General features: G+C 42.3%; 6 protein-coding genes and 1 long non-coding RNA gene across 10 annotated transcripts in view; 4 read left to right on the forward strand and 3 right to left on the reverse strand.

Moving 5' to 3' along the window:
- The first annotated feature begins 14,351 nt into the window (after positions 1-14,351).
- arid1ab (AT-rich interactive domain 1Ab) lies at positions 14,352-72,480 on the forward strand. 3 transcript variants are annotated; one of them, XM_079368379.1, is made up of 20 exons: positions 14,355-15,692; positions 38,239-38,460; positions 42,626-43,378; positions 44,015-44,131; positions 56,124-56,364; positions 57,220-57,309; positions 58,988-59,158; positions 60,128-60,428; positions 61,435-61,580; positions 61,663-61,760; positions 62,175-62,384; positions 62,518-62,722; positions 64,701-64,833; positions 65,705-65,880; positions 65,968-66,097; positions 67,072-67,191; positions 67,356-67,452; positions 67,826-68,645; positions 68,902-69,032; positions 69,120-72,480. In XM_079368379.1, the coding sequence occupies exons 1-20, from the start codon at positions 14,799-14,801 to the stop codon at positions 71,043-71,045; spliced, it is 6,981 nt and encodes a 2,326-aa protein (XP_079224505.1). In that variant the 5' UTR covers positions 14,355-14,798; the 3' UTR covers positions 71,046-72,480. The 3 variants fall into 3 exon arrangements, with proteins under 3 accessions (XP_079224506.1, XP_079224504.1, XP_079224505.1); XM_079368380.1 differs by having other exon boundaries at positions 14,352-14,674; positions 65,705-66,097; XM_079368378.1 differs by having other exon boundaries at positions 14,353-15,692; positions 65,705-66,097.
- A 5,933-nt stretch (positions 72,481-78,413) lies between these two features.
- LOC306839538 lies at positions 78,414-78,908 on the reverse strand. The gene is made up of 2 exons (XR_013781213.1): positions 78,558-78,908; positions 78,414-78,468 (listed from the first exon to the last, which is right to left on the reverse strand). It is a non-coding gene; the product is annotated as an uncharacterized lncRNA (long non-coding RNA).
- Positions 78,909-91,180: 12,272 nt separating this feature from the next.
- tpbg1b (trophoblast glycoprotein 1b) lies at positions 91,181-93,455 on the reverse strand. Its single transcript, XM_079368639.1, has 2 exons — positions 92,774-93,455; positions 91,181-92,560 (listed from the first exon to the last, which is right to left on the reverse strand). Exons 1-2 carry the CDS (start codon positions 93,025-93,027, stop codon positions 91,711-91,713), a joined length of 1,104 nt encoding a protein of 367 aa, XP_079224765.1. The 5' UTR covers positions 93,028-93,455; the 3' UTR covers positions 91,181-91,710.
- A 2,971-nt stretch (positions 93,456-96,426) lies between these two features.
- Positions 96,427-103,277, reverse strand: tmem222b (transmembrane protein 222b). The gene is made up of 6 exons (XM_079368556.1): positions 103,084-103,277; positions 101,339-101,423; positions 100,601-100,632; positions 100,411-100,507; positions 100,200-100,330; positions 96,427-99,331 (listed from the first exon to the last, which is right to left on the reverse strand). Exons 1-6 carry the CDS (start codon positions 103,200-103,202, stop codon positions 99,244-99,246), a joined length of 552 nt encoding a protein of 183 aa, XP_079224682.1. The 5' UTR covers positions 103,203-103,277; the 3' UTR covers positions 96,427-99,243.
- Positions 103,278-112,941: 9,664 nt separating this feature from the next.
- On the forward strand, positions 112,942-118,384 carry paqr7a (progestin and adipoQ receptor family member VII, a). Its single transcript, XM_079368551.1, has 3 exons — positions 112,942-113,570; positions 115,468-117,084; positions 117,120-118,384. Exon 2 carries the CDS (start codon positions 115,499-115,501, stop codon positions 116,561-116,563), a length of 1,065 nt encoding a protein of 354 aa, XP_079224677.1. The 5' UTR covers positions 112,942-113,570; positions 115,468-115,498; the 3' UTR covers positions 116,564-117,084; positions 117,120-118,384.
- A 9,006-nt stretch (positions 118,385-127,390) lies between these two features.
- sh3bgrl3 (SH3 domain binding glutamate-rich protein like 3) lies at positions 127,391-133,286 on the forward strand. Its single transcript, XM_079368494.1, has 3 exons — positions 127,391-127,537; positions 129,171-129,338; positions 130,970-133,286. The coding sequence occupies exons 1-3, from the start codon at positions 127,493-127,495 to the stop codon at positions 131,033-131,035; spliced, it is 279 nt and encodes a 92-aa protein (XP_079224620.1). The 5' UTR covers positions 127,391-127,492; the 3' UTR covers positions 131,036-133,286.
- Positions 133,287-134,763: 1,477 nt separating this feature from the next.
- The window catches only part of trappc9 (trafficking protein particle complex subunit 9), a 211,951-nt gene continuing 202,535 nt past the window's right edge, over positions 134,764-144,179 (forward strand). Inside the window, exons 1-6 of one of the 2 annotated variants that reach the window (XM_079368513.1) lie at positions 134,764-134,851; positions 136,010-136,605; positions 139,421-139,566; positions 140,394-140,519; positions 142,259-142,285; positions 143,442-143,563. In XM_079368513.1, the coding sequence (XP_079224639.1) occupies positions 136,022-136,605; positions 139,421-139,566; positions 140,394-140,519; positions 142,259-142,285; positions 143,442-143,563 (1,005 nt within the window). In that variant the 5' untranslated portion in view covers positions 134,764-134,851; positions 136,010-136,021. The remainder of the gene's footprint in view (positions 134,852-136,009; positions 136,606-139,420; positions 139,567-140,393; positions 140,520-142,258; positions 142,286-143,441; positions 143,564-144,179) is intronic. The other variant, XM_079368514.1, reaches the window with a different exon arrangement.

Below are 144,179 nucleotides of genomic sequence, written 5' to 3' on the forward strand. Positions count from 1 at the left end.
CACGCAAGCAGATTTCGAAAGCAAAGGCCATCATTGAATCACATTGTGCTGGCAAGAAACTGGTCAGAAATGAATTGATGGTTCTGTTGCAAAGCTGAAAAGGAGCTGCTTCTTTTTCAAGATCGCAAGAACAACCTCCAGTAAGATTTTGAAAAATTAAAGGATAGAGCTACAAGCTCTATTATTTACATCAGCAAATCTAAAAATGGGGTCCTCGAACCATAGCCCGGGGTCTGTGGAATAATCATTGAAAAAGCTGTATCATTGAAAAAGCACATACAAACAGGGCCCTCTTGCACCTATAAAATCTTTCTATTTTGTCTCATACTCTCACCCACTTCAGTTTTTTGCTGATAGATCAACTCTGACATGTCTGTCAATTCATAGTGCACAACAATACAAAAAAAGAAAGAAAAGAAAATAGAAAGCACCTCAGATCCAACATTTTCGCAAAGTTTATAAAATGAATTACTTGGAAAAGTAAGTCTGATTTGCTATTGCAAAGTATAGCCTATATGCTTATCAACGTTATGAGGGGTTCCTTGGGAAAATGTGTGACCTGTATGGGGTCCATGGTCTAATAAAGTTTGAGAACCCCTGGTTTACATGAAATGACAAGTGAGAAATGATAGGATTAATTCGCTTTACAGATTCAGATTTAGGCCTATATTATGAAATACCTTCTTTCTTTTTTTTTCTAAATGTATATTGTCTTCTGTTCCACACGTTAAACAAAGAGCCGAGAATATTATACTGAAATTATTACTAAATGTATGGCCAAAAAAGCCCAATTGTTTTATTTTCCAGCATATATTAATATGAAGTAGCTACTCATTTGTTGTCTGTTAGCACTCAATGTGGTGGACAATGAGCAGGAAATTGTTTGTTTTGTAGGAAATTTTGTTGATTAAATTGGTATTTTTGTCCACTCTGATATGTGAGTCATTATTTTATTATGTGATTACTTTGTTCATTATAGCCAGCAAACTTGCCTCTATAATAGAAGAGGAACTCAGCGTGGTTGCTGTGGGACTTGATGTTTTATAGGGCTTTTCCACTCACTCTCTCTGTATGTGTCTCTCTCTGCCTCTCTCGCTCATTTAGTCAAGGCGGGAGTTTACAGGAACAGCAGGCAGGCAGGGCCTTGTCACATCGCGGAGCAACACAGGAATGTATTGTATGCGTTAGAAAGACAGGACAGCTGGGTCAAAATAGTGCACCAAGTTCCCAAAACATGGCCTGTGGAAGCTGAAACGCGTTATATTAAATAGCAACTGAAAAGGCAACCAAAATTATCTATTATAGTTTATTTACGTGGAGATATAGGTTATATAAGGAGTCGTTTTATGCTATAAAATAAGAGTCACATACACGCACACACTCGTGAGCCGCGGAGGGATCCTTAAGGTTGCCAGTGAGTGCTGCGGCGCTGAAAGCACACACAGTAAATTGAGGCTCTGGCATCGTGGAAAACCCGGACTGGAGTTTGATTTTAATCTGAAGCTAAAAATGCATTTTAAAAGTGGAAAAAGAAAAGAAGCACAGTGCCACAGAAGCCACAGTGATTTACAACTCCTATCATATGTTTTATCCCAAAGACTGGCTCTGAAATGCTTCATATTTCCTTCATAATCTGCTGTTTTTAAGCCTCCATGTGCTAATGAACTGCCTCTGTATTGGAGGGAGCGGTTGCTGTACTATGACCTCTATCTTGACTTGACAATCTCTGCCTCAACTGTGAGAGTGCCAGACACCAGCTACACAGGAGTGAAACTGGTTGCACTGGTGGTCAGTCAACAGGGACAATCATTGAGGAAAGTATTGGCCCGAAGGTCAGTTAGCGGTCCACAAAATGTCACATTTCTTCAAGTGTGGATCTTTTACACCACTGAAGCCTCTGCAACAGGGGAGACATGTTCAAATGTAAAAGAAAAGTGAGCATGATGTTAGCTCCCGCTCACTACAAGCTTGTTTCTTATGAAAAGATATGTCACTGAAAGATATAAAGACGTAAATAATGGAACTTCACAGCTACTGCCTCTAACAAAACCGTATAGGCCGACTATTTGTTAGAAAGCTTGAATTTATTGTGTTCTTTAATTTATCTTATAATCAAGTTCTTAAAAACTTAGATATGGTCCTTGGCTGTAGTAATCAGATCATCATTGTCATATTTTTTAAATAACTTGTTTGTGCCCTATTTTTTGCTGTTAGTGTTTCATTCAGTATTTGGATTTGCCTTTTGAATATTTTTAGTTCCACTTCCGTGATGCATCTGCAGCAAATTTATCTCATATAAATGTCTTATGGACAAATAGGAGTGTGAAGTGTTAGCTTGGCCTGTTACAAACTTGTTGATCTGAATGCCAGGCTGTTTAGGTACGCAGATGAAAAAAAGCAGAGCCAAAGGAGCATGTTGAAGGCCAGGTCTGTGTGACCACAGACATGTTTAGATCTAATGTATCTCGATGGCGGCCCTCATCTTGTACAGTACAATCTCTCCAGTCTGTCTGCCCTGGAATGCCGCCACACACAAGCAACTCCTCTGTGGAACAACAGGGAATTATTTGGAAAGGGTGGCAAAATCAACACACCGTCTGTCGATTATCCCCGTGCTATTTTGGGTCCTTTGGCTCGGCTGTGTGTTCAAAGCATCAAAGACCTGTCGGGAGACGTCGGCCTAAAGGGAGGCGATGCACAGTTTGATCAAACATTTGGGTGCTATGTTCAGTGTCATGGGCCACTTTTTCAAACACAGTACATAATAATAGAAACAATGAGGAGAAATCCTCCCCTATGGAGGAAGGGATCTATGCATGTGTGCCTGTTCCCATTTTTCACCAACAGGATTCTGCATTAAGGTGCGTTTGGTTGAAAAGAGACCAAGAACATCATTTGGCACATTTAAAAGAAAGACAGTCCTTAGATCCTTGTCGTCACAATTTCTTTTCCTGGGATTATTTGTGAGGCCTTCGCCAAGTAAATATATGTATTTTTGTTTATATTTTCCATATTGCCTTAATATAAGAGGCAACCAATGGCCCAACACTTATCAAGTGTCACGCAGACACAGCATGTGACATGACATTTGATAAAGGACCTGGAGGAAATGTTAGTGTCTTTTCTGCGCTGCTGTTTTGATTTCGACTCCATCACTCAGAGTGTTTGTTATGGGACTGTATGCCTCTGCCTGGCCTGATAATACCCTTTCTCTACTCAGTCCCTTTTCTCGACTGTCACGTCTGTTTGACACAAAGTGCTGCCACACGGATGGGGGTTCACCCATCCCTTGAAAGCCCAGCTGTCAGTGGTTACATAATAGCACAGCCTTGTTGGGCTCGCCGGACGGCTTTGTGCGCCTGTCACTGAATGTGATTGTGGGTAAGATTAAGCGGTGGGTGAGAAGCCACAGCTAAGGGGTTCCTACCTGGTCTCCAGCTGAGACGACAGAGCAAACAGAATCAGAGGTTTAGGAGAAAGCTTTAATGTGGCTCAGCAAGAATCGTATCCTTATTCACGACGTGCATTGTGTTGATGAACAGTGTTTCTTGCTTACATGCTTGATGTTTGTCTGCAAGTGAAAAGCTCATCTGCTTGGGTGGCAGATGAAGTGAGCACTGAGAAGTGATATATTTATACAAATGACTGTAACCAACTGCTATTTTTACATAGACCCAAAGCTGCAATACAATTCCTCTGCAAAGATTTCGCAAAAAAATCCAAAGGCTGCCGAATTTCTGTTGCCCACAGCAACAATCAATAAGTGCTTATGAAATATCATGTAATGTAATGAATTCACCTGAAAGAAGAAAAAAAAAGGCACATTTGAAATCTCTACCCAATAGCTTTAGGGCTAGGACAATGACATGCCCATGATTCCAGTAAACATGATTTAATAATGAATGTGTTATTGAGCTTGAAACCATAAAAATCAGCGATAGTGGGGTGGGGGTATAAGGAGGGGTTACCAATTTATTGTGGAGAGACCTGATTTCCCCAGGGATTGTGTTGTTAATTCAGTGTATTATAGCAGTGTTTATCCAAAGAGGGGACGTGAGCTGCTTCAATCGGGGTGCTGTCCTACAGAGTCGCTCCCACAGCGATGGTCAGGTCTGGTCAAACCACATCCAATGATTTCTTCTGGTGTGAATCCTTTGGGTGCTCCATCGACGCACTAACCTGAAAATACCCTGCCCTCTCCTCCGTCTCTCTCTCTCTCATCCTGTCAGTCCAGACCAGCTTTTTCCTCTCTCCGCTGCTTATAACAGAGCCGAGCCTTACATTAAATCTGTGTTTCTGCATAACCGGCCTTGTATGTTTTTTTTCCCCTCAGTCTGCTGGGCCCTCTTATGTCTCGCTCCTCTTCCCTTTGCAGTGGAAATAGCGCAAGCCAACCCTCCCAGTGCCTCACTATCAGCGCATTCTGCACAGCCTGAATTCTTCCAACACAACAGCAAACAAACAGTGTTGCAAAAAGGGGGGTGGGGGGGAGGAGGTGGGGGGTGGTTACTGTGTACAGCACAGCAGTGCCATTTAAAACTGTGGCTATGGAAACCCCTCTGTCTTCCCCCTTAACATGTGTTTACGTTGCTGGGTTTGAGTGACAGATAAAGGCACACTGGGGGAAGAGGCTCTTTTAAAATGCATTGTCTTCAGCTCCTCCCTCCTCCTTTTTTTATTTTCTCTTAAAATAGGGCCTCTCTGGCAGCTTAAAATGAGCCAGAATAAATTACTTTTTGCTATATTTTGCCCTTCTTCCCTTACTGTCTTGATTTGTTTAGTTGCAGGACAGAAATGGCTCTCCTCAGTGCCTGAAATTAGACATTGCTGTTGTCCCTGACCATGTTCCTAGAGCCTTTTTTATTGTAACAGCCTCAGTGAGGATTGCGTATGTGGCGCCTGCTGCTATCAAACAAGGGATATGAAAATCTCTTGGAGAGGCATGCAGCCAAGTCCTTCAGTACGAAGGTTTCGAATAAAGAGCGAAGAGATACTGTGTGTTAAAGTTTCCCCCACACGTATACTGAGAATTCACATAAGAAAAGCTTTTATTTTGTATTTCTCTTATATCTAATGCTCACACTGCTGGGACTGAAATCACCCAACGTTTTGCATCTTTGCTGTATGTTTTTTTTTTTTTTTTTAATGATCATCTTTTTTGCACTTCTCATCTCAGGCGGAGACTGAGAGCTTTTTAATGAATCATTTTCAGTTTGTAATGCTTCTCTAACCTAATGCTAAGTTGTGTTCGGGCCAGTTGTCTGGAGGAGACAAGCCATACTACAGAGACACATGCCAAACAAAACCCTTGGTTGGCACTATGATGTGGGCATCATGCCTTTGCCAGCCTTCACTCTGTATAGGGCCTGTGCCAACCTTTTATAAATGCCCTATTTGGCAAGAGTTGTGCCCAGCAGTGTCTCTTAAGGTTCTGGTTCAAATACCCTCTTCAAATGTGAACCTGATCCAAATCCTAAATGATCCAAATGATGCGTTCCAAATTGTAAGCTCTCATATCATATTCAGAGGAAACCGTGGATTATGTTTTATCAACTCGAACTGGCAACAGACGGAGGAAAACTGTAAAGTCATATGCACAGCCTTGTTTTTCTTTATAGTCACACATTATCGTGGATTTTGTTCGTTAATCTCAACATCCTCCGCCTTCTTCATGCATGGAGAAAAAGGTGGCAGCTGCAGCACAAGGTTTGTTTTCTCGGCATTCAGCTCGGAGGTGTGTCACCCAGAATTACAGCAAAAGAGCAATTACGGCTGAATGTCCTGCCTTTCATCAGCATTTCAATGCAGAGATTTGAGATCCGACCCCCAGCCGGTAACACCCCTATCTGCAACCTTGCCCTGCAGCCCCTCAGGCCGATAATCAGCTCCAAAGAATGGTTCCCTACCTCAAAAGCCTTGTAGTCCTCTATCTCCCAGCCTCCCCACTGAGTCAAGATAAAGTTTTGTTTTCACAGTTGACTGGTGGGTGGTGCTCGACCCCCTTCACCCCCTGCCTGTTGTCCGAGCATAGATGCAAAAGGTCACTCCTGAAGTGTGCCACCACACAAGGAGGCAATAGCCAAGGAACCGTCCTATAGGTGCCAATAAATGTAAGCCTTAAAACCCCTTCTGTCATGATGTTGTGTCTTTGCACACATTGTGTTTTAAAGGCCAAAGTTTGTTTGACAGTCTCTGTTTCAGTTCATCCTCTTTAAAACTCTCGAGCTATTTCAACATTTTCTTCACAACCTTTTTCACATCAAACTGCTATGTTAATATTTTTTTTATCATCTTTGTGTTTTTTTGTTCTCTCGTTGGCCTTTGTGAGCAAAGGCACTCATGCTTGAAACAGCACAAACATCAGCCTCCATGAGAGGGAAGAGTTCAGGCACAACGAAAAGCGTGTCTGTAAACAATAGGCTAAAAGAGTGGGACAAGAAAATGATTCAGCTGGTAACAACTGAAACACATCCAATTTCAATATATGAGAAGATTGGTCTCTTGAGCATCTCAGGGCCCAGGGAGTGAATTACATAGGCCGTTTTTCAATATAATGCCTTGTATCAACATACTGATATTGCACACAGAAAATGGTTTCTCCATGAAATGCTCCTTTGGTTTCTACATAGAATCTATTTTCCGTGCTGCATAAGTACAGCTGCCTGCAATTTTTTTTTTCCCCACACCTCCATTCATTCGCGTCCAATTCATCTTCTCAGCCTGCCACAGTTCATATTGATATATGGTCAGGGGCTGTTCTGTAACAGGTAACTTAATCACTCCGTCTTCAACGTGTCAATTTCGTCCATCTCTTTGCCAACTCTCTGTGCTGTTCATCACGTCTGCATTACAGTTAGCTATTTCACCTCAAAACAAACGCAGGTCCTCTGACTGCCACCATTGATTAAAACCCGTGGCTTCCCAATCCCTAATTCAAAATGCATATTTGGTTCAATTATAGTTTTAAATATTTATAAGCCAGTCTACCTTTCTCTCTTGAATGTGCTGCATGAGCAGAATCTAAAGGCCTACTCTTTTATCCACATATAAAGAAAAGCTGCTTCAGAACACTTCATATTATACTTTCTAAACTGATTTTTGAAAATAAATCAAATAGTGAAATCGCTGTCATTCAATTCATTTAAAACACAGAACAGTTATAGATATCGAATATGTATTGTTTGTAAACACGAGAAAAAGTGTGAAATGTTTTCCTTGTGAAATTAAGAAGACATGAAGTAAATAACTTGTATTAATATGGAGAAAACGTTATATATTTACAATAATCAAAGGGAAAAAAGCAAGTGTTGGGTAATAACACTGATTGTGTCTCAACATTGATGTTAAAGATTTTAGGATGAAGAACGCAGTCTCGACCAACGAATGGAACATTTTTGGAGTAGACATCGAAATAACATCTCATCATTTGGTGATGGCAGAAAAAAAGCAAGTGCAGGTGTAGAGAAACAGAGAAGTAGACCAGATCTTGATCTAAGGGAAGGAATGACCACAAGGGGCGTGGCCAGGGGTAGCATGGGACCCCCTCTAAATCTAAATGGCCATCCCAGTTGCCACCCCCCTAAATCCTTACCTATGATTGGCTCTTAGTCTTAATGATGTTTGTTTGCCATTCTTTTATATACATACTTTAAAATCGTGATTTTAGACATACATTTTTTTTCAGTCTTCGAAGACTTAAGCTTTGATGATGTGTTGCAATTAAAAAGTCGATTTATTATTATTAAATATTTTACGTGCCCCAGTTGGGTCAGCCCCATCCAAAAAGTCTGGACACGTCCCTGAATGAATTGTGCTGTTGGAGGTCAGAACAGGAACGCATAACCTCCATTTTCTATAGAATACTGTGATTGAGGACGCTCTTAAACGTATACCTGCGTTGTACATATACGTGTGTTGTATGTCCTTGTGGCTGGCCAGGCAGTACATCAGTCCTTAATACAACAAAGAACCATCTGACACATATGTCCTGTCCTGACCACAAAGAACAACACTCTATAAGTAAAGAGATCTGTATGTCTTGAGTAGTTCTCAGGTGTACAAAGTTGTCCGTTGTCACAATATGACATAAAGTGATGAACTGTTCACTGAACGTGTATAAACTGTTGCCTTTAATCAAACGTGTAAGAGTACAGATTGTGTCACAGATTAACACACATTGTCTTTACACTCTTCTTTCAAGATTATATTATTATATATTTTTTTATGATTATATTTTTGGGCCTTCGTGCCTTTATTGCATATAGGACCGTTGAAGAAAGACAGGACATGTTAGAAGGACAGAATGGGGGCGACATGCAGCAAAGTGCCGGGGTCAGATTCAAACCAACGTCTTTTGCAATGAGGACTATAGCTTCTATATGGGGCGAACAACCGCTTTCAAGAGGTTTTAACACATCCCTGTGCGCAAACATCAAAATGATCTATTTGCTGTCCCATGTCCAAATAATAATTAACCCTCTTTAGCTGAAATATAAAGCACCCGTATACTATAGGTACATCTTCAGACAGCTCTGGAGAAGATTTTCTCTTAAGATTTCTCTGGCACAAAAAAGGCTCTGGTTAGCTCATCACTAAAGATAGGAGGCAGGGCAGGGGGTCTCCTGAGGTTAGGTGTAGTGTAGCGGAGCAACATAATCCTCTACATAACGCTATAATGACAATACTTTTCTTACTATCAATGCTACATGTTGTCCAATGGAATAGCATCATCAACAAAAGAGCGGAGAACAACATACTGCCAAACAAAAAAACATTATGCAGCCGTTTAATTACGTGTTTGGAAATCATATTGGCCGTGTCTGTACACTCAAGGCACCGTGCAGCAGTAACAGTATACAAACTCCCTCCCCCTTTTGGCCCAATTCTCCGGAGAATATCATGCGGCGTTCTCACGTCAGCCCACTCGGACTTGTTGCGGAAAAAATACTAAGGGTCTGGTAAGAGAATCTCTGGGTGAAGTCTGAGTAAAAAGTGTGGCTGTTTGCGTTTACAGCCCCTCCTGAAAATAAGCCCTGTAGGTGACTGTAGGCAAGCAAGCCATCTTAAAGAGCTTTCCCTCACTCTTTAATTTAAAAAAAAACATTAAATAATTAACTCTCCTGTGTATAAAATACTCAAATATTAAACACCAAAATCAAGACGAGAAAAATTAAGAAGCTTTTGTAGCTGTTGTGACAACAGTGCTCTGATGCTTTCAACTAGCTTGTTAGTTTGTCAGTATATATCAACAGGTTTCTTTTTTTACAAACTTCTACAGGAATAACTTTAAAAAGTTTTGCATTTAAAGTTATCAAAACGTTTCTCAAAGTTAAACGATTGTCTTATGGAGGAGGCCTGGTTATGATTTTCCTTCTAAGACCACTGAACAGTGTTTTTCTCATCTTTGGTTTGGCTCTATCTTGCAGCTGAAATGCTGACAAGTCTCTCTGTGTGATTTATAGGGATGGGACTGTTTGTCAGTCGAGTAGAAGCTCACACACTGGGCTCTGTGACCCATAGTGGAGCGGTTCCCAGTATGTTCGCAGTGATGAGTTCCCTTACTACAGAGATGATTCCCTGCGCCGTTTCTTTTCATCCTCATTGAAAAGAGAGTGAACACTTCTCTGTCCTTGCAGGGTGGACACCGTAATTTTGAGAGCTCTTAACCTTGCTTGGCTTTGTCGAGATCGGGGGTCCTTCCTTTACTTCACTCGAACACACTGAGAGAAAATGTGGTGTTTAGAATTCAGCAGTGATGACTGTGTGAACTTCATGAATTCTGTGATTTAAAAGAACAAAATTATCAGCCCCCACACATAGTAAAGATAGATAAAAGTACCCGAGTATAACCTGAATATGTCCTATCAGCTTTCATTTGAAAGCCTGTCGTGGGACATGGAGGGTCTGTTTTTCAGAGGATTTCACGTCTTGGGAGAGAACAATACAAAGGAAAGAGGAGCAACTGATTGAATGTCTGCTAAGCAGCTCTGTTGAGCCATGGCTCCTACAAAGTTTGATTCCATTTGATCAAATCAGGTAAGAACAATGGCTGAAAGATTAATCTAAAATATGACCTCATAAGGCAGCAGAGAGTTCCACAAGTGCTCTTTAATATCTTTTCTATCAGGGCTGTATGTTTGGATTAAACATGCTGAGGCCCTGACAGTGAAGCCAATATGAAACTGATTGTCCACATTTATTAAGGAGCCCTGAAGGAAATCATGCAGGGCTTTTTTTTTTATTGCACATGCCTCACTCCTGCACTGTTTACCAAGTGGTGGGTGTGTGTTTGTCAGGTGTAAGGTTTAAGCGGCAGGTTCCACGCGCTCACAGCGTCTGGGAATGAGCCGGATGCCCATTGCACTTCGCAAAGTGGCACTTCCTTCCTCTACACACTCCAGACTATGCGTTGAACTGCTGCCTGGCAACCGTCTGGACAGGACCCAACTGTTGTGGTTTTGTGTGTGTGTTGTTTTAGTGAGAGTGTGTGTGTGGCCACAATAACGTCACCGTAGGATCACAGATGATGTTAGGTGCAGGTATGCATTAACAACAGACGCTTGATAGTCATAACTTTGGTATTATTGTCAGGTGTGAGCTGTGTTTGGCTGTTGCACAAGTGTGTGTGTGTGTGTGTGTGTCTTTATTCAACTCCACTCTTGTTAGGAAATTCCACGCCACATTATTGGGTTGTCTTGGTGATTCTATGGCTCCATTCCCAGACTGGATCCCAAGGGATTCAAATAAAAGAAAAACTCCTGAATGATCAGTCATCAGTTAACTCGCTCATCAAGAATGCCACTTTCTTGTTCAAAGCTGAGATTAATTGAAGAAAGCTAATACATTAAAAATGCATATTTAAGAATATCAAAGGCTTACATTAATTACCAGAAATAGAATATTTTGAAATAAAATATTTATGACTCCAGCCTGTCCACTGAAATTTGTGTTTTGCATTTATAACAAGAATTGATGACATGAATAATGGACTCCCTTTCACTGGTAGCATCTTCAAATGCAGCTTTTCACCACAGCTTTTACTCATTTTCCCCCTTTCTTCTCATCAGCCACTGTTATCAATTTTATTATGATTACAAGAGAAAAAAGAGTGGCTGGTTGAAGTCCAAGCTGCTGCCTTGGCGACGGCTGGGGAAGACGCAGCGTCGGGACTCGGCCTGAAGGTGATGCATCACAGTTTGCCATACAGGGAGGCGGCGACGGGGCACAAGTAAACACTCTTAAATCATCATCCTGGGACAGATGGGGGGGTGTCACATGAACTGGCCACCTCACCATCTCTCCTGTGCCTCTCCCTTTTACACACATTTTCAACAGTCACAGCAAAGAGACAAATGTGACGGAGACCAGGCAACATTTGGGCAACAACCTGAAAATAAGTTTACTGCTTTGGTTTGAATGACTCTCAGTTAGACATAAGAACCAACATGGCTGACAATAATATGAGACCGTATAAATAGGTGTGAATCTTATTCTTTCAGAGCCAGACTGGACTATGACAGAATTTCTCTACTAGGTATTAATGGCAATACCTTTTTGTTAAGTCATTCTTTGGTTATAATTATAGTACAGTGACATTTGAACAATTAATATATCGAATGTAAACTCCTGGAGGGGTACCTTCTTATATCCCTTTCAACATTGGTCGCTATTAATTCTGTGTCTAAGCTTGCTGTTGAGGTTGTCTGGGCAGGAACCACAGCATTTTAAAGAACACCATATCCTTGTAAAACAAGAGTCACATAAATAAATGCATGACACTCTTAGCCACACAGGAGGTCTTTAGCATCATGTTGTTCCTCTCCCACAGAGATTTAACATATCATATGATCTCAGTGCTTTAAAGTCACTTTGCAGCTCCACAGACGCCGTGCAGGCGGCTCAACAACAGACAAATATTTTTCAAGGTGAGTGCTGAAAACACAAAACATTTTGAAGCTACTTCTAAAATAAGACCGAGAGAAACAGTGCATAGAATGCAGATTATGATGCTGTTTCGAAAAATATGAAAGAGGGTAGAAAAGAGAGCCTGCACCCCTTAATAATAAACATGAAGTTTATGCTAAAAAGAAATAGAAGCTCCCTACCCCCTCCTCCTTTACAGCCTAGCCTCTGCGCTTTCTGCTTGCACACACACACACACACTCCTCCCTTAGCCTATATAAGTAGACAGCAGCTGAGCTGACCCCTCCACCCTGCATATACTCTCTTTTTATTAAACGTTCATCATAAAAATTAGTGCAACATAAAATACAAGTGGACATTTGTGTTGGTTTCCAGGTTAAACTTTAAGTAAAAGAGAATCTCTTTTGAAAGGATAGAGAGAGCAATGTGAGCAGAAAGCCCCGCATTGTAGAGAGAAAGGGCTGAGCAGAGCAGAGAGCTGGCGCTTCCCATCCCCCACATTCACATAGCAAAGTTCTGCTGCTTTTGCAAGCGGTGATGCTGCCTTCACGTACCCCAGCCGAGGCTCGTAAACGCACAATGTCGCAGCAACCAAGTCCTTTCTGCTCCGAAATAAAACAATGCACCGTTACACAGACGTTTATTTGTGTTCTTAGGTTGCTGTTTTTGTCTTACTATATCCCAGAGTTTACACGAACAGAATATCAAACTGTCTCCCCACAGGAACACATGTAAACAGTGCTTTATATGGATATAGACGATTTCATTGCACTACTTTCAAATATATGAACATCATGGTCGTTTATGAACGCTGAATATTTGACTGGTATATTTTTGCGAACCAGTATTATCTTGTGTCATTTTACCCATGGCCCTGCTTTACTAAGTTCTTCATCAATCCTATGTGTTAAAAGGCTACTGATGTGTATTTTGGCCTCGCCTACTGTATGACATGGTAATGTATTATTGTTTTCAGCGAAAAGGCACAATGTCCATGTAAATGTATTATTTATCCAGTGAAATGTTGCCTCTTTCCCTTTAAATGCTGCTGATGGTGTTTACAAGCAATGATTTGATGAATAAACAGCTGAGCATCTCATCCTTGAGTTGCATTGAAAATATTACAGCCTGCGTGTGTCGTCTTTGGATATGTTGAACTTTCTTTCCACGTTTAGTTTTCTCACTGTTCGTTTACGACCTAGAGCCTGATTCTGAAATTTCCGACGGCAACAAATGCAGCATGAAGGTTGCTGCTGCTAGGAGAGCGCGAGGCAGGCAGGCAGAGAGCACGAAGAAAGGGGGTGGGGAGAGAGAGAGGAGGTGAAGAGACATAGGGTGTCTCTTCCTATGAATTGTATAGAGAGACTTTATGTTTTCTCCAAATCTCCTCTCGTTCTCGTTTGTTTGTGTGAGATTAGACTTTTAACAGATAATGTGATGTGGCCTATTCTGTGTCACTTTTTTTTTACCATCCACTTCCTGCTCTGTGGCTCAGTCCATCCCCCATCCTTCTTCCTTTTCTGTCCTCTCTCTCACACGCACACGCACACACACACACACACACACACACACACACACACACACACACACACACTGCATGTACAGGTTGTGATTTCATGCTTTCCTCTTCTGTACTCTCCTCTCATTTGCAGTTTTCGACACATGGAAGCAGTATGGGAGCAGTCACTTCTACCCATTAGCCCCCTCTAACAGAAGAAGCCTATTTTGTTCCAGTGCTTAAGCGAGCTAATAAGATAAAGTGCACACATGAACGTTGCAGAGAGGAGCACACAGCCCAAGCATGAAGTAATCTTTGTAATCAGAATGGTTGAATAGTTTTAGATGACTTCAAGGCAGAACAGTATGGTAAAGGAAGGGACCTTTTAATTGTTCAATAATGAAAAACTGTAGACAATAATCTCTGGTGTCCAGAAGTGTTAGACAGAAATGCTGTACCTGAAACCATGAGGCCGTTCAAAACCGTCTTTTGTTGAAGCCCAAGATGTAAAATCATTGTATGCTTCTCAGGCTACAATTAGCTATCTAAAGAACAACCTTACTTTATGCCATTACCATTCAAATGTAGCCTATAAAATGTATTTGCATGGTAGAGACAGAATAAAGTAGCCAGTGAACTATGCATATTTCATAACAAATGACATATGTACTTGCTATCTTTTAAATCCAAATCTCACACAGTTTTTAGTCAGACAATTCATTGCCCTATTTCTTTATTTGTATAAACCTTTTCCTTCAATGCAGCAATAAATTGGTGTGAAAATGACCAGTAGTTTATTCTATAAAAACAAGGCTTTCCGTCTACGTCGACATTTGTATGTATGAGCTCAATTTAAAGCACATTAAAGCTGCAATAATGGCTCTTCCAGAGTAAAAAACTGTTGTTTTCAGGCAGTCAGCGCAGTCCGGATCCAGTCTTCGCTGTAAACTCCGCTCCGGGTTTTCATTTTCTCGCGACAGGTCGGTAAGATGGCTGTGTCTCGCGGAGCCTCGTGCTGGTTTGGTTGATTTCTCGCTCGCGCTCTCGTTCTGTAACAGAAGCCCCCCCCCCTCTAACACACACATACACACACACTCACTTGGGTCGGTGAAATACATTTCCCTGGCTCTGTATTTATATATTTTTGCTTTTAAAAACTTTCCCCTCTCTGTTTTAACTTCAAACGGAGTCGCGGTGGATTACCGGATACCGGTCCGGGCGGAGGGCAAAGGGGGGAATGAACCGGGACAACGGGTACGTTGTTATAAATGTAATTGTATTTATATTCAATGGTTTTCAGAGTTTGCTTGTGAGTGAGTCGCCGTGCTGAGAGAGAGAGGCAGAGAAAGAGTGGAGGAGAGAGAGAGAGAGGGATATCATGGCCGCTCAGGTTGCCAGCGTCGCCACTCTCAACACTAGCCCGCCATCCGAACTCAAAAAGCCGGATCGGGAACCTCAGGAGGAGTCGGTACCGGGAGAGAAACAGCATGAAAATAAGGATCCAGGAACTGACGGCGGATCTCCTGGACAGAAGGAGCTGCAGGACGGGACCGATGCTGGAAATGCTGGGGGAGGAGGGGATCCTGATATGAAGAACGGCAACGGGAATTTGCCCCGGGTAAATAATAATAATCAGAATGATACCGGCGGGCCCGAGGGGAATAACCATCCCGGGATGGGACACCACCACCAGGGCCCCTTTCCTCCTCCTCCTTACGGTTACAACCAGCACTACAGCCGGGCCCCTTTTCATCAACATGGCGGACAACAAAGCCCTGGCATGGCAGCTGCATCGGGGCCGGGCATGATGGACCCTTACCCCCCTAATTCACACGAACACGGCTACCCGAACCATTATAACAACTACAGCCCGTTCCAGAACAGGACTTCTTATCAGGGCCAAGGGTACGGGGCCATGAATTCCCCGCGTAACAACCAGCCTCCGGCGGCTGGGGGGCAGCCAGGCAAGCAACAGCCAGCAGGAGGAACCACAGCTATGGCTGCTTCTTACAATAATCAGAGGTATAACATGGGAAACCAACAACCTACGTCTACGCCTACTTTAAATCAGCTTTTGACATCCCCAAGCTCTGCCAGGAGCTACCCGAATTACCCCCAAGGAGACTATAACAATCAGGAAGGGGCCAATAAGGGACCAGGAGATATGGGTAGCAGTCAGTATGGTGGGGTCCATCCGGGTTGGCAACAAAGGAGCCACCATCCGCCTCCCATGAGCCCGGGAAACACTGGACAACCTCCAAGCAGAAATCAGGTAAACCCCCCTCATTGCACTGATACACTTTGACTGAGTTGAAGTCAGCTAGTGGCTCAGAAAAAGCCCTGTAAGAGTAGCATATTGCATTGGACCAGCCATTGTCTATGTAGCAAGAGCTCTAAAATGGCTGCCTCTCTCTTTCTCCCAATACCACCCCCCCTGCAAGAGTCCAAACACAGAGAAAGAAGCAGCAGATTCTGCTGGAAACTCCTCTCAGAGTTGTGGGCATTAGTGTGCGTCTGTGCTGGGTGCAGGGCAGGAGTTAGGACTAAGTAGAGCAAGAGTTTGTCAGGAGAAAGTGTGTGTGTGTGTGTGTGTGTGCGCGCGTGCAGAGAGGGTGATATTTCTTCGCTGTGCTTCTTCTACCTCATTGTAGATTTAAGTGCTGTAACCAGTCCTGTTTCTACGAGAGTCTGCAGCCTGTCTTTTTTGTTGTTGTTGTGCTCCTCACTACTGCTATCAAAGTTGTGTCAAAGGCTGTCAAGGCAATAAACAAGATGCAAATGACAGCGCGATTTGCATAATCATTAAGAAGAGAGAAAAAAACCGAGAGACCCCTCTGTGGGTTTAATAGCCGCTTGCACATTGAAGAGGAGATGTCTCACAGTCCAGTGAATGGCAACAATAACACCCGCTAAATGTTTACTCCGTTCAAAGTGTGATTGTGACCGCGATTGATTCATCCTGACGGAGGGTTTTTTCATTCATTGTGGCTCGGTTCGGCTCCGTTCGCCTCTTTCCTTTACCCTCCCTCCTTCCTCCTCGTTTCTTTCCTCCCATGTGCCGCCTTGTAAACACGGCCCCGCTGGTTGGAGTTGGCAAAGTGCAGATTGCCTTTGCTTTGGGATTTGAATTATGGAGGTAAAAATCCTGCTGTCAGAGCCAGGAGACAGTTGGTCTTAGGTTGACATGCGAGCCGAGATCTGATTGGCTCCCCATCCCTCCGCTCTCGGCCATTTATAATTGCATCTAATGGAAAAGGCTGCAGAAAAAAAACCCAGCCCCCTCTGTCCGCTTCTTTCCTCCAACGTGTCAGAAAACACAATCTAAGTCTTTATTCGTGTTTTTTTTTTTTTACCATTTTAAGCACACTTGTCTGCATCTCTGACTTTTTAGAAAGACCTCCATGTTTTTTTTGTGTGATTTTGATCATATCTTAATGTCCTATATCAATGAAAATATATTTAAAAAACAACATTATTTAGCATTATTCAGATGTTTAAGGCTTTCTTAACAGAAATTATTTAGAGAAAACATTATATTCCCCTCGCTGCAGTAATTTGCATGAAGACTGTACACATGTAGAGGCGACATTGTTTTTACATTTGAGATCAAACTGTGACTCCACATGCGCTGAGTCACATCCTTACTCATTTTTAGACGCTCACCTCTCACATGCACCTGAAGTTTGAAAAAAAAAAAAATGTTTGACTCTCAGAATATGCTCTGCACTGCTCGCTCAAGTCAGGCTGAATCTGGTATAGCAGATAGAGTAGGTGTGGTCATGTAGCTCCGTTGTACAACTGTGCTTTCCACTGTTTCCAGATCAGGACTTGAAGAGACTTGGCGTGTTGGAGTGTGTCGTGGCCACGTGTGCGAGTCCGACTGACTGCTGTTGTGTTTACAAGCAACCAAGGTGTCAGCCTCGTGTCACGGCTTTGTTTTTTTTCCTTCTCCACATCAGGTTTATAATGAGCTAATTTACTTCCTCGTGCAGAGAGAGTAACCATGTCAACTCTGCTTACCTACATCTCTCAGACACACACACACACACGCACACACACAGATAACAGCCACATGTTCAGTGTTTTCTCTCTGCAGGTAATGTTGGTCATAGGCAAAAAAATAAGAAGAACAACTCTTAGTCTACACATTATAAAAAAGGCATGTCATTCCTTTTTTTTATATATATAAATAAAAAGTCCACCGTACCATTTTTTGAAAGAGAACATTTTAAGGACTAACCTTACATCGCTTGACAGCTAAAACATTATTTAAAGGCATATTGTGATACAAGGGGATAAAAAGACATGATTGATTCTCTCTACGGTGGCTGCTTTTGTACATTTTAAAACTCTACATTTTTCTAAGGCGGTGTGCTTAGATTTTGCACCGATGTGGGTTTGTTGAGGTGCTCCGATGGCAAGGAGGAAAAACTTCCATGAGAAAAGGTGACTTTGTCAATCACTGTCTACTGATAAAGTGTTCTCTGCTTGACAAACTACTGGAGTTTTTTGCATTATTATTATTATTTTTACATCATTACATACATAGAAACACTTCTACTGATGCATTATAGGAGGTTAGTTTAAGCCCAATAAAATATGCCAACTCCACTTGGGAAAAAAATGTTTTGTATAAAAATTAAGATTCTTATCTTCTGAGATTTTAATACGTTCATAACTTCCAACATTTTTTCTGTTGCTAGTGCTAAGGCTAGCTCTTTAGCTCAGTAGAAAGCCAAATGGAGCAGTAAGAAACCCAGCCAGTCTTGAAGTATGGACTCATTCAAAATAGACTTTGAATCCAGAATCCTTTAAAAAAAAAAAGATTTTTAATCGAATCGAAGAATCGCCCAAACACCAAAAGATTCCCGGCCCTCCTTCCAGCAGAGACTTTGTGTGACTTTATTCATGGTAATCATTCCTTTCAAATAATCAAATAGATGCCACATCTTCGTCTATGTGGAGAACGATGTCAATGTTGAATGGTTGAATGATTTGTTTCCATCCAGCCTAAAGACGGCTCATTAAGGACAAACTGTTCGTCCTAAGAAAAAACTACCACCACTTGTTGCCTGACAGTTTAAGGTGCAAGCCTTCACACATTCTGATGGCCACTTTGGAGCATCACAGCGGGCTCAACTGCTTCACAGCTCCACTTGGCACATTCGAAGCTCTGGGTGAGGGAAAAGAGTTTGTTGGAAACATGTAGCACAAACGTTCAAATGCTCCTCATCTCGACGTCAGAGAGCATAAACATCATGTTGTTCTTTAGCATAAAATACCGAAAGCGATAAGAGACGTCTCATGTTTTTTAGTTTCTGTTTCACCCGTTTTTGTCTCAATCTGTCGCTTCTTGTGTGCTGACAAGTGTCGAACCCAGGGCAGCTTCGGCTTTTGGCAAACGGGGTGAATTGACAGCATCTCAGTCAGTGTGGACGGGGAGCTTTTCACAGCTTTAACTTGTTTTTTTGGCCATTAAGTCGGCCATATTTGTACAATCAAGTGTTACATCAAGTTGTAAAATGTATTTTTCTGTCAGTATTTAGGGAAACCATCCCGCGCTCCTTTTCAGCCATTTTTTTAGTGGTGCTCTAAATTTTGATTCTAACGTTAGCGCGCAGCACACTTTGTTATGACGTGGTTTTCACCTTGATTTGCAGATTTGAGCCGAGTTCAGGTTGTTTAATTTCTTCACTGCCAGCTCGTCTTTGAAGAACTTCTTCAGCTTTGAATCATTAAGCCTGGTTGCTTTAAGGACACAAAGAGGACTGAACGGTGTCTTTCTATTTTAGGGTGTCAAAGGAAAGGTTTGGATTGGTGTCTCGTCTCTGATTGTCTCACGGAGCGGCATGCAAAGACACCGGCTGCCTCTTTCCTTGACTTCATCGTTGTCGAGCCTGCTCCTGCTGACAGTGAGATTATGTTGGTGACAGTGTCGTTTACCCTTTAAAGCACACACTTAATAAGGGCAGAGGAGTGTTGTGATTGGCTGGTATTGTAAGAGGACTGTCTGGGAAAGTAATTTGAACATTTAGTTTTTTTAAGCACTCTTATAGCCAGGTATAGAAACTGTATTTTCATGCAGTGCTCTGTCAACGTCTCCCTGAATTGGGAGGAATTAGAAAAACACCTTTACACCTTTGCAGGCTTTTATTTTATTTATTTTTTTTGTTGGTGTGTGTGTGTGTTTTTTTTAAGTGGTGCAGGTGCAGGGAACACATTATCTTAATGGATATAATCCCAGACATGGTACCTGGAGGACAGGAGCTCTCAAGGACACAAAGATGACCTGAATGGTTCCCTTTTTTTTTTTGAAAGCTGAACGGAGCGAAGTCACAAATATTGATGATCATAAGTACTGCAGTTGATCTTTTCTTATTATTGTATTGATTCTTCGAAAGGATACTGATTTCAATTGAAAGCGAACATGACATTATTTTCAATCTCATACAGAAAGATGTTAAGGCCCCCGTGTGGCACTTTAAGTTTGGTTTGAAATTGGCGTGTCATTTGGACACGTCAGAGCGTTGACCTCTGCGGACTTCCTCCTGCACGCGTGGAAGTAGTGGTTTGTAGCAGCAGACGTAAAAAATAAAGGCACCCTGTCTATCACGCCGTCTGACACCTGCCCTGCATGTTGAAACAACAAAGAGTATTTTAAGTTTGACGTTCAACCGAATACTTCGGCTGCGCTCTGAAAATCAACAATGACAATATACATCGCTGCCGATGGTACAGAATCAACATGGCTGCAGAGCGGCCGTCAGCTCAGTTTTGACACACTGACCGATGGTGTGCTTCACAATGACATCATATCTCTGGGAGAAGAGTATTTGACTGTGTTTGTAGGATCTCTGAGGAGCTGAGTTGAGGTGTTTTCAGTGTTAGGATTCTGGTGTTCTGCTGTTTGGGGCGGCTGTGGCTCAGTGGGTAGAGTCATTGTCTCTCAACCGGAAGGTTGAGGGTTCGATCCCCAGCAACATGTCCAATGTGTCCTTTGGCAAGACACTTACCCCTGAATTGTTCGCCCTGCTCTGTCAGGGTGTATGCACTTCACTGCTCCTGTGGTCGAACGCTTGATGTGCTAATCGCCCCACGGGGATAAATAGAGTTTCAAAAAAAAAAAAATCTCAACGGTAAGAAGAAGAGTTCTGTGTAGGACACGGCCATTATCCCCAATCATTGCATACCGTGGTTATATATTGTATCACGGGGTCGTGGGAAATAGCCAGCCCGACCCCAATACCGGGTGACATACCATCACGCACGATTTCAGTTATCAAAAAAATCATTTCATACTCCTGAAGATGAAGTGGTAAACTCTGTTCTGCGGTGCTGTGGGTGTGACTATGTAACCACCAAACACTTTAGGACTCACCATTCAAAGCCTCTGGGATTCTTCTCTGAGTGAAGTTCAGCTCTACTCCTGCTAAAGAGCGCTCCACCACGAGAGCTGTTCACTGCCTCAACTCTCTGTTCGGCACAACTGAGCTTTTGATTTCACGATATGTTGCGTGATGTGATATTTTTGATGATTTTGTGTGTGTGTGTGTGGGGGGGGGGGGGGGTTCACCTGCATCAGATCAGCCACCTGCTGACGATGAACTAACGCGTTAATTGAGTGTTATATGGCTAATATTCTGGGTTTTCATAATGAAAACAAACACCCTGAGGTGGATTGTAGTGCAGTGGTTTTGGATGCTGTAGCGCCAGGTGTTTCCCTCCGCCTCACACGTGGGAACGAGCCATCGGGGATGCCCTCTCAGCTCTGCAAGGCTGACTTCCCAAATTGAGTTAGAACGAAATCATAATGGAGGACCCTTTTGTAAATATTTAGTTTGTTGGGGAAGTCCCACAGTTGACAAACATAATGAAAAACACCAAAGCAGGGCTGTTAAATTGGCTGAGCGCGAAGTCGACGCACAGCTCTGCGGCTGGTGTACGAGGGAAGCCCCTCTGCAGATTAGAGAGTACAGATAAACAGAATGACAGCAGCTTCACTCTGTCAAATACTCTCACATGACACAGACACACGTGTGTGTGTGTGTGTGTGTGTGTGTGTGTGTGTGTGTGTGTGTGTGTGTGTGTGTGTGTGTGTGTGTGTGTGTGTGTGTGTGTGTGTGTGTGTGTGTGTGTGTGTGTGTGTGTGTGTGTGTGTGTGTGTGTGTGTGTGTGTGTGTGTGTGTGTGTGTGTCCTGATTGGGGATTGAAAAAAAAATGGTCCACCAAGTCGACCTGTAACTGTTGATGACTCAGATTTTGTGTGATCAGGACGCTGATGCAGGAGGTGATCTCATTGGTGCAGATGTGATGCTCTGCCGTGTCATTTAAGACGCTAACGTCCCGGTGTGGGGATCAACACACGGCCCATGATGCCATATCACAATACTTGATATCACTGCGATTTTAAACAGTTTGTGATATGCTGAGATTTGCAATACAATATATTATTTAACTTTTTTAACTGCACATTGTGTCCATAAAATCCAACTAAATGAAGAACTGTTTTGACAGATAAGAAACAATTCTCAGTGTCTTCCCCTAACTTCAGTCCTTGTATTTCTACACAGTGCGAGTCACGCCCACAGACTGACCAACACTGGGGCGAAAGGCTGCACTCACCTCACAGTCTGAACTGCTGGGATTTCAGTTTCAACATTTCAAACTGAATTGTGCAACCCCTTAAGCAATTACAAATGAGAGCAAAAACATGTTGCTATTTCTATAATAGATTTATTGATACTTGTACAAACTCAAATCTACATTTAAAAGTGCGCTTGAAAGTTGTACGATCAGGGTGTCATAGAAGAGGTAGACGGGTTCCTTTTGTATTCATTTGACAAAACGATTAATCATTGATGGTTTAATCATCAAATTATAAGTAAAGAATAGAATACATCAATAAATAAATATTTTGTGTGTGTGTGTATGTGTGTGTTTTGTGGGGGTTGGCGGCGTGGAGAAGAGGAAGCCCGAGCATTCAAAAAAAGGGAAGTTCACTCTCAGCTCTTTAGTGTGCACTGCTGAGTAATGATTCTCCACAGGCCACATGGACAGCATGCTGCCTCCCGGCAACTGTGTATGTGTGTGTGTGTGTGTGAGTGTGAGGGGATGGTTTATGTGTATACGAGGGAGAAACGGTGTCAGTGATACCCAGGGGAGGGGGGGTGTTTTGTGAATGATCTTCGTCTGCCCCTGACAGCTGTGTGTATTTGTGTATAAAGTGCAGCAGTTACTTGGTGGTCGTTGGGAGTGTGTACATGTGTGTGAGTGTGTTTATTTTTGTGTGTGAGTGTGTCACTGCCTCAGGAGCCTCTCTGACCTGCTCTTACTCCTTGTGTCACCAGCCAGCCGTCGTCACGTAGTAACATCATGCCGCTCACAGCCACAGACAGGATTTCATGAGGATCCTGTTTTAGATCTTTAAGGTTGTATCAAACATTAGGATTTAACCAGATCAAGGATTGGAGTCATCAGACTTGGCAGCTCGGCTCTCAGCCCCGAAATAACAATCATGGAGCGTTGAGAAACGCACATTTATAACAGATTCAAACAACCCGGGAGTGTTCGTTCAGAAGAGGAGGAGATCTCTGCCATCGAGCTGAAAGATAAAGCTAAAGTTTTCGTAAAAATGACGAGTTGCAAATGTTTACTGATATCTGTGAAATGTGTTGCAAGTCAAGACCAGACTAACCAAGACATTTAGGGATCGAACACCAAGGCGGGGTGATACCGAGAAAAGACCAAGAGAAAAAATGTCATTAGAAATCGTGATTTAATGCGCAGCAGGTGTATCGCCCACTTCGACCCCGACACCAGGAAGAAGCTATTCAATCTTTTAGAGAGGGGAGTTTCCCTTCTGATCTTTAAGAAAAACAGTCAGTCAGTGGTGGTCTTTCGATGCAGAGACGAGACCAAAACCTTCAAAAAGCGGTCTCGAGACCAAGACCGATTTTAGAGGAGTACACCACCTTGTTCACAAGTGTATGCACTTTGTTGCACAGTGAAGAAGCACAGAGTAAAAAAAAAAAAAAAAAAACGAGTTCCTCTCTGGACAAATGTCAAAGTTGGGCTTATGCATGCTGCCGAGTAAAGGTAATTCATTTCTTTTGACATTTGCCTTCTAAAATGCTTCACATTAGCATAGTAATGTCGTCTTGCGAGCCCGCGTGAGACCACAGACTTCATTTACATGACGTATGGTGTGTGTGTTTTTATGGAATAAAGAGGTTAACCTTTAAATTGGTGCAGTTGTTGATGCTAGGAGGTAGAGAATGATGCTTCCCCTCTGCAGCACTCACCTTTGCTCTCTGCTTTAAAACAGAAAGAAAGCCAGTAGCTCTCATAAAGAGGAAATGGAGAACACGCGCGTACGAGGAACTGTGGGTTTTTCTCTTCATGTCTTTCGTAGAACTCAATCATGACGTCTGTTCTCGTAGATTGTGCCCTCTAGTCAGAGTTGTGCTTCTCTGTTTTGCTTAATGTTTTCTGCCTTTTGTGATAAAAGCAACACAGCGAAGTGAAGGGCGAGCAGGAGCGCTTTAAAAGCCGGCACAGACTCCAGCAGGATTCATAACAGAATAATGAATCCTGTGCAGGCCTCATGTCTCACATCCAAACAAATAAATGCATGTGAAAAAAAAATCAATGTGATTTACGAAAAAATATGGTGGCGAGTCTTGCAAGCTAAATTTCATAAAGGAAACTCAAAAATGCTCTCTAGTTCCTAAATCAAAGTTCTACAAGTTCGATTACCACTTGATTGTGTTCAAGTTCATCAAAAATGTTTAAACATGCAATATGTAGAATTTTATTAGAAAGTTTACACTTACATATTTTAATTAATAAACAATTAATCAATCAACTTCACATGTTTTATTTTTATTTACTTCAATAACCTTAAATATTTCCAACAGTTGTCAAAGCCAGAGACATCCGTCATGTTATAGTTGTATGTGTCGTGTTGTGGCAGACGCAAAGCGTTTATCGTTACCGTGGAAACACCGACTGTCACATTAAAAACCTCTCCATGAGGAAGCGGGAGCTGCTACTGAAAGCTGCCATCATGTGAATTATACTTGGATACATGCGCTCGCGTGTAAACGGTTTTTGATTTACGGTTAATTTGGAGTCTGCTTTCATTAAAGGTGTTGGATAGAATCACTCCCATGATTCCCTGCCAGCCACTCATCTTTTGATATTGTTTGATTGAGAGCCCCCTGCTGGCAGAATCTACAAACTGCAAGTTTACAAATTAAGCTTGTAAAATATATATACATATTTTTGACTTAGTCTCTAATGTGTCTGAACTCTCTGTTCTTGTTACTGTTGGTTGGACAAGATTTTTGAGTAAAACTTTTTTTTTTTATAAATCTTTAATTGAGGAAATTGTTGAATCAAATCATTGGATTCATTGATAAACAGGTTCAGAGGTGACCCGAGGTTAATGATGTCATTATAAAGGTTTAGTACAGACCTTTAGAAAGTATCTGAGGTAGATACTAATGTTGGTATTCTAGATATTCTGACAGGACGTATGAAGTTCTCAATCTTTTTTCATGTGAACAACTCCTAAAATAAGTTCACATGATTGTTCTCCAAAAGACTAACCCACGAGAGACGGACTTGGGTGTATCTGACTCTTTACAACGTAAAGTCGAAATGATCTTTGCAGCCGTTTGAAGAAGTACACGTCGTTGGCTGTTCTTTTTACCTGGCTCACATCATTTCTGTACATTTATTTCAAAGAACCAGGTCCGTGTTTACACACGTTTTAAACAGCAGTGTACCAGGCAGCAGCAGCAACCTGTTTGATACGCAGCCATTGTTTTGTTTTGATTTGATCGGCTCTTGGTTTAAAAAATAAAATAAAGAGTACCCCGTGGTCAGCAGGGACGAAGTTCCACAGACAAAAGCCACATGAAAAAGGTTGTCGAGCGTCATTGTTTCTGGCTTGTGTGGCAGGTGACACTGATTTATGCACCGCAGACGTATTTGAACTGTACTCGCTCGCCTGGCTGATGCAAAGTTTGGAGCCGTTTCCGCGACGCTTGGAAGTGAGTCTGTAGAGAAAGCAGTAACGGTTGTTGGCATGTTCCACTCCGTCCTCTCCTGATGATTTGCATGGCCGGCCTCCAGTTCACCTGTTTAGTCTGTGAGAGCGCACAAATTAACAATCCCAGCGGTCTCTCCAGTCCACTTCAATCCATCGCTCGTTTGTTTTTCAGTGAGGCCTGAAACATCTTGGAAAAAGTGCCAACACGATCCCTGCTGTAGTTTAAATTTAAAGCAGACAGCTCTGCTCCAAAACCCAAACTCAGTGGTCCAATGAAATTACAAGTCCATGATTCACATTATGACCAAGCATGTTTTCTCCGGGCTGTGTGTGAGAGTCTTATTGTGCAGAGCAGTGTGTCTGACGTAAGTGTCGGAGTTGTGACTCGAACCATGAGGCACGCAGTGACCCAGCCAGGTCCTTAAGTGGCTTCGCCTCATTCAGTAGCCAGGGTATTTTTGGCATAGTAGTGAGTGACACACTTATCGTAATGGGTCGTCCAGGGTGCCAATGGTCAGCCTGAATAAGCATCCTTCCCGGCAGCCCGACCCGAGCCTCAGCAATGTGATGTAACCATCACTGTCTTAGCTCCAGCGCTGACTGCTGAGGAGTCGCTGCCCGCTCACACACGGAGCGGTTTATCTCTGAGCAGGAGTGCACGGCACAGGTGAAGTCTTCATGTAACCCGAGCGACACGGCTGTCCTTGAGCTGTGCTCGCAGTGCGGCCTTAAATAAACCACCATGATAAAAGGGTGTCACCTGACCGTAACTGTAAACACCGTGAAGGAAAGGGTTAACAATGATCAGTTCACCACTTGCTATGTTTTTTATGTTTAATTACATTTCCAAAAAGCAAACGGGTTAAAGTCAGAGAAATGGATTGGTCCTAATGAAGAGCAAGTCGAACCGAGGACACGACTGAACTCCTTATGATAATATTTACATAGACCCGACATCACTCCAAACACTCGGCAACATTAAGCAAAGTTACATTACAAGGAAAAACTGCCTTTTAAGCATCATTTAGTCCAACAGTCTCTTCAGCAGAGACGCACTACTAGTTTCTTGTTCCTGTATCCGTTCATCATTTTACATATTCCTCTCAAAGTAGATTCACTATCTTGTCATTTTTAAAATGATCTGAATGTCACACACGTTTCTTTCACCATCACTGGGGACGATTCGACCTCCCAGTTTGTGTTGTGTCCACTTTGCAGTTTCCTATCACTCCACTGTCAAGTGATGAACATCTGGTTCGTGCTCGGCCATTTCCCACCACAATGTGTGCACCGTGCCCGCTGGCCATGCTTGCCTCGTCTCACTGCTGGGAATCAGCCTCTGTCACCTGGAAATATAAGTTTGGCCTGACAGGTTGACAGCCTGCAGTCAGGGTGAATGTTCACTCTCATGTACCTCCAACCTCCACATCACACTGACAGGCCAGGCAGCAGCATGCAGCCCTCCACTTTTTTTTTTTTTTTTTTGCAATAACCGGACAGCCTCAAAGAGCTGCTCTGATCTACCTGACGGGAGGTTTTATTTCCCAGAGGACACTGGGCCTGTCAGTGATCTCTGGGAACCAGTGAAGACCCAGCATCATCTCCCATGTGCTGAGACTATTTGTCAAAATTATGGAAATCTAAAAAAGTTGGCTCTCGAAGAAGGAAAGATTTTGTCTGAGATTTTAAGTTGTTCAACTTGAACATAAATATTTGGATTTGACAATGCAAGTATTTCTTTCCTTAACATGAGTTTTTATGTTACAACACATACATTCAGAAGCTGAAAAACAACAGGAAATAACGTTGTGCTCACAAGTTAATGATACAGTTTACAAGTATCCCACTCACGACAATAACAAGTGTTTGTTTTTTAGTGTTTCTGATAATAAACTTTAGTTGGATCTATTTCAGTGAAATCGATCGTTTGGTGGCTGAATTCATTTAAAGGGACGGGCAGCGATTTGACAACTCGCTGTGTAGATTTAAAAGGGAAAGATCTTCTGAAGACATTTTAGGGACTTCTTTGTCTTTATTGGATCAGACGGCTGAAGAGAGACAGGAAATGTTGGGAGGGAGGGAGGGCGTGCCCACTGTGACAAGAACGTATTCAAATTCAAAAAACTTTATTGGTCCCTGGGTTGCAGTTCAAAGGCGCACAAGACAACCGACAGGCGGTCGGCTGCCTTTAAAATCTTTTTTTTTTTTAAAGATTTGTTTTTGGCTTTTATGCCTTTATTATAGAGGGAGGACAGTGGATAGGGTCGGAAATCAGGGAGAGAGAGTGGGGAGAGACATGCGGGAAATGGGCCACAGGCCGGACGCGAACCCGGGCCGCCCGCGCGTGAGGACTGAGCCTCAATACATGGGGTCGCGCGCACTGCCGCTGCGCCACCGGCGACCCCGCCTTTAAAATCTTTAAGATGAATTCTGAACATTTGGGTTATTTATTATTTTTTATATAACTCATTCTGATGGAACGCTGTTTTCTACATGACACATGAACACGTACGTTTCTGAAATGTTGTGGAGCGTCTGTTGGACCCGCTGTGTCAGGATCCTCACCACACTCAGTGGAGTTACTTTGACCTTGGGGAAAATGCTCTTTAGCCAAAATCTGAACACCTAAAAGTCATTCTTGGAAGAACAAGCTTGATCGGCATTTATGGCTTGAATACACTTCCCCTTTTAGGAACTCATCACAAGAAGCTCTGCAGTTTATGAACTCTCAAAAGTCGACTTTTAAAACTCGCCGGTCTTTCTGTTGCCAAAAACAAAAGAGATAGTTTGAAGCATCGCCATGAGACTCTGATGTGGATTTTCATTTCCATCCTTTTAAACAGAAACGGTTTGTGGACGCCTCTCCTCCCTCTTTGAACCGGTGTTTCCCTGGAGGACTTTTAAATGTATTTAGTTTGAAGCACTTTGAGATCCTGTACGTTAACAGAGCATACAACCTCGAATGAGACGTGTGTAAAGGATCAACTACAAGCTCTATCACTTTATCTGCCATCAAACAAATGCCTCTTAAGCCTGTCATATCTACCTTTGCTTAATCACAAGTGTTTTCCACCTCCTTATCCTGCAGGTAAAAAGCCTTTTTCTAAGTTCTTAGTTGTCCTCGTTGTTCCTGTCGGTCTTATTGACCTCAAATAGCACTTTAAAAAAAGTCATCTGGAGAGATGTGAAAGCTGATTTTGTCATCAGGAGTGTTTGAGTTCCCTTCCTCCTCCTCCTCCTCCCCCTCCCTAAACATCTTTTGAATTCTTTGGAACAGCTGGGTGAACATCTGGGTGAGTAGGGTGCCGTTTTCCTCTGCTGGGTGAAGATGATAGCGCAGGCTGCCGACCCCTCCTGCGCTCCCCTCTACTCCAGCCCGGGTTCCCCTCGCTCTTATCCAGAGTCGTGCGTCGCTCAGCTCCAAGTCGGAGCAGCTCAGGTTGATTCAATGGGAAGGCAGACTTGTAGCTTAATTGATAGAACATGTTCTTTTTGGTTGTTTCCCCCCACAGCTTCTTAGCTTCTTGTTTACTCTAGCTCAGATCTGGCTGTACTTTAGCTTCCCTTTAAAGCTTATTTGATCAAGTAATCTGGATTGTTTTAAAGCTTCACGGCTGCACTCAGAGTACCTCACTTCTGTCATTTAAAGGGGAAGTCTTTTTTTTTTCTTCCCCCAAACCTGAGCCCTATTCATTATTTTTCATAATTTACCACCTGGGGAGTCTAAATGCCTCACAGAACACATAAAACATTGAACTGCCCCGTCGAGATTGCTTCAGCCTACAGCCTTAAAGGGGCTTTAAAGGTTGCAATGTAATCCCCGTTGGTAAATGTGCCCGATCAAAGTGCGTCCACTAAAAGTGTTGTTTCCTTGCTATCGACCGACTCTTTGTGATTGGTTTACAAGCTGTCAGGTTTCCTCTGCGACATCATACCAATGACAAACAAAATATAATAATAATTTCATTTAATCATTCAAATGAATCATTTATTGTGTGGTCCTTGCTCTAAAGCTGCCCCCATGAAATCAGAGGCTGCAGTCCTCAACTCTGACCCTTGACACTTTGTCACGCCTCTCACCCCAGTTTCCTACTTTACTCACGTTCCTCCAACATAAAGACACGAAACTCAAACCTAGTTTTAATCCACAATATAGTACCAAGACCGAGAAACAGTCTGTATCGGTCAAACCAGTGGAAGACGATCAGTCCTGTGTTCATATCTGTTGGGATCCTCTCTGTAATGTTACAGTCATTTAAAGTAGCAATCTTAGTCAGCAGTCCAAAGAAACACTTTTAACTTGATGTACTGTCAAGTTACAGGAGGCGACGATGGATTCATTTAGACCCCAAAAGATGTAAAAATGGAGCCTAAGTTTAAAAGTGTTGAATTAACCGCTTTAAGGCGTTAAGTGTCGGAGCAGTCCTGTAGAAACGTCTACAAAAAAAACATGTTTACACCTGAAGGAAAAGGAATAAAAATGCTTCTCAACCCGTTCATGCCTTTACACTGTAAGGATATGTGGTTTAAACACTGAAAACAGGATGTTGAGATGTTTGTATTTGACTCTGTTATTTCACCTGACGTTCTGCTTTAGTACCAACGACCTGTTTGGTTCTCTGAGGAACATCGACCTCACTTCAACCTCAGTCTGTTTCACAGTCTGAGGAGAGAAAGTGGACGAGGAACCCCGTTACTTCCCCTTTCAGCAGACTCCTCATGCCTTCCCTCCTGCCGTCGAAACTGTTCAGCGCTCGGGCAGCGAGACGCCGGGCCGACTGGGCAGCTTTCACTGAGACGTGAAAGTGCACAGATTTACTTCATTGTCACCTTTTAAAATTGAAAAACGGGTAGGTTATCCTCTACCTGTTTGACAAGTGATGTGGGTGACTCTACCGCCATATGAGAGCAGCCTTAACCGGTGTGTGTGTGTGTGTGAGCGCTAGCTGCGTTGCGTGTCAAAGGGCTTTAACGCAGAACAATGGTGTGTGTGCCGAGCCGAGGCCATGTGGCCGTGTGGCGGATTAAATTAGCAGCAGTTGTTTATCGTCTGTCCCCTCGGTCCATCTGCTCCGCTCGGCCCCGTAGACTCTAGCTCTGCTCTCAGGCACTGCTCCAGATCCCCCCCCCCCATTCCAATCCCACCATCCCCTACCCCTTACAAATCCCTATCCCTATCCCTACACACACGCACACACACACACACATACGCACACTCTTGAATAGTTGCAATATCCAGCATGCAGCAGCCAGTCATGACACAATATACTCAGTGCAACCTCTTCTGCCAAGTGTGCTCTGGCTTTCCTCTATGCAGATTAGCCATGTGCTAATTGTAGTTATTTATTTTTTTATGGAAGAGAGGGGGAGAAAAGGGAGGGGAAGAGTTTCCTTCTGAAATTGATTTGATGACTGAGGGGAAACAACATCTCTGTGTAGTGAGTGTGTTCTTCATTTCAGGCTCTCCACTTCACAAAGTTAGCCTTGAACCGATTTGTTCATTGTTTTGTTTGGAGCTGTAGGTGATTTACAACCTTTTGATTGGATATGTTTTTCTTGATCTTACCTGAGTTTTAAAAGAACATATAATAAGAAAACCAACAGATCTTTGAAATAGATGGATTCCTTTTGTGATTAAAATGATGACTACTGGCTTTAAAAACACAGTTATTGTTCTGAACGTTTCCTTTCACAAATGTTTCTTTCAGTTTGTTTGGCAGTGACGGATCCAGCGCACATAGAAAACAACCATGTACAATACACTGCACCGCAGCATTTAGAGCTAATGCTAATGTCCAATGGCCTTCAGTGTTAACCCTCTCCTTTTTGGATTAAAGTACGTCATTGAAGCTTTAGGAGAATCGTCAGCTGAGACAGCATTGTAAAATAAATGAGTAGGTAGTGGCAGAGCTTTTTCACTTCCCTTTTGATCTGTGTGTGTGTGTGTGTGTCGGGGACTTTCCCTACTTTTTACAGCCTTTCTAACTCATACAAAGGCGCTCCATTGCACCGTTACCCTTCGTTTAGCTTGGTGTATTTGAGAGTAAGAAACAAACATGTCTGTTTGCCTGTGTTGGTGGAATAACATCACAAACTACTGAACTTTAAGGACAGAAGATCTGTCATATTCCTGAACAAAATAGCAGAAATCAGAAGATTTTACATTCATTTTCATTTTATTCATGGCCTTCATGTTTTTTTTTCTTCCTTACCACAGCCATTGTGGCGATCAAGAGGACTTGTTGTTGTCATTAGTAGCTAGAAGCTACCATTTAAGCTAGTGCTAATACATGACCAGACAGTGCTGTTGAAGAAAAACAACCCCGGGGAGCGTCGGACTGAACATGAGTGCTTCTTTATCGCTCATGAATTCCAGTCTTGATGAGTCGAATAATGAAAGTGCTGTTCCTTTTTAAACGTGTCGCTTGAATTTTGGACTGAACGTTCTGGTTGTCGGCTTGTTTTGTTCAAGCAAACTGAATTGATCAGTCACCTTGGAAACGATCGTGATTTGACCATTCAGGACAGAGCTGTCCTCTAAAAGGTCAGTAAACCACGGAGGTTTAATTTTCTGTTCAGCAGACAACTCTCGTTTCTCCAACACTCGTTCACATTGCAGCGTTGGTGCTCAAATTATGATTTTTTTTTCTCTTTTATTTTTTTAGAGAAAGAAAGTTCTCTGGCAAATTGACTGCGGCTTGTTACTCAGATGATCATAGTTTCTGATCCGTATTTATTCCGTCATCGCTGTCATCTTGTCGGGCGGTGATCGTCGTCATTTGTGTTTTAATGAGGACTCAGACTTTCACTCTCTGTCTCCTCAGTACTTATTCAAAGCATGCAGTAAAATTCTGCTACTCCTGATTCACAATTACAAACCTGAGAAAGAAACTGAAAAGTAACACCAATTGTTATTCAAGGTGTCATTCGTTTCCTGTTAGAGATGAGAAAATCTGGGCCAACGCTGATACCAAAGTTTGAAATGACAATTTTGCCGATTCTGATGCAGGTGACGGTTTCAGGACTTGTTTTGGTGAAAGACTCCCACGATGAAGCCATTTCCGTTCATATTTGACGCTAAATACAAGTCAGAGTGTGTTGCACATGTGACTCTATCTGCACAATAACGAACCTTTAGACCCCAAGATGTCAGCGTTGAATTGATTTGGCTTAACAAATAAACATCGACTGCTAACTTGGGCTCATGCCACGTTATTGGCTGATCTCTGTCAACAGGGCCACGATCGACCAATACAGATGTTGAACAGATGCAGGGGTGCATCCATACTGCCTGTGTTGGACTGTGTATCAGAATTTAAACTTTGATATGACTCTAGTAAAGACAATAAGGATCCCTGTGTGGATACTATGACAGCAGATACTGAAGATTTCTCACTTTAATTTTTTTTTTTTTTAAATCAGCCAGAGTATCCAAAAACATTAGCTCACGTATTAGACATCTCTTCAAATGTGTCATGTGTATAATCCATCCTTTTTTTTCCTTTTGGAGAAATGTAATACTGTAAATATCACGAAGCATGACATTCCTCTTTGTTACGCCAAACATAATTTAATTTTTCACCATCACATTTGTTCTACATAGACAAATGCATTTTATTTTCCCTTTTTAAGATCATGTTTTTCAGCGTTTTATCAGTAATGGTTAAACTTTCGACTCGTTGGAAAATCAATCCAGACACTCGGGGTCTTCAGAGCAGAGCCTCAGTGTCGACCGTATACAGAAACTCTCCCTCTGTTACTAAGAGAGAGAGTCGCGACTTCCACACACTCGACCGAAGCTCTTTGGGATCATGTTGGATGTGTAACGGTGTGTCAGACGTGAACAACTTAAGCAATGCGAGGGAAAAGGCTGGTAAACAGATCAATGAAGGACACAGCGGAGGAGCAGACTGTTACAGTGTGCAGAGAGCAGATGTGTTAACATGATCACATCAGGTAGAGGAGGATAAAAATGAAGACATCTGGAGAAGCTTTCACATCCTGGATTCCCCAGATTTCGACTTGGCAGCAGACTACATACTTTTAAAGGCATTCTGACATGTTCTGAATGCTGTTGCATAATGTGGAGCGTGTTTTGGCAGGATTCACACTCGTTCATTATGCACATATTGGCATTTTATTGAATACTGGATTCATTCGGCGGTGATTTAGCGAGGATTTTAGTCAATTGAGTGATGAAGCATAAACAAACAGGATAAGCAGAGTACACACCTGAATGGATAACTCATATTTATAAGGAGTAATTACCAGTGACTGCTGTGGGACATCTCTTTAAAACCAATTGGATGTTGCAATGGCCAAATCTGCTGCTGATGGTTATTGTGATTTTTTGATTTGTTTGCTAATTTTTAAACGTTTTTTTTTTTTGTTTTATTTTTCTAAAACGCACAGTGATGACTTTTAAATTGTAGTGTTGAATCCTCAAAATAAGGCAATCTGTGAAACCTCCTGAGTTGTACTTTGGTTGTTTATCTGTTTGGAAAGTGTTTTTTAAGTTTGGCTTTTTTTTTACCTTTTTTTTTTCTTCAAATTTGAATGATTATAAATCCTTTGAAACGTGGTGATGAACATTTTTAAAATGCTTTGAACGTTAGTACAAAAATGTGACCTGATGGGAACTTGTTGGCGTTGTCAATCAATCGATCTTTGTTTGTATTTCTCCCAGCGTTAACTCCAAACAATTAACAAGAAGCAGTGTCAAAGACATTCCTTTATTTAATGTTTGCAAGATGCAGAACATGCAGATGAACAGTAGGGGCAGTGTAGAGCGATGGGGCTGGGTCAACACAGCAACATGGACGTTTTTCAGGATGACAACCGCGAGTATGAGCAACAACTTGTGAAAATCCCTTTTTGGAAGTTGACGTGGAAACCTGCAAAACTAAATAAAAAACAACTTACGGACTGTGACGTCTGGGCACAGAGGGGGAACGTGGAGATGTGGAGCTTGGTGATGATGCAGAAAGCGCCTTCTGTTGCCTTAGCTGATCAGTTGTTCCTTGTGATTATCGACGTTACTATAAGCTCTGATCTCAGAGTAAACATAAAAGCTATCTCCTTTAGTGCCGCCGTGTCTGCAGCTTACATCCCACACATCAGGTCGTTGCACACTGCTTCTCCCCCTTGAAGAGGAATCCTCCGCTAGCACGGGTAATGCATCGCAGAGCGTACGAACAATTATGTTCATGACGCTCACCAAACGTTCAACAGCGAGAATTTAGTCCAGTCATAGGTGGCTGTGAGTCGTAATGAGCAAGTTGTTGCTGACGGCAGCGACCTAATGGAAATGCTGAAAGTGTGAGTATCTCGCAGGTAAGATGTGTGACTCATGAAATGTTTCTGTTGTGGAGCTTAACAAAAGGTAGTATAAGCTTTATATTGAACATCGAAATCTCGAGAGGACGTCCAACACTCTGAGTCAGCTGCATCCCTTCTTTGTAGATGATTTCATCAAAGACCACCAGGAACTCCTTCAACGTATCCACAGCGGCTGTAAACCGAGACACGGCAAACAATGATCTGTGTTTTGTGTTTGGAAACATGAGCTCTGACTCTCCACGTGGTTTAGGGAGCTGAAGAAAAAAAACAAAACAAAACAAAAAAACAAAGGAGAATGTAGTCGAGCTGTTCTTTCTCTCCACGCTGAGCCTGGCCCCGAGCTGTCAGACTTCTTAATGGAAAAGCGGGTGTAGAAATATTCTCACCGCCAGCGATATATCGACCAAAAATGGTGAGGAAAGGAAGGTTGATTGTTTTATGGCCCCGGTCATCGCTGGGAGATTTTGTCTAAATGAGAAATAGATTTTAACTTTAGTGTTGCTGCTCTGTAGTCTGTTAGCATGCTAGTCATTTTTCATGTGGATAGGAGGACGTTAGCGGGGGGGGGGGGGGGGGGGATTCAGGCCTCGGTGGCACGCTTTACCGATGACACAGGAGGCTCCGTCTAACTACTTAAGCGGCTCATTAGAAAAGACATACAGCATGTTCCCGTCCGGTGAGGGAAGCAGCTGCGTTTTTGTTTTGTAGAAAGTGAAGAAATATTGTGTTGTTGGAGGAGTGCACCTGCCTGAAGTTAGCCTATTTTCAACCAATCACCTTTGGACTATCGGTGTTAGGAGGAGACTCCCGGCGTAGCTTGGTGTCAGGTGTGTGTTTGTTGTGAAAGGATGCATTATGGGAGCGTCATATCGTGTCCTTCCTTCCAGAATGAGGTTAAAAGTGCATTAGAGGTCACAGTGGATGGCCTACCTGGGGGCCCGTTACCTCTTTCACCCCCCATGGTGCGGTCGGTAATGACCCTGGGGAGCATAGTAACACCCCCTCCTCCTCTCCTCCACGCACATACATACAACACAACACACACTCCTGAACCTGGAGGAGCACAGGAGCGTGTGGCCTCGGGGAGGCTGGAGGGAAAACCAGGAGTGGAATGTGTTATCTTGCATAATGTTGGTTGACCGCCTCAACAGCCTGTTGATCTGCCCCCCCCCACCACCACCACCACCACCACCACCGCCTACAGGAGCACCAGCACACACATATATTTACACACACCAGCTCCTGCTGAGCCCCCCTCCTCTCACCCACCCGACCTCTTCTTTCTCATTGCAGCACTGTCATTCATAGAGTGCCAAAGCCTGCTGCTTTATTAAAGCCCAGGAAGAGCAAGGCCTGGCCCAGGTTCAAACAGCAGTGCAGCTGGGACCTGTTACATTTTCGGCAGACTGCCCTCTCCGTCTCACTTGCTATAAATAGCTCCGGTGGTTGTCTCCTTTAACCAAGGAAAAGAGGTTGTTTTTTTTTTTTGAGTGGGGGAGGAAAAACACACACACAGATTAATAACCGTGGGAAGCAATGAAAGCTTTGTGTCTGCTGCCCGAGGTCAGCAGGCCAGGAGGTGTTGCAACTTCAAAGCCCCCATTGTGGCATGTACTTTCAGACGCCTCTGTGGTGGGTTTGATGGGAACACAAAGAGGCTGCCAGTGGTGTGATGAGTGGATGGCATTGGGTCGTGCCAACCAGCCAGATACCCACACAGCACTGTTTTTTTTTTGGACCAGTTTGTAACAGTTCAAAGGCTCAACTTTTTTTAGTTTGTGTAGATAAATGGAGATGATCTTAAACACCTCAAAAAGTGACCAAATATAGATATTACTGGGGTTGTCATGGATACCAGATTTCAAAACTTTGAAACGATTAAGAAAAAAATCTAACCATATGGATGCCTGTCCAAGTCATCTAATATTCTCTAGTTTGACTCAGATGGTTCCTCTGCGATTAGCTCTTTAGCGTTAGCTTGTGAAAAGTTGAGCATGCAGGTAAGTACGTAAGCAAGCCAGCAAGGTTGGGTTCAGTGGTTAGAGACGATTTCTAGAGGCCTGTGACAACTACAGGCTAATGTTGGTAGAAAACGACACAATCTCGAATGTTATTCTAATGATTGATGTCATCAAAAGCACCAACGTTTTCACACAGGTCTTCAGTCATGTTTTCAAAGCTGTTGAGATCAGAGCTGGAGGAGCGCTGTTGGAGTTGCACAAATCCATGGGCGATGCGTTTTTGACATTTTGATTGTGTGAAGGAGCTGCTGGGTCAAAGACAAGAAATGATCGAGTCTTAGACGTCTAATACTTATGTTGTTGTTTTTGTGGTATTGAAGCAGCTTTTAATGTTTAGTTTAACTCGTATTGAATCAAAGTTTGCAATTCTGCTATGATGACGGCTCCACTACAGACATGAGTTTTTAATGTGAAGACATTAATTTATCAACTGCTGTCAGGGTGTAAAGAGAACCTGCAGAGTTGCTTTAACTGTGCGTTCTGTCACATCGGCGTTTATGTTATGCCGGGGATTCCAGGAAACTCTTACGTAAACAGCATCAGACACTTTATGACCTTGGCTCCAGCTGTTGACAGGCAGGGTTACCTCATTTCAAGCCCCCCTTCTCCTCTTCCTGTGTTCGCTGTCTGGCTGTCCGTCCACAAGCCGGGCCGTCTGGCAAAGTAACACTGCTTGCCCGGGCCATGTGAATCTCCTAGAGTCCCGGGCCAAGCCAAGGTCAGACCCCCCTCCAACACCACCCACCCGGCCTCCGTCCTGACGTGGCCTCGGCTGAGGGGTGGGCCCGGATCCAGCCCCCGCAGACACTTCCACTTCCTTAAGCTTATTTTCATAGAAACCCTCCCCGACGTCTCCGCCGTAACAGTATCCACCCACTGGCACGATGATCTCCTGGGCAGGGAAACGCTCCTGGCGGATGTAGTGGGCTCATTCATTCATTCATGGCCAATTTTTTCCTTTTCTAGTAGGAAAGTAAATCCACTACTGCTTTTTTTCCCTCCCCCTTCTGCTTTTTGTGCTATATTTACTTGATGATACTGTGACTGGTTTATGAGATGATGCTTGAGCGTCTGAAACAGTGGAGCCATTATTTGTGCTCATTGCTGAGTAATGCTTTTTCAAGAAAGCCACTGAAAAGGCTTCCAAAATAACTCTGCGCTATATTTGAACCAGGATCTTTTCCTGTCACATCACTGCAGACCGAACAATGTCCCATCAGTTGCATCATTATAGGGCTCGTTATGGTGTGTTTGGCTGTGTGACTGCAAAGTCTAATGAATGCAAACCTCAACCATGAGCTCTTAAACCAAGAGTGAATGACAGACAATTATCTCTGAAGTCAAACTTGGTACAGGTGTATCTGTTCACTATCTCACCTCATTAAAACTGTCTGTTCCCGCAGCCTCCAAGTCCGATGGACCAGGTGGGGAAAATGCGCGGCCAGCCATACGGAGGACCCAACCCGTACTCCCAGCAGCAGCAAGGGCCTCCGGCAGGGCCCGGACCCCAACAGGGAGGCTCTTACCCAGGGCAGGCATACGGACCTCCAACGCCTCAGAGGTATCCTATGGGGATGCAAGGCCGAACACCTGGCGCTATGGGCGGCATGCAGTACGGACAGCAGGTCAGTAGTTGTCAAGTTTTGCCGGGAAAGTTCTGTGCAGCCTCATTTGGAAGTTTGACTGAACTCTCAGAACTCAGGTGCAGGATTGTGGGTGTTGCTTCAGGAGCAGGGGATTGAACCCACAACCTTTCAGCTGCCTGTGATATCATTCTTTGGACTGTTTTAAAATGTTCAATATTTATGGATCCTGTACAATTATGTTAGTTTTGTGCATCATGCTCCAGATTGTTTTTTTTTTTTTCAAACATTTTGCTAAATAGCATCACCTGCCGCCTCCTGCAGGTATCTTAAACCCATATAAAAACGCGATGATGTCATCAAAAAGGTTCAACGTGACGGCTCCAAAGACGAAACACTTGGCTGTCAATAAGAAATGACTTCACTCATTAGCAATGTGTTTTCTTTTCTTCAGAGACTAAATTAGGATCATGCCGTGTTTGTGTTTTGGCCCTGGTTTTTCAAAGCGTCATCATTTCAACAGTCTCTTCACAAATGGAGCAAGTTCAAAGTGCACCACGTGACCGCTGTTATGTCTGCGTCCGCAGAGAAGTTGGCCGAGTCTCCAAAGATTGTGTCACGTTCAACAAATCAAAACCAGACTTATCTGAACAATCATCAACATGACCTTTGAAATGACCTAATGTGAAGTCTGCTCGGTGCGAACTCTAGATAACAAACGACTGTTGTGCTTCGGGAAGGTGGCGTATAAAAAAAGAGATGACGGGTTAGTCTGGCCTTCGTAGGAAACGTTAAACATTGACAGGGTGTCGCTTAAAATCATCCAAAACGGATGGAAACTCCTTCTTTAGTTGAGGATATTGAACCAGGCTCTTCTTCTTGGTCACAGTGCAGGGCATAGTTTGAAGTCTGGACCACAAGTTAATAAGTTTTTGCCTTCCTGTTAGTCGAGGCAGTCGAGCGTTTATTCAAGCTGTGCCTTAATGTTGCTGGAATGGATGAAGTTCAAGCATACAGGAGATAAACGGACTGCAAAGAGTGGACTCATTAAATGCTCCGACGTTTGGACGAGCTCAAAGATGGTGATGGTGGCATTTTGACAGGAAGTAGTTTTTACCTGACAGGTTACAGACGGAGGTGGAGGCTACCTCAAACTGTGATACGTGATGAAGATAATAATACTATCCTCATACAGAGGTGGGGCAATAGTCCCATCAGTCCATTATCTATACACCTTTACCATTTGGGGTGAAGCGGGGCGAGAGGCGGGCTACACCCTGGACTGTTGGCCAGCCAATCACAGGGCTGACATGTAGAGAGAGACAAGCAGCCACTCTCCCATCTACATATCATGAAACATCAAAATGTCTGATTAACTGAAAATGTGAGTAAGAGATTAATGTATCTGCAGTCTGGTGTCAATTTAACTTGACATGAAACAGTAAATCTCATCGGTCACTATTATTATTATACAGTCTTATTATAGTGTTATTGTATAGTCTTTTGAATCCTTGGTCTACTTCAGCTCATCTTTGCTGCGTTAATGTCATGAATGCACCGCACGGAGTCAGGAAGTGGTGAAGCTGTGAGTTAAATAGCTTTAAATGACTAACACCGATATTTAGCACAAGAAAAGCAAACCTTGTTTCACACGAGTAAGGAAGACGACATGTTGCCTTATTGATCATTTGCCCCATCATTGCAAAATCACAAAACATGTATTCATCTTTCACGACTGACAAACTGAATTTGAGGAGGAAAAATGTTTTCTTTTGCCACTTTCTGATGGCTTTTAAAAGTAAACAGGTTTCTGTTCCAACTTCCCAATAAGTATTAGAAAGCCCCTCGTTGAACCCTCTCAGCCAGGCGGCTTGTTCTAACAGAGAAATGCATGCAGGGAATCCCTCCGAGCCCGGGCCTTTTCTTCCAGCACGTCTGTCAGTGGTCTCCTGCTCATTGTGTGCTGTGATTATCTCATACCGGCCTGCAGGGTGTTTGACCGTGGACTCGATAAGTGCCCTGCAGAGAGAGAACCGCTTCCTTCCTTTTGTCAGAAAAACACACCACAATACAGCCACTTGACGTTGTTTTAAATGTCTTTACTATCTCTGATGTTCTTTGAATTCTGGAGTAGCTGAGAACCTCCCCGAACAACATGTAGCTTTTTCTTTCTTTTTCTTTTTTCCTCGTACCTCTTCTCCTTTGATTACTGTGTTCCCTCACAAGGTCAGGGTTTTTCTCCTTCTATGCTCCTTGAGGGTAATGAAACGCAAACGTTGTATTGAAAGTCTTTCTGCGCCAGGATCGGTTTAGAATATGAATAGATTCATACTGAAGTTCAAGGAGACGGAGTCAGAACTCAATTTTTATTTCGCACGGCTGTAATTTAAAGCGATGCGCCGCTGAATACCTGCACTTAGATGCTTTTCTCTCGTGCTTTGACTGATCAGTTTATAGACAGAGACACTTCTCTCTCCTACACACACACACACACACACACACACACACACGCACAACAGTTGTCTTTTCCCTTTTAATCTCTGAGTAAGAAGACGAGAGTCTGTGATCACACCGCTCAGAGTGAACAGAAACTAAATCAAAGAGGTGACTTATTTGGTTATTTTCTGTTTATTTTTACACTTTTCGAAGGGATCCTGTCAGCGCACACACCGTCTTCAGGTGTTGATTGATATTCCACAGAGGAGCTCAGGATAGTAAACCTGTAGTAAAATCGGAGTTCAGCTGAAAAGCCACGGGTGTTGAGTGGCAGACGACATAATCATGATCCCTTCTTCTTCTATAAAGACCAGTATAGATATTTATATCTGCTCGTTTCAGGAGAATCCCGGTAACGACGGACGCCTGAAGAAAGCGGTGGGTTAATTTTTCAAACTTAAGAATAGTGTTAATGTATTCGCTCCCACACATTTTTTTGTGGCTGTGATATTTTTACCAAGTAAAGATAATTAAAACCTGTTAAGACAGCTTTAGATAAAATAAACAGTGTTTCTCATATGCTCTTCTACAAATGGGACATGAGGCCAAGCTGCCTTTTACAGGCTGGAAAACAGTCAAAGTTTAAGATGTATTCTGTTGCTACTCCATAACGAACCAACCCATTTACTAACCCAGGGTGCATACAAACACACACACAAAATCTAAATGATTTACCCTTCTAACCTCACCGATAATATCTACAGATCAATAATATAATATCTATTATGGATATTTTAGCTTAATGTCTTAATGAATCAAAAAGACGACTGTTACAATGTTTTACCTTCTATGCCCCTTTCTTATGAAACAGATGTGCCACGTTTTTCTTCACAATTAAAAGTACAAACAAAAATCAAATATTCTTCTTCAGTATGAAAACTCCTTAAAGAGACCTAGTGCTTACGGAAAAACAACAAGCAGTGTTGATGCTGAGTCTGAGAAGATCTGTGAAACGTTAAAAGTTATTTTTGATCTTAACGCTTCTGTGCAATACGTAAATTAATAAAGAAATACGCTAACATTAACAAAACCTGTTTTGCCCCCCATTTGATGACTTTCTGACGTCAAGTCGAGAAGTCGGCACCTTATTCTTTTCCGAGTTGTTTTTTCCACTTGAGCAGGTGTTCATGTGCAACTCGGAAACTCGTTTTCCGATTTGTCCGACACCACATGAACGCAGCATTATCAATGGTTTATAACGTCTCTCCTCTGACAGGGCAAATGGCCAATCACAGTTCAGGAATTTTGGCGTAGGTGCCACCCAATCTTGACACGCCCCTGGACCTACCTCTCTGGCAGTTCTTCACAACTTACAAGCTGCTTTCTTCAATTCAGCTTGCTGCTCTCTTTAACTTCCTGACGTCTGATGAAAAAATTCAAACGGTTATAATATGCAGCTGATGGTAACACTAGATATAAAAAGTGACTGCAATGTGTCTCGTGTAGCGAGACAGCAATATGGTTTAACGTCCTGCTCGCAAAACTGCAGGATAAGTGATGTCCCGTTTATTTCTGCTGTTTGATTGGCTCTTAAATCTGTCCGTATCAACAAAAACATGAGGACATTAATCAATAATGTCAACAACTGGTTTTTATCACATTCTAGTTTGCAAAGCGTTTTACTGTCAGGCCAAGCACTTCCCTTTTAAAGGAGGAACTATTGTAGACGATGACTTTTATGAACAATTAGTCTTTCTGTCTTCATGTCTAGATGCCGGCATATGGACAACAGGGTCCAGGAAGCTACGGACAGCAGAGCCAGGGCTTTTATGGTCAGCATGGCGCTCCCCCTCACGCTGGCCAGCAGCAGCCTACGTACCCTGGTCAACCCCAGGGCAGCTCTGGAACTCCTTACCCCCAGCAGGGCCACCCTTCACAACCGGCAGGTCAACATGGGCAGTCAGGAGCTCCCTACCAACAATCCCAAGGTCCCCACGGCCCTGCTCCAGGTCAGCCTCCCTACAGCCAGCCCCCACAGTCCCAGCCAGGACAGCCGCCGTACGTCTCTCCCCAGCAGCAGCAGCAAGCTCCCCAGCAGCAGCAGGGACCAGGTCCTCAAAGTCAGCAGGGCCCGCAGGGCCAGCCTGGCTACCCACAACCCTCTGGACCAGGCCAGCCACCGCCACAGCAAACCCCACAACAACAACAACAACAACAACAACAGCAGCAGCAGCAGCAACAGCAGCAGCAGCAGCAAGGGCCGCAACAACCACAGCAGCAACAGCAACAACCAGGAGGTCCACCTCCTCAGGCCCAGCAACCTCCAGGCCATGGCCAGCAGGGTCAACCATCACCTTATTCCCAGACGCCCCCCCTGCAACAGCAGCAGCAACAACAACAACAACAACAACAGCAGCAGCAACAACAACAACAACAACAACAACAGCAACAACAACAGCAGCAGCAACAACAACAACAGCAACAACAACAGTCACCATATCAGAGGTTTCCTCCTCCTCCGCAGGTATTGTCTCCACACAGAACACTTCCACTGCACACTACGGCTCTACAGACATAGAAGTAGAAGTTGTAGATTGATCTGATAGTTTTATCACCTCGGTCGAGCTGTGACAGCACTAAAATAATCTACATATCTACCGTTTTACGAAGATAAAGAAATCAGTCGTACAGACATAGACTTGTGTTTGGAAGCAATACTAATAAAGATCAGGTGTCTAGGTATCCATAACTGTTTCAGTTCATGCCCCTTACAGTGTTAATGAAACTTTAAAGGGCTTCACAGAAAATAACCTCTAGTGATAAACGACTTTGTTGTTTTTAAACAATTAAAAACATCCATATATGCTTATTGTCTTATTCAATTATTACACAAACTTGCTTAAGCTGTTGAGCAGCTTAAGGAGGGTCTTAATAAACCTTTGAAGACTAACGTGTTGCTTCATCATAAGTTTGATTATCGGGGAATTGAAGAGACCTTAGAAGAAAATAAGATGAGTCCATCACTCGCAGACATGCCCTTCAGTCAGTATTCAAATCATGACTGCCCATGGCACTTTGTGCTATGTTTATCTGTGTCTTTGTACCTATTTACATGTTTGGTATCTATTAAAAAAAATCTCCTCCTTGTCTCCTTAATCAGGAACTCTCCCAGGACTCCTTCAGCTCGCAGTCCAGCGCTCCTCCTTCCAACCAGCCCATGGCTTCCAACAAGAGCAGTCAGGAAGACAGCATGCAGGGCCGGCCATCCAGTCTGCCGGTGAGCCTCCTATCTGTACTTTTTAACGTCAGTCTTGTGCATATTGTGATGGATACTAACAGACTTACAAACAGGAAATGAATGGAATCCGCAAAGTCTGAGGTGCTCTCCATTCTGAGAGGACACCTTCACACTAAGACTGATTAAGTGACTCACTCTAATGACCGATGTCCATTTTCAACTAGAGTGAACGATGACTGACGTGTCAGAACTCTTTAAGAGACTCGGATTCAGATTTCTTGGATTTGAAGTCGTTTTGAAGTTAGAGCGCTCTGTGAGTAAAAACACAAATCAGGCATCAATGTTTAATATGTATACCCAACTGTGCAAATAATTAGCTACCAAAAAGTGGAATCTTTGAAAGGGATTTGATGGACATATTAGCGTGAGCTGTAGTTACTGTGTGCGTTGCACACTACTCAAAAGTAGGATCAATATTCAGAACTTTGGACTGCTGGATTCTCAGCTTTGTTTACAGCTGACTGTTGAAATGACTGAATGACTGCGAGGTGAGACAAACCCAAGTTTGTAAAAACAGCCATGTTGATGACCAGGTATTAGGATATGAATGGCAGTATTGATTGACATTTGTCTTTTAATTAGAGCCAGTAGCGATGTCAATAGGAAGATAATCTGAAGGCTGCTCAGATATCTCAGAGAGTCTTCAACATTAATATAAATGTTGAAGACTACTGTGACCCCATGACCTGATGAGGGGCAATTCTTTACTTCATGATTACATCTGGGTCATCTTGCCCGGGGAAATGATCCATTACATCCAAAAACCCTTTTCATATGGGCACATATGGGAGAGTTGGTGTGCCGATGATGCACAGATGCATCCACAGATGATGCAGCGCTCTGATGTATTGGTCAGGCTCTACTCGTATCTGTAACAGACAAAACTGGAGTCTGAAATCTTGAGTTACGACTGCCAGCTTTTGATTTCCCCTTCAACGTACACAGAGTACACAACAACTGCTGGTTTCAACGCAGAGTTCAAGTCAGCTCAAGCGTTCAGGTTTCTAAAGATGTTTAAAAAAAAAAAACCTGAGAGGGCAAAAAAAACAGATTTCTTGCCAGGAAGAGGATTGTTGAAAGTGAATCAAATCAGGCTCCTGGTAGCCCTCTGGCTAAGATAAAGGTGAGAGAACCCCCCCCCCCCCCCCATCTTCCAGTTAAAGAGGTGTCTCTCTGTAACACGTTGCAGTTTCCATGCCGCTGTTTATAGGTCAGACTGCGGCGCTAACCTCATTCTGGGCCTCAGGGAAGGAGAGTGAGAAATGAGATCATTAATGAAAGAGAATGAAAGTGAGAGAGCGAAGTCGGCGGCGAGGGGAGGAGGAGGAGGGGGGGGGGGGGGGGGTGAGGGATTGAGGGGAGTGCAAGCAAATAACTTCAAATAGTGTGAGTGATTGGCTGGAGTGGGAGACGCTGAGAGGGAGGGGAGGGATGAGAGGTAGCGCTGTCTATGCCAGTAGGGGGATGCCCTCAGGATGTGTTTCCCTCCTCTTTTATTTATTTCTCTCATTTATTTATACATCTCTCTGTGGGCTCCACCATTGGCCGAGCAGGCCAGGCCAGGTCTATTTTTATTTATTTCCCTCCGACTTGTCGGGGATTCCCTATCGGTGCTTTGTGATTGGCTGTGCCAGCCTGTAATCCTGCTAAGGTAGAGATTAGAATAACTTTCTACTCCTCCTTCCTTTTCTCCCCTCGGCCTCCCTGTGGAGAGTCAATGAGAGTGTGCCTTTAAAGTGGCAGACTTCGCTCCAACAGGTGTTATGAGTACACGTGTGTTCTGGGTAGATATGCACCAAACTTGTGTGGCACAAACATTTTACATGTATATGTTAAGAGTAATCCATGGCAATGGGATTAAATATAAGTTTGTGTTCTCTGAAGTAGCAGCATGGTTCAGTGTCAGAGCATCATGCCTTCTCAGTCGTACCTACTTGTACAGTCTGAGTCTTAGCTGAGTCATCCAACGTTTGCATCAGAGGCTTGGCCACGTGCTTCTCTCAAATTCAGAGGAGACAAAAGAGCTCAAGCCTTTCAAGCTTCCCTAACTGAGACCTGTTGAGATGCTGCTGACCCCGCTCCAGGTTGTTTTTTTTTTTTGTTTTTTTGTTTACAGCCAATAGAAAGACGGTTTGTATGCAGATGTTGAAGCGCTCACTCACAGGCTGCAATCATTCACAACTCTCAGAAACACAGAGAAGTGTGACTGGGCTCTCTACACAAAATGTAAACATCATCATGGTACAGAATGAGGGCGTGCAGAGGCTAGATTTGCATACAGGTGTCACATTAATAACGGTGGAAATGTTTGAGTGATCTGACAGACTAACTGCTCACCTTGCTCATTGTAGAAACAGAAAGCGAGTGATACCCAAATATGAACTTGTGTTGTTTAAGAGCAGATGAAGTCGCTCCTGGAAGGTGTTCATACCTGTACCTGTTGTGCACCTCCACTAAGAAGCCAGGGAAGTGTTGGGCACTCTGATCGAAACTCGCCCGGTTTAATTTGACATGAAGATTTTTTTATTTCGTAAGAAGCTGCGTAGATTTTCACCGGTGCCTTTGTCTTAATCTGGCTCGGAACTCGTTTGAATCCCGATCCAGCCACGGCTGAGAGGTAAGCACTATTTAGCTACTTTAGTAGCTTTCACGCAGCGCCAGCCAGACATCACCTCATCCAGAGCGCAGATGGGTCTGTTCGAGCCAGGTGCTAAAAGCCCAGCGTCTGTTAGGCCGCTGTTGAGGTGGGAATAAAGGAGTACAGGAGGCTCTGCGCCGGCTGGAAGGTGCAGGTAGGAAAGCAACAGTCAGCTCGAGAATAGAGGAAGAGGAGGAGGGAAAACACAGGCAGCCATCGTGGAACTAGCTGAACAGGTTGAGCTGGTTCCTGGCTCCAGGACATACATGCACTGTTTAACTGTTGAGTATGAACAACACTGACTGTTTCCTGCAACGGATGCCTTCATAGAAATATCTGAACGCTGTCAGAATCTAAACCGACTTGCAGTGAACACGGCACAGTCGCCTTTGTGGGCTTCAAATGTTTCCTGTGACTTAATAACGTGATTGTAATTTCTCTCTAGGACAGGAAAGAGATAAGAAAAGGGAGTGAAAGAGACTTACTTGTAATTTCTAAATCGAATGTGTAAGGTTATTAACAGGCGCCCGTAGTATCTGATGAAAGGAGCTCTTTATGAGGAGTATACTTCAGGGCTGATGAGAGAATGTCTTTTGATGGGCGCAGTTACAAATTGAAAACAAAAATCTGATGACGTCAAAATATTATCAGGCTGATGGAAAATGTTGCCTGGAGACCTCAAATTATTGTATGAAAATTAGCTTTAGAGATTTGTTGAGTTGACTTTGAAAAATGTAAAAAGAAATGAAGAGGTAGTAAAAGTCAGCTTTAAAAGGGGAATGATCTTTTGAAATGGTGAAAATGAATCTAGAGTAAGTGAGTGGACAGGTGCTGCTTGGCAGAAATCATACAAGTTGGATTAAAGTCAACATGAGAGACACTTTCACAGTGTTGAAAATCCTTCATAAAACATATCTCGAGCTGCTGACAGACATTTTTCACTTACCTGCTTTTATCTGTTTATTGATCGCTGCGTTAAAAAACTGACCTGCAGTCAGTGTGTTACTTGCTGAGGGAGAAGGCACTCTTTCTTTAAATGTGGAATATTATTTTAGTTTGAATCTTACTGAATAAACCCCCGTATGACCAAACTAGTGTGCTACTTCAAGATAGGGGATCAAAACCCAGCGTTTGTTCGGGGGCAGCTCCGTTAGCGTTCAAGCTAGCATGTGAGAATGGATGCAATATTGTTTCTGCAAAAGTGCCTTTAAAGTTTTCACTGAAATGAAAAATCAAGTCCTAGCAGGAGGAACACACACACACACACACACACATATGTATGTACAGCAAGCCCACCTACTCCATTGTGTCTCCAGCAGACCTTTTACAGGCTTTGCTGTCACTGTCTGGCTTTGAAAGTGTCTGGAAGTGACACTTCCTCTCCATGTCAACTCATGAGAATAACCGCCGGACCACCGCTCGCTCGCTCTCCCTCCCTCCCTCCCTCCCTCCCGGCCACCTTCTCTTTCTCTTCCTTCAAATCTTCTTGTTCGCTCCCACGTCTTTTGTGCACCCCTTTCTCCGGCGTGGGACTAATCCCTCTCAGGACCGCCCTCCGGTTGTGATGCTCCTCTTTTCTGATGTGTTTGAATGTGCTCCAGACTCGAGAGGCAGGTCACATGTTGGTCACACACTCGTGCTTGAGTTTGTTTTTTTGCACTCCTCCTGTTACCCCTTGGCTTTTCCAAATAATAAGGGTTTCATCTGGAGGGCTTTTATGCTGAAGGGCTGACTTTATTTCTGCATATTTTCCCGCTAACAATACTGTGATGGAGTAGATTCGGGACCTTTTTTTTATCATACTTACAATTCTAAAGAGTAATTAGTGGGAGGTAAGTGGCCTCTAATGGGAGCAGTTAGTAATGATTTAAGTCATAAAGTCTTCTTCGTGTTTGTTTCTTTGGTCTGAGTTTTCCACCTTTAAATCTACCACAACATTGCTTCCTATTAGACCCCACCCTTTGTATGAATTCAATCTCATCCAGATCAGGGACCACCCACATTACCCCCCCCCCCCCCCTCCCCCTCTCCTTTTAATGACCTTTAATGTTATGTACCAAGCCTCCTGATCTGGAACTGAGGGATCCTACAGCCCTGCTGCCGATCAACTGTGTGTACCCCCCTCCTGCAATCCTCGCTCCCTGCTCAGCCCAGCCCCGCTCTGCTCTCCTCCTGCAGCTAAGCTTGTTTTTGCGACATAGCTCTGGAGCAATCAGCCTGACAAGGCCGGCCCACTTTTCTTTTTTTTTTCTTTTTTTCCCATCTACCCAACCCTACCCCCTCCTCGCCTTTTTAAATATTACTCGTTTTTTTTGCTGCATTTCTCTCCTTCTCTATGTTTTTTATATATATTTCAGTCTCCCGTTCCTCTTTCTATCTGAATTCTCTCTTGCTCATGTGTCCTCCCCCCCTCCTCCTCAACCTCCTCTCCTTCGCTTCCTCGCTCTCGCTCTCGCTCTCGCTCTCTCTCTCTCTCTCTCTCTCTCTCTCAGTAAATCAGCTTTCATAACGCTGTGCAGCACAGCCTTGTTTTGCGAGGCTCTGACGTTGACGGTATTCAGATTCCGGGGCCGGTTTCCTGTTGCTATTCTGGGGCCCTTGCTTCCTGTGTGGACATGTCTTATTCAGATTCCAGGGTGCCTCTCACTCGCTCTCACCCTCCCCTCCCTTCTCCCTCCTCTGAGCTCGTCTTGTTTCTCTCCCCCGCTCCCTCACGCTCACCCTCTTTCTTTCCCCTCTATGTGATTTTTAATTAATGTGCTTGAGAAAAATTCAATCTGCTGACAAAGTGTGTTGTTTTGCGTTTGCTTCAGTGAATTGTTTCTTAGCTCTGCTCAAACCCTGAGCCCTGTTTTTGCTCCTGTGTGCTCACACACACACACACACACACACACACACACAGAGCACTCTCCCTCTCCCTTTTTCGCTCACACACTCTCACACTCTCCCATGCCCCTCCCCTCTGCCTCCATTTCTGCTGGGCTGAGCTAGTTTTGCAGCACAAAGACTGTGGCTGACTGCAGCACTGTCTGTGCTCTCCCACTCTCGCTAGAACAAGCTGCTGAGCCTGGATGGATGAAAGCAGCCCCACAATGAAATTAAGTCTCACTCTATGAAATAAACTCTGTATTATTTCTCCCTCCTCTCCCCTGTTAATTCTCTGCTGCTTGCTTTGGTAGCGCCCTCTAGTCCTGCTTTATGTGTGACAGGAGGAGGGGAGGGGCGCTGCTGCTCCGGAGAACAGGCAGACTGGCTGTAGCGGTCTGGAGTCCCCCCCCCTCCCTCCCTCGACCTCACCCCGAGGCCCCCTCGCCCTCTTGTATCCCAGCACCCCTCACCTCGGGCTGGGCAGCTGCCTGTCTTACTCGGGCATCTGTGCGCTGCCCTGGGACTCCCTGCTACTATTGTGATCTCTACAAAAGGCCCCCCACGCACACACCATCTCCCCATTATTCACAGCAATCAGACCGACCGACCCCCCCCCCCCCCCCCCCAAACGCTCTCCACCGCCTCCCTTCAACTAGCTACACACAGACTGCAGCAGTGTTTGTGCCTCACACACCCCCTTTCTGTGTTCCCCCCACAGAGAAACTCAATTAGGCAAATGTGGAGCGTTTAAAAAAGAACTCCCTGCTCATTGATTAAGATTCATAGTTGGCCTTTATTTTCTTTAAGGAGTGCAGGCACACAGGAATGTTTAAGCAGAGCAGTATTGATCGGCGTCAAATGAAATGTATTTTTTATGCTCGGGCAGAATGAGACTGGTTTTCTGCCGGTTCACTCTTTCATCTCTGACTTCTTTTTTTAGCCGTGTTATTATCCCTCCCCACGTGGCTGCGGGTGATAAAGCAGCAGTGTAATGGTGATCTCTGGGGAGCTGGAGGTTGTAGACATTGTGTCTGTGGCACCGATACTCCAGACAAGATATCCAACCCCAGGAGGGTGCTCCCGAGCTCAGAGCAGCGTGTCACCCAGTGTGATGACACTCACTGTTGCCTACATCTTGGAGAAATAAAACGACACGTTTGACTTTCACCCACTGATTTTTTTTTCTTTTTACAAACACCTCAACAGTTGAACTCTGCCTCATCGTGTGGATTTGGTCGGAGTTGTTTGGTGCACCTATGGGTGGCTCTGACCGTGTATAGAGAGTTTTTCATCAGCCTGTGCTCTGTTTGAAACCCTGTAATGGCTGCTGCTGCTGCTGTGTGAAGCAGGGGCCTGCTTGCTTCTCCTCCTCTCTCCAGTTCTTCCCTCATAGTGGGATGGGAGTGCCCCCTTATGGTTGAGCTCAGCCCTGCAAACCTGGAGCTGGGGCTGTAGCTGCCTCTTTCTAGGCCTTCTATGGACTTCCAAGAAGCCCCTCGGAGCGTCGGGATGCAGGTGGGACGCTACAGGAGAGTGACGGAGAGTAGCAGGATCCCCCAGCTGTCTGTGTTCTCATCGAACACCTGAACATGCCGAGGTCTGGTGACGCTGCAGTGTGGAGTCAGCAGAGCCTGTTTTTTCAAGACTTGACAGGCAAGATTTGAGGTTTGACTGAGCACCTGAAGACTGTCTGTCATCTGTGCATGCAGATGGAAGCGCTTTGATTGTCGTCTGCAGATAACGTGCGACGGAGAAACGGCGTTCACAGGCTGAGCTGAGAGAAAGAGACGAGAGACCCCCTTTTAGAAAAAATGTGCAGAGAAAAAAAATGTCGCTTGATCTTGAGATTTAAAGGGAAGAGAGGACTTTTCCCATGACCCTGTTTCAGATATCAAAAGCCCGCTTTGCCCTGAATGAATGAGTTTGAAAAAGCGCAGCGCTGAAGTGTTCTCAGTGACGAGGCCGACGGCGTATAAACATAAACACGACGGGGGGAGGAAAGACGACCAGGAAGTTCAAGGTTTGCTTGTTTTGCGCTTGTCCACTCTTCTCGTCTCCTCAGCCATCCTCGGCGTAAAGGAGCCGTAGGCTGTAATTAAAGCAGGGGTGGAGCGGGAGAACTGGGGGAGAGGAGAGGGGAGGGGGGGGGGGAGGAACCCGGCTTTGGTGCGTCTGCGTTTCCTGTAACAATGACTGGCTGCTTCTTTTGTAGAAGCTGACTGCACCGTGACCCTGCCAGGCTCACAGGGAGGCCGCCTAGAGAGAGAGAGAGAGAGAGACACACACACAGACAGACAGAGGGATGGCAGCTTCTTGGGGGAGGGAGGGAGGGAGACTGTGTCAGCTTTAATGTGTCACCCACGTGGATCACAGTAACCATGGCAGCCCTTGAGATGCAACTATTTTTCTTCCTCCTCCCCCCACCCCTTTTTTTTTTTTTTTTTACTCCTGAGCTATCACCTCACCACAGAGCGATTTGTGAGCATGTGTCTGGAGTGAGTGAGCTTTTTTTTCCCTTCCCCCCCCCTCCTCCCTCCTCCCTCCTCCTGCTCCCTGTATATTGTGTTCAGCATCTGGAGGCCTGAGAATGAGGAAGCCTGCCAACTCGGCGGCGGTCGGTGAAACCCTGAGGTATGAGAATGACAGAAGACTGGGTCAGGGAGAGTGTGTGACTGAGGGATGAACTCTGCCCCCCTCCACACACACACTCACCCTGCCTCCCTTCTTACCACCACTACCAGCAGATCTAGTTACACTCCCAGTCGGGGTCACACACACCAGATACGTTTCATTATCTCGAGTCGCTTCCTCTTCCTCTTCTTCTTTCTGTTTCTCATAACCTACAAAAAAAAAGAGAGAGAGAAGAAGAAATCGGCTGGCTTGGCAGACTAATGGCTCTGGTCGGGGTTGATTGATTCAGTGAAGTAATCTGCAAATGGAATACATTAGAGGAGAGCGGGGCAGATGACTCAGAGACAGCACAGGCACACTCAGTGAGAGTGGAAATAAGGGAATAACAGGAATAGTAAAGACTTTCTTTTTTTTTTTTTGCACATGTAGAACAAATAAATGTATTTTTATAAAAAGGTTTAAACTGAACTATTTCCCCCTGTCGTTGTTCAAGCCTTTATTTGTTGCCTCTCTTCCAGCTGACAACATTACAAACACTGTTCTGCAGCTTTCTCTCAGCTCTGAAGTTCCATGTTAGGCAGTGCTGTGAAAAACACAAAATGGCTGCCATAGAGAGCAGCTTGGAGCTCCACAGAAAATAGCTGCAGCTCTCTGCTTCTCTCTGCACAACACAGCTCACATGCCTCCCCTCCTTTTTTTCCCCTGCACATACAAAAAGCACTGTTGTTGTTGTTGTTGTTGTTGTTGTTGTGCACTCGTGTCATCAGCTGCTTTAATTGTCCTGCTTTTTAATACTGCTCCCTCTTATACACCCTCCCTCCTCCTCTTCCTCCTCCTCCTCCTCCACACACGCTCGCTCACTCTTACTCCAACTGTCCCTCAACTCCTCCTCATGCCTGATCCACGGCCCCCTTCATCATTCACCCTCTAATGATGAGCGTGTTGAAATAGCAGAGCCACAGCAGCATCCGTATCACCAGCCCTCCCCCTCCCCCTCCTCCTCCTCCTCCTCCCTTCCTCTCCTCTCGCTGTCCGGCTTGTGCAGTCAGCAGAACAGGCTGGTGCTGTGCAGTATTGAGTCGGGAAAAATCAATGACTGCAGAGTGGGAGTAGGTTGGAGCTTGTGTGTGTGTGTGTGTGTGTGTGTACATGATGTTTCTGCTTACCCAGGCTCAGGGATCAGAGCTGTCAGTTGCCAGATACTCACTAAGAGTTCGGTCTCCATGCTGCATACGTGCCGCTTATTTTGGCATGTGGATACGTGCATATCTTTGTAGATTTTATTTTGTAGGGTTAAGTTGGTTTTTTGTTGTATTTGTGCAGTCAAAAAGATTGCAGGTGTTTGCTTGATAATAATAATTAAAAAAAGCCCAATATTGGGTGCTGCACACTTATATTCTTGTTGCCATGGCACCCAAACAGGTTGAGACATCTCATTTCTTTTTACTCTTGTCGTACTCGTCAAAGTTTAATATTCTGGTATCGGGTCCACTGGAGTAAATACCGGTGTGCATCATGTGTATGAAGTGTTGTTGCACTCCGCTCTTTAACACAATATGAACACGATTACACCTCTCTCAACGTTGACAGCACGCCACCGTTGGCTTTTTTTTTCCAACCTGAAAAGTTACCCAACAACCCTTTTGAGTTAGTGAAAGAGACGAGCGGTGTCAGCTGGGACTTGGCTGCTTGTGCTGCTCACGTCACAGATGTGCTGATGCACCGCCGGATTGGTCGAACGCTGCTGTCGGCCGATACGGGCCGCGTGGCACGCACCGCTCTTAGAAGCCGTTGTGCGTCTGTTGTGTTGCATTAATGCAAAGCTGCTGATTGAGAGAAGAGGCTGTGATTGGACAGAAGAAGCTGCCTGTTGGACTAATTGTTTAAATTAGTTTTAAACCGTAAAATGTGGCAACTTGGGGCTGAAGAAGAGTTTTGAAAAAAAACAAAAAAAACAATCAGAATAGATAATTGCCTGTATCATTGTCCCTGATTTTCATGAACGTTGTGTGTGTCTCAGTGTGAGGGTCAGAGGACTTCTGTTACATAAAACCTGCAGCTCTGTTTTAATCTAAACGGGGAGTTTAGATGGAGTTCCTTAAGTTCTAAGGCTGCTGTCTGTGTTTTCTCCTCTTGTCGTGTTGTGTGCATGTTATGTAGTCGTCGACAGCGACCCCCTGCTAACATGCGACTCCCTGAAGTAACTCGAGGAATTAACCCCTGACCTTTTTTGCCCTGTGGTCTGCGCTCTGATCTCTTCAGAGGTTTTGTGCGGCGGCTGCTGCTGCTGAGGTGGTCATCTTGGCGGCCCGCCCGCGGGGTCCTTTCAGATCGCGCGCTCTCGTCAGATGACCGGTCTTGTGATGTCTTGAGTGGATGTGGGGCGGTGCTGCTGGGTGGGAGGTGGGGGGGGGCTCGTGTCAGCTGACGATGCTGGCTTCTGGAAAGAGGATCTGCCATGGTTGTTTAAGCAAAGGAATGCCACGCTGTTTGATCTCTGCTCTCTGCTCCGGAGCGCTCTCTGTTGTTCACACCACGCTGCTCTGCCGTGTTCTGACCTGATTTTACGTCTCTGAACATTAATTGGGAATCGTCCAATGAAACTCTCACATAGAAGCCCCCCCCGCCGCTGTGTTTCGCACGGTTTAGTAGATTCCATATTTCCCGTGTGGGTCAGAGAGGGCCTGCGTTTGTGCAGCCAGGAAGAGGTGGAGGGAGTGCAGAGGGAGGATTGGTGGGTTGAGTTCTGAATCAGCGTTCTCCTCCTGTCACTCCCTCTGGGGTTCCTCCATCAGGTCATGTCCCAAAAATAGCAACGGGCGCTGTTTCAAGTGCAAAACCGCCGGCTTCGGGGCTGCAGCCAGCCTGCGAGTGTGAGATTTCTATGGGAATAGTTGGCCACCTTCCAATGAGTGTTTTTTTCCCCCCTCCCTCCCTCTCATTTTTTTTCCCTCCCTCGACGTGACTGGCAGATGAGCTTGCATTTCTGAGCGAGCACATGGGCTGCACGTGAGTGGCCAGTGTGTAAACATTCACCTTCTCACAAACATGATCATCGCCCGCCGCCTCTCTACCTTCCCCACCCGCCTGTCTGTCTTTGTGCCACAGCCAGCCAAGCTCAGTAACAACACCACATGGCATCAGAGCCGGTGCCCAGCACCAATTATTTCTACCGCTTCCCCAGATGACTTGCTTCAAATGGTTTGTTTTTTTCCCCCCTCCACTTTCTCTTTGCACGCTCAACAAACGGCGCACTCCTCGCCAAGATGGATCATTATCAGCGTTAAAGGCGCGATTTAAAAACAAGCGTAAAAATAGTTCACTGTACCTGAGTGTTTGTTTCTGACATGACAGGACTGGCAGGCCCGCCTGAGAGAGCAGCAGACACTTCGGTGAGGCGTCAGAAGTCTGCTCTCTGGATTTGACTTCACCTGACTTTGACATGACTCTGAAACAAAATGTTCTTTTTCTGTCCCGCGTTTTGTTTTTTTCAGCTTTTCTACCTGATTTCCTGAAAAATCAAAATACTCAACACTACATGCACACCCTAAAAAATCCACACCGTCTCCAACATGTACTCTCTGCATCACAGCGGAAGTTTCCACAGGTCTTAGGAGCATGAAAATGTTTCTCATTGTTCAAAGAAACTGGAACATCCCATTACTACAGGGCTTAGCTTTAAGGAGAACTGTGTTTGCTGCTATTTATCATGCCGTTTGCCAGAAATATCCCTTCCATTCTGTTTGAAGCCAGTCGTGTTTTTCCTTTAAAGATGAGACTCTTTTCTTGTTTCTGCGAAACCATCCCTAAGCCGTGTTTCCCCTCTTCCTCCAGGATCTGTCGGGCTCCATCGATGACCTCCCCACCGGTACAGAGGGCGCTCTGAGCCCAGGCGTCAGCACCTCGGGGGTGTCCAGCAGTCAGGGCGAGCAGAGCAATCCCGCCCAGTCGCCCTTCTCTCCGCACACGTCGCCCCACCTGCCGGGCATACGTGGGCCCTCGCCATCACCTGTGGGCTCCCCTGCCAGCGTCACGCCATCCCGCACCGGCCCACTGTCCCCCGCTGCTGTGCCAGGTAAACACAGAGCGCCAGAAATATGCATGTACATATCGCTATGTCTACAAATCCATATTTAACTAAGATACAAACACATTGGGCTTCCATGTTTCTTTTAAATTCATAAGGAAGCAGCTTTTATCAAATTTAAAATTTTCAAATTTTAAGGCCTGAAATGTTAGTATCATTAAGAGACGTGTGTTCATGCAAACTTAAAGGGAATACAGTACTTCATGCATCAGGTAACCATGAGGCCTATCATACTGATAAAAAACACAACTTACTCAATATGTTCAGTGTAAAGAGATGAAAAAATAATGTAAGTGTGTAAAACACAGGAAGGATTGAAGAATGTACCCGTGTGACACAGCTGAAAACTTGATTATTAGTTCCTCAACTTAAGGGTGCAAAGTGAAAAATGTACAGCTGGCTAAAAGTATCGACTGAGCAGACAAAAATCAGAATAAATGTTTCATATAGAGAGTCTGTGTGAAACATCCAGCAAACACAAAGGAGATTTAGAGTTTCCATTCAACACTCGCTCGCTCACAAATACAACACATCACATTTGTAATTCATGAAGTGGTTTTGCCAGATGGGAACATTTTTCTCCCAACGAGATGCTCGTAAAGCATGCGGACGCCCGAGAGACAGAAGCTGTGACGGCCATTGTGGAGAGCAGTTTGACGAGAAGCCGACGGGACGCCGTTTTAGTCTTTGTTTGTTTTGATTTGAATCTTTAAGGCATCAGTTTGATAGATTAATGTTCCCTTCATGGTTGATGAAGACCAACAGGCTTAAGATTGCGCATCCCTTCCAAGGTGATTTACAATCTTTTTCAACTTGCTGACGCCTGGTGTTTCTCTCCTGCAGGTAATCAGATGCCTCCCCGGCCGCCCAGCGTCCAGTCAGACAGCATCATGCACTCTACCATGAACCAGTCTGCGATGGGCCAGGAAAGGGGTGAGTCACCAGTCACGCTTTGAGTCACAGTCAGATTGTGTTGTCAGGGCGCATGAAACAGAGTGAATGACCCTGTTCCCAGCTCCATGTCCGACAGTGTGAAAAGTGTGCCACATCCTCAGAAGCTTTATGAAGAGCTTGTTTGCATTTGTATGCATTCCTCGCTCCTGTAAACAGCGCCCCAGGCTGTGTCTTAAATAAGAACGTGCTGGCAGTCAGGTCAGACGAGGGCAGCAGCCGACAGACACGCTGTGTTGCTGTGTGTTGTAAGAAGGTAAAGAGCACAGTGACGGGTTACAGAATCAGTTTAAGCAGGTGCGAGGTGTTGTCAGGGTTCCTTCACAGAAAAAGGAGTGAAACCTCATTGAAGTTTCTGTAAGTATTGAAAACAAGACGAGAGCGAGGAACAATAGAAGCGTGGCAGATTGACTTTATTTTTTTGTTTTATATACATCTATCTTTTTATTCGGCTGCGGCTCACTCGCCTTGGGCGAAACATTTAAGCCGGAATTGCTCCGGTTGCTCCGGCTGCTTCGTCTGCGTGGATGAATGTGTATTTATGGGATTGCTTGCTTCTGATGGTCACTTTAAACAGCAGCCTCTGCCATCAGAGTGTAAATGTGGAGGTGCGACCTGCGGGGTAAAACAAGCTACGAGCTCAAGTCCATTTATCAAGTCCATTCCAGCAACAAGGAATCACTGATTGAGGTTTTTTACCTCAGGGTTGCCCTGCAGCTATACACAAAAGACAACATATACTTACCTCTCTCTGTGTGTGTGTGTATACAAGAGAAGTTTCATATATTGAAGCATTAACAGGGTTAAAAGAGGGGCACTGGGCGAGCTAAATGTGCGTAGCGGCTGCAGCACTTCAGGTCCTGACACTATGTGGTGCATGTCAGTCCTCGACCCCTCTCTCCACCTTTCCCTGTCTGTCAAAATCTGTCTGACCAAATACTGGAAGAAATCACCAATCGTCATCTTTAAAAGAAAAATGCACTGCTGTAGAAAAGGAAATAGACTGTCTTTCTTTTATTTCTGTCTTTTTTGTTGCTTCTGCGGAGGAAGTGATAAAAACCTAACAGAGACTATGAAATGTTTTTCTTCAATATATTTGTGTTTATGTTGCTCCAGTTAGTACGTCTCGTCAGTAGATGAGTTTCATACAGAAGATGTCGGAGTATGGACACAGCAGCCGCTACGGGGCGTCAGGATAACTGACGTGTAAATGATAGGAGTCACATTTCAATGAAAGCAAAAACTTAATTACCAAACACTGCAAGCCAACCCGCTCACATTGAACTGCACAAACACATTCACAACAATTTCACTATGCAAACATTGTCAATGTATGTGTGCCTATTGAGACAGTGCTGCTCTTTCTCTGTGGATTAAAAATAGAACTACAGATCTGTAGTTTTTCCATACAGCTTTGTTCTTCCATCGTAGAAATAAAGGCAGGAAAGGATCAAGTTATAGAACATGCTGTCAATCTGAAGGGCAGCACAGGAAGGTGCACGCTTCCTCGGGGTTGTTCAAACACTCCCGCTGACATGTGCTGATGTCTCCTCATGTCAAATACAGTGTGACAGTCTGGCATGAGCAGCACCCTGTGTTTTTTGTTGTTGCACAAGTAAACAAACGTGTATCTAACATGTGCCCTTACAATCCTTTCCAGTGTACATGCGTAACCCTCAGATGCCTCCATACGGGTCCCCTGGACAACCTGGCTCCGCCTTATCTCCACGCCAGTCTTCAGGAGGCCAGATCCACAGTGGGATGGGAACATATCCACAGAACAACTCCATGGGAAACTACGGGCCACAGGGGGGCCAGTACGGACCACAAGGTGAGGTTTCAGGACAGACGAGAGGAAGGACCTCTGCGCTGTTTAAAGAGGAGAGCGTAGTTTCCATGGTGCACTGTCATAATCATGCAGTGTTTTTTTAATTTTTTTTATTTGAATTTCACATTCTGAAATTATTATGAATGAGTTTACAGTTGTCCTCCTGCAACCATCACAGTTTCGGAGATAACCCAGTTTTTTTTTTTTAAGGCTTTGAAGTTTCTCACTTCATATATTTATGAAATTATATCACTTCACTTTGAAGTCTCAGATGGTTTCTGTGGGCTTTGAAGAAGTTCTGCAATGAGTCATAGCAGTGAGCAGCGAGGGCCAGATAAAGCCCCGCTTCATCCGGCTGCCTGTCAGAGCTGTGGTAAATTTAGAGCTGGACCGCTGAAATCTCGTCAGGGAGAGAGATGAGTAGAAAGCTTTTTTTTTTTTTTTTTTTTACACATCTTTCTGTTTTAAACCAAAACAGTCAAAAGAAAGAAAAAAAAAAAAAGGCAGGATGTGTGACAGAATATTTTGGGTACCGTGCTTAATCAATGACGACCAATCAGTGATATCAGTACAAAGAAGGCAAACACATCATCCTCAATTTCATATTTGTAAAAAAATCTTTCCTTGCAGTGATCTTCAAATGAAATGTTAAGCGTAACAAAACAGCACTCATTCAATGTGACTGTGTTTAGAAACTGAGATGGACTCACTTGATGTCTCACGTTGCATGAAATAGTCACATCAACATTAACTAAATGCATCTGGATTACTTTCCCTCCCCTTGAATAAATCAGGATGATTTAAATTAAAGGCTACGAGGTCCAAAAAATCAGTGGAGAAGCAGCTGATTGCACCGGTCTGACTTGCAGCCTTTAATTTGATCAATATTTGTTCTTTTCTCTTTACAGTGGAAAGTGACACTTGAAAATGTGGTTTGGAATATTAATCTAGTTCCTTCTGTTTCCCTTCCAGGTTACCCCCGACAGCCCGGCTACACAGGGATGCCCAACGCCAACTATCCCAGTGGTCCCGGCATGGGCGGCACCATGAACCCCATGCCCGGTCAGGGCAGCGGGGCGCCATACGGGAGCATCCCACCTGGAAGGATAGGCCCGGGGCAAATGGGCGCCCGGCCCTATGGTCCTGGAATGGCCTCAAACATGGCCGGCATGCCCCCTCAGGTGGGCTCAGGGATGTGTCCCCCTCCAGGCATGAACAGGAAGGACGGCGGCCCCTCCATGCACCATGGACCAACAAACTCCATACACAACAGGTGGGTGATAAATGTCTTCTACATATCATCCCTAAAGCAGCGTCTGAAATAAAGGCTGCTGTTTTTGTTGCGTGGCACACCTTAAACCTGAACAAATACACACTGAGAGAATGTGTTTGATTTCATGACTTACTGTGACAGTCAGAAGAAGCGTGCAAAGTAACTTGACAAAATCTAAAAAGGGATACACTACATTACATTTTCTATGTTTTGCTTTTTGTCTTGATTGAGCACCGAAGTGGAACACAAAAAAACAAAAAAACAAGCTAGGCTAATGTTAGCAGCAGCTTAGCTAGCAGCCCATCAGGGCATGCTGACTCTGTGAAACAGTTGTTGAAACACTGATTTTTAAAGTGAAACTTTTCCAGCGCTAACTAACATTACACACTCTGAATTACAGAATTGAATCAGCACATAGACTGGAGGGCCTTGCTATACCTGATCCTTCATTTAAGTCTTTATCCACCTTTTCTAAACCTGATCAGTATCAAATCCGCCCTTCAGTGTCTTAATGAGTCAGAAGGGTCAGCATGTCATTTTGTAGAGTCCAGATCATTACGAGCTTCCTTTTCATCTCTTAGCCGTAGGAATATATGTCCTTGCTCTACACGCTGGTTGTGTGACCCTGAAAAATGTTTGGTTCTTCCCACGTGCTCGCCTGTGTGTTGTGTGTTTTGGTGCCTCGGTGTGCTGCTGAGTAGATGGCAGTAGACCAAACACTCATCTGTGAGAGAAAAGGAAAAAAAAAAAGTGGAGAGAAGGAGATGCTCTCTGACATCAGTGAATCACATCTCTCCCCAGCGAGGATGCCAGCTCAGCCTACAGAGAGGCGCTCGTGGGCCCGGCAATGCTGGAGTCATATGACATAAATTGATTTCCGACAGAATAAGCTGAACCAAGATGAGAGATAAGGGTTGAGATGAGCTACAGAATCAACAAAGAAATGAAAAAAAATATACTCCATTATAAAGACAAAGAGAGCAATATTTTGTCTCCTCTTCCATAGGCCACCCGGCTACCCCAACATGTCGCCGGGCATGATGGGAGCAGGCTCTCCATACGGCCCGGGCATGAACAGCATGCACGGTATGATGAACCAGGCAGGACCGGGGCCGTACCCAATGGGAGCAAATATGGCTAACAACACACCTGGTGAGTACAATCAGCACTGAAACCCTGATCATGTGAAAAGATTGATATGAAGTGATGCTTAACATCTTTGAATTTCCCCCAGGTATGGCTCCCAGTTCAGAGTTTGGCATGGAAAAGTTGAACCCAGCCCAGAAGATGAACAACAAAGTGGAAGGGACTCCCAAGCCAGAATCCAAAAAGGTAAAAGTCTGAACTCTTCGAGGGCTGCATGAAAAACTGGATATTATCATCCTTACATGATCATGCAGAATCAACTCATCAGAAAACACTGCAACCAACAGAGGAGAAGGACCCATAGAGGCCATGCTCCAAAATATGTGTCTGATCAGATTAAGCTCAAACTAGAAACCCTTAAATAATAGAGGATGGAGAGAAATTATTTGATTGACTGGGTTGAGTTAAATTGAGATTATTTCAGCGGAGACGGCACACACTATTATACATTTATAAATAGCATGTTGAGCTGCCACATAATATTTCATAGTGTCAAGCACAGTCACATTGTTCAGTTTAAAATCCACATGATGAGCACTGCTTGTTAGAGATTTCCTCCATCTCATGACTTTCCCCCGTTCATCTTCATCCGTCCTGTAGAAGTCAAGTTCGTCCACCATCACCAACGAGAAGATCACTCGTCTGTACGAGCTCGGCCCGGAGCCAGAGAGGAAGATGTGGGTGGACAGATTCCTGGCCTTCGCCGAGGAGAAGGCCATGGGCATGAATAACCTGCCCGCTGTGGGACGCAAACCTCTGGATCTCTTCAGACTCTACGTGTCTGTCAAAGAGATCGGCGGCCTCACACAGGTATTCAAGACTTGCACCTGATTGTGGCTGAAATATCACAGAGATATAAAACATAACAGAGCGGTTAATTCCTTACCAGGCTGTCGGTTGTGTGCAGCTTTGTGAGCTTCTACCTTCCTCTGTCGCCCACCAGGTGAACAAGAACAAGAAGTGGAGGGAGCTGGCCACCAACCTGAACGTGGGCACGTCGAGCAGCGCGGCCAGCTCGCTCAAGAAACAGTACATCCAGTGTTTGTACGCCTTCGAGTGCAAGATTGAGCGCGGAGAGGACCCGCCCCCAGACTTCTTCAACACGGACACCAAAAAGACCCAGCCCAAGATCCAGCCTCCGAGCCCAGGTGAGTCCTGGAAGCCTTCTCTACCTCCTCTTTCCTTGTCCTGAGTTAAATCTACTTTGTGATGGGTTTGAATCAAATCAAGATCTGAACAGAATATGCGTACTGCTTCTGTGCACAGCAGCCAGAGTCAACACTAAATAAAACATCCTTTAAGCTCCTTTAAATCACTCTCATATTGAATCAGTGCAAGTGTTTTTTTATTTTCTCCTGTAGCGTGTGGTTCCCCTTTTTGTATCTGCCTCACATCATCCGCCCGATAAATAACTGTATTTCATTGCTTTGTATTAATTGCCGAGTTAAAAGGCGATCTCAAAGTGTTATCTCCCGCACGAAGCTGCCATTCTCCATAAATCTGGAGTTGTTCTGACGTGTATCGGAGGAGCTGTAAATGACAGCGTTGTGGCTGTAAGTCATTGACGTGCACCGGATCATCCTCGGGACAGTTCCACGGACACATCTCTCTGGAGAACACTTTGGCATTTGCTCAGCACATGACAAAAGACACCCCCCCCCCCCCCCCCCCCCCCCGGTTGATTTGTCTGCGAACGACAGCATGCCAAATCTTTCAATGAACTCTGAATGTTGGGTAAAAGTCAGTGTGTGAACTGGCAGTCAGTCAGGGGGTTTGGGGGGGAGGGGGGCTTCTCAGGACGATGCGTCGCCTGGAAGCTGTTTATTTTGGAGGGACTGTGTGGATTCCGCTGCCAGGAGCAGCCGCACCAGGAGCGTGACCACGTGTTGCTCCAGTCTGGCGGAGACCCAGGCTGTCAGACATGGGGCATGAGTCAGCGTCGGGGTGTTGTTACAGGAGACATCAGGGTGCTTGTCAGCTGGCATAAGCCCTCTAGTTAGCACGAAGGAATAGCACAGTAAGGGCTGGGGGGAGGGGGAGGGGGGAGGGGGGAGGAGGGGGGAGGTTGTGGCAGCATGGGGCGGGAGGTGATTTGGCGATAGCGATGCTCCGTCAGTGGTGTGTCCTCGCTGCCTGGTGCCTGGCCCAGGGCTACAGAGGCAAGGCAACACTCCCTGGAGATTAGTGCTGAGCCAGAAATGATGAATGGGGGGGGGGGGAGGCTTGAGTGTGTGCGTAAAAGTCTGACTCTCTGTTTCTACCATGCTATTTTTTTTCCATCCTCACGAGATATCCCCCCTCCCCTTTCCTCCCTTCATCTTCAGTGGAGGGAAATCCCTGCCCAGAGGGAGCAGGAGGGGGGGAGGGAGTCAGTTAGTGTGTGTGTGTGTGTGTGTGTGTGTGTGTGTGTGTGTGTGTAAGAGGGAGCAAGAGAGGCGAGAGGCTGATGTGAGAAAATGTGAATAACTGTGACCTGCCAGTGACCCTGCTGTTGTGCGTGTATGTGTGTGTGCGTCAGTTTAATGAATGGGAACCTGTGAGTCATCAGACTGGCGTGCTAATAGTGAGAGTCCTGAGCTGAAGTTAAAGACGAGCGCTGCGTATCACACACACACACACACAACACAAACAACCAATCACTCATGCACACACACACACACACATCTTGTAGGCTCTTGTCTCTGCAGGTCAGACAGTAATCTGTCACAGTCAGAGTTTAGATCATTGTTTCCTGGTGACTTTAAGACGACCAGCAGTGGGTGAAATGAGGGGTTGGGGGTGGGGGGAGTTGGCTTGGAAGATTTATTTTTTATTTTTTTTGTAAACTGGCTGTGCACTCAAAAAGCAAGACAGCTTGACACAAACCATGTTCGTCTGTGCAGAGCTCAGGAATTTCTTAATGGGATTTAGGATTGCCGAAAGCAGCGTGTGTTCCTGAACGTCCCCCAGCAGTGCTCCACCTAGCCACGAGACTCTCCTGCCTCACTATCACACACCAACTGTTGTTCCCGGGGAGATGAGGGGCTCAGCGGATGTGCCTTGATTCAGCAAAGAATCTTTAAAAGTTTACAAACCTGATCACTCAAAACTCACTCAATGTGTGTCTCATCTTTTTTTGCTTTACAGCTGGTTCTGGATCCCTGCAAGGACCCCAGACTCCACAGTCCACCAGTAGTTCCATGGCAGAGGGGGGAGACCTGAAGCCCCCCACCCCAGCCTCCACCCCGCACACACAAATGCCTCCGATGCCTGGTGTCAGGTACGAGCTTGAAGCCTCAATATCATGTTTCTCTGATGTTCAGAATATCAACAGTCATCACGATGAAATGAAAGTGATCCCTCTGGCAAAACATGATCCAGGAGACCGGAAATGGAAACTAAACACAACAGCACTGTAGCTTTTGTTATGTAATCGTAAGTCATGTTAATGCTGCGCTCATGTGGCTTCAGGCAGGCTGTAGACAGGAAACCGGATATTATTTATTGGCTAAGAGCAGGTCGCGAATAAAGGTGAGGATGGTAGTGCATACCAATAAGGACTGTGGTAGATGACAGTCAGTCCGGAGCGTGTCTGAGTCCATCATCAAGGACATAAACGCTCTGTCACCACGTGCAGACCGAGAACAGTTCTCATTCACTGTGCATGTCTTTTAAAGGGAATCAGACGTTTCCTCGACGTCCTTGAATAATTACATGAAATAAAGACCTAACATATTGTATTGCATGAATTTAATTCCATTCCTTGCAAACAAAACAGCGCCATAGCATATGGTCGTGTGCGTTTTGTTTTGCAGCTCTGCCATTCTGTCGGACTGTGTTTTTGTTTTCTCGATGCCGTTCAGAAGGTGTTTTTCCATCTGCCGTCTGCCTGACTACAGCACAACATGTAAACACAAACAACCAGCTGGATAAGAAGTGTTAAAGACGAGTACATTCATAAACAAAGTATAAAGAATTCTGTTTTATTATGACTCGTCGTAAAAAGTGCAAATGAATTGTTAGTAGTGGGTCGACGCTAAAGAAATTTGAAAGTAGCTGTGAGTGACTCCTGACTGTTCCTGAGACATAAAGTGTGAAGACGATACGTAGGAGCCAGTCAATGTGACAAACGCCTCCCCTCCTTCCCGCAGGAGTAGCGTTAATCTGCAGGACCCGTTTGCGGACGGAGGTGACCCTGCATTTTCCAGAAGGAATGCCATGACTCCCAACTCACAGGGCTATCAGCCTGGCATGGGCGGCCCAGAGATAATGGGTCGAATGGGACCCTACGAGTCCAACAAAGACCCCTTTGGTGGCATGAGAAAAGGTGCGCGGCAGGAAAGAAACAAAATATCAGATGCTATGGCAGTTAACTTAGATTTACCACTGACTATTATCTGTGTGTCTTTTGAAGCTGGAGAGCAGTTCATGCAACCCGTCCCCAACAGTGGGATGGGAGAACAATATAACAGAGGCCCACCGGGTCCTATGGGCAACATGCAGATGGGCCAGAGGCAACAGTACCCTTATGGATATGACCGAAGGTAAAAACACTGCTTTCAATTGAGTTTGTCAGTCATAGTTCATAATGTCTCCATACAAATACATGTAGGGGTTACAAAGTCAGGTCCCATTCTTCCAAAATCAATCCACAATTATATCCATATCAAGTCTGTCTTTAAATGGAAAATATACTACACAAATATGTGCCACAGCTGTCCTTTACAGACTTTAAAGACCATATTTGTCTCATTTAAGCCATAATAAAAACAGGTAAAAAAAATGGACTGAATAAATGAGTTCAAGTCTCTGTTTCTGTAATGCTCCAGGAAACAAAGCATGTCTGGAGGTGCTGCGAGCTAAGCTGCAGCTAACGGTTCTAGCTCAGTTTTTAGGAAATGATTCCTCTTATGTTCGTTATTCATGAGGTTTCTACTGGGAGCAAAAATACCTAGCGATGTTATTTTCTCTCAAAACTGAACAGAAGCAGCCGTTCAAACGGGTAAAACTCTGAATAAACCAGTTTCATAATAAGTGGTGTTTCTGTGAAGCGCTATGTGCTGATGTTAAATGAGTCACAGCCCCAAAAGTTCCACCAGACACTTTTATTTCTCTTAAGTGCGAAACTCCAAATGAAACATGTTAACAGGTTCAGATAAAGAAAGGAGGAGAAGAAAAATGATCTTTTAGGTGTTGGTCACATGTCTTGCAGAGTTAAAAAGCGATCAGAAGCATTTTAAAGTCTGGAGTTTGAGCTCACAGATAAAGACTGACTGGTGTCTTGTTTGTCTCTGCTTTGTGATAGGCCAGTAGATCCATCTATACAATTCAGGAAGAATATCTACAAAATGTATCATCATTTTAAACCCTATATTTGCTCACAGTCCCCTGTGAAGATTGATTAATCAGAAGCTCTTTGATGATATTGGTTTCCGGCCTTCACTTGTATAAATGTGCTTCAACATATCACCTTAATCAAACCGGTCACAATATATATATATTTTTTTTCTGTGTACAGACCGGAGCCTGGCATGGGTCCTGATGGCGCTATGGGACCAGGGGCTCCACAGCCCAACATGATGCCTTCTGGAGCCGACACAGGGATGTACTCGCCAAGCCGCCCTCCACCACAGCAACGGTCGGTACCATTCAGTACTCAAACTGTAGTTGAGACAAGAGATAGGTGTGTGTGTGTGTGTGTTCTGTGTTTTAAGTCCACATAATTATCAGCTTTGAAGTTTCATAAACTGTTACAATTCCTGTTTAACAATGCATGATCTCAACGTTTGTTATTGTTTTCAGGCATGACTCCTATACTAATCAGTTCCCCGGCCAAGGAGCTCCCCCTGGTGGCCCATATCCAAATCAACAGCCAGGAATGTATCCACAGCAGCAGCCGGTGAGAACATTTTGTACAGCATTTGCTGTTCCCCTCACATGACTTCATTTTTCTCGCTCAAACATTTCCCTGATTAAAGATACAATTTAAGTATTTAATGATTAAAATAACCCACCTCAGATATGTTATTGTCTGGTTGAAGATGTCAATCTGTATTTGTTTAGCGCCAATTCGTAACAAATGTTATTTCAACACACTTTACAAAAGAGCAGTTAAAACCCCTTACTCTTTGTTTTCCATAAAGACCCAACATTAATCCATCATGTAGCAGCACTTAGCAAAGTTACAGTGGTGCATGCAATCATTGCTCTAAAAACTACAGCGTAGTGACACTTGATTATTGATTATAATGCTGGTTGTATTTTTCTGATAGAACTACAAGCGTCCTGTGGATGGAGGGTACGGTCCTCCAGCCAAGCGACATGAGGGAGAAATGTACAACGTCCCCTACAGCGGCCAACAGCAGCCAGGACCCCAGACCTCGGGGCCTCAGGGCCAACAAGACATGTATAACCAGTATAACGCGTACCCTGGAGGGGATCGTAGACCACCAGGCCCACAGAACCAGTTCCCCTTTCCTTTCGGCCGGGACCGAGGACCATCGTCTGCCGGCCCCAATTCCCAGTCTCCAATGCCTCCCCAGATGATGGCAAGCTCCATGCCTTCAGGTCCTGATGGCCCCCAGGGCCCAATGTGGCAGGGTCGCAATGAAATGGGGTACCCCAACTATCCCAACCGACAGGGACCTCCTGTACCAGGCCAGGGCCCCGGGTACCACGGCATGAACCGCTCCGAGGAGATGATGACATCAGACCAACGGATGAACCACGAGGGCCAGTGGCCCGGCCACGTCAACCAGCGGCAGCCGCCGTTTGGCCCCGGGGGAACAGGACCTCCGATGACGAGACCCCTGCCATCCACCTACCAGACTTCCCAGAACCACATTCCTCAGGTGTCCAGCCCAGCACCCATGCCCCGGCCCATGGAAAGTAGGACGTCACCAAGCAAGTCCCCGTACATGCACCCAGGCATTAAGGTGCAGAAAGCCGGACCGCCGGTACCTGCCTCCCACATCGGCCAGGCCCCCGTGCAGCAACCCATGATCAGGCGGGATGTGGCCTTCCCTCCTGGCTCCGTGGAGGCCTCCCAACCCCACCTGAAGCCTCGCAGACGTCTCACCATGAAAGACATAGGTAAAGAGATTGTGCAGTTCACAAATGATCTGATGATTGTCCACCTGCCTCCCACACTGACTTTGACTTTTACAACCACTAGTTGTACTAACGGAACTCAGTATCAATCATAAAGCAGATAAGATCCACTTAGTCGGTGTCAAGTAGATTTTCTCTTTAGAAGTTGGGTTTTTAAAAACCCTGGTGACACAGTTGATGAACCTCCGGCCTTTTTGTCTGCTCTTATTTAGTCTGTTTTCATCCTTTTTTTTTACAGGCACTCCTGAGGCTTGGAGAGTGATGATGTCATTAAAGTCAGGTTTACTAGCTGAAAGCACCTGGGCCTTGGACACTGTTAACATTTTACTATATGATGACAACAGCATCTCTACTTTTAACTTGTGCCAGGTAAGTTCCACCAAACAGCTTCTGTTTATTTTCATATTCAAAAAGTGTGAAAGTTTAAATGACTTTGTTTTTTGTTTTTTTTCTCAGTTGCCTGGATTCCTGGAGCTGGTGGTGGAGTACTTCAGACGCTGCCTCATCGAGATCTTTGGCATCTTAAAGGAGTACGAAGTAGGAGACCAAGGCCAGCGTACTCTCATAGACCCCAACGCTGCTGAGGACTCTGAGGATGAAATCCCCATGCCTGAGGGTGAGGATATGGATCTGGACGAAGATGACGAAGAAGATGAGGAGGTAGAGGACTCGAAGGCTAATCTGGACGCCCTCCCAATGGTCCAGGTGAAACAGGAAGACGAGAGCTCACAGAAACACAAGTCTTCAGAGGACGAGGAAGAGGAGAAGGAAAGGGAGACTACTCTAAAGGAACCCAATACCTCTACCTCAGGGTCGCCCCAGGACCTCCACTCTGAAAAGCCCAGACAGGCCAGCAAGTTCGATAAACTTCCCATCAAGGTGGTGCGGAAGAAGAATCCCTTCCTGGTGAACCATTCGTCCAAGCTTGGGCAGCGGCAGAGCTTCGACAGCGGCCTGATACACTGGAGCATTGGCGGTGGCGACACCACCGAACACATCCAGACCCACTTTGAGAGCCGGATGGAAGTCATCAAGCAGCGAAAACGCACGCAAGCAGCATCTGAGAGCCGCAAGAAGGTCCACGTGGCAGAGGCGGTCTCCGAGAACTCTGAGAAATCGAAGCCCAACGGGGAGGAAAAGCCTCGGCCGCAGCAGCAGCTGCCCCAGTCCTCTGAAGCTCAGAAGTCACCAGTGGAGAAGACCCCCCCTCCCTCTCTTCCCATTGGTGCTCCAGTCACTGCCACGATCGACGACGTGCTCTCTGCGCGACCAGGGTCGGTGACGGAGGAGGTCGTGCGCGGTGGTGCAGAGGAGCAGAAGGAGAACGGGAAGTACCTGTTCAGCATCAACCCAGATCTCCAGAGCCGACGCAACATCAAGATCCTGGAGGACGAGCCTCACAGCAAAGACGAAACGCCACTCAGCACTCTGTCGGACTGGCAGGACTCGCTCGCTCGGCGCTGCATCTGCGTTTCAAACATCGTACGCAGCCTTTCCTTTGTTCCTGGGAACGACCTCGAGTTATCGAAACACCCGGGTCTCCTGCTGCTGCTGGGCCGCCTGGTGCTGCTCCACCACAGGCATCCCGAGCGCAAGCAGGCGCCGGTCACCTACGAGAAAGAGGAAGAAGAAGATGAAGGCGTGAGCTGTGAGAGAGACGAGTGGTGGTGGGACTGCCTCGAGGTGTTACGGGAGAACTGCCTGGTGACTCTCGCCAACATCTCAGGCCAGCTGGACCTTTCCATCTACCCGGAGAGTATATGCCTTCCGCTGCTGGACGGCCTGCTCCACTGGGCCGTCTGCCCCTCAGCCGAGGCCCTGGACCCCTTCCCCACACTGGGGCCCCATGGCTCACTGTCCCCCCAGAGACTGGTCCTCGAGACCCTCAGCAAGCTCAGCATCCAGGACAACAACGTCGACCTCATTCTGGCTACGCCGCCGTTCAGCCGCTTGGAGAAGCTTTACGGCTCGTTGGTGCGCCTGGTTGGAGAACGCAAGGTGGCCGTTTGCAGGGAAATGGCTGTTGTCCTGTTGGCTAACTTTGCGCAGGGTGACAGTTTAGCGGCACGAGCTATTGCCGTACAGAAAGCCAGCGTGGGTAACCTACTGGGCTTCTTGGAGGACAGCCTAGCTGCCACACAGTACCAGCAGAGCCAGAGCTCCCTGCTACAAATGCAGGGCGGGCCTCAGTTTGAGCCCACCAGTGTGGACATGATGCGGCGGGCGGCCCGTGCCCTGCACGCCCTGGCAAAGGTGGAGGAAAACCACTCAGAGTTCACTTTGTACGAGTCGCGGCTACTGGACATCTCGGTGTCCCCACTTATGAACTCTATGGTGTCCCAAGTGATCTGTGATGTACTGTTTCTGATTGGCCAGTCATGACAGCCGTGGTGAGGTCTCAGCTCTGCCTCGTCCCGTTCCCGGTCACACCCCCACCCTCCTTTTTTTGTATGTGTGTGAGTCTGTTGCGTGTGAGTGAAAAGAGCAAAACTGACTGTCCTTCTTTTTTTTTTTTAATTTATGCAAAATCACCTCGGATTCCACTGTCTTTCTACCCCTGCTTCTCACTAAAAGAAGGAATATCATGAAGTAGATGTGGATTTAAAGCGTCTGAAATAGAGATACTGACAAAGAAGAGCAGATTGGGACCCAGGCATAGGACAGAGTGCGCTGCCCTGCGGAAATGACTTGTTTTTTAATGAAAAGAAAAATCTCCAGAAAAAAAAAAAAAAGAAACTGTAACCAAAGTTGCTGTCTCGTTTACAGTGAGTTTGGGGGATACGTGTGCTCGCTTTCTCCCTCGGGGGCTGGCAGGGGGAAGAGGACATGGACGTAACAATACTATGGTTCATGTTTGGAGGCTACATAGACTCACAGACTGTGGTGTGGTATAATTGCTGTAACTTTGGATGCTATATACTCAGCCCCACAGGAACCACATTATTGGCTGTGAACAGACATCTGTCATGGGAGGCCTGTGCAGTAGATTGTAGGACTTTTTTCTGTACTGTACACCTTAAAAACTGTAAACATACTGTAATAATACTGTTTCACACTGAGATACGCTGGCTTGGCAGCAAACTGTAGTTTTTAAAAACAGTTTTAGTTAATGTCAAGAGAGAAAACGGCTTTCCCCCCAAAGTATGGTGAACCTACAACACCCCGACCTCTTCTCTTTGTCCCTTGATTGTATGACTTGACCCTTATATTAAAAAGTCACCTCTTTAGGACTGGTCCTCAACTCTAGATGCAGTCCGAGCTGCAGTGTATATATGATGTTGTACATTACACTTCTCTCTTTCTCTCAACTTCTGTTGCTCTTCACCGTTTTTAATCTTTGATGATGACAAGTTTCCCCCGCATCAAGTACGCCACCCTCTCCGTTACTTAGACGCCTCACCCTGCTCGTAATGCGCTCCCAGAGAGTCTGGGGTGGGTGGGGGTGGGGGGGGGGGGGGAGGGGGGGCTTAGCTGCTTTCCAACGCCACCCCCCAACAAACACATCTTCAAGTTTCAGTTTGTCTCCAGTCTGGGTGTAGAGAGTATAACAAAAATCATGTCTGCGGTTCCATCTGAGCTTCTTCATAAATGACAAACTAGGTCTTGATGAAGAAACCATTTTAATTTTAATTTTTTTTTGTTTTTGTTTTTTTTTCCAGTGATGCGGATTCTGCATATTTGTATTTCAGATGATGTAGCTAAAACTTGATGTAAATTCCTCTTTTTTCCTTTTTTGGCTTAATGAATATCATTTATTCAGTATGAAATCTTTATACTATATGTTCCACGTGTTAAGAATAAATGTACATTAAATCTTCGTAAGACGTTTGCTGTGGATTTATTATTCCCCTCATATTTGGTTGAAGCAGCAGTAAATAAAGTGCTGAATTTTTCATTTGGCTCGCTGGGAGAAATCGATCGGCGTCTAAAGCAGCATGCAGTGTTTTCTGCTGATGGTTTTGATATTTATAAATGGATGCCGAGACACAACTCACAGCCAGCTCTGTGGAGAACGCTGCTTATCAAATGCACAGCCATGTTTTCCATCCATGCATTGATTGACATCTCACCCTGTTGTTGCATGGCTGTCCTTGTCCCTGGATCAGACACGCTGCTATTTACATACATATTTACATGAGTGGGGAACGCTGAACAAGAATGCTTGATACATACAAATAACATGGGACACTTCCACAAGGGGGGAAATATGTCATCCTCAGCATGTTCCCTGATGTTTTTTTAATGATATTTGGCAGAGGTCCCATTCATATTGAAAGGCAATCATCGGGCAGGATTTTCAGCTGAGGCTTCTGCCTGATAAACTATATAAATACCGACTGTATCAGAGCAGTCCTGCCTGTGTCACTTTCTAGGCACAAACAACCCCCTTAAAATAGAATATCTTCCTCTGTTTTTTTTTTGTTTTTTTATACCAGGACAAAATACCACCATAAAAATAAAACCAGCAGGAGCTAAAATTGGCACCAGCTAAACTTGTAAAGCCTTCTGCCCCGTTTGATGCAGTTTTACTTTCTCTTTTACCTTTTATTTTTCCAGGATGTCTCACTGAGATCAATATCTCATTTCTAGGCACATGAAAACAAAATAGTCCTCACTTCCTTTTCACATCATTGACTCTAAATTGTTTCACTCCAGAACAGCACATCCTGCAATCTTCTAATGAACCCCGATAATGTTAAGTTTGGAAATATCCATTGACGTAGCACTTCAAAGCTTCTGTGAAGACGTCCTGGTGTGGTACCCCTTTGGATGGAGCAGTACCTCTTGTGTTTCTGCTGATTTTGTCCTGCAACATTTTATTTTATATTATTAACAAAAAAGAAAGGTCTCATTCTTCAGTCATTTAAATGTGTCCTGAAAAATTGTTGAGGAATAACTTCAAAAATGCAATCTGTAAAAATCATCTTTTCTGACATCTACCTAGCAGCAAATTCAGACATTAATAATAATAGTAATGATAAGACTGTACAGTCGATCAGTTTCATTCTGATTCACAACCAGCAAAGAAAACTCCCCACGTAAATTTTACCATATCGGTTCAGATTGGTTCTTTTAAACTTCATTACATTATTTTGTACCAGGGTTTTTTGTTTTTTTTTCCATGGGCATTTTCTATTGGAGCAGGGAGTTCAGCAACCCAGCATGCACCCACGTGTTAGGCTATTGTATTTGTCATGAGACGTAAAAACAATTAGATTGCATTGCAACAACTGTTCCATCTAAAAAAAAAAAAAAAAGCCAGTAGGCTACTGGATTTACTTGCCACATCTATGCAGCTGCTCGGATCAATACAAAGTAGAGATTCTAACTGAAGGTTCTACTAAAACTAGCTCAGTTTCTCTTTCATCGACAAGTGCAATATTTTGTCCTTCGTGCACCTGAAGCTCTCTGAGGCCTGAAGACGTCTGTCATGGATATTGAGTACAGCCATAACAAACAGTCGGGGAAGACTGCAGTAAACACACCGACAAAGATGTTCCACGTTTGTAAAGAGAGTCTTGATCTATTATAATTGCATCAACAAAACACCGAACAAAGCGTTCAGATCCCCTCGTTCCCCCCAGGACCCTCATGCATGATCATCAACATACAGACGGGATTGATTACAGGGGATGACGTGGTCACGGAAACTCAATGCTTATATATTATTTTCAGCATTTAGCCAAGTCAAAATAAACGCATGGATTAAGGTCACTTCGATCAAAGAACAGTATATTTACAGCAGGAACTAGACATATGCATTATGTGGATTGCATTAATAGCTCTTATGTATGCTGCTAGTGCATGCAGCATGTTACAGTTGCTTCTGTTCATTTTCTTTCAGTCTTTTTTGGTGTTATTTTTTCACATCTCTTTACATAGCCTGTATCTTGTTTTGTGTATTGTATTATATAATTCGCAAACGTTATACCCTGATCAGCTATGACATAAAACCACCTACACAACATTATGTAGGCCACTCTCTCATCAGTTCAGGGTCAAGACAGACGAGCTCCACGAGATGTGTGCATATCTTACACATGTAAGTCATGTAAGTATTCAGAGAAGGCCTCTTTGGACTGCACTCATTTGTCCAGCACGTCCCACACATACTCGACTGGATTGAGATCTGGAGAATTTGGAGGCCAAATCAACACATTGAACCTGCAATGTGTTCCTCCAGACTGCCTTCTTCTATTTCTCTGTTGTCTAGTTCTGATGCTCATGTGCCCGTTTTAGACTGTGCGCATTGGACAGAGGTCATATTAGCACCCAGCTGGTCTGTGGCTGAGCGGCCCAACATGCAAGAAACTGCAAAGCTCTACATGCATGTCTGGGCCCCTTTTTTTATCCGAACCAACATTTACTTGTGAAGCTGCTTCAGCTCCAGTTGTTCTTCGGTTGGATCAAACCACAGGCGCACTTTTGCACCACAATCAATCAATCAATGAGCCTTTGCTGATCATGACGCTGTCGATTTGACTTCTTCAGACCACTTACTGACCGATGTAGAACTAGAGCATTCCTCAAGACCTGCAGTTCTGGAGGTGCTCTGACCCAATTGTCTTGCCATCGTCAAAGTTGCTTTCATCCTCACACCCGTCTATTTTTCCTGCTTTTAACATCAACATCAACGCCAAGGACAAGCTGTATTCTTGCTGCTTCCCATACCTCACATTGAAAGGTGACATTTATTCTCGTCACCTGTCAGTGGTCATAATCTTGTGGCTGATCGGCGTTATTGCTTCTATTTATTTTTTAATTTTCTTCATACATTCAGTAATAAAGAAACTGGAAACACCCAATTTTCTGATTCAGATCATTATAAATGTCTTTGAGAGGTTCAGGTGTTTTTATCCACTGAGCACCTGAGCATGTCTCACGTATTGCAGTGCTATTATGTATTTAAAAATGGCATAACATAAACCTGGTCTTTAACCTGTGGGAGAATATGAGACTCATCACTCTGACCAAAGGAGGTCTGTATTTTCTACAGTTTGCTGTCTTTCTACTGTGAAGATGTGGCGCCCTCATGTGGTAATACTAGTGGAGTACAATGTGTCCCTTCTTCAAGACATTACCAATTAACCTATAGCATGGGTCATACTGACAGGAGTATTGTTGTGATCCCATGTTGTTCACAGTAAACAACTATAAGAACAGGAAGTAAGCCAGAACAGGTCTGTGACTCTTTTAGAGTCCTTTTAGATTTAAAGTATTAACTTGTCTATTCATTTTGATTTCAGGTGTGTATGTTGCCTATAATTGTTCTAACTGTGCGAGTCGGCCTGCAACCCCCCCAAAAAAATCAAACAACAAAAGTTATTATGACTTTAATGGTTCACTCGCAGCTTTAACATCGAGGCAACATGTGCTCTGAATTGTGACAATCCAGACTATAACGGGGGCTGTGGTCTTTGTATGTAGCTGGGTCCTGGTCTTTGTATGTAGCTGGGTCCTGGTCTTTATATGTAGCTCGGTCCTGGTCTCTGTATGTCGCTGGGTCCTGGTCTTTGTATGTCGCTGGGTCCTGGTCTTTGTATGTAGCTGGGTCCTGGTCTTTATATGTAGCTCGGTCCTGGTCTCTGTATGTCGCTGGGTCCTGGTCTTTGTATGTAGCTGGGTCCTGGTCTTTGTATGTAGCTGGGTCCTGGTCTTTGTATGTAGCTGGGTCCTGGTCTTTGTATGTAGCTGGGTCCTAGTCTTTGTATATTGCTCGGTTCTGGTCTTTGTATGTAGCTGGGACCCGGTCTTTGTGTGTTGCTGGGTCCTGGTCTTTGTATGTAGCTGGGTCCTGGTCTTTGTATATAGCTGGGTCCTGGGTCCTGGTCTTTGTATATAGCTGGGTCCTGGTCTTTGTATATAGCTGGGTCCTGGTCTTTGTATGTAGCTGGGTCCTGGTCTTTGTGTGTAGCTGGGTCCTGGTCTGATAATGGACTTGCACCTCCTGGACCTGACTCCACATGCATCTCACTGCTTCCTTCTCCTGTTCTTTCTCTCTCCTCTCCTCCTGTCTCTGTCCCTTCAACCTCTTCATCTCTCTCTCCTGTCTCTGTCCCTTCAACCTCTTCATCTCTCTCTCCTGTCTCATCCTCTGCTGAACTTTTAAAATAAAAAGTTTAAGTATCATGATTACTATAATTTGGCCTAATCTTCTAATGCCACATTTAGTCACATTATTACTCATCCATCCAAACGTCCAAATAATATTAATGAATAATTCATACTGTGACTGAAGATGGCCTTCAAATATTCTGATTCAGCATGTCCTTTCATTTTTTAGACTAAGCTACATTGACAGTGGGTTACAGTTTAGCATCTCTATTGACTATCTGTAGCATCTGTAGGCTCGTTCATTATGTTTCTCAGTCTCTTAGCTAATTTTCACCTTTCTTCCTCTTTGCCTGATCCTCCTCTGCCTTTCTTGTTTCAACAAATGATAACTTGATTGGTGCAGCCTCTTAACACTACGTTACATTTTTGCTCAGATTCATGCAATTGCCGTTTTAAAAGTAGACCTGGCTACAGGGGTTGAATTTCTGATCTTTTTATACACGTTATAAGACATCTTTAAAAAACATTTCTTGGTACGAATTTATTCCTAGAGTTTTGCAACATGTCCTCACTAGGTTGCTGTGAGACATGCTTTGTATTCTGCTGCCATCTAGTGGTTAGAATAAGCAATTGTACTGTGGAGTGGATTTTGCAATAAAAACATGTAACAGCAAATTCAGCTTTATTGAATCAAACAATTGAGAATTCTCAAAATACACAACTTAAATTCTGTCAATGCAAACAAGCCCAAAAAAATAACTATGTGACTGTGCAAAACCATGCTCCCTACTCAACTTGTTTCACACTGCAGTTTTGGATTGGAAACTACAGGGTGAAAAAAAAGGCTGTAGCTTCAGCCTCCTGCTCTGATAAAATTGAATCCCTCCGTAGATATGACAGTGCCAGGTGTATTTCAAACAAAAGTTGAAGTGACAGAGGGAGAGCTATTCCAGCTTTAAGTGTAGTGTAAACAGGACCCTTTGACATGTATTCAGATAAGTGATTCTTAAGTAATCTGTGTTCATCTCACATTTCTTAATGAGTACTTGCACTTTGATTCAATAAAGTGTACATACCATGTTTGGACTCAAGCCATTGCAGAAACCAAACTGGGGTTTTTCCTTACATCACAGCTAGTCCAATTTCACCTTCATGTACTTTGATATTTCTAGACTAAAAGTTCAAACTGCACAGAAAAAAAAAATCTTTCAAGAGTTTCACGTAAATGTTGAGTGCAAGTTTAGAAATTCAACTGAATTACAGAAAAGGCCATGAGCAACTGCATATAGAACATGTTTTTGATTATGTTAAGATGAAATTAAGGTTTCTGTATTGTGAAAAACTTCACACTCAAGGTTGATGAAGTGACACCAGAATTGAGAGACATTACTGCCAACCAGTAATCAGAAATCTAACTTGAAGAGGTCAGAGACAAAGTTACAGGTGGTAGAGTCAGCCTGACGATGTGTGCCTGAAGAGTCAATGCAAATGACTTTTAGATCACTCAACACAAAGTTGCAGCCTTTGATTCTTTGGCACATGTAGTTATGCAAAAACCAAACAGCAATAGGCAGAGAGGCTAGTGTAATTATATAGTTAAGAATCTGGCTGAGAAATCCTTATACCCACTAGATGGCAGCAAAACATTACTATGAAGACATGTCAGCATTTATCAGAACCACACAAGAGACGAGGTTTAAATTATAAACTTTTATTTTCAAACATCTTCGACCACAGACTTCCGAAGTACCTAGAAGAAAAAAAAAAAAAAAAAAAGAGAAACTCATTAGAAAGACAATCAGTACCTACAACAGAGATTAACTAAAGTGGAGTACTCACCTGCTACAGTCTGTAAGGTCTCCTCACACTCTGCCACTTGCTGTCAGGGTGAACATTCTGGACCTGTGATGGAGCTGCATATGACTGCTGTGGTTTGTAAGGTACACCCTGTGCTGCCTGGTTTGGCTTCCAGTCACGCCGTTCCTGAGGCTTGTAAGACGCCGTGGCTGGCCTCCTCGCGCTCTGAGCGTGTGGCTTGTGCGACACAGTCTGCCCTGATGGAGCCGAGAGGGATTGCTGTGGTTTGTAAGACACTCTCTGAGCTGATGGGTCAGTGTAGGTTTGCTTCACAACACTCTGGACCTGAGGTTTGAGAGACTGCTGGGGCTTTCTGATGCTCTGGACCTGAGGTTTGAGAGACTGCTGGGGCTTTCTGATGCTCTGGACCTGAGGTTTGAGAGACTGCTGGGGCTTTCTGATGCTCTGGACCTGAGGTTTGAGAGACTGCTGGGGCTTTCTGATGCTCTGGACTTGAGGTTTAGAGTTCACAGCCTGTGCTGAAGGAGCAGCGTTGGGCAGCTGGGAAACACTGGCAGTCGCTTTCGTCGGGCCTTCAGGAGATTTCAGCCGTCTGATAGGAGAGCCGCCAAACTGTTCAGGGATCTGGTGGACTCTGGTTGGTGCATAGCGCTCACCATCACTCCTCTCGGAGGCAGGAGGGTTAGAAGGCTGGAAGCGCGGAGCAGCATTTTGACGACTGGACTGTGAAGTGGGCTTGTAGCTTCCTTGGGCAAGTCCTCCGGCCACAGAATGATGACGCCGAGAAGGGTTTGCAGCGCCAGTCTGTCTCGGAAAATAGTTATTCAGAGCAGATGAGCTTGAGGGAGAAGATGTTTTAGTCTTACGGAGGCGAGACACTCTCCTGGCAGGGGCAGTGGCTGAGGTCTGCATCACGAGGGGTTTTTCTTGCGCTGCAGGGTTCAACAGGCTGGAAGACCTCTGGGCAGCAGTGTTGCGTCCTTGCCCATTGGAGAGCATTCCTCCAGCAGCAGCAGTCTGTGAGACTGACTGGTAGGGGCTTTTGTTGGAAGGGCGTTTAGGAGATCCAGAACTGCTGGACTGATACTTGCTTGTGCCCCAGGTTCCCTGCTGGACTGGCAAGGCGGGCCTCTTGCCGGTCTTAGTAGGGGCACTTTGTTTCTTGCCGTGCTTACTCACAGAAGTCCCACTAGCAATAGAAGATGACAGGCCAAAGTTCTGAGCTTTAGGCTTCTTTACAGTCTGAGTTTGCCGGTTCGGTTTAGCACTGCCCTGCATAAGCCCGACTGAAGAGTAGCCGCTTTGAGATGGCTGTGAGGGTATTTTGGAGAAGCGGCTGCTGGAGGGTCCCTGGCTATAAACACTGTGAGCTGGGGCCTGGGCATTGATGCCATAGCTTTGGGATGAGCCTGGAGGAACAGAGGAATGTCTGAGTTGATTCTGAGGATTGCTGCCACCTAGTCTTCTTAGTCCACTTCCCTGTTGCGAATAGCCAACATATCCATTGCTGTTTTGTCTCTGGGAACGTTGACCTGCAAGAAAGAGCAAGATAAGCATCAAGGTTAGAAAGTCAGTTGTATTTAGCCACCTTCTAATTTCAGCCTGGATGTTCATTTTTGAGTTCAGGCCACTCAAAACAGACATGCAAACGTCATGTCATGCTGCCTTCCCAAGACAAGCAGTACATTTATTTTGTTTTACTTTCCTTATTAAGCTTAGGTTAACATTGGTTCTCACAGACATTTTCTTTAGAAATTAAGTTCACCAACTTGTGACTTGTTAGGTTTCATTAGCAAGATTAACCTTGATGAATATACAGCTTGTAAGTGCTAAATTCCAGTAAGACGTTTTGTTCAGCTCACCTGGTGTATCCCATAAACAGCGTACATGCTCTGCTTGAACTAAGAACACCAGCAAGATCCTGCAAAGAAAACACAAACACTCAGTTAAGATAAGCAGAAATGGGACTGCAAGTCGTAACACTGAGTGTAGATACAAAAACTTACCTCAAATGAACTCCACAAACCATTCTGTCTATCTAAGCAGGCGCAGCCAAAGAGTCCTGAAAAGTTTTACTCCGCATGTCTGTGTGCTGTGTGGACGCAGCATTAAATACAACCTGCGTCCATTCACTGCTTAATGAGCTGATTGTCTACAGGTGCTCACGAGTGTGAAGTCAGCGTGACACTGGCTACGTTTACATGCGCAAAATGTCGTCAATCTGATTGAAACCAATCCGATTGGGGATTCCGATTTCACCGTTTACATGGACGCTAAATAAAATGATCAGATTATGAATGTGTGTTCATGCGTTGGAATTGAATCAGAATAAAACGATTGTGACATGCGCAGACTGGTCCTACCTGTCTTATCTGTCTTTATAAGGTCAAAAGAAGAATCGAAATGTCAACCTGTGTGTAAACAATCATCACATATGATACGGGAACATTTCCAATAACTCCGCTTTGTTTGAAACCATGAAAATGGAAGATACATTTCCTTATAGTTTAAAAATAATGTAAACTTTGTCATATACGCAACTTTCAGATATTTGAACCATTTCCAAGTAGTATTTTCTGACTTTTTAACTTGCTGTTTCATGTTTTAAAGGCTTTGACTTTCTAAACGTGATCTTATTGGTTAGATTATTAAATTAAACGCTGTACTGGCATTAATAATCAACTGTAAACTAAATGACATGCTGCTACTTTAAAATCAGGCTGTAGCCTATTAGTTCTTATGAGTTCACTTTTATTCTTCTTGTTCTTCTAACACCGCATCATTTGTCTCATCTGACCCTAAATAACGTTTTTTAGGCAGACGTAGTAGTAGTAGTTAAATTGAATTACAGCGCGACAACATTGATATCTGTTAATATCAGAGATATAGCTACTGTAGCTCGCTGGGAAAGATGCCATCTATCGCTCCAAAAAAATGTTTTTATTTTTATTTTTATTTTTTTATTTTTTACCGCAATGTAATATTTGTATAAAATAAGGTCGTATGAAATTGTATCTTTGAAAGGCATGAACAAGATAAATTTATACATAAAACACAAATAGGATCCAAACGATACTGTTAAGAGAGAGTACTCCTCATGGATCAAGAGTGGAGACTAAACTTTCAAATGCCAATGCGATCATTGATGAAGTTGTGTGCTCTGATCACAGACTGTAAGCAGGCTCTTATGGAAACACGTCACTGTACTCGGGCAGACATGCGCAGTCAGGACCATTTGACCCCAGTCAGGCAGACACCATCAGATCGAGCGTGTACATGGATCCTGATCCTGATAAATCACTCCTCTCGATCGGACTGAAATCTCTTTCCGAATGAGCCTGATCGGATCAGTCTGTTCTGATTGACATGCTTACATGCAGCGTTTTTATTCGGATCAGGCCTATTATTTGTGCCCATGTAAACACAACTACTGAGTGAACAACTCTGCTGGTGATCTTCTTTCCTTTTTCCTTTTCTCAATTCTGCTGGTCTTAAATCCAGAAAGGACTTGGGAGTAAAAGCTTTACCGTGCTAATGGGAAAGAAGCTTTTTTCCCCCTACACATATAGCACCAATCTTGCCCTTGAAAAAGATCATGTTACTGTTGATGGTCTTGTTAGGATTATTAATGATGCCTCCTATACCCCCTGACGCTGAATATACCGGAAGGCACTCTGCAGTAACGATGTAGTCGACCCTAACTGTGACAAACAGCATTTCAAGATCAGACAGCCTCCACCTTATGTTTGCAAAACAAAAATTGCACAGTGCTATAGAAGTACGGACAACTCTGCAGAAAACATTTCTCTTTTATTTGAACTGTTTTAACCTCAGATGCAAGTGTAAAAAATGCACATAGTGTGAAAATATCAGCTTCCTGGGACCATGTGGGACGCTCCACATGAAAATGACCAATGCACTGACAGTGCAAGTGACACAGACACACACACTCACACAGACACACACACAGTGAGAACACACTCCGTGGTAGTTTGGCAGGTGTGAATCTCCATTCGTGACTGTGTTTGGGCCTGAGTGCTCATTAATGATACTCCCTGCTGCCGGAATAAGCAGGACGACAAATGAATGTGTCACCATGTCCTACTTCCCCAGTACAGTAAAAATGCCTTCATGGGCTACACTTCTTAAACCCAGATTTATGATAATCCACATTCTTATTTATCATCTTTTAAGCACTAAAGTGTTAGAGCCAAAGCAGCGGGCAGCACATTTCCTCCCCTCAGTCATGGGACAGAAGTGACACCTCGCATGCGATGACCAGATGAGTGTGGTGGCTTCGATCAAAGACACAATTTCCTGTCAAAGGAAATGGCGCAGAGGAATTTTCTTCAGGAACAGTTTCCTGCTTTCTAAATTCTTTCCATTACGCTTATCAACATTCATATGAGCAAGACGTGAAAAAGTAGGTCCAACTTTGGAATCAGCAGAAACATTCCTGATGACACAAGTTAATAAAAGGCAGGCAAGATTAAAAAAAACTAAAAAAATAAAAAAAAATTAAAAAAGCGTGAACAATACATGGAAGAATGGCATTAATAAGAAATAAAATGAGATGTTTTGATAAAAGTAGTTTTTCTTTGTTGTTCTGTCAACATGAAAATGTCACATAGGTTCATTATTTTTCCGCTAAGGAGAAAGAAATTGCATTCCTCAGAACATGACCTTGATCTGCGCACAAGCAGAAGAGTGGTGGAGCCCCCCCATCTGTATTTAGATTACACAGTTCCAGTGTGCTTATACGCCGAGATAGATTTATCTCTGTATATGTGTAGAACCATTAAAGAAGTGTGATGGATGAGAGGTCAAAAACAGCAGGGTTCATGGGGACAGTAATGCAGGACATGGAGTCCAGTGCCTGAATGAGACCCCAAAAAATGCTGCTACCTCAGTTCAGCATTTACATGATATAATCAGAGCTCACAGATTATGGCCCTATGGCTGTGCACTAATGTAGGGAAATGTCAGAGGTGAGGGGGCTGCAGCATAGAGGATAGAGGTAGAGGATACCAAAGAGGACAGAGGTCACGAGATGCCTTTAAAACACCTGTGAGACTTTTCTTGCAGTGCTACAAACCTTGGATTGAGTAAACTGAGTGAAACATTTATTGTCATTCTCATTGTAGCTCTATCTATTTTTCTTTTATTTGACCAGGAGTGTCTTTTCTGAACTATTTTTCTTGAGAAAAAAAATCACAGTAAGTGCTCTTTATCATTTAAAAGGAATGACAAGATTTTGTGCCAGAATATATGACGTAATGATGAGTTTTTAAAGTTACATACACAAAAAACTTTCTTTTGCTCAGATTAAAAATAGAAAATCGAACAAATTTTCTGATGCACGATGTATAAGCAGCACAAGTATTTTTTATAACTTCTTAACAAAGTCCTCTTCCAGATTGACGAGCATCTTCTACTCAAAGTCCTAAATGTTGCAAGATGATCTAAAGTCAGTGAGAGACAGTAAGCAGATGGTGTCTCCACTCCGGAAGAATCAGGCCTTTGGCCTCCAAACAGTTCTTCTGCTTCTGACCAATCGGGTGCCTCAGGGCCCTGTTGGGTGCCCTGGGCCACCTCCCGCTCCGGCATCTGGTCCAGCATTTTGAAATAATGAAGCTAATAATAATGAGCTCAAGTCTCTTCCCTCCAGGAAGGCGAGAGGTCAAACTACCTACGGAGAGTTGACACTAAACACATTCCACGAGCTGCTTCATCATCCGAGAGCCTCGCTCCTATAAATGTTGTTCTGAAGGATTATTTCAGGGCTCGTGGTCATCATTTCTCAGCAATTGCTTGAACCTGGTAACACAGCTGCTTCATTACAATTGAGATGTCTAAACCCATTTTCTGGAGATAAAACTGACAGTCTTTTGCTATTTTTAAACATGCAGGAAGATTGCACTGGTTTCACAGCCTTTGCTTGGTTTAATATATTATTATCGTCCTCCCGGCCCTGCTGTAAATTTTCCTGAGTATTATCCACTGTGTTCACATATCAGCTCAACCTGACATCAAGTACAAATTTTTCTATGGGCTGGCAGGAAAAATTCAGGGTAAGGTCAGGTTAAAATGTGTTTTAAAATGTGTTTAAAATAGACAGTCAAGGGGTCGCCGGTGGCGCAGCGGCAGTGCGCGCGACCCCATGTATTGAGGCTCAGTCCTCACGCGCGGGCGGCCGGGGTTCGCGTCCGGCCTGTGGCCCATTTCCCGCATGTCTCTCCCCTCTCTCTCTCCCTGATTTCCGACTCTATCCACTGTCCTCCCTCTATAATAAAGGCATAAAAAAGCCAAAAACAAAAATCTAAAAAAGAAATAAAAAAAAATAAAAAAATAGACAGTCAATGCTTTAAATCTGCACTCTTTATAGTGGTCAATAGGGAATGATTCAACAGCTTGCAAGAAAAAGACTGTAGAAAAATAGATGAAAACTGACTCTACTTCTATTCTATCTCTATTCTTCTATTTTTTAACCTTAGTTTTAATTAAAATTGGTTTCAGCTTAATACTCATTTGGCAAAATATGTCCTATTTACAATTAATGAGAAATCAGGATATGTCTAAAGTCCAGGTTGGTCACAATCACAGTGTCTTGAAAAGAAAACAACCTTGTTAAAAGCTATTATAGTTTATATTATAGCTATATATTAATATTCTGTTATGGTTTCCACCAACTCCTGAGAAAATTACAGAGTTCCTCCACAGCTTCACTACATTAAGTACCTAGTCATTGTTTCACTTTGCCATTCAAAGTGTTCGAAGTGAAATGTCCTCTGTGTAATGGTAAGCAAATTCAGTTCATGACTGTGACGCCATGATTGTGGGAGCTGTTTCTATTTCTTTCTAAATTGACACATCAGCTCGCCACATCATTAGCATCTGTTTTGTTGTTAACAACTCCCTGCTATTATAATCAGCAAGAATGATTAGCTAAAACTAGCTACAAGAAACTAAAAGTGCTCTTTATAACTTAAGGGAAGTACAAAGTGTTAGTTATCTATAGGTTCATCCCGAGCAATTGTTTCCATTGTTTATATAAAAGTATTGATTGCTGCAGGTTTAATATGTCTTGTATCTGGATCGAAAGTGGAAGAAAACCTCAGCATACAGTAAATTAATCCATTGTATGTGAACCTTTGTGGGTCTAATAAAGGAGGATTGTTTTCTGCTTCGCTTTCTGCTCAATTTGAACCCCACCTATTGAGCCTTAGGTATGATGAAGTAGTGCAGCAGTTGTGAGTATCTCGTCCTTTCTTTTCAAAAGGGTCAAGTTGATGTATAATCAACCAGGGACTCAAACCTTTGTCCTTTTCTCTGTGTGGACCAGAGGAAATACTCTTTCATTGATCAGACTGAATCTTTCATCTTCATGGTGTTGCTCTCTTCTCTTCTGTCTGCAACAATGTAAAGCAAAGAAGTGTTAGCCTCGACACATTTATACAGCTTTCACAAAACACAAAACTCCAGAAGATTTTCAGGGCAGTTTGAATGTGTGAACTTCAACTGCAAAATGTTTCACCCTGTTTTTAATCAGAAAATGTAACGCTCAAAGTTGAGGTGAGCTATTCCAGCGGGCAGTGGCATGTCCATACTTTTTTGGCTGACTTATGCGGGGGTTGCTATACTTAAGATAGAATTATATTCAATCAATGAAATCAAGGGCACTATCACACTAGTATATATAATTGTTTAAATACCAAAGCCCAACCGGGCGTGGAGCACAGAAACCTACATATAAACCTCTTCTGTTAATGTTAACAGACAAAGAATAAGGTGCTTTACCTGCTTTATGTAAAGTGTCTTGAGATAACACCTTTTATGAATTGACGCTATACAAATAAAGATTGATTGATTAATATGTCATCACGTTGTAATACTAGTGGAACTCAAAGTTCTTGTGGTATTTTATCCAGCTGACTCTGAGGTCTGTGTCTGTCCAAATATTGAATAACCACTCGCCACTCATTTTTGTTTTTAGAAATTGTTAAGTGAAATGGTTGCATGGATTAGGTCTTACACCATGTCAATGTTTTGTACCTGTTATTGTGCTCACGAGCAACAATACCATGCTTGAGCCCAACAGTTCCAACCAGCAGGGCCAAGGAAGTGTACAGTGACTGAGCACGTTACTGAGTACTCATGCCTCCCCACTGGATGCACCCCTGCTACAGGGACAGCCTCCTCCTCTAACATGCACGTGTAAATACAACTCAGAAAGATACAAGGGCAGCCTGCAACAAATTGTCTTGAAATGTTCAGCTGTGCATATATGAAAACTGCTTACATTTCCTTCAGCTTTAGGGACTCAGTCAAAGTTTAAGAGACAAAGGAATAATGGGACACAGGGAAATATGTTTCTCAAATTAAAAACTCCCCAACCTCATCCTCCTGTAAACAACCAAAGCAACAAAAAAACAAAACTTCTAACAAGCCACATGGATCTAGAGACCGATTTGTGGCCAGCTGGAGGACGGCAGAGGCAACAATGAGTCTTCGGGACACTCTGAAGCCCAGAGGAGCGGGAGCGGTGGGGGTGGTGTGCGGCCATAAAGCCTGGCAGCGCCGTGCCGTTGCTCCGTTTACAGTTGTAGTCAATTCTGAGATCAATGGAGACACGGTCATGAAGACTTCAGAGGGAAGCTGCATTGTTGCGGTGGAGTGTTTTACATGAGCCTTCTTTTATAAGAGAAAGGCCTTTGTTGAGGGCATTTGTTTCTCATTTTCTACGGGTCTGGGGATCCATTGCGGTAATGCACCATGAGATTTTTGTTTAAATTTCAAGAACATAATGAATCCCTTTATGACATGTGAAAACATACACTACGAGTTGTTCAAACTCTGTGGTGAATGTACCCAAGTGGGACTGATAGATTATGAAATTACAACATAATATTTCAATTTGTTTTCCCCGAGTCTAATTTATAGTCAGCAAAGTGATTTTGTTTTCAACTCATTCAGCATAGTCACATAACAGCCATTTTTCTTTGAAGTTACATCAAGAATGACAAGCTCTAATGCTATTGTCAAATGGCTGATATGGTTTAGTTGTCTTTCAGATTGCGATTTGGTTAGATAAATCTGACACATTTTTCACATTTCACATGACTGTACATATGTTAAGCTGCAAATCAATAAAACCCAAAGTTTTAATGTCAATTTACTCTTTAATACCTTCCTTGCATATTCCATTTAGAAAGTATACAGCTAGCAAAAGAAGCTAACTTCCACTTCCGCTTCCACTCAGAAAACGGCAGTGTTTTGTGATTGTTTATGGGGTGTTAACAGTGTTCTCTTTATCAAGTTATATAACTGTCTCACTTTGGTAGATTATCTTTAACCAAGAAGCCAACAATTTCCCTTCTGGGGCCGATGTTGCTCAGTTGGTAGAGTCATCTCGAATTATAATTCATGAAGTAGCCTGTAAGTGGGAAAGATTTGAGTGATTAACAACTTTTGCCTTCTTACTCATAAAGTAAAAAGAAAACTCATAAAGTAGATAGACCACCCAATTGATAGCAGGCACATAAGACACACACACACACACACACACACACATATATATATATATATATATATATATATATATATATATATTTATATGAAAAGGTCGCCGTAAAGCTTTATTTTTTCTATCTTTTTTTTGGTATGTCAATGTGTAAGAAATCAAAACTTTTTCTATTTCTGTCATGGTCAAATTATGAAAAGATGTTTGCCTCATGAATAAGACTTATTATGAAGAGGCGATGATTCATGAACAAATGTTGATTAAGCATTCTGTTTGACTGTAATTAGACAGACAATAATATAAAAAAGAAGGGAGTTTGTCAACGACTTACTCTGATTCTTCTGTGAGTGTGTGTGCATGGACCGCATGCTTTAAGTGTGTTTAAGTGCTAGTCAACCCCAGCCTTTATGAAGGTGATAAATGGGGGGCCGGTTGGCTTTAATGGCTAGTTGGACCAGCTGTACCAACTCCTCTTTCGCTTACATCCAAACAAGCAAGGAAGGGCACACAATTAGTCACATTGATCAAGTGAGCAGCAGAACAATGGGTGATAGCCCACTGGAACCACTTCTGTGCTACAGTTGCCACCTTCCCTCGCCAGACCTGTCCGACGTGATGGATAGGAGACATACAGGAAGCTGGGAAAAGGGATTCTAATGTCACACAAAATGTACATTGTGAAAGAGAAGGGAAATGATAAAGGAGACTGGACGCTGTTTCATTGTTCTGCACATGGTCTGGTTTTGAAAGTGGGTGGGCAAATGTGAAGCAGACTGAATCCGAGGACTGTGTTGTATTTGGTGATTGCAAATGTAAATGATGACATGTGTCCCTCGTTGAGCTGTGTTTGTCATACCAGGGCAGTGGAGGGGGGGGGGGGGGGGGGGGGCTAGATGCCACTTTGTCTCTGTCGTCATGCTGCTGACTGTTGTGGTCTTTCTTTAACATGTGCAGATGTGGTGTTCACTTTTAAGGCATATTCTCTATCACAGCCATTAAATCCTTGTAATGGCGCCAAGATGTTCCCGGAGACAGGAGGCGTATATATCATAAAAGTCCGGCTGTGCTCCAGAGGAACATTCTCAAAACCGAAAGAACTTTCAATACGTATTTTGCGATAGGAAAAACCACATGCTGCACATACAGCAACAAAAACCTGCTAAAGTTTTTAAAGAAGGAAACCTCAGCGGTGAAACAAATGATTTGACAAGACATTGCAAGCCAAGCTGAAATAAAGACGCGATCTTTAAATCAGATATGTGCGACACACAGAGTTCTGTAATCGTGAATATTCTTCTGTTTTTAACAAGCCTCTCTTGCACTGGGAGTAATGGAGATCTTCTGGATGACTTGTATGCTTTCCTCTTTTCATTGCATTCCTGCTGAGACAATCTTTGCACAGCCTTTAGCAAACAAGCCATACATTTTTCAAACAGCCAGACTCATAAAAAGACAGGAAAGGCACAGGTCATAATCTCAACTTTAATGAGTGAAATTGGAAGTAATGACATGGAAGGACTCATCGTTCTTTTTTCTGCTCTGCCTGTTGACACCAATAACCCGTGGCCGGCGTAATGCCCCCGGTTAGAACACGTTTTGATATAGCAAATGAAAATTTCTCCGGGGATTTTCCTCCACAGGCAATTATTAAGAATGATGACACTTTAACAATAGCCGGATCAAATCGCTCAACTTTGTCATCGTGAGTGAATCCTATTACGCCGCAGCATAATGGCTGTCTGTGACAACAGAAAGACAATGAGTATCACAAGGCATCTTTCTGCGCTGGAAAACAAAGCTTATTTCAGGCGTCTCGCCATCCGAGCCGCTCTTTGTGTCAGCCTACGACTCCCAATTGTTTTCTCCTCAGTGAGTAAATGCCCCGACTTAATGTGGTTCTGCTGTGCCTCAGAGAAATGATAGTCCAAACACTGTGAATACATATTTTCCAGCTTTTTTTTTTATAACAAGCAAAACACTGACTTTAAATGGCTACACAGACATGAAAAGCTTTAGTTTGTCTTTGCACATGCAGTAAAGTGTCTCCTCCATGCTATAAACATTTCTGGATTGCTATCAGAGAAGTTTGGGGAACATCTTGATAGGATTGAAGATGCTGCTTTGGCTTCGAACAATGAGAGGCTGTTTGAGTTCACTCCAGGCAAGCTTTCCCCACAGTTCCAAATACCTAGATAGCTGGCAATTTGGGCAATAAACAATCTGAGGAGGCAGCCTGCCACCCCCCTCTCTGTCGCTTTGTCTCTGCTTGTCTTACTTTGTAGCATCAAAAAGACCACAGGAAATGTATTTAGCATTTAAGAAAACCTGGGATGAAATTGGACATATCAGTAATATCATTTAATGTTTGGGATGCATGCAGATTCAGTTTGCTTCATTTTAGACATGCATGTTTAATGTTCAGCTCTGATTTAACAGGACTGTCGTTGTTTAAGCAAAATAACTCCATAAAAGTCAACCTCCGTTTAAAAGCAAAAAAAGGTTAAGTAGACATTCTTTCTTTCTCCCCATTAACTTGTCCGAGCAAACTACTGAATGAAACTATGTCGCTGGTGTTTCGGAATCATCTGTATCTTATCACTGGAGAGAGAGAGAGAGCGAGAGAGAGAGAGAGAGAGAGAGAGAGAGAGAGAAAACCCCTTAAACAGAAAAACATGGAGAGCCAGACTTTTCCTTTAAAGAGCCTCGAGAGCGACTGATGTCTTTAAGGAAGGGGAGGGTAAGGATTGCTTTCGGCGGCCTCAGCCGGGACTGGTTCTCATCATTTTGACAATAAAACTCAAGAAGTTGAAACAAAGACAAGCTTCATGAAAAAAAAGAAAAATGAGGGGGCTCAGAGAGTTCCGCTGGTCTGTACTGAATTGTCCCCCCTCTCAAAATCCAAGAGCCAATGGAGGAGGAGGAGGAGAGTGGTGACTTTAGGAGAGCTTTGGAAAAGCTTTGGGGGCTTTAATTCCTCTCTGGCACCCTGGGGGCTGAAGGACTGGGGGGGGGGGGGGGACCAAAGGGCTTGAAATGGTTTAAAGATGAATGAGCAATTGTGCTTTAAATTCCGAGAGGTTTTTTTGTGTGTTCTGGGTTTTATTGCCGCATTTTGTTGCTCCTCTTCTTTTTTTTTTTTTTTTTTACAAGCTTTTTATGAAGATCTGAAAAAGATCATGAATAATGTGTGCCATGGAGAAAGTTCAGATCGCACCAATAATAAGGAAATCATACCTAATTGACTTTAGGCACTTAATGCTTTTGAATGCAAGGACTAAATAGAAGAAATTTTAACCAATAACATTGTTTGGCTCAACTGAACAACTACATTTACACTGAATATGCATCTTATTTTTAATAATTTATGTTCTTGCTTGTTCTGTTTTATTTCCTTTGTTAATTGTTATGCACCAATACGCCAAGTGAAATTCCTTGTACGTGTAAATGTGCTTTGCCAATAAAACCTGATTCTGATTCTGAAAGAGCACTGAAGTTGTGTTATGTAGAAAGACAGTGCATGCTTTAATCGACAAGGCAGAAAGATTATTAACTCCAACGTATGTATTTACAGACAAACCTGTACAATTTTTACAATACGAACCTGAAAATGCAAAAAAACAGTCTATAGAAAACATGCCAGGCGTTACTGTCCCCTCACATGTCAGCGTTGGTGGAGACCTGTGATAGCCTGGGGCCAGAGTCGATCTCGAAACGATAGTGGTATCCCTCCCACACCTCCCTGCAGGCGTCACGCAGGTCATATATCCTCTTCTTGATGCCCTTGCGGTTGAGATATAGTACAAAGAGGAAGATGAGGCCCACAAAGCCGAGGACAATACCCAGGAAGACGTATGAGGTCTGCAGAGCAAGGTCAGCGCCCACATTCCTCTGGTGGCATCCCAAGGTCAGTGTTCCCACAGCAAGCATGGATATGTTCCTCATGCTGGCTGGGAAGGCGCACACAAGGTCCTCTGCGTCACTGATGCGTTCCTGTGATCTGTTGAGCCACAAAGCAAAAGGTTCGATTCCACACTTGCACATGAACGGGTTCTCCCCAAGCAGGAGAGTCGCAGTGGGAATGGAGTCCAGCTCTCGCAGCCCTTCTTCAGGCACCGTTTTCAGAGCATTGAGTGTCAGGTCGAGCTCCTGCAGAAGCTCCAAACCTGAAAAAGTGGAGTTGTGGATTGCAACCAGGGAGTTGTTGGAGAGCTGGAGGCGCTGCAGGCTGCTCAGGTGCGAGAAGATCCGCGACGGTAACAAGATGAGGCTGTTGTGCGACAGATCCAGTGACCTTAGGTTGCCCAAGGAGCTCCAGCGGAGGGAGGTGGCCAAGTCCATCACCGCTGAGTGGTTGTAGAGGGCTCGACTGAGGTTGAGCTCCCGCAGCGACTGGTTCTGCACGGTAAAGGCTTCAGGGTGGATGACTGCCAGCTGGTTGTTGCTTAAATCCAGAGAGCGGAGGCTGCGGAGTCCAGAAAAGGTGTGGGACTCCACCTCGGAAATCCTGCATCAAAGAACATTCATGAGATAAACATTCACACTTTCAAAATACATACAAGAACAAGGAAGGTTAAGAACTAATGTTGCCAACATTAATAGCATTAGCAGTAATACTTAAAACCCTAAACTTTCATTGTATCCAAAAGAAATAAAAAGCATTGGATGTAGACTTTAGCTCGTATGGAGAAAAGGGAAAGGAGTTCAGCAGGAGCCTTACCTGTTATTGCTCAGAGAGAGGTTGGTCACATTTTCTAGCCCTTTAAAAGACTCCGGACCGATTCTACTGATCTGATTCCCCGTTATGAACAGATTCCTGGTGTATCCGGGGATCCCGGTCGGTATACTCTTCAGCTCTCTGGAGACGCACTTTACGGTGTGAGCCGCCTCCGAACACTCACAGCGCGGGGGACACGACGCGTAAACACAACCGAGCAGCGCGCACAAAACAACATGCTTCGCCAAATCCAGCATGTTGGGAATAAAGTGTGTTCGCTCCGGGAGAAGAAACCCAAAGAAAATCTGAAAGGCGATCAGCTCCTCCAACACATCGTGATCGTCTGTCGTCCCGGCTGGGAATGCGCCTCAACTTTGCATCTCTGCATAAAGTGTGGCAGGAAGGCAGGGTCTGATTTCCATGAGAACAAAACCGGGGGTCGCGCTGATCAGAGGGGGTGTTTGATCCTTCAGCCGAGGCAAAGCGGGGCGTCGCTTCTTCTGCAACAATGAAGTTAAAAAAGGACCATCGACTGGTGCGATGATCTGCGGGGAGGGGCTTCTCTCTGTCCGGATCCACGAGATCTTCCTCTCAGCCTCGAGGAGACACTACTGGCACGAGTGATGGATGAGGAGGAGAAAGTGTTACAGCTCTCTTTCTCTTCATTACAAGGGGGCTGCTATTACTCGCGATGCACCCACTGTAATCTTATGACGTCGATCAATAGTGAAGTCCCTCACACCTGAGCCCAATTAGCCCGTTGGCTCAGAAACATTGATCTTTATTGGTGAATATCAGGCCACAGAGAAAGCAAATAACGATTTAAAGAAAAAATAGGGGAGACTGGGATTGATGTGATATTGTTTTACTATTAATTTATCACCATTTCTGAATCTTAAAGCCTTTCCTATACAGGAAAAGTCAAAATAATGATAAAAAAAAAATAACTTTTGGGTTGCAACTTTGGAAAATGTTTTAAATTAGCGTCTGCTGTATATTCACCAAGGCCCTTTATGTGTGTCTATACAGGCCTTGAACATGAACTGTCCTAAATGAATTGCCAAATTGCAAACAGAATTGCTACACTTCAACGACATTGAAATAACACTTTTCTCTCATCTTTATTTATTTTGGTCTCACAAGCTTAAAATAGTCCTTGAACCAAGTATGTCATAACAACATGATGAAATAGCAGATTTGATTTGCTTCATTCGCTGTGACAAACAAGCCCAGTCTCCCCTTTAAATGAGTTTTTAGGAGATAGAGATTGACTTGCAATGACTTTACCAAAACTATTTACTGCTGATTCAATGGTGTCCCCTGTCATTCTCACCTACCCAGGAGGTATGTTAAATGTGTGGGAGGGGTGTTTGGGGGCCAGACTGCAAAGTCTTTGATCTCGTTTCTCTTGAATACCAGATACTTTATAGGATAATGGCCTGAGTGGGACTTTGGCCACTTGATAGCAGAATATCAAAGCCATGACTGCTTCCTTCCCTTAATGTTGATTCTGACAGCTTAAATGATTATTACAGGAATCACTTCTGAGGGTATTCATAGAAATTTCAGGAGGAGGAGGAGAACACTGAGCCTTTCATTGCTGAGGGAGCCTTTAATTCCAGACACCATCCCTCCTGATGACAGCATTGAAGAAACACAGTGAGGGAAATCCATGAAATACAAACTTACTCAAATGTCTAGAATAATTAATCATTCATTAAGATATTAATTATAAATGATAAACATATTCAGAGTTCACGATCAGGAGTCTTTAAAGTCTGCTGTGGCCTTTATGAGCTGCAGCATAAAAGATGTTATGGGATTAGAGAAACAAAAGAGAGTTTTGGAAGTGCAAACTGGAATAAGCATACTATATGGATGGTGGCACTAATAATGGCATCCCAACTGTCCTTTGTCAACTGACCACAGGTCTCCACATTCCTGGACCTGGACCTTGGATACAGCCAGGCACCGCAGCAGGCAACATCTAAAGCCATTCAAATCACTCAACACTGCAGCACTGCACATACACTCTGATGAATAATCTGCACCACATAAAACACAAGTAGATCATATGTCAGTAATACTCATGTGCATGCATCTTATAAACTGATGTGAAGGGCAAATCAGTCATGCCATAGTTCAAAATGAATTGAACAAGCTTCTCCGAGAAAAAGATTTTCTCCTTCATTTAAAAAAAAAAGAATATATATATATATATATATATATATATATATATATATATATATATAACTAAACAACTTTCACTCTTCTGTTTCCCACAGACAAATTAATTGTTTGGGAGCGATGTGAAGTTGCACTACAATGGAGGCATACTACTTTCCCCCAGGTTTGTCTTTTCAAACAAATGATCCATTTAAACTGCATTTTTGTCCCAGGAGCTACTTTTCAAAGAACTTGGATCTATGTTTCTCAGCCAATTGTTGCCTCTGTTTTAATAGCAGTAAAGAAGTTTGATCAATACATTTGCTGTTTTGAAAAAATATATATCAGACAGCAGACTTTACACAAGTGTACCATAGACTTATATATAATATTCATGGACGAAGCCCGAGTGACAGAATCAGAATCAGAAATACTTTATTAATCCCAGGGAGAAATTTGGTAATGTCACCCATCTGCTTCAGTTGGGGGCTTTGAAGGTTCATCGGCAGCAGCCGTCATGATGGAAATACTGGCTAACTTTCAGTCAACCTGACGACAGGCTAGGAGCTGGAACTGAGGCGAGTTTAAGCCTTATGACAAACTTTTACATCACCTGTAAACTACGCAAATCTATGGATAACATGTATTATTTTCAAAATCAAAATGGAGCAGTATAAAAGCAATTCACCCCGGTACAGTGTGTGCCCAGGCTGATAGGAAGTAATCCGGCCTATTTTGTTTTCGCATGTTGCATGTATGTGACCTTTACAGTTCCTGAAGCGACCCCCAAGCAGGCACTCAACAAAATGTAGGATTTTCCACTTCCTGCATTGGATTCACTTTTTAACACCTACAGCATTTCTTTATATTATTATGAATAGTCTCAGTCGCACAACCCAGTGGTTTTAACTTTTTAACACTTACCTGAAACTCAGAAGAAATTAATATGTTCTCAATCTCGGCTATAACTTTAAATACCTGAACTACTGATTAATTCACTTCTTCCATAGAGGGTTGTATATATTAGAGCTAGGTAACATAAGCATTTTGGTCCTTTTAACCAATAAAGTAGTATATATATATTTTTTTTTTACATACTCTCTCTGGCTCTTTATACTTTTGTAAAATGTTCTGCTTTTTAGCGCTGGGTAAAAACATGTCTCAGAGTTTTAATTTATACAGGTTTTTTCTAGTAGTGCCTGGTTACTTACTGGGGAGAGTTTTTGCAGAGGAAACAAGACTTTGCCTTCCATCTGGATGCAGGGCTGCAAGTCCTTCATTATTATTTGATCATTTGATATATACACATTTTGAAACCTTTTCAAATTACATGAGACAATCTTCAAAGCTGACACAAAATAAAAATATTCCCAAACCATGCTTTTAATCTAACAGTTTCCTTTCCTCCACTGGTACGCAGCTCTACTCTCCACACTCTAAAGCTGCACACGGCACATATAGACTATAGCATCAATCAACTTGAGCAGGCCTGTTGGAGTCTAGTTTATTATTTATTCTCCCAGGGTTTAACAGAAATCACATACAATTTGAAAGATAACGATATGCAGTGATAAAGAAATTAATCATTAGGCAGTAGGCTGATCATTTTTAAAGAAGCCACATTATGAATCCACATTCTCGGTCCAACACCATTTTTTTTGCATGCATGCGTACTGCATACATGCTAGCATGCGATCACGTGCTCTCTCTCTCTGTGCATTCACACGCCGTGTGCATGACTATCACACAGACGCACACGATCACGCACAATTCTGCTTCACTGCAGAGCAGAAATAATACACAGTGCACAATGAACAAATATTATACAGTAAATAATTCAAAGTATAAATCTGTCGTTAGCATCGAGTTTGCAAAGTATATAAAGAGCACCTGGTGTATATTGTAATGTGTGTTCAAATATCTACAGGCAACATGGGTGAGATACACAAGAGGCCACAGAGTATCTGCTTTCAACAGAAGCCCGATGAGAAGAGCAAAGTGTAGAAGACTGGCACTGTTCGAAGCCTTCAAACAGAAAATAAAATGTTCTTTATTCATAAGCTGACACTTAAGACAACGACTTTGGATCATTGGCCAGTACACACCACAGCTCTGTGAAACATTGCTGACTTTCAGCAGAGGTGGAACCCAGCAGGAATGACGCTGCAGGAGTCAATGAGTGTGAGAAACCTGAGGATCCTGGCTACCTGCTGCTTCTTGCATCAACACGGACAAAGAGGGGCTCAACACTTTTTTCGGTTTGATTGCAAACAATAAGGGGATTTAAATCTACTCACCACAGCCATGGCAACGGATTCTGAGAGCCTACCGTAACATGGAGTTTAGTTTTCTTCTTAAATGCATGAATGACTGAAAGTAGAAGACACGAGGGATGTATGGGAGAGGTCTTTTTAGGCACTGGCTCCTTATTCTTTCCATAAACACAATATGTAGTTATCAGACCTTCTCTCAGGTAGAACAAAAAGATTAGACCAGGGTTCAGAACTCTGAAAAGCTCAAGCCACCAGCTGTCCACTTGTTCAAAAAAAGAACTTCGTTTTTATTAAGGGGCACAGTTTGAGGACGTCTCTTGAACGTCAACATTTGGCACAATATAGAAATCCAAAAGAGCTGTATCATTCTGAAGGGCCGCCCCTTCGAAGGTGAAACCTGCAAAACACTGAATAAAACAGTGAAACCTAAAAATGCTTCTGGCAGAGGAATTTCTGCAAAGGTCACCTCCTCTGTGTCATTAAAAGAGCGTGTTATTAAAAATCTACATTTCTCCAGTCCTGTGCAATGAACACATGTGGCAGCAAGTAGAGCTGACTAAAATCATCCATCCATCGTCTTTAAAGCTTTTCCCGTTCAGGGTCACGGGGGTGTTGAAGCCAATCCCAGCTGTCATTGGGCAAGAGGCGGGGTTACAGCCTGGATCGGGCCAATCAGTCACAGGGCTGACATATAGAGACACACAACCAGTCACACTGACACCTACGGGCAATTCAGAGACCCCAATTGACCTAAGCAGCATGTCTTTGGACTGTGGGAGGAAGGCGGAGTACCTGGAGAGTATCCAGGCATGCACTGGGACAACATGCAAACTCCACACAGGGAGGCTCCTGTCCAACGGGGATTCAAAACCAGGAACTTCTTTGCTGCGAGTCAACAGCGCTAACCAGTGCACCTCTGTGCAACCCTTAACCAAAATCAGCCACCCAGTTAATATTCAAGCTACAGACAAGGGGGCGAGGCGTGAACAAAAACAAAAACAAAAAAGTCTGTGGGAAATGTCAAATGTCTTTTCAATTCTTATAATAAAAATGAATCTTACATTCATGAGAGTCATGAAGACTGGATTCAACGAACAAATAAGAGTCGGGTACAGCCCTACTTTTCTGTTAGGTACCGACCAACAGTCACATTCATTGAGGTTGCTACAATCATTGCACTGATGATCTGTAGGTAAACATGAGAAGGCTTATTGTAAACCTATTGAAGTAGTACCATGAGTTGATGCATGTAAAAAGACATTGTTGAAAAAAATATCTCTTTTTCGAGGACGATGACGTTTTGATTTCTTACAGAGTTAGACTGAATACAAGTTACAATATGCAGAGAAATATAAACTGCTCTGGAATATTTAGGTTTAAGTCGCATTGCGGTCGAAGAGCTACATTATAGATCAAGCATGAAATGCATAAATTCCCTAGAAAGGCATCTAATTGTATTATCATGTTTGTGCTCCACAGTATAAAAATGGCATCCTGGAAGCACAGAAACATGGGAGGATTCTCCCAATCCATTACAAAGGTCATCAAAGTGTAAGCAAGGCATGAATGTGTTTCCCATCAGAGTATCCAACAAAGACCAGCGTGTACACTTTCCTCAACTATTACTACAGCTACACAACCTGTACACTTTGCAGGCGAGGATTGCTTAAACCTGCTTTCAGGCTTTCAAAAGCCACGCGCCATTAAGTGTTTGCTCGGTTCAGGTAGTCTTGAAGATGGTGGTGTGTTTGGTTACTTCTCCCAAAATTAAAGGCTAAATGTAAATGAACTTCCATCGGCAGGTCATCCCAGCTTCACCAGCACATATTCCAGTGACGGGCTGTCTGCGTTCCCACAAACCAAGCACGTGTTGGTGTACGCGTTGGACATTCCAGGAGGCGGGTCGGTACTCGTTATCTCCTCGATTACGCTTCCAAGTCACAATGTGATGCTCCCCCACCGTTGTCTAAAAAAAGGTCAACTCCTCGTCCAACCTGCAGGGGGCTCCACTGTCTCCTTAACCTGCCTCCCAGGTCACCGCAGATTGAGGGCCAGGGCTACCGTGAGGATGATGCCGTTCAGCATCAGGAAAGGCAGCCAGGTCTTCAGAAAGCCTGCACAGCTGGAGAGGAGACACAGAAAGGTGAAGTGGTGGCAAATGTGAGGAGGTGATGCCATACACTTACATGCTTATCTGAAGGTATTCATTTCTGACTCACGGTACAAAACTAATGGCTGTGACAATTATTATAAAGAAGAAAGGTTTGTTCTGTTTGAATTCTAACTAAATGAATGCACACGAATGAGATTTTTTCCTGCAAATATATGATGGCAAAACTAACTGGGAGCTTTTCCACCGTGTGCCAAAGTGGAAAAAGAAGGGAAATGACATACTAGGCCTCTTTAGTGTTGCTTTATTTATTCCTGTCTTCCCAAAGACCAGGTTGAACGTTTCCCCTTGTGCTACCTGTATTTTTAGATTTCTTGCAGCAACTTTGATATATCTCAAGAATCAGGGCGATCGCTCTTTAAAAGCAGCTGAGCCCATGGGATCCCAGTGAGAATCCTCTTTCAAAAGCTCCAGCCCTACTTCCTGTGGTGGCTTTTAAGAGAGCAGCAGTATATTGAAGGTAAGGCGTTATTCATGAGCTGGGTGGATTTGACTGTCTAAAGGTCTTAACACAGAGACACGGTCCTTGTGATGCTCTGTACTGCAGCCATAATGTCTTCCTGCTTGTTTCTGGGGCGTAGCACCTGTTCGGTTGGAATAAGATCAGGTGACTGACACAAACAGTCAAGGACATTTCCTGCTGCACTGTCTCAATATTAGGACACTGATACACTCAAACAGTGTAAAGCTTTAAGGTGACATATGATTCACACAACCCTGAACAAGTCTTCTGCTGGCTTTGCTTTGCTCCGGTTGAACAGACATGAAGTGTTTTGAAAGATCTCTGTGTAACCCCTGGCAACATGTTAGCCCAGCTCACCTGACATGTTTCCCATGGATCAGTGCAAGAAGGCAGAGGTTGACCATGTTCCAGGAGGTTTTGTTTTCATATCGCATCAGATTCAGAGCCATGGCCACATGTGAGTGACAGTTGTCGCAGCACAGGTTATGCTTTAAGTGAAAGAAATAAACATCAGTCATGATTTGCACTGAAATCGTTTAAAGAATATCCAGAAATCTGCTTTATTTACCATTCTGTGCTTATACTCCTCTGATGCATCATGTACTGCTGTGTCCCAGGCATTGGAGCCGCTTGCATAGACTTTACCAACATCCAGCATCCAGTACCTACAGAGAGAGAAAAACATTTTTCTCTAGTAATGTATTACTAAAAAAAACAAAGTGTAATCTCAACACCTTATCTTTTTTCTAATGACTCACTTTGTTGGTCTTCCAAAGGCCATGTTGTCTTCCTGCAGAAAAACAAATGTGCTTTATGTGTGTTCATTATTAAAGATAACAGATCAAATGTAAACTAAAGCAGACGCCGTCATTAGATCTAAACCAGCTTTGCTAAATATTGATGATCAAAGGTGTAAAATCAAAAATCAGCACTTTGATAAACTGAAAAACAAACTGCTGGTCGTGATGTGATGAACAGTCGAATCTCCACTGACACACTTTTGGCAACCGGGAGATGACGTTTGGATAGCGCTCACCAAGAGATTCAGGAAATGTTTCTTACATCCTGTTTGGTTGTATTTACCATCAACTAATTAGGTCCAAGTGAAAACACTGAAGCTGCACACTGCAGCAACATCACGTTGATTTTATGTTGTTGATTTTCACACATTGTGAAGAGGCTTCATAAAATCAATCAAAATAATACAGAAGAGGAGTCAGAGCCTCTTTAATAAATCATGCATCCGCAGCTTCTGTCAGTCTGCTTGATGCTGAGGTGGTCTGCTCCAGTTATGATAACTGTTGTTGGTTAAATCACAAAGTTCAGAGTAATCAGCAAAAACACCACAACTGTGTTTCCTATTCTTGGTCTTTCCAAGCTCTTTACTCATTGTCCAACCGTGGAGCAAATGCTCCGTACCTAATTTGACCTACAGTCTTCATTATTATCTTAATACGGGCTCGCACAAACAGTACATGCACACAGTCTTTACTCACTGAGACAAAGTACGGTCCAGCAAAGTCCCGGATGACACCAGTGGATGTGCAGATTCCCATGTGGCCGATAAATGGCAACACCCATCTGAACAAAAACAACGAATAACATGCAAAGTTATCATTACAGCATAGAACTAATTTTAGTCTATTGTATTTTTCTTTAACCCCTTTATTTAATTAATGTAAACTGGCATATAGCTGTTCTTTTTTCTTTTTGCTATTTGATGCTGTTTATATTCCCTGTTTTACTGTTTTTTAGAGCCATTGTAACGCCCAAATTTCCCCCATTGGGGGATCAATAAAGTTTATCCTTATCCACGTCTGGGAAAAAAAAAAGGCTTAATCCAAAATATTAGTGGACATGACCTCTTTTTGACGAGCTCCACTCAGAGCTGATAAAGTTACAGTGTGAGAGTACAGGCCCGCACTGCACAAGACAGATGTAAGTCTGTTTGTACACCAGCTCTACTGGTGTCTTATGGGAGTGATCAGACAAATCGTGTCAGTCCCACCAGCCCCCAAAAAGTGTTTCTCTTACAAAAACAACAAAAAAAAGAAGATAAAATCAACAGTACCAAAGAGAGTGGAAAAAAAGAAAAGTTTAACTTGAAAAAGTACAGACCCAGTGTCTCTGAGTTCACGTAACAAATATGGTAACAAAACAAAATTATTATTTTTTCTATTCTCTGGACTTCAAAACATGGAGCTGCAGCTTTTAATGGCTGTCGTGCAGTTGGCAGCTTCATACATTTTTTAAATCACTCATGCCCTCATGTTGTATCCTCGGCTTGGGTTAAGTTGCCAGGTACATTCCAGCATGCTATAGCACAACATGCTCGAATAGTCAATCAGCAACTTGCTATAGACATTGACAGTTGCTTTCAGTGGGCAGGCATCATACAAGGATCATCGTTGACAATGATCCTTGTATGATGCCTGCCCGCTGAAAGCTCATCTCTGAGCCGGAAAGTTAAGAGTTCGATCCCCAGCTAATGCAGATTCATATTAAAGACTCATATTAAAGGGTTAGATAATAACGATGGCTGTAAGCAGCTTCTGCCATCTGTGTGTGAATGGTGATATCTGACCTGTGGTGAGAAAAGGGTCGAGTGGTTAGTGCACCTGCCCAAGGTTCAAATCAAGGTTCAAAGATGACTGATTTGAAGTCATAAGCACCACGTTCACTCCTCTTGTCTTCAAACATTTAAACGGGACTCTATATGATTAGATAATCAGAGGAATCTCAGATGTTGGAATACAGTTACTATCATTATTAGCGGGAATACCCCCCAAAAAAAGCAGCAACAATTGCAAAAGAAAACGTAACAAACTCCCCCCCTAACTCAACATCTGTATAATTTGACAGAAAGTGATTAAACAGGGACACGCAGATACAAAAACTATTTATCTCAACAACACGCAGACTAAAATCTGTGAGAAACACCAAGAGAGTTAAAAGGACAATGCTTGATGTGTTACTTACATTTTGCATTACATTATATATCCACTGAAATCTAAGTCTATAATAACATGACAGTCCTGATGTTTTGAATAAATATATGTGACTCTCTGAGACTCTTCTCAACAACAATGCCACTTTGAAACAACAGGTTTGGAAAAATATCACATCAGCAACAGGATGTTATTGTGCGCGTGGAAGCTAACTGCGAGCTAAGCTACTGAAGCTGTCACTTCGTCCCGTGTCTTATCAGAGAGCACGCGCACAGCAGACGGTGATAACTTACGATAACACGGGGATAGGAGTCCAAACAACGCAGTACGGATACCGACTGGTCGCTGTGTTGATTTTCTCAGACGCTATGTGGTAATTCTTCATGGTGTCTTTATCAACAACATCCGCCATCACCAACAGCTGTGGAAAATGAACTTCATTTGTCCCAGTTATAGATCTGGGAAGTCAGCAGAGATTCAGACCGGAAATATATAGACGTCAGCTTCAAAATAAAGTTAACAAAAGGATAAACTTCATTGGATCCCCAATGGGGGGAATCCATCAACAGCAAAAACAGCTTTAAAGAAATGTACATTAATTAAACAAAAAGAGAAAAATGCAATAGAATCAAATAATACCAGGCATAAACACTGTGTACATTTTTTATGTACACTTACACAGCATGTTTTTGTCTCTACAGTAAACGTGCCAATAAAAAAATGTTTGCACCGCCATAAACACATCAAATTACATATTTAGTGTTTTCTTACTATATGGAGAAAGTCCTAGTTTAAAATAAAGGTCCATGTATTCATTCATTTGCAGTACAATATACATTGGTAAAGTAAATGTTCTATTTTGAAAGGCACTATCATAAGCTCTTTCTTGTATTTACTGTGGCTTGATGACATTTTGTGTCTTGGCAGCGGTAGTAGCTTCCGGGATCAATGTGAGCCAGCAAGGGAAATAGATCTGTCTAAAAGTTTAGTTTAATAAGTCTGTGATTTAGTTTAGTTGTCAAACATCACAGCCAAAATAAGCTTCAGCTTTAAACAACGTTACTGTCATTTATTTCACTTACTTTTCTCTAAAGTATCACGTCCTTCCAAATAAATTAATGTGTGCTTGGTTAAATGTGTGTTAGTGTATCGTTAGTGTATATCAGCCCCAGAGGTCTCTTATTATATTTTTAAAAAATTAAACATTCCCAGAACACCCCGGGTGACTAAGACTTAAAGATTTTATTTTCATACTATTATTTGAGTCTGTTAGAAATGTTTAGGTGTCATGTCTGTCTATGACAGGAACATAATCGAGGTGGTAAATGCCTGGATTTATTAGTATAAACTGAGGGAGTCTGGGCTGAAAATGCCCATTTTTTATTCTATACTTAAATTTATTTCAAGCAAAACACGTTTATTGGTCCAATTGTTTTATTTAATCAAAAAATGGATTTCTCTGTTCAACTTCATCATAGTTAATTATTCTTAATTATACCATTTTGACAGTAAAAAATAAGATCATTGATCAGCTTTTTCCCCAATAACTTATTTGAGATCAAAGTAGTCTAATTTATCAATACCTTAAATTTGGATATTTAAAAAAGCATTTCAGAAGCCAATAGTTCCCAGTTGGAGACAGGACCTTTCAAGTGTTTACATCTGAGGGCTGGATTAGAGAAAGACATATCAAATACAATATAAATCCAAGTGTGTGTGGATGTACGTGTGTTTGGGTGTGTGTGTTTCCTCTTTAAGCTGTAGCCTAAGAACAATTTAAATGAATAATCAGAGAAGAAAAAATCACAGTTACAATCCAAAAAAAAAAAAGTTAATCCTTTCAGACATGACAAAAAAAACATGTAACATGAGTTGCATTATATATGATCTATTAAAGTACATTTCTATTGCTATTCTATGTACATTTATGGACATGAGAAGCGTTTAAAAGCTTTTAACTATGTTTTAATTCTCATTGCTTTTTCCTCCAAACCATTTCTTTGTCAAAGGAGAGCGACATATTCTCCTCAAACACAAACAGAAATCTGTTGCTTACAATAAATGATGCACTACATTTTTCAGTGTAATCATTAAATTGTAGGAGTTCTTAAAAGGAATTTAAAAGTCAGGGATTTCAGACATAGAAATAAAAAACCTTATGATCAAAATGCTTGTCACCAGTAAGGCTATAAGTTAGAACAGTATGGACCATTTATTGTCTGCTTGTTGTCTTCAGGAAAGTGGGATACTTGTATGAGAAAGAAAAGTATTTTGGGTTTAGGGAATATTGATCATTTAGATTTAACTCGTTGTGAGGAAAGATACTATCTCATTGGATTGTCGATACGACAGATGAGCACAGAGAAAGGAGCTCCAGTCCTATGTCTTTTATTGCTTCAAGTAGCATTGTTTTTTACAGTGCAAACTATTGAGGTCATAAAGCATCCACATGCTGCAGCCAGCTTCATTTTTATCAAGAGTTTGCAGCAGGCAGGTGAGCTGGCTGACTTTATTTGCTGTGAAGCTCCGCCAATCCAGGAAACACAGAGCCAGAGGAGAGTCAGAGAAAGAGGGGGGATTTTCTGCAGTACACATAACAGCATGCAGACATTGGATGGAGCAGCTACTGTACTGGTCAGACCAACCAGTTAAATCCAAAAGATAGCAAAAGACACAAAATGGAATTTCAAATAGTTTATTTTACTGGAAAATGAAGCATTACAGTCCAAAAAACATCAAACAATCCCAGGCAGGGAACAGAAGGAATACAAAAATAACACAGGCAGGCACAGAGCAGAGTCTATGTCGCACAGAAGAACTCAAGTGAACTTCTGGAGTTCATCGCAGTGAAGCAGGGAAACTAGGGAGTGCATGAACAGGGTACAGTCGGGACAAAATTGAGGGCAGGTGAGCATTGAACACAGGTAAGGATAAATCAAAAGACCAGGTGACACAAGGGGATGTTAGCCTTCCAAAATATATGAAAAGCAATCTGAGAAGATTAACTAGATGTTGTAGCGAAGCACTGAAGCTAATTGTGCTCTTATGGAACATGACTATTGATTATTAAGCATTAACTGTGCTGTAAAGTGGTAGCAATGCCATCGACAGATAGGTTGGTAAAACACTCCTATATAGTGCATACGTACTGCAAGGATCTCAAATAAAACACACCTAAATTGGGACTAAATTGGGCTTGTCTCAAGTTGCAGAAAGAAGCTTTTCGTGCTCTTGCCAGCACAAGAAAAGAGCTCAGCAGAGATGGAGGGCTGCAGCTATCGAAGGACTTATCTGTGGTGATGGAGGAAATGGAAACAAAGATGAACCCAAGGGATCTGCTGGGGCCCTCTGTACTCCATACTGGGTCCCATTAGATGTGACAGGTGATATATTGTGCGAAGAGCAAAAACAAACTACTCAGCAAAAGCAGGAAGACGTTGATAAACGAAGGCACACTGGGCTCATCATCGGAGAGCTGAGGGAATTCTCCAGCAAAATGCCACCTCAATAGCTGGCGGAGCAATCCAACCCAATTAGGCCAGAAGATGTGCTGCTTTAGGGACTGCAACTCGGTGACACGTTCTACTCTTCTGTCAAAGGTTTCAAATGTAAAATGTCAAGTGCCTGCGAGTGTAACATACAGCTCCCTGGACTGAAATAACCCTGCCAAGAAGTCAAATGTGGGTCCAATTTAACACGATCTAGAAACCCATTTGTGAATTTAGCAGAGAAGTTGAGTAAAAGAGTAGAGGCAGTGAAAAGTTGTCATCTTTACTGCTAGAGTGAGACCTTCAATAAAGAAAGAGAAACTCTTAATTTTTGGGCAACACAACCTTTTACTGCACAAAACATTGCCTCCAAAAAGCTCCTCGGAGGCGAAGAGCCTGGTGAAACATTGAGAATTGGTGTGTCACTAATAAGCAACACACAATCAATCAAATCATTGATTCAGTGTGATTTGTGGATACTGCGCTACTGATTTTCTGTTCATCACCACAATCAGCTTGATATTTTACATCTCTAAGGAGAAAGGGAATGTCATTACAACAAAATGCAGATTTATGTGGCACAGGCCTCAAATTATGAAGTGGACAAATGGGGAAAATGTCCCCAGGGATTTGACCTCTCAAGCACCCCAGAGACCAGGGAGAGTTTTGTAGCAACTAGTTTGTGATCATTTAACTACATTTCTTAGAGAATTTCCACCAAGGAAGAGCAAACTAAAGTGAAGTGACGGAACAAAAACAACGAAAACACTGCATGATTACTTCATACCGAGGCCCAGCACTGTAATGTGATCTCTCTTAAACACAATATAATTTTGGGAAGTTTTGTGCCAAATAGTTCCATGTTTTTTTTAGGTTTTTTTTTAAAAAGGTAAATAATTGAAACAGTCTTAAACATACCAATCCTTGAACAGGATACAGTTTAGATAACAGAAACAGGGGTCTATTTCTGAGGCTCTGGCATTCAAAAGTAAAGGTGGACAGAGCTGTACATCTAAAAATAAAATAAAGAAAGAAATCAAATTAAATCTGTCTAGGCGTCTTTCATATCCGTTATATAAATGCGTTAACTATAAACTTCAGTCTCCTAAAAACAAGATGAGCACCACTTGAGCCATATTTTTACACTCACTTACTTTTGTTGTTTTTATTACAATCATTGTTGTTGTTAATTTGATGTACTGTAACTTCCAACAACAAATGATCAGATTTATATTTACATGATACAGACTTTATTAAACATGTAACAAAAGCACTCACATGATTGACAAATACATAAATAATGCAGAAAAATAAATCAATAATCTGTGTCATACTACTATAATATTGTGAGCCAACATGTGTTGGCCTGTAGCTCCCTCAGGTTTAGTTATTTTTAGGATTATTGATTATTTTTTATATGTTCCTGCAACAGTGCACACCTGAGAACGTACCGGCTTTGCATGTGGTACCCTGCCAAGTATTTATAAAAATAACTGCATATAGACATATTGACATATTTCTGAGATCACTGTTGGTTTCTTGGATGTGCTGCTGTTAAATAAAATTGCCGTCTTGCTTTTAATCTATTGCCAACTGTTGCAATCCCTAATCAACAATAAAACATCATAACGTCATAACGTTCACATGCAGTTAATGGAGTCAATGGATTGTATTAGTCTGACTAAAACGTAAAACTTAAAATGCATCTAAATGGCGGTCCTGCTGAAATCATATCAAGCCGAATTTCTCAACGTCAGATTGCACACCTGACTTTTGAATTGATAAGTATTAAATGTTTTGCAAGCTATAGAGGTATGCGTCATTGCGTTTGTGCCAAAAGTAAAGTGTAAAGTATGTACAAAATGTAAATTTCTCCGTTTGCGAGATGAATAAAAGATTATCTTATCTTAGATTTACAGAGCTGTTTCTATCATTTACGACCAGTTTGCCGCTTGTATCCTTGTTAGCAAGGTCAACTGGAAGAGTGTTAAATAGTAACAATCAATCAATCAATCCTCATTTGTATGGCTCCAATTCAAAACAAATGGATGGGGGAGATGGGATGAGACGCGGGGGTGGGGGTGTCTGACACGGGGCACACTGCCACCTCGCTGAGTCGGACACACTCCTGTCAATAAATTGATATTTGCCCCCTACATGTGTACAGGGACAAGGACAGAAGTCCAATTAAATGAGCTGATACAGTTAGCTTACACTAACAATTAGCCAGTTAACTGTAGATCAGCTAAACTGTGCATCTAAACATACTGAGCGTTTGTCACACGTGTGATGTTTGTCATTAGTTTGCACTTTCTCCTGAATGACTCGAGAGCGATTTTGGGGCAATTCCTTGGAGGATGTCTGAAAAACTGATGGATGTCCGCAGGTGGCATTTGCACATGAAATGAAACATTTATTTAATTTGACTCTTGTGTCAAAGACAAGTTACTACAGCCATGTAACAATAGGAACATAGCACTTCCCTGTGAAATTCCTGGACCATAACTGAAAGAGAGGAAAGAAGGGGAAAAGATTAGGCATGGATAGTTGAATTGTTGCATGATCAAAAACAATTGAGTTAAATTCGGCAAAAACAAAAAAAACTTCACAAAAAGTGAGTAAACCATCATATAAAGGTGACTAAATTTTTTAAGTAGTGTTTACCAGACTGTAACCAACATCACAGGAATGAAATATAAAGGATAAAAAAAAAATCCTCCCACAGGGTTTCTAAAAAACCCAGATTTATTCAATTATTTAACCTTTATTTAACTTGCTATTGAGGGCATGCCCTCTTTCTTTTTAATGTTGTGGAAACTGAAATACATGTTTGAAGTACGATCTGCTGATCACAACAGTTACAAAAGGAAACACTGCCCCCCTATGGATATGCAGCACAGTTACAGGAAATTGTGACACAAACCAGTAACCACCACATTGGAAAAAGAGGTTATAAAGAACAAAGTATCAATAACAATTTTATTTGTGAAGACTAAACAAAACAAGCTGCGGTAGCTAATCCAACCTAAAAACATGTATGCTGTATCTGTGGTCATTGGTCCTGTGCACACCAACACCACCTTTTCCACCTGCAGAACAGGCATAATTGTTCGAAGCATCGTTCTTGTTGTGAAACATTTCAGAGTATTTTGCTTTTATCGATTTGTCTTTCATCCCTTCTTCAGTCATAAGTGGATGGTGGTGTATAAAGTTCCGTTTTGACAAGTAGCTGTCACTTCTGCTCAGAGGAAGTGTGAGGTGTGAAGTTCCCTGTTAGCTGAAAGAAATCAAAAGTGTAAGATTGTACATTGTTGAAATTGCAGTGAAAAGCCACGAATCAGCTTACGATGGATGTGTTCAGTTTAGTTGAATATTTGTGGTTTTATATAGAACATATCATTAAACGTGCAGAAATATTCATGTTGACCATATATAAAAAAAATCATGAAGCAACAGAAGGGGAAAACGCAGGTTGAATACATTAGAGCTATAACCATGTGAATTTTTTCAGTGCAGGAACTGAAATTATTGAGCTAAAGAAAGTGGTTAGAAACAGGAAGTGTGTCAGAATGTGTTGCAGATATATAAAGGGAGGGAAGAGGGTGTGAAGGAGTGAACATCTTCAGCTCAGGATGAGTGTTTATCTGAGGCCATGTGTCTAATTTTAAAACTCTGAATGTAAGACTTCAGCAATCACTCAAGTCGAGAGACACACTTTAAGATCATTAAAAGTTCTGTTAAATAGATAAAAGTATACACATACTGAGTGTCACCTTAATGAAAAGACCAACTGCAAATACTTTAAGGATTTGTATAATGTCAAAGCACCGCAGATAAGTTCTTATATTATGGCACAATTTGCTCTTTATGAGAAGAAAAAAACTTCAGTCAGCAGAAGCTCCGTCTGCAGGGACTTGGGTCGGGAATGGAAGGGTCGCCGGCTCAAGTCCCAGTGAGGTCCAAGTCTGGAAATCGATCTGGTAGCTGGAGAGATGTAGGTTCACTTCCTGAGCACTCCTGAGGTCCCTTTAAGTGAGTTGCCGAACCCACAATAGCTCGGGTGCTCGTTTGAGTGCAGCCTCCTCACTCTGACATCTTTCCATTAGAGTGTGTCGTGTCCATAGGATCCTGGTTTTGTCTTTGTGCGTGTGTGTGTGTGTAGCATGTTTCAATAACAGAGTACAATTTCCTGTTGTGTGGATAGCTTCTTTTTTTGCCTTAGTAGTATGAACTGTCTAGCGTAGTTAGTATATACCATTAGAGTTGGGGGGGGTTTCAGATGTAAAGGGACATTAGATTTGACCTCTGAGGTCAAATCAAAGATCCACTCCCCTGCTGGATTTAATGTTAAAACACACTCCATTTGGACTTTATCTAGGAACCAAACAGCGTATAAAACATTTAAGGGGTGATTTTCCATGGATGCAATTCCTGCCCAATCACTGATGCTACTTTTGACATTGACAGCAGAAAGGGGAGGAGATTACAAAGTGAACAGAATCGTTGATTTGTATTGTTGAGTCTTCGTTGAGCTTCAAATAAAGTGATATAAATAAGTTCTGAATAATGAGATTTCAGTTTTGGTGTTGGCCTCCCAATGATATAAAACAATCAATGTTAGTTTGATAATATGCTTCACTAGTACGGTAACCATTTCATGTATGTTTCAATAAAAGTAAAATGTCTCTTCTTAGAACGATCATAAAGCTTTATAGATTTGTCATTTGGTTGAACGTAACTTATTCAAAAATTACATTTCTCAGTGTACAAATGAATTTCTCATTATGCTGTTATACATGTTCAGTTGGACCCTGTTTTTCCACTTATAATGGCAATATTCCTCTGAAGAAAAAATGCCTTTGAAGAAAAACTGGTCGAGCCAAATTTAGTTTCAGTCCTTGTAAGTGGCCCTCAGATTCTGGTGTCTCTTAGTTCCTTAGTCTGCAGAAGAAACCTGTTATTCTTGTTGTTTGTTTTCAGACTGAAACATCCCTCTCATCTGTGAGGCCCCCGCGTTACACCATTTCTTGTTTTCTATCAGTATAACAACCAAGGGCATACTCTTGTACACAAAACTACTTCTATAATGAATAAGAACGGACAGTCAAAACTGTCCTCACCTCTCAAATGATTTCACACAAATAAAAGATCGTGCTAGTTCCCTGTTACCCATGATCTTTAAGAGAACTGACTATTGGTGTTTGTAAAATGCAAAACCCCACATTAATTTCAACAAACATCCCCCAAGGAACTTTTGGGTTATGCTGCTTTTGGTCACCTCTGTTGACAAAATGTAAAGAACCTATTCAGACTGCCGTTTCAAGCTGCGATATTTAGACCCCTGTGACCTTTCGCCTTCAACCTGAACGTCACAGGGGCATAGTGATCTCCCCTCCTTACCGCCTCTTCCTGTATGTGTACTTATTATTTTCTGGCCAAAAAACTCTTGCTATATTTAAGATGTCAAACGTACATCTGACAGTAAATCTCTGTTTCTGCAGTACGCTGTTTGTCACACTTTGCGCCATTTGAAGTAATCACATAGAAAAAAAATTTATTTTGACGCAGATGCTGTTGAGGCATCAGTAGTAACCCCAGTCTATGTCAATACCACACAAACAAATGTAACAGACCATAGATGAAACAACAGTGTCATCTTCAAACACAACAGCTTCCTAAATGCTATCTGAAACTGTTTTAAAAAATCCCTGAGCGTTGTTAGCGCAGTGGTTGGTGCAAGGAGGCTGCGGTCCTCCAGGCGTTCTCTATATTGTTTGGCCTCCACTTTTTGTGAAGAAAAAAAAACCCCCAACATATTCACAACATCACATTTCTCACACCTTTGGTCAGAGGTGCTGTTTATCAACAGGCAAGGCAAGCAACTGCCCCAGAACAGTAAGGGGCCCCTAAGGGCTCAAAAACTCAAACTAAAGCTGTGGCCCAAAATGTAAAAATATCTGTACAACCCTCCTGGGTTCACAACGCCTTCATCATGAATGAAGTCTGGAAAGAAGCTCAAGTCTTGTATTAAGAGGATGTTTAAATTGGGTGGTCTGGTCATGGATTTATTTTTCAATCTGGATGACATGTATTTCATGTACGGACAAGGGTCTGTGTTTACAAAAGATCTCCTCAGCAGATTCACTGCTCAAGAATGTTCCAGAAGTTCACACCCACTCAGTCAGAGTACCTTTCTCTCTTTCCCTCTGACGTAAATACTCCACTTTAAGTGTTTTCAGGACTTTTTTTTTTACTCTTCATCTACTAAAAAATTGAGCGTCATAGGTAAGTGACTCGTTAACGACTCCTGAGATTTTATTGCGTTATTTAAGGTAGCCTACCGGTTATAGCCTACACCGAAAAGCACATGACTTTTTGAAAAAAAGTGTCTGTATTGGCTAGTCTACTTTTATACTGTATGTTAATATTATTCACGCATATTTTATGGTTTTAAACACACCTCACAGTCTAGGTTTTCTTTTGGAACATTTGTGCGAGACCTGGCAATGCACCTTCTTCCGACTAATTTTACCGGTGTCAAGACCGTTTATGAAACAGAAGTAGTTCCGGTGGTAGCTTTCAAAATAAAACAATTATTGAAGTTTAATATCCATGGTTAATAAACGTTAACTTGTAGTCCTATTAGGCAAAGCATAAAATTACATGTAAGTTATGAGAAGTTACTTATGAATGACCAATGTTGTTTGATGCCACCTTGGTAACCTTGCACCTTGCACGTAGACCCATTCGTCTAGACTTTCTATATTACATTTTATATCATTTTATTGAAAGTCATTATGACTTTCTGTGAACTTGCAGTCAAGCAGGAATAATATACAGAACGATAGATGCGCCTTTACCATTGGCTATAAGATGCAGTGATAGTAAAAAAGCCATAAATTCTGCAACATAAAATATACACGTTTGTTTTTGAGTTAAGCTCATGCCACATTTTTTGCAAATGGTGCAATCCTGTTCGTTATCAGAGCTGATCTCACCCAATATCGATGCATCATTAAAATTGTCTATAATTATTTTCATTTTCCAAACCCTTCTACAAATCTAACACATGAAACAACAACGCTAACCCATAAACACATGAAGGGCAGCACACTTCCGGATGTATTTGAGGGACGTGCAGTGACTTGACGCACTACTTTCTTCTCACTTGAGAACAACGATTCGATCTGTGGCATATTTCTCTGTGCGGGAGGAGGAGGAGGAGGAGGAGGAGGAAGAAGAAGAGGTCAGTTCAGCAGCGGACACTGAAGGAAACAAGCTGTCAATATAAGGTGAGACATCCGAATCAGAAGGTATTCGTTTATCAGTAGGCCTATATGAACTGTAAAAAAAAAAAAGTTAGTTTCAGGTTGCGACAAAACTTTTCTTAACTTCCCCGTCTTCAAGTGAACAAGGAGTGAGTAGTTTGACGAGGTTTGTGTCTAATTCGATAAGACTTGGGTCATTGCAGGACATTGGAAGAAATCCCTTTTTTTTCCTGAAGATATTCCAACCCTTACTATAAATTTCCCACCCGGGGCAGCTGGTTTACAGAAAAAACTGCTTGTTTTTATTTTCATCAAAACGATAAGAGGGACAAAACAGGGGAAAGTATCAGGTCTTTAAGTGGAGTTACAGCCACACCTGTTTGAGACGATTCCCTTCCTCCCATACCTGAAAGAAAAACAAAAGCAACAACAATATTTATAAACGTGAATGTAGGCAGAAAAACGGATAAACTCGACACGTTTTACATTTAGTTCTCCAATGAGACAGAGTGACATTATTATTGTATAAATATAATAGCTAGGTCTTACAATGCAAACAAAAATGAGTTCTGGTGTTACGTCTATTAAAAAAAATAAAATAAATAACTGTATATAAACTACATTCACCTGACAGGTCAGGGCAAACATCTTATCTTCAAGGAGATTTACTGTGGTAAGTAGTTTAGTTAAATGTGTGCTCAAGTAGCAAGCATATTAGACACATTAAATGTCTTTCAATTAAGTGTTTTCACTCATTTAGATATACAGTAGTCATCTTATTGCAAGACACTCAAGTTAAATTGGCATTTGAAGACTGTTTTAACTGTGTTTTATCTACGTGGTAACTTGACACATTGTTGGTTTTGTTGGAATTATGTCACAATTTCCTGTTTTTTGTTTAGATTATATTAAGTGCACGTTTCCACACAAACGTCAAAGAGTTGTCTGAATTCTGGTCCGCTTTGACTTTTCTTAACACAGCACTAATGACCTCTTGCCCTCCTGATTTAGCTTACGGCAAGGATTTTAGATGATGGACTTTTTTATTTTATTCCAGTGGGAACGTCTCCTTAAATCAACACTCTTTAAAACAACCAAAGCAGCACGAGCTATCCGAGCACTGCTCAGATTACAGCTCAGATATGGATCACTGAAGAGAACAATAGACCACCCCCAGTTTACGAACAGCATGATAGATACCTGTTTTTATATCGTCCATGATGTAACACCCCCATCAGTTCTTATACACATGCTCAGCTACGTCTTGTATGTTAATGTCAAACCAATAGTACTTAAGAGCAGTACAGTATCAGTCAGTTTGAATTTAAACTATCCTCAGATTTACACTTTATTTTTATTAATCTCTGGTCATAATAATATTAATAAAGGTTTAATAACAATGTTGTAGTGTCACATGTGGACAGAATGAATCTAAACTTATCATACGGGCAATTTAAGGTAAGTTAGAAGCTTTAAAAAAGAGCCTTGTGATTGGTTGGTGAGCAGCCTAACCTCTCTCCCATTGGCAGCTGGGATCAGCTCCAGAAGTGTTCACTGAGGGGGTACACGTCATGTTTGTATGTCTCTTTTTTTTTTTTTCTGAAGACAGTGTCATGGTGACCGCTGACCTGCTGATGAACTGATTCACCTTTTAATTCAACAGACACCCTGCTTGTGGCGCTTGTTCTCAGTCTTTGGACTGGCTCCTGCTTTAGGACATCAATTCATCTCTCCTGAACATTTTTCTCAACTATGTGTAGGATAAACACATTTTATTGCAGATGATGATTGAGTCAGTGTTATGGTACTGTGATCAAAACCGATAATGATACGTTTGAAAGAAATATTTCAAACCTGTTCAATTTACAGCAAAACAAACGTGAAGTGCTGTTAATTTGAACTCTTAAAATGTCCTCTGCAGGCACCAGCCAGTGTGCATCACACAGCTACTGATGGCGACGATTGTGATGGAGAGAATCGGGCGAGTGTTCATCAGCCTGCAGCAGATCAGGGAAGTTCCCCGGATTCTGACCGAGGCTGCGCCCTCCATGCCCGGCACCGTCAGAGACGTGGAGGTTCCCTGCTACTTCAGGGAGCGCTACGTCTGCACCGGCTACAGACCACTCAACCAGAACTGGCGGTACTACTTCCTGTCGTTATTCCAGCGGCACAATGAGACCATCAACATCTGGACTCACCTGCTGGCCTCTTTAATTGTTCTTGTTAAATTACTGCAGCTCTCTGAGACGGTGGACTTTGTTAGCGATCGTCATTCGTGGCCTTTGTTGATCCTCATCTTGTCCTCGTTGATCTACTCGGCATTCAGTGCTTTAGCTCATCTACTGGGCGGAAAGTCTGAGCTGTATCACCATGTCTTCTTCTTTCTGGACTATGTCGGAGTGGCGCAGTATCAGTACGGCAGTGCTGTTGTCCACTTTTATTATGCTGTGGATGTGAGCTTGCACGGCTACGTGAATGGGATCTTCATGCCTGCAGCTACTGTTTTCAGCTGTTTGTCCTGCCTGGGGTGCTGCTACGGCAAATACTGCAACCACAGCCGACCAAACTGGGTGCGTAAGGTATGCCAGGTGGTGCCCTCTGCACTGGCATATATCTGGGACAGCAGTCCTGTGGCGACAAGACTGATGTCCTGGTCAACAGAGAGCAACGACCCAGCTTTTATCTATCACTTTGGTCAGGTGGCCTTCTTTCTCAGCTGCGCCGTCTTTTTCAGCTTCCCGCTGCTGGAGTGCTGCTTACCCGGGCGGTGCGACTTTATCGGACAGAGTCATCAGATATTCCATGTTTTTCTCTCTTGCTGTACCCTGTGTCAGATCCAAGCCTCCTACTTAGACTTTATGGGCCGTAGAGAAGTGTACTCAGGTCTGCACAGCAGCAGTGAGGCCGCTCTCTGTGTTGGGTTGTATGTGCTCACGTTGGTAGTATGTGCCCTGATTGCTGCCTTTATGTTGAGAAAAGTAAAACAAGCACTTTGTTTCATAGATAAGTCAAAATAACATGGTAGATGTTGAATCATGTGCCTTCACTCACTCACTTACTGCTTTGACTTAAAGGCTTCTGATGATGTCGGAGGTTTTTACCAGCAGATAGTGAGAGAAATACACAATAATATCTGGAGTTTTTAACAACATATTCAAGCTAATCCACAATATCAGTTGTTATCCATCACTTGATAATAGAGCTTTTATGAACAAATCTGCTTCATATTACTTTGAAATCACTGCCTGCAGTCATTACTCACTTTAAAAAAAGTTATTCCATTTAAAGTTTTGTTTCCTTTAATACTGGAATAATGTAATATGGAAATGCATCTAAAATGTATGTATGTATTTTGAAAACAGTGGAAACTAGGTTTTAATATTCAGATTTGGGGGAATATTTCTACAGAATTTTGCTCAAAAATATTTTTTCTATTTATCGCGTTTATACTGACGTACGTCAAGGAGTATAAGGGCCACAATAAGAGATTTTCGATTTTTAGATGAAAGTCATACATTTAATAGAATGAACTAATAGAGTTCAGTCGTAAGAAAACACTTGTGAGTTTACGAGATTAAAATTGTACGTTTACAAGAATACAGTTGTTATTTTAGTCTTGTACTTTTGTTGTACTTTAGTGTGAGTTTTACAAATAAGGAAACACTTCCTTGTGTACTCAGTAAGACAGATGTACTCGCCGTGGAATGAGCTGCTTTATAACAACAGTTTGACACGGTCAGAAAATCTAATAAGTTGTGTTGGTGCGTCACATGCTGTATGCAGATATGAAAGTATCAGCAGCATCACATTGTCATGTGTATAAGAGGCCTGAAAACATACTGCAAGAAACAGAGACTTTTCCTTAGAAAGAACCACACTGACATGAAGGAAATGTCTTTGAGGGTTCCCCCTTTCATCGCCGTGGCTCAGGCGTATGACTACAACAGCCTTTCAGAATAATCTTTTCAGCCAAATTTAAACTTCATTTACATTCATATTGTAAATTTGTGACTTTATCCATGTAGGTTTTCGACTTTATCCTTGTAAATTTATGACTTTAATCTCCTAATTTTTTTTACGTGAATTTTGTGTATTCACGACTGTCATCTCTGAAATTTAGAGGAAAAAAACCCGTTAATGTTGCCCACATTTTGCCATCAATCGACATTGAAGCACATAATTAGAATGATATTGTGCAGAAAAGTTTTTTTTTTGTAAATGAATATTCAGGTCCTCCAATGTGCATGTCAGAAAATATCTACCATTTTACAGAATAACAGCAAGGTCCTGTATCAACATGCAGGACCTTTTATATTTTACCTTCAGTGCCCATTGTTTGACATTTAATGTTACATTTAGCATAACGTTTGTACTGAATGTCTGTATGTCTATACAAAATGTGTTTTTACCGTTTGTATTTTTATTGCACTGCCTAGACTGTATGAGAAAGCTAGATGTTTTTATGAGGGATAATATTATACATGTTAATTATTTTAGACACACAGAATGTATGCGGATGTCAGCATGTCAGCCATCACTGTATTGAGTCTTACTGAAGCGCTTGTTCGTGCCTTTTGCTTTATAAGGGAAAGGTGAGTGTGGAAGTTGATCAGGTTCACTAAAGGTACCATGATAATGTACGTTTTGAGGAGCTGATTATGCTACTGGAACAGATGTAAAAAGAAGAGGGATTGAGATGAATAGACGTCTCTTGGTGACAGAGACTGCCTTTAAGCTTCTCATATCTTCACCTCTTGTTTTGTTTTCTTGTGTTGCTGCTTTCTTTGAGCTACAAAAACTAACATTAAAACTTGTATTAAAATAACTGTTACAGTCCCTATTGGCCTGTTGTGTTTTGTAATGTTTTACTTGTGCATTGAATATTGACTATCCATCTTTAGAGTTGACTGGTTAGCTACATGTTATCAGCATTATCAGGAGCATGCTGACTTTACGTATTGTTGAAAGAACATTGTGCTTATCACCATATCTTTGGAATACCGTCATGATGAGGTCTTTAGTATTTTGTTTCTTCCAAAGTTGATTTATCCTACTGTTCCTTGTGTGTTTCCTAGTTTATTTTGTCATCTCTATCTTCTAGTGAGTATTGTTATCGTTACATTCCTGAGTTCTGTGTCTTCATTTATTTGGTAGTTTTAGTCCTCAGCCTGATTTACTGTCAGTTACTTTTTCTTCTCATTGCCAAATATTTCGTATCAGCCCATGGCCTACTGTGTTATATTCCTTTACCCACTGTAAAGGTTGAATGGTTTTTTACTTAAAAGGCAGAATGTGCGTTATGTAACACATAAACACAGCAGAAATCAAGTACATCCTGTTTAAATGTCTCTCTGAGTCATGACTGCCTACGATGAGTAAAGTGTGAGTCCTTCCAGCTGTGTTGTTGTGAAAGCTGTGTTTACATCATGTTTACATGGACGGGACAGCCTTCTGTGTGAAGCTGTTTCAGTCGAGGACTAGAAGAAAGAAGAATAACAAAGCCTACTCACTGCTTATCTGGATGTCACGCAAGTGTCTTTAGATCACACGTCATTCTTTGTCAATTTATGGGCAATGTGAACCAAAGTGTGCTAACATTAGTCTGCTAACACATCAATGCAGGACACAAGATATTGAAGCTCGAGCAAAGGACAATTCTGTCCGTCGCTTGTTAATAGCATACACAAATCCTTTTTTTTTATTGCAAAGTACAAAACAACAGGATGCATGGCAGTTTAAAAACGTCAGTCATTCTGCTATAGAGACAATATGTTTAACACAGCTGAAATCTGTTTTTAGTCAGGTTGAAAAGTAATTATACATCCTGACAATCTTTGCAGAACATACAGCATGCTTAATCTGAGGGCCGTTTATCTATGCACGTCTCACAGTGGTTAATTGGTCTCCATGGTTACCTGTTAAACAGTATTCCTCCTGGTAGGGACTCAGCCGTTATTTACATACGGTATGGATACACTTGTGATGCTGTGCATACGATTGAGTCATTTGTAAACTCAGACAAACAACAAGCACAAAGGGATTCTGATCCGTTTTGTACCAAGTCACACATACAACATGGACTTGGCAAAACTCGAAGAGTGGGTTAAAGAGGTCTTATCATTTGTAGAGGTTTGTTTTTTTTTAAGGACAAGATTTTGTTACATTTCAGAAGAGAGAAAAACACACATGACAGAAGGGACACATCATTATGAATCAAAACTCAAACAAGACAACTACACAAACAACAAACAGCACACTAAACATTTTCCACCTTTTCAAACAGTCCCCTGTGGTCTAAATGATCCATCTGTGCTGTGGTCAAAATATAACATGAATCAAGAACCAGAGGAGGTTTGTGAACCTGTGTAAACCAGCTGAGTTTTCATGGTACGCAAAATTTGGCTAGTGAGAATAAAAATGGCAAACCTGCGCAAAAGTTTTGCTATTGCTTGGGGGTAGAGTCCATGAGATACCAAGGTAGGGGAGGGATTTTTCTTTTTTTTACCAGAATCCCACTGTGACATCACAAGGAGAGCAAATTTAAAACAGAGCTCTTTTCTCTCAGATTTATGCAGACCACAAACAAAGGACTGGATGGGTTCATTTCTCATTTTGGGGGTCAGAATACCCAAATAAAAGTTCAAAAACACAGTAGAAGTGGATTGTCACAATATGTCTCCTTTAATAATGTCCCAGTACCACAGGTTAATGGTTGGAGGTCTGGGCTTAATTCACAAATAATGCATCTTCTTAAATATGTGTATAATGTTCTGAAAGGTGAAAGACGCTCACCTGGAAACAGATTTTCTGTTTGCTTATTAGCCTATGCCAGGCCTTGATGACAATGTGTTGCATTCTGCCATAAACTGAGCAGGGCCAACTCGTCAGAACACAGTGCATTTTTTTCTTGCCAGAGCCTCCTGCTTTGTTCTGCTGCAGCACCACCATCGCGTCATCAGACTGAGTGGCTGTGTTTTTCACTTAGGACCTAAGTTGCTCTGAATGTGGTTGTTGAATGTGTCTGCAGCAGTAAAAAAAAAAAAAAAAAATCAGGAGCCAAAACTGCAACAACAAACTAAGGCTTAACTCCTGGGATGCTGAGACTAACAAACAGGCTGTTATGCAACAGATGAATTCTTTTTTTGTTTTCCTTTGTGAGTTATGCACTCCCATTAGCAGTATATAGCTGCTCTGCATACTGTTTTGTCTACATAGCAACTGATCAATGATAGGGGTTACTTTTTCTCCTCAAGGCCAGGCAATGCAAGTTTTTTTTTAATCACACCTTCCAGCAAAAAAATAAACAAACAAACAAAAAACAACAACAACAATCAAAGTAGGAGCAAAAGTTGCTATGCGATGTGGTTACAGATTACAAATAAATTCAGACTCAGATTTAGTTATAAAGATGTAGCTACTGACCCCTTATTTAAAAAGGGTTAGCTGGTGTTAGCTGACTACTTTATTATGCTACCTGATACTTGTGTTCTCTCACAATGTTTTACTTTTATTGCCAATTTCTTTAGAACAAAAATGTATGATGCCATAGTTACAGCTATGACGACTTTACAGCTCCAAATAACATGAGCAGAACAATAAGCCACATAGCTCTTAAACCCTGAGACAGGTGTGCTTCCTTATGCCACAGGAGTAAAGTAAAGTGATGTAAGATACAGCTTTATTGAAATACACAATCACATTCAACCTATTATGAACAAAGGTTTTAAAAACAGAATCTAGATAACAGTGACAGCAACAGCTCTGATATTAAAAGTGTATGTTCACAATCAAAGCCCCAGTCCTATCAGCAGCTGCTGGAAAAGCTAGGCTAACTCGCTCAGTGGTAAAAAAAAAATAAAAAGGGTCTCAAACACAACTGAGGGTTCACCGCTCACACTGTGGTCACACCATGAATCAATAAAATAATACTGTTTCATTATGTAGCCCAGTATAGACGCCTTGAGGGCCAACGAGGGAAAGATAAACTGGTTATCACTTTAATAAGTGTAGTCATTTTTATGACCTTTTTTATAGAATTATCCTGACTTTCTTTCCTTATATACCTGAAACTGGTTAATCAGAACTTTATTTAAGTCATTTAATGTGTTTTTTTTTTTTTTTTTGAAAATTAAGTTTTCCCTTTTTCAGATTTTAGTTTTTGTTATTTTTTGAAAAACACTGATTGTCATTTACATAGGTGAAAACAAAGGCGTGACAGCTATTAACACAACTTGAAAATGCATAATTTACTATAAATGTCCGAGTATAAGCTACATCCTGCTAAGGGCAAAAAAAAAAAAAAACGTTATACCAACAATTATTGGCCAGAAGAAAAACACATTATATCAGCCAAAGAGTTGCTTAAATTGTTTTCACAGAAAAGTAAGAAAGCCCGCATTAAAGTCCAACTAAGAAAATAGAATACTTTTCATTTCCTTTTTCTTACTTCCTGCCTCTCGTGGCTCTATAGCTCAGAATTGTTATAGATCTGAGATAAATCAAAACGGAAGTATTGACAGATAATACCAAAGAACTTCACTAACAAAATCCTCTGTGACTCTTTAGGAGCTCTATATGTAGTCTACCCATGTTTGTGTTATTTACTGTATATTAAGTTATTTTTTATGTGTTCAACGTAAAATCTTTGATTATAAGATATCTTGTTTCTTGATTGTAAGAAACAGATCGAATGTGGAAACCGACTAAAGAAAGTGCAGAGCAGCTAAACACTCTAAACAAAGATTTTTAGATCTTTACGTGGGTCCTCGGTCAGAATCCAGATTATGGAATTTCCCAGAAGGATTTAGCTTAATGGAGCAAAGTACAGAATTCCTGCTGCCCCCAAGTGGTCATACACACAGGCTAATTTACATTAAACTCACAATTTTTGAAAGTCAGCAAATACAGTAGATAAAGACGCATTGGGTCAAATCCAAGTGAACATGGAGCAAGGCAGTCGTCTGTTTACACTGGAAGATTTGTTAGACACACACAAAAAACTGTCAAACTGTCTAAATTGTACAAATACTTCGGCAATGTTTTGGTACCAAAACATTTAAAACAAACGAGATTGGTCCCTTTTAAAATGTTTGGTATCAGAAAGTATTGGACGAGAAAATATGGACAACCTTACTTTAAAGAGGAGGCACTAAATATATGTATTTCACTTACAGTATATACTGTAAAACTGTTGGTCTGTGAAAATGAGGAACTTCAGTTTAGTCTCGAATAGACATTTGGCTTCAAGAATAAAAATATGGAGCAAAGCGATGCAAGCCAGTTCAGGCAGGCAACTTGAGCAGCACTGGTTTCACACTGACATGCGTCATTCTTCACAATCATGTGACAAACGCATCCTCCTCCCAAATTAGGAGTCTATTAAGCTGCAGTATTTCTGGTCACTCCGGCTGCTCTGTACTGGTGCAGGGCAGAGCTGGCCCAGCATCCACCTTTGTAGGCTCCAAATAGAGGTTTAAGATACCATTTCTTCAGTCCTCAAATTTTGAAAATGTGTCGCATCGAAAGCATTTAAAGGGATACTTCACCTATTTGCATGAAGCTTTGTATCATTAGAAACATGGTAGTAGTGTTGAATGGTCGTGAATCCAGCCCTCATTTTGCCCTGAGATGAGAAAAATTAGTTTTTCTTTGCTTGAAAGTTTTCTTCATGTGATGCAAAAAGCGTCATATTGCATCACATGAAGAAAACTTCCAGGTAAAGAAATACGTATTTTTCTCTTCTCAAGGCAAAAAGAGGGTTGGACTCACAACCATTCAACACTAGTACCATGTTTCTAATGATACAAAGCTTCATGCAAATGGGTGAAGTATCCCTTTAAGGAGGAAATATCGACTACTCAATATGAAGGGAGTCACTGATGGAGGTATGGCTACAGTGATATCACAGGGGGGGGGGGCTGAAGCTTTAGTGGAGAGGCCCAATCTTTTCTTGGGGCCCAGATATCCTGGTGATGCTCCTGGTTGTAAGCATACAACCACAAGGCAGGAAGTTTAGTTCTCATCTTAATGTTCATATTTGGCTTCGTGGTAAAGTCAGTTGTCTGTGAACGGGAAGGTCAGGGGTTTGATCCCCAAGTCTTGCAGCCACATGTTGATGTGTCAATGGACAACACTCTGCTGCTTGGTCAGCAATGTGTGAATGGATAAGTAAATACTGATCTCTTTTGATAGCAGTCTCTGCCATCAGAGTGTGAATGGATAGGTGCGACCTGTGGTGTGTAAAGTGCTATACAAGCTCACATTCATTTACCATTTTAGGATATCATACTAGTTTTGTTTCTCCTTACCTTTAAATGAAACATGTTAGCAGGCTCAGGAACTATGTCGTGTTATATCTGACATATTCGTTGGACACTGTTGAGTTGATTAGAGAGATTTCATAGCACTTTGCCGAATCCGAACTGTTGCATTGCAAAATCTATTTAGAACTGTTCTATTGCCAATCACATCAACTTCACCTGAGAACTCAAAAAACCCTTATTTTGCGTTATCGGAGTTCAGCTCCCTCTTGCTGAATAATCACTTTCTTCTGACCCCTGGTGTCGATAAAGGTGCGTTTATTACAAACCAAAATGTTGGCAGAAAATTTTCCGATATTTTCTTGCGTCATGAGCCGGGATGGTTTTCCACTCCCTCTAGTGCAAACCTTGGAGATGATATTGTTGCAGGTGTCAGATATATCGACCGTGCTGGCTGGCTCTGCGGTCTGGCTCCAGTCTTTCTCTGTGTTAGTTTGTACTGGTCCACACGGCTCACTTGCTCGCCTGAAACCCTGAATCAGCTGAATTATGGCACTGTTGGACTCTCTCCCACATTCTTCCTGTCTGACTCACAAAAGAAGGGGCCATGCCTGTTTCCCTTGTGATAAGTTCCAAATTAGATTCTTTACTGCTCATTAAACTTAATGGGGCTCTGTGAACCCAGAGTTTTATAGCAAGCAAAAATATACAGCTTATCTGTCTGTGGAGCAGAACTGTGTATTGAACGGTCAAAGATACTTCCAACTTGGAAAAATCTAGGTCAGTGGCAACGCAATGACACCATGAGTAACATAAAATATTAGGCTCTCCAAGTACCAACATTATGGCAAACATTGCATAGGGCTATTTAATATACAGTTTACACACAAGGCCATCTTCTTCCTGACATGCATGTTATTTATTATTGACGGCACACCAAGCACTGCAGTCATGGGCTTATCTCTGTCTCACTCCAAAAGAATCCAAACTGGATGTGGCTCGAAGCACATTATGTTGTTGACTTTAGCTTCCGCCCTGCAGCTCCATGTGCCCACCGCAATTTACGTTATAATATTTTCTGTTTGGAGCCACAAATGCAAAAAAACTGTTAACTGTCATGTTTGCGTTCTCCCCTATTTGCACATCTTTATTTAAATAATCTGAGACTACCAGTGTGCCAAAAGAGGGATCCCGTGTGCCACCAGTGTTACTGGTACAACATTTTTAGAATGAATCGTCAAAGTGATTCAAATTATCTACATTTTCATTTGAACAATTGGTTAGAAAGTGTTTTATCTTGACAACCCCAAATTGAATCCTTGTGGCAAATTGTCCTTCAGTAGCACTCAACCCTTTCTAATTTATTTATTGCTTATTTCCTCCTGATAGGAAAAGTCTTTTCAGATTTTTCAGGATGTGTGGCACTTTACATTATGAATCTTTAATCACATTGGCCTTCTTAGTCAGTTATTTGAGTTGAGATTGCTGTTTTTTTAAATGTTGCTCTCAGCTTGACTACCTTTTTGTTTGGCAGTATGCCGTTTACCATAAAGTTAATATGGACTTCATTTTCCGGATGGATTGACACAAATCTGCCTGGTTCTCACTTGATGTTTTCTGTTTTCTTTGTCTCTTCTATCCTTCTCTCCAGCTTTTCAATAGACCATATTTTCCATGTGATCAAATACCTGCAAAACAAAGTGTGTCAGAATCAGCAGGAGGTGGCAAATAAATGATCATGAAAATACGTCAACTAAGAGACAGAATTGGACTTTCACTACTATTTTTAGAAATACTGTGTTACATCTCTTGAAATTCATGAACATGATGTTGAATAATGCTTCTCTGCGGTTACATGTCAAGCCACACACTGCGTGAAGGCTCCCTGTTTCTCAGTAGGTTCCCGAGGTGTTTTTCTGCATGCTAGGGATAGTTGTCTGTGGTAAGACAAGTCCTGTAGGCTGTAATCATTGCTTTTGTCAGAATACACTTTAGTGCAATATAGAAAATGTCAGATTGACACACAGCAATGCAACAGAACACATTACAGCCGTGGTAAACACAGTGTTTCTGAAAATAATGAACTTTTAAGCAGCAGGACAATTTAAAATGTATTTCAAATGTGGTATATAATTTCATTTCCATCCTTTCTGTTGACATCCTCTTTAAGGGTTCCACACATTTTGACCATGAACTTCATGTAAAATGTGGATTTAGCCATTATTATGTCCTCCAGCTGTTTGTGTGTAACCGGTGGAATTCTGTGTTGTGTGAAATCTATGCTGTGACATTCTTTAAAATCTTTAATCTGGCAGGCTGGCAACAGCCAAAATGTTGGCACTTTGCAGTCACCATTGTCTTTTTTGAGACAGGGATACAAATATGCAGTGTCTCGCCTCTATCTTAATTATGTTCCTGCGGTAGCAAATCATCAACAGGTTAAGCCCTGAAGCATGTATTTTGATATCTTCATCGAATTTGACCCTGTTAACTTGTTTTTGCAGCAAGTGATGTTTGAGTTCACAAGTTCACAGTGACCGTGCAGGCAGCTGAATTACACATGTTTGTGGTTAAACATGCAAGATCGCCTTTGTGTGAACATTCAATTTCCCACCCAATTCTGGGAATAAAGCAATGGGTGTTGTTGTTATCAATAAGGAAAATCTTATTCATCTTTTCATAACTCACTAACATCTTTTCAATATAAATCCAAAATAATTATAATACATTGTTGGTAAGCAATTTAAAAAAAATAATTAGATAAAAGTTTTTTTTTCCTGCTGTTGCATTTGAGGTAGTTCATAGTTTGCAGAGCATGAATCGCCATATGAAAAGAATAAACGAAGGAAAGCAAGACACAGTTTTATATAAAATAATTTATGCCTTAAATGTAGAGAACAATAAAAAATATGAGAATGAGAAGTTAGGAGGAATTGGTTCACAGACCAAAAATATATTATCTAATGATACCCAGACCGAACTGGGTAAAAGTCAAAAGGTTATTTTATTTTAAAATATAGATCGAGAAAGTAGCTTTTGATAAGTTTTAATCGAACAGATTTCCATTTAACCTGAAAAACATAAATTCATTGTTGCAATGCCTCTTTAAACCAGCAGAGGTCCTCAGTGTGGAGGCGTAATAGGGTCAAACTAAAAGAATACATAGACATAAATCATTTCCTGTGGTTTCCAACATTAAATACGAGATAAAGATATCTTAATATAAAAGTAGGATTTCCATTGTTAAAAGATTTAATAGGATTGTGTTCAAATGCTGAATTTTCGCTTGCAACATGCAACTTTATTTATGTTAATATTAGTCCGATTATTATTATCATTATGATAATCATAATAATTCTAAAGAAGTAAGAAGAAAATTAAATGACATTAGACAATAAGTTGTTGAAAAACCCCACAGTCTTCCTGTTGCAAAAAGAATAATCTTATGCGTTGCCCCATATGTTTTTTGCCTGCCTGTACAGCTGTTTTTAAATGTGCTAAAAACAATACACTTGATATACTATTTAAAAATCTCTGTCCTACTTTGAGAAGTTCCGACATGTGTTTTATTTTGAAAGGGACGCGGCCATGGGTCCTTGCCTTTCCTATCAACTCTGCGGAGCTTGACGAGGCGACAGAAAGCAACTCGAGAGCGGATATACAAAGGGAGAAGAGGGACCAGCAGCAATGGGAATCAAACTGTACTACACCACGGTTACAGCCTCGCGCACGGTGAGTGACGTGGTCTAAACTAAATGAACGTAGCTGTGTGCTGGCTGTTTTTAGTGCCGCTGCAGCAGCTCACCATGCTCAGTCCTGCAGACACACCCAGCAGCAGCCTGTCTCTAACGGGCCAGCGGCCCTGTGCTATCCATAATGTAACATCAGCATTAATATGGGGCTTGGGTAACTGGCTTAATAAAGATAAAAGTGTGTACTTCAGTGTAATAAAAGGGTTACTAAAACGAAAAGTCGCCTGAACGGTACTTCCTTCCTCTTTTTTTTTTTTTAAATATATATTTTTTAGCATGGTTGGCTAGCTATTTATTGTGTGTAGAAATTCCTATTCCGTATTTATGAATATTGAAAAAAAAAATCCCAAACAGTGCCACTATCATACTGTTTGTATGGAGTAAAAGCATGGACAGAATTGAAAAAGTGTAGACACCATATGTTTCCGCTTCCTCAAAGAGAACTGTGCTCCAAACATCATGCAAAACCCCCCTGATATTTAAGCTTGCTTTGCTGATGGCAAAGTGATTGTACCTTCTGCAAGCAGTATGCATTGCATATTGCTTTTTACATCATATACACTGGACAACACTTGCCTGAAATTCTTCTTTCTAGTGGAGATACAGCTCGATCTGTAACACAATCTTTAAAATCAGGAGAGTGAGAGCTGCTTGTAAGTTCAGGGAAACTCAGATATTTGCCTTCTTTTATGTAGGTGTTCACTGATAATCTATATCTTATAGAATAGCTTTACATTGTAATGACGATTTGTTAAATATCTCAATAGGACATATTCTTGGAGGTGAACAGGTCAAACGAGGAATGCCTGCAGGCACACTTTGTAAAGCACTTGATGAACATTTATTTTTGTTTGAGTTTTGGCTGTAACATTTGCCACTTATGTATGAGGAATTCATCTAGAGGAAACGTTCGGTGCCCTTCGTACACTTTTAGTCTTGTCATGTGCTTTTGACGCTGAGCTCAGCAACCTTCGAATTTTAAATGTACAAGTGACATCCTGTCTTTCTGATGGCTTCAGGACCAGCTGCTGTATTGTTCTTATGGATCCTCCTCTAATTGTATCATGGTAAAGATATAATTCAATAAGATGTAAACTGAAAACATTGTTTGCCCTCTGAATGAATCGTATGAGTTTTGCTGCCATAACCTCGTTCTTTATAGGACTAAAAAAGAAAATTAAATGACATTTTGTCACACAAGCAAACAAGTTCTCCTTTTTATTTTAAGGATATGACTTGGTCTTGTTCATGGTCTTAAAGCAACTGTTGGTGACGACAGAATGCCAGTTTTTGTATCTCTCACTAAGCGCCATGCTGAGGTGTGGTCACACAGTCACTGCAGACACCCACCTCAACTTCCTGAGTCACTGACAAAGATAGTAAAGGGTTAAACATGTCTATTAATCATCATCCAGGAGTTAGATAAGACTTCTGCTTTTTAAAGGCACAGCAGGGTACTAAAATGACATATTTTACATGACTTTCCCAACAGTGGGCCTTTATAATAATAAAACGAATAAACGCAGGACTTGATTTTTGATGGTAAATATGCACAGCGTCGAGCTGAGGTTTGGTGTGTTTCTGACAGATTTCTGTTTCTGTTGTATTTCCAGGTGAAGTCTCAACAGGCCGAGGTGATGCGAATCCTTGACAGTAAAAGCATCCAGTACGAGCTAATCGACATCTCTGTGGATGGGGAGCTCCGTGACGAGATGAGAAACAAAGCAGGAGACCCCTCGGCAGTCCCACCCCAGCTTTTCAATGAGGATCAGTACTGTGGGGTGAGAGAAAAATGTAGCATTTAGCACATCATTTAAAAAAACCAAAACAAATCGCTTGCATTGACGTCTAACATCTGTTCAGAATTAATGTATATTATTTAGGCATGAGTTAGCTGAGTTTTAGTTTACTCTATAAATATTTTATCAAGTGTTAAAGTGGATGGTGTGTGTGCATCAAGTACATGTTAATAATTCCAGGTCCACATTACGATTATGACGCGCTGCAGTTTGAGGTGGTTCTCGACTGGTCTGGCCTCAGGACTCGCCACCAACTCCTTATAGAGAGGCTGCGACCCAAACAAAAGATATTTTTTCAACCAATCAGGTTCAGTTAATGAAAAACAGTTCTGTCACAAAAACACGTGACAAACGCTTCCTAGACTTTTTGGCCCCCCCCTTTTTTTTCCCCCAGGCTTCATGTTCACGACCAATTGGAAAAGGCTCGGAGACCCACTTTTGGAACCCGTTTCCCATCAGTTGAGCACTGCTGTCTTAAAGCATACATTGTCTCTCACCAGATCTAGTGTAACATCTAGCATCTAACATCATCTAAAAAAGGAATGCTTTGTTCTAAGGCTTCATATAATAAGATCTGTGACCCTCACAGTGCACAGAGAGTAAATTAACCTTCAGCACTGCCTTTCTGACAGTTTATTAAAACACTGCTTAGTGCATGTTGATAGACGAATCCCCTCCCAGCCATTAACCCAAGCACTGTTAAGAAGCAAATGTCATAGTTAGCACATCTGGACTGAACCCCAGCTGTGTGCTCTTCTTAAAACCAGCAGATAATATAGCTAAAAGGAAAAGAAGAACTACCAAAATAAAGTTCTGTCTGCCTCAACACAGAAGGCGGAACAATAACTTTAGACATTAATGATACAGATTCAGCATATTTTTCAGAACAATCACAACCTTGAATTGTGTTTGGCAGATTGAAGACTTTTCTTTCTCACTTTGCGCAGTGACTTTCTCCCTCCCTGCAACAACAAACCTAGTTAAAGAGGTACATTCTCTCCCCAGGAATGCACTATTCTGGGCTCTCTGGTAGAAACGCCTCATACCTGAATGAGCCTGTTTTTCTCAGACAAAAGAGGACATCAAGGGAGAAAATGAAGGAAAGAAAAGAGTGTGTGTCTTAAGCCCAGTCTTTTAAAGATTATCCTCCTTTTCATATTTGAAATAAGTCTCACAGAAAAACGTGTGTGAAGTTTCTTATTCTAAATCCACTCTGATCCTGTATTTGATCATGTCTATAAAACCCTCTATTTCAGCCCTGCTCAGAACAGGCTGTTTCTGTGTCTGTCACTTTAAATGTAAATGAGCTGTGTTTGACCACGCCCCTTTCTGGAAGGGCTTTGGTGACTCAGGTTTTTTCGCTCCATGCCCAGTTGTTTACAAAAAGAAGGCAGACTTAGATGGCAGAACAAACACACTAGATAGGGGAGGGTGCTCTTTGTGATGTCACAAACTAAACATCTCAAAATGGCCTATAAAGCACATAAATCACTTTGGGCAAGTTTAATGTAGGTAAAAAGGACTAACGTTTCAAAGTACTGTCTTCCTCAGAGTCTAACCTTCATTCTTTGTTTTCCTGTTGCCTCATTAACAGTCTTCCTTCTTCTCCGCAGAACTACGAAATGTTTTCCGAGGCGGTGGAGGCAGATACAGTGGATCAATTTCTGAAAATGGCATGAGAGGGGCAGAACATCATTCTCCATCTTAACCACAACCCACCAACCCACCAACAAAGGGCCCCCAGGAAGGCCCTTTACCCAGTCTCTTTTCCCTGTGCACCACTAGCAGTGTCCTCACAATTTCAATGCCATAATGAAGAATGCCAAATATCTCGTATCAAACCCATCAGAAGACACATTCCTATAACCACACCATTCGGCTCTAATTCATCAGTCTTAATTTGTTCAGTTTTTACATGTTTTTTTTCCTTTTTCATTTCTTTCCCTGTTCGACGGACTAGTCCACTGGGAGTTAATGGGGTGTCTAAATTGTGCAGTAATTAGGTCGCCTAATCTTGGCTGCAGCCACATGATCGCTGGAGATTAAACTAATCCATGGGATGACAAGTTTCAACCCAGAATCTTCCTGATCCTCTGCAGACCAAACACATCATCATCATCATCATGAGCATCACTGAGTCTTAACTACTCTGTCGTCTTTTTTCCTGCAGTCTTCAAGCTCCCATGTTAAATAAGACTGCACACTTTTTCTTTCTTTTTTTTTTTTAACCTCACATGGATGCAAATGTTCAAAAAAGTAGCAAAGACTGTAGTGGTCTTCAAACTTAATTAGTTAAGAATTAAAGAAGCCAAAAAGATTATTATTATTTTTTTGGCCTGGAAACTTTTTGTAATTTTGGTCCATTGGTCACCTTCACAGTAAAAAAGAAGATTTAAAGTTGGACACTACTCTGACATAATTTGGTTATCAGATCTTTTTTTTTTGGTAAGAGCAACTGAAACAAGAGAAGCTTAATACAAGGCAAACATTGAAAGTATACATTACTGCAACAAACAGAAGTTGTGCTTACACGTACTGCTTCTCAGCAAAACACCAAAACTTGAGCCCACCAAACCGGTTTAGTGCGTCCCCTTCCTTACTCTTCCAAAGACAACTGTGGATAGTTTACATCCATGTTGGATAAGTTGTAGTCTCCTTGCTCTCTGTCTTTATTGTTCTTCTTCTTTTACTGCTGGCACAAGTGTGAATCTTTTTTTACATGATCCAAACAAAACAGGGACCTACTTGTGAAAACGCTGCTCCATAGAGCTACTCGTGGTCGAAATGTTTACAGGGTACTACTTAAAACTATATTGTGGAAGTAAATAACAGATATCAAGATAGTATGCACAGTACGTCAGTAACATCTATAGCAAATACAAAGGCACATTATCAACAAGGTCTTGTCACGCTCCTTGACAAATAAGAGCTAAACCTTTAAGTCAACTTTTGGGATTAGTGTTTAAAATCGGTTTCATCTTGTAAGCAAACTCTGAAGTTATAGATGTGTTATAATGGTCACCGACGTACCAAAGGTTGGGATATGTCTTCAAAAGAAATGAATAGTAGAAAGCTGCTCAATCTTAGCATCTGGTGGAGCAGGATGAACATCTTTTAATGTCACATTTGTTGCCAATCTGTATCTGTTAGGTGAATTTGCAGGTGGATATTCACTGGACTTTCAGCACTTTTCTGCTTAACTCTACATTCCTAATGATCTGCATAACTTGAAAGCTTCGTACTTTGCACCAATGACGGGACAAAAATGACACCGAACAGCACATAATGTGGAGCAGACGTGAATCTTTTCGCTTTCAATCATGTCGCTTTTCCTTCCTTTGTTCATTTCGTGTCACAGTTTCTGTGCTTGTCATGGAAGATGCAGTAAACGCCTGCCTCATTGTTAACACAGACTTAAAGGTCAAAGCTGGTGTTACAGGCTTGACCTGAATCACTTTTAGAAATCATTGACCAAACGGGAAAATGAAGGCTTCATTTATTTGTGCTTTTAGGATATGATATGCATTCATTCAGATGGTAGCTATCAGTTGAACATACTTTTCATGTTCTTGCTAAAACCTTTTTTTTTTAATAATCAAGAACAACATGGTATCCCACTCTTACTGGTAACATCTGTCACCCCTTCCATGCTTTTAAAATTGTGTTGTTAAGTTTGGAATGACATCTCAGACACACAATTGTGCACTGTTTGTAAGTCGATGGTTGTAGATGTTCGCCTGTTATTGATGTATATTCACTATCAACCATGTTTTACACATTCCATGTCTCTCTCGGAGCGCCTGCTTTGCTTTTGGACCAATCCTCCTTGGCCAAAAAAGAAGAAATAGAGAATAAAAAAAAAAGCTGTTGTCTTCCAAGAAGATTGTGAAAAGTGATTTATGGGTGAAAAAAATAAAATGGAGTTGCATCAACCTGCCTTGGATTTATTTTATTTATCTTTTGGATGTAAGACAACCAATGACTACAATGAAAAGTTTGCCAAAAAATAACCTTTATATCACTTTTTAGTTGTTAACTCATTAAGAAGAAGATATCCTTTTAATCCCTTGACGGGAAATTACATTTTTCATTCAATATGTGTAAATTTCTTTTCATATTCCTTTAATGAATGAGGAGTCTTAAATGATGGTGGGACCGTAACCGCTTACCCTCAAAAGAGATTTTTTTTAAATTTACAAATGGCATATTCCTGCCGTTCCATCATATATACTTTATGACATTTTTTAGACTGCACAGCCTTGGCATAGAGTGAAATTGAAACTGAAAATCATATTTTTTCCATTGACTGTATCAGAAATAGTTTACAATCAATATGTTCTGTGTATGATTAAATACTATATTCACATATTTAAAATCATCAGTCTATGTTGACCTTTAATGTAAATACTTACAAACTCTACCTTGTAGATTAACCATCATATGACTTTACTACAGCATCTTTTGCACCGCTCACCACTGCACTACTACCTTATTTAGTGTCATCCATATTAATCTTTGCTTATTTTGTGTTTATTGTGATATTTAATGTTATGCCTTTGTACATAGACCGAAGTTAAACTCATTGTGTGTGTAAGCATACATAGCCTCTGTTCTGGTTCTGCTACATATGTTATTTTATTTTTAAATGTTCAGCAAAGTTTTCCACAAATAACAGAAGAAATGTTATGTATTCAGAATCAGAAATACCCTGAGAAAAAAGTCATTGTTACAGTTGCTCTTAAACACGATATAGCAAAAGGAAATAAAGAAATACATTCAAGAATATAATAACGAAATAGAATAAATAATAGGATCAGCATTTGATATTTTATACAGCCCACTTGTAAATTATACTACATTTTATGTAGAGCTCGATAAGACTTCAGTGAACTTGTAGTTATGAAAGATTCAACAGGAAACTCATGTTGGTCATAAGTCGGGTTTTCTTATTTGCAGTATTTCATTTGTCTGTAGGCGGCGCTGGTGTGGCTTTTAAACCACAAACTGCAAATATTAAACAAATACATGTGAAGAAGAAGTAGGACGTGACGTAGAAACAACAACAATCTGACTTCAAAATGAAATTACTTGCGCCCTTCCCATTAAAAAAGTTTGACATGTATTTTACTTTGTATTTATTTTCTCTCTTTTCAAAGTCGTAAGAAGATGTTCACCTATGTATGCACTTAAATGTTTGCGTATGTGCCTGCAGTAGTCTTTGAAATAGCCGACCAGATCTAACATTTTTACTTTGTTTAGGATTGGTTGTCCTATTGGCATTTGGATTAACAAGAGATGAGAAATGGGAAAATGTCTTCAACATTATTCAGTGCAATTTACCACAACAGTTGTCTTCGTACAGCATATCGCAAAATACTAGAACTAAACGTGTTGGTTTTATTTTGAAAACGTAGACCGGAAGATGCTTGAGCCTTGCAACAACAGTGGTCCAAAGAAGGAAGCTCTAACATTTGACAGGATACTGCTGACAAAACGTAAGCTATTAACACTTTAAAATTAAAACCACAGTTATGAGGGACGACTAAAGATGACAGAGCTGAAATAGTCATTCATGACTCTTCGATTTAATCTCGCGTTGTCTGTGTGACTGCCCTGAGCAGGTTTATTAGCTCAGCTAGCTTAGACAACTGTCTTGATGTGACAGTCTATTTCTCTTTGCAGGTCTTTAATGTAACGAAATTAAAGCTCTATAATTTACTTAAATCTTAAAATATTCCAATTTCACTAACAAAGAACAATAACAGGTGGCACTGTAGACCTCCTTTCTTTGTGTGTTTATGTTAGCAAACACAGCAGCAGATGTAAAAAGGTTGATTTGAGTTTTTATAACTGATTCTCTTCTTTTTCTTCTTCCAATGAGTAAGTAGGGACAGATCTGTCCATCCTGCATTTAACAGATATTTAAGATGTATAAGAAGTATCCACTTGTTCATTCAGTCAACAGAAATTGTGTTGGATTAGTCAACAAGCTGGACATAAACACAGCTTCTGATTGTGACTAAATAGTATCTTTAATCACTGGAAGGTGTTAAAGTACAGCTGGGGAGAAATCTCATATGGTTAACTTCAGCTGCTTATTTGTAGTTTTAGTGTTTATTGACTTCAGCAGAGTGAGAAAAGTACTTAATTTTATTTAATCCTAATGCAAAGACACACATTTTCTTTCTGTGCACCGACACTGTGGAGCAGGTTAGCTGTAGACATCAAGCAGGCTTGTTTTGTTGAAGTTTTTAAAGCAAATCTAACTCCGTAAAGACCCATCTTCTTACGGTTGTATATGAGTTCTAATTTCTCTGCATGTTTTCTTGAGTCTGAGTGCATTTTTAATTTTTGTTTTTTAGTTATTTGAAATGTTTTTAAACTGTATTTTCTCTGCTCTGTACAGCACTTTGACCTGAAAGCGCTTTACAAATTAATGTTTATTATTATCTCTGGATTGTTCATTGTTGAATTGCTAAAGGATCTGTTCCCCCAATCTAGAAAAAAGAAATGCAAATTCTTTCTCATGAAGCCGTCAATACAACTACTATACAGAATAAATGTTACTTGTCATAACGGCACAATGCAGCTAGTTGATGAAGAAAAAGTGGGATTATGATCATCCCTAATTATTATTTCTCTGTTTCATGAAGCCACATGAGAAGATGAGTGTCCCAGATTACATGCAGTGTGCTGAGGACCACCAGACAGTCCTGGTGGTGGTCCAGCCGGTTGGCATTGTGCCCGAGGACATGTTCTTCAAGATTTACAAACGCATTTCCAGCGTGAGCCAGGTGAGCATCAGAGACTCACAGCGCCTCCTGTACATCCGCTACCGCCACCACTACCTGCCTGAAAACAACGAGTGGGGAGACTTCCAGACGCACCGCAAGGTGGTGGGCCTCATCTCTATTACCACCTGCGGCTCGGCCAAGGAGTGGCCACAAACGTCAGAGCGCTTCCACGGCCAGAAGGAGGTGTACAGCTCCACGCTGTACGATTCCCGCTTGCTGGTGTTTGGGCTGCAAGGAGAGATTTCCGAGCAGCAGCGCACTGATGTGGCTTTCTATCCCAGCTTTGAAGACTGCACAGACGTGGAGAAGAGAGTCGAGGACTTTGTGGAGTCCATATTTATCGTCCTGGAGTCCAAGCGGCTGGACAGAGCAACAGACAAGTCAGGTGACAAGATCCCTCTGCTCTGTGTGCCCTTTGAGAAGAAAGATTTTGTGGGTTTGGACACAGATAGTAGGTGAGTTGTTCCCTTTTCTGCACACTTTAAACACGCCTGATAAGAGTGCATGAATGTTTAACACGCTTCACAAAGTGTAAGCACGTTTGTTTCTATGCTCATGACATCTCATCCTCGCCTGCTCAAATACCCCCCCCCCCCAAAAAAAAAATTAGAAATCAGTCTTTTGATTTTTGCCACCCTCATTTTTGTTTGTCACTTTGGTTTATTTGTCTTTCTTCTTTTTTTCTTTCATACTGTCCTGTGAGTTTATTGTTGGGTGCGAAAAGGTGAGATGTTAGTTGATAAGTGTAGTCAACCCATACCGATCCCATCAGCTGTAGCTTTGACCTGAAAGAAACCCCCCACACCCCTGTGCTCTTGTGCATTTGCTCATGACTCCAAGCCAAACTCATCACTCCTCTACATGTTTCACTTTTTAATGGAGAAAAAAAAAAAAAACGCGGCAGAAATAACGCTGTAGCTCGTCAAATAAAAAAGAGAGCACCACTTATCACAAGAGAAATGTCCAAGTTGAGCAGATGAGATGTGGTTTGTTGGAAAAAGTTGCATTTTATTGGACTTTTTTTTTTTTTTGCACAAATGTTGCATCAACAGTCTGTGTTACACCAAAGTGTGCTGTTGCACAGTGTTTACAGCAGGGCGGCGTAGTTCATTGCAATTTCCTCGTTACCGCGATATGAGCATTCACAATAAACACTTTGCTATCTCACACAGCATGTGTGCGTGTTTGAGGGAAACTTGGGTGTATTGGACACAATTTGTATGCAGTCAGATGAAGCTGCTCTATCAGATGTCAAGTGATGAAACAAATCATTTTGTGAAGCGGATATCTTGAAAAGATAAGAAAAAACAGGGTACACATTAAAGCTGTGAGTTACAGCTAATATGAAATCTTTATTAATGATATTTACTATCTCACTTCATATCATTTTCACCGTACAGTATGCAACAACGTTACTGCACGTTTCTCATACGGTGCTACAGACCGAGTTTATAAAAACGATTACATCATTTGTATTTGCTCCTCATGACCTTTACTGAATTCATCGTATTATGTGTATTTGTCTGTATTTAGAATGATTCATTGATAGCCTTCATTCTTATTTCTATCCCCCTAGTGGCCATGTGTTTCTTTATTTTCTATGGACTCATGTTTGTAACTAGCCATCGAAAATTTGTTCATCTTTTTTTAAGTTAAGCTGTCGCACAAAGTCAGAAGCTTTAATCAAGACTCAAAAATCATCACCATCAGCTTTCTGGACAAGTATTTGTCTCAGGCTCTCCATGTCCAAACGCAAGAACACAACAAGCAAGCTTTTCACATTCTTTGTTGGTGATTTGATATCAGAGCGCTGATGAAACGACGGCTTCCTTCCTCTTGCGTTTTTTTAAGATAGAACGTATCACAGCTCGAGTTAAAATGGAATTGAACTCTCTGTCATTGTAGGCCGAGTTGTACGCTTGTCAGTAGACTGCTGAGCTGCAATGCACTGACTTAAAGAGATGACTTTGACGCAGAACGCCAACTCGACTGTTCTGAACATTCGAAGACTGATTTAGTTAAAGGAGGCTTTCGTGACTTTAAAGTTTGTGACGTAATGGCTGCGTTTTGTTTCAAAGAGAAGATTCTCTCTCTGTGATAGATGTAGGTGTGTGTAGTGATATTTCTCGTTAAGTTTTCAGACATTTGAAGTAGCAGTTTGAGCCTATCAGCGGTTCGTTTTGTCTCGACTGACGGCTGAAGTGATCTGCCTAAATCAAAATAACAACATCTAGCATGTGTTTTGTAAGTGTTAGCCTCAGCGCTAATCTTCCCCTTTCTCAAATATATGTTGTGGGCAGTTTTTCATCACTTGTCTTAATCATGTTTCCAGTCCCTTCAGTGTCTCATGCATCGGAGAGTTTGGAGCCAGGAGGCTTACTTATTACTAATAGGCCTTGGAAAGTGCTCGGCATATTTTAAACACAAGTGAATCAAAGTGAACAAGTTAAAACACAAGCAAGGAGCTGATGGTTCAGACCTCGCTAACAACGTTTTGAGGCTTGTCCCTGCAGCTTCACGACAACATCTGGACCAGTGTCAGTTTGGGATTTTTTTTGGGGGTGGGGTGGGCTGAAAAAGCTTTCGCCACATGCTGGCTGCAGGAATCTTATATCCTTATTCATGAGAGCATGCATCACCTTCCAGCTTTGCGTAACTCTGCAGCTATCGATACAAACATGAGTTTAATAATGGCATCTATGTTCAATGATCCAAAGGGGCTGCTGTGGTTAATCTGCTGTTCAGTAGTAGCCTACTTAGCTGAAGCATTTTCACCTGGATATTCCTGATATTGATTAGTATGCCTTTATACCTGTCTGTACATAACTTAAAGAACAATGCTGATTCTCCAATACTCTTTCAGAATGCACAGGTTTTAAAATTCAATCAACGCAGCTTTATTTCCCCCGTTTCCTGTTGACGCTTCCTTCCCTATTCCCCGTGTAATTGCATAAGATTATAGGATCTGTATCTGCACTGTAGGGTAGCTCATGCAATGTCCTTGTTTTGTTGCTCTCCTTTGTTTTCCCACCTCATATCTTCCCTCGTTGTAGCTGTCTGATAAGATTCATTTGAGTCTCCTTTCCTGGCATCCTGCTGATTTACTATAAAAAAACAAACAACAGAAGAAACACAGATGTCTTTTAAAAAAAATAAATAAAGAAAGAGAAAATGAAAGGTTCATTCAAATCATCAACAATACATTTCATCACCAATAATTGTTAAGCCACCAATCCACCATGCCGTGTCTCTCCCCTGCTGCTTTCTCAGGCATTATAAGAAGCGTTGCCAGGGCCGGATGAGGAAGCATGTTGGGGACTTGTGTCTGCAGGCCAACATGCTGCAGGATGCCCTGGTCCACTACCACATGGCTGTGGAGCTCCTCAGGGGAGTCAATGACTTCCTCTGGCTGGGTGGTAAGTGTACAGAAAAAAAAAAAAAAAAAAAGTCGTCGTCTGTCTTATGTTAATCCTGTACTGCTGTATGTAGGCTAGTGTTAGGTCTGAACAATACAGCAGCAAAGATGATCACAAGATTATTTTCTCAAGTGATGAATCTTGACACTGTCATCGTAAAACTTCGTAAAAGTGTCGTGAGAATGACGAACTCCTGAAAGAAGCCATCAGTTCATGGATGCAGCTTAGCTTTAGTGCGTGTAAATGAACCGGATTCAACACATTTTAAAGATGTTTCAGGTAATACGAAGCGATCAAATCACTGAATAAAAGTAAAAAAAAAAAAAAAAAAAGCTCTTTGGCCGACTCAGCAGGTCATGGGAGCGCTGCAAGTTGAGCTGAGGAGCTCAACTTGGAGTTGGGTTAGGATTTCTGTCGCCAGTAAGAAGAGACGAATCGTCACAGAGGTCCTCGTATCTTAAAAAAAACAAACATATCAGGGTATTAAAAGCGCTTAAAACAAATCTATGTCTCACAGGATGTCTGGTAGAGAAGGGCCCTCTGAGCTGCCAGTTACAGAGTATTCAAACTTGCTCAGCATTTTGTGGCTAAAGATAGTAACCTTTTATTGCTGCTCTTTGGCCCTAACAGAAGACATTGATTAAAATGTCCAAAATCTTTCTTTGTTATTTGTTTAAAATGTCATTGTAATCCCCCTGTCGAGATTGTTTCAATTCGGCCTCTTAGCCTTTGAATCAGATGTTTTTATTTTTCAATCAGATGGAGACCTTCCTGTGTTTGATGGAATGTGTTTTTTTTTTGTGTGTTTGTTATTTTTTGCTCTCTAGCTGCATTGGAGGGTTTGTGTTCGTCTTCTGTCATATTCCACTACCCTGGAGGCACAGCAGGGAAGACCCTGGGCCGGAAGCCGAGCGTCTCCCAGCCGGCGGATGCAGGCAAACGCCACAGACCAGGTGAGCACACGACGACTCTGTAACCACACTGATGAAAACACGATGAACGGGCTGTGAATGCGTCCAGAATTCCATCTCCGACTGCCGACTCAAACATCGCTACGCTACGCTTCGCTCAGCTCAGCAGCTTCCTTTGTGTGCCAAGAACAAGATGTTAGCATCCTCAGCTGATGAAGCTCCACTGATTTACACTGATGACTCTGATGAATTTGATTACAATCAACCATAATTTAATCTTCCTTCTTTGTCATCAGCATGCTATTAACATGGTGTTACATTAACACAGTCTTGTGAGTAACTACACTGAAAGTGAAATTGATTTTGACATGCCAATCATCAAAGCATTCTCCTCTGCTTCTTAAGAACACTGATAACATGCTGCTTCAATTATTCCTGGATGGTTTCTGACGATGGAAGAGGGTTTGCAACAAGTTATAGCTACAGTTAAATCATGTACAGTTCATGATTGTTTTTTAGAAGTGATGCTTAAACGTTCACTTTTTGATTCGCAGTTGATTTAAATATGATCCAACGTAACTTTAGTACATAAAAATGTAAATAATGAACAAAATCAACAATAAAGGAAAAAGGTAAGTGATGATGTTCCACTGATTTGCACAAAATGATCATTAGCTATATAAGTACTGTACAGGGCAAATCAACACAGATAACTAGACGTGCAGATTTAGAGGATACTGTAAGTGTCCTAGTGGGTAGCGCCGTTGCCTCACTGTGAGGGGGTTCCTGGTTGGATTCCTCGTCGGACAGGAGCCACTCTGTATGGAGTTTGCATGTTCCCCCCGTGCATGCCCGAGTCTTCTCTCGGGGAATCCGGCTTCCTTCCACCGTCCAAAAACATGTTCGGTTAATCGATGACTCTTAAGTTACCAGTTAGGTGTGAATGTGGGTGTGACTGGTTGTTTATATTTCAGCCCTGTGATTGGCTGGCGAACAGTATAGTGGTTATACTATGTCTTCCTCCTAAAACATCATAAAGCTGAACATCGCATAATGTCAAAACATGCCCAAGTTTTTTTTTTATTCACGCACGTCATCTTTTTCAGATATATGCCACTATCTGGCACAAACATGACAAAAAAAGGCTTCCTGTATTTTGGCTTACTTAAAAATATTTCAGTGTTTGTCCAGAAAATGTAAATAAATGTTGATCTATCCTGCAGTCCTGGGGGATTTCTGTAGTTGTATTTAAGCCGCGCCCCCTTGAGCAGTAAGCTTTCATTAGTTGTCCATGTGGCTTTGTTTGAGAAATGTCACCTCAACTCTAATGGCTGCTGTTTATGCAAATAAAAAGCAGCTTAATGTGCAGAATCCATCTGCACTGTGCTTGTTGTTTAAACCTTATAACATATTCGAACCATGTATTTTTAGTCTCTTCTTCCTTGACTTTTTTGAACATTGATGTGTGTTTTGGTTTTTAACTTCCGCCTTTCTCATTGCGTCACCTTTAAGCACGTCTGAGCATGCGTCCTCGTGCATGTGTAAACGCCAATAAAATAGGACTCACTCAGAAAAATCCAGATCTAAAACTTGACAGGGAACCTTTTAATACATTTTTGTTGACGCCGTAAAGTGCATGCGAGGAGTTTATCGTGACTCTTCAATGAAGGAGATTTTACAGGAATGGAGCAGCTGGCATTATGCAGACTGTCGGGACTAACACTGCTAACATTGCACCTTGCTCCATGGAGTGAATCTGCATTCTTTCTCTCTGTCTGTAGGGGCTCAGGAGGTTCTCATTGATCCAGGTATGGTATGCCTAACCAACATAGCTCACCAGTCTGCCTGTTTTGCTTGTGGCCATGTTTGCCCTGTGTTTGATTCTTTTTGTTCCCCCCCCCGTCTCACATTATCAGCACCCTGATTCCTATGGTTTTTATTTTATTGCTTGGAAATTGATTGATGTTGTTTTCTCCCCCCTGTGGCAGGTAATCTTCTCCTGTGTTGGTTCACCATCATTTTTTCTTTTTGTTTCTAATGTACCAGCTCTCAGCCTCACCTATGGCAGCTTTTCAGTTTCTGTATATTCCTTTGACATTTTTTTTTCCAGCTCAATTATTAAACAAGCTGCATCTTACTCCCAGATAATCTCACAAAAATCACTTCACCCCATCAAAAGCATTTAGATTATGCCCGTAGAATATCTAGCTTTTTTGATTAGAAGAAAATCAATGTCCTCTGCTGCACAAGCAGGTAGCAGTCCATCTTATTTTGATTTCCTGTGTTTGAGTGACCTCGACCTTTCAAAAAAAAAAAAAAAAAAAAAATGAAGTCACATATTGTATTTAAATTAGTACTTACATTGTTATTGCCTGAAGTGATTGTCTTTATCATGCTGCGCGTGCAAATGGGCCTTTAAAGTAGTGCAATGCAGCGTCTCATATTCGCACGTTTGTCATACAGACAGCCGCACAGTTGTTGCTATGGACACAGACCCATTGCTAGGCGATGCACTCTCGGTTGTTATTTGTATTCTAATCAGATTTGGCCGAGAAATGCAACATGTAAATGCCTTTGCAATGTGACAGGTGCAAATGAAACTTCTGAAAGGTTGCAATAAACATCACACTGAGCACAACTTAAAAACAAACACGGTATTTTAAATGACCGTTTAATCATTGGTAAAGTGATTGTATAAAGTTCAGGGTAGCAAGTTTTTACGGATGATCATAATTATTCAAACTAGATTAAACACATTTCTCTCAACCTTGTGTGTCCCTTTAGCTTAGGTTACATAAATATGCATGTGGTAGCCAGGGTGCTGTCTTTAGAGAGTAAGTGGTGGATTTCAGTTTCCCCTTCTTCGTGTTGTTTCCTTTTCTTTTGTGGTGGAACAGACGGCGGGAAGATTGTCCTGTTGTTTTTGACTAAACTAATGACACCTGATCCTCCTTTTGAGTGTAGGTGCCCTCACAGCCAATGGCATCAGTGCAGACACCAGCACCGAGATTGGACGAGCAAAGAACTGCCTGAGTCCTGAGGACATTATCGAGAAGTACAAAGAGGCAATCTCCTACTACGGAAAGGTACGGACCAAACACTGCATCTGTTTGTCAAAGAATTAACAAACCATGTTGGTCAAGATTGGAGTTGAGTTTAATTTATTTAAATACATAGATTATAAACATTAAGATTTTAGTTCACCCTGGTTCAAAAAAAGAACATGCAACATTTAACAAATAAACAGCAGAACTCAAGTCCATCCTGTAAATGTCTCTGAGTCATGACTGTCTACAGTGAGGAAGAAGTGTGAGCCCTGCGAGCTGTGTTGTCAAAGCTGCGTTCACATCATGTTTACATGGATGAGACGTCCTTGTGTATAAAACTGTTTTAGTCAAGGACCAAATAAAAGAAGGCTAACACAGCTGTCTCTTAAACATGGCCATTCTGTGGCAATTTATGTTCAATATCAATGCGGAGACTTCAGGATTGGTTTGTCAGAATCGAATTTGAATTGGTATGTTTGTTCCTGTTTATGGTTTCCTGCTGCTGCTCAAGGACGACACTTACTGGATCAAAAAGTTCCTTTTAAATAATGAAAAGGATTTTTTAAAGCATTGTTTCAATAAAGGGATTATGAATTGTTTATAATCTGGGAAGTAAATAAATCATTTGGACAAAGGCACTGCATAATCACAAACT

This window comes from Symphodus melops (genome assembly GCF_947650265.1).
Source record: "Symphodus melops genome assembly, chromosome: 18".
Classification (NCBI taxonomy): Eukaryota; Metazoa; Chordata; class Actinopteri; order Labriformes; family Labridae; genus Symphodus; species Symphodus melops.

Bases quoted from the DNA above. Each gene is read 5' to 3' on its own strand.
- arid1ab (XM_079368378.1), top strand. From the start codon at position 14,799: ATGGCCGCTCAGGTTGCCAGCGTCGCCACTCTCAACACTAGCCCGCCA. The intron at 59,159-60,127 runs GTGAGGTTTCAG...TTTCCCTTCCAG, and splicing joins GGGCCAGTACGGACCACAAG to GTTACCCCCGACAGCCCGGC. The intron at 61,581-61,662 runs GTGAGTACAATC...AATTTCCCCCAG, and splicing joins TATGGCTAACAACACACCTG to GTATGGCTCCCAGTTCAGAG.
- tpbg1b (XM_079368639.1), bottom strand. From the start codon at position 93,027: ATGCTGGATTTGGCGAAGCATGTTGTTTTGTGCGCGCTGCTCGGTTGT. The intron at 92,561-92,773 runs GTAAGGCTCCTG...TCTTTGATGCAG, and splicing joins CTCTCTCTGAGCAATAACAG to GATTTCCGAGGTGGAGTCCC.
- tmem222b (XM_079368556.1), bottom strand. From the start codon at position 103,202: ATGGCGGATGTTGTTGATAAAGACACCATGAAGAATTACCACATAGCG. The intron at 101,424-103,083 runs GTAAGTTATCAC...GTTTTTGTTCAG, and splicing joins ACTCCTATCCCCGTGTTATC to ATGGGTGTTGCCATTTATCG. The intron at 100,331-100,410 runs GTAAATAAAGCA...TTTCACTTAAAG, and splicing joins AGGAGTATAAGCACAGAATG to CATAACCTGTGCTGCGACAA.
- paqr7a (XM_079368551.1), top strand. From the start codon at position 115,499: ATGGCGACGATTGTGATGGAGAGAATCGGGCGAGTGTTCATCAGCCTG.
- sh3bgrl3 (XM_079368494.1), top strand. From the start codon at position 127,493: ATGGGAATCAAACTGTACTACACCACGGTTACAGCCTCGCGCACG. The intron at 127,538-129,170 runs GTGAGTGACGTG...TTGTATTTCCAG, and splicing joins CGGTTACAGCCTCGCGCACG to GTGAAGTCTCAACAGGCCGA. The intron at 129,339-130,969 runs GTGAGAGAAAAA...TCTTCTCCGCAG, and splicing joins ATGAGGATCAGTACTGTGGG to AACTACGAAATGTTTTCCGA.